We start from the raw sequence: 122,013 nt of genomic DNA, 5'->3' as shown, positions 1-122,013 counted from the left end.
GTAAAAATGGGCTGGCAGAGTGGACTCTCAGGGAGACAGGGAATGTGTCTTTCGCTAGTTGCTGTTCAGCTTTCTTCTTATTTAATTTACCACATTTTTGGTTTAATGTATTATTTGTGCTGAATTTCTGTTATTTGGCCAGAATAAACTTGTGTGCATTGCCATTTAATCATGCAAGTGGTGTTTCCTCCTTATGGTTCCGTATCTTGGCTTGGCATGTGTTTGGTGCCAAGATTCTATGACTGAAAATACAGGATAAGCATCCCACATGTGGCTAACATTACTTCTGTCATGCTAATGAAATATTCTTCATTGTGCTTCATACTGAGTCTATGAATGCAAATTTCCTAACTTTTCCCAGGTTTCTAAATCCTGTTTTTCCTTTCTTTTGAAGTTCCCCTTTCCTTAAAGTTATTGTGAGTCCTACATCCTTGTGAGGTATCAAAATAAATGCTATATAACATTGTGTCCTCTTTCCCCATGGGACACACATTCTTTAATCAGCCAGGCACATCTCTTGCATTTATTGTCTGGATTAGGTTTTCAACAGGAGGTATCATGGTTACACTTTCAAATTCAAGGCAAACAGAACACTACAGATAGCAAAGCCGCCAGTGCTGTCAAGCAGAAAAAAGTCACACTATTTTGGCTGTGGGGAATCTTAAAAGGAAACTTTGTCGGGTTTTTTTCCAAGTTAATAAAAAATGGAGACTCAGCTGAATTTGGCTTTAAGTTTAATATACATATCAAAGGGTGCATTAGCAGCTGGCAAGTCTTAGACATCACTCTTCACTGATAGTGTACATGATATTTAATATAAAATTAACCCCTAATGACAATTACCAGTATTTCTGCAAATGATAGTGATATGCCCTGGAAAGTACAATTTTTGCTGAACTAGCCTGATAGCTCAGTGGTTAGTACCCTGTATGGAGTTAATGAAATTTTGTCTTTTCTCTGTAGTGCATGAAGAATATTTCTGCCTCCAGCTACTAGCAAATGCTAGGTCCTGGTTAGTTGTAATATGGCAGACTCTTCAATTATTATAGCAAACTTCCACCCCAGACTCTTCAAATGCAGTAATAGTTTCTTTAAAAAAACAAGGTATAAAAAGATTTATAGTAAAAAATATTTAGCAGCATGTCCCATGGTCTATCTCAATCTTAGATGCCCTCCAGTAATAATATTCAGTTCCTTTATATAACTATAAGTGGCTCCCCTCCTCCCTCTGCAGTTCTCTTTTTGATGACTCAAGGGTAGGCTTGCCTTCTGCTGTCATTGGTTAGAAAGGTATGCTGGAAGACTTTTGCCCATGCTAGTCAAACAGCATTAAGGTCTCAAAGCATCCAACTTCCCTCTGACTGTTTCTGAAAAGTAATATTTTATTATCCCTTTCCTTCCCATTACATTCTTCAGCTTTAAGCTACCTCGTAGCCACCATTAAAATAAGCTTTTAGCCTTCTACAGGGAAGAAGAAACTGATGAGCAGAAAACATTTTTTCAAGCAATATTAACAGTCCAGACTTCCATCTAGGATATTTATAATGTACCCATGAGCTTGACACTATAAGTACTGAACTCCAGTAAACCGTAAAACTGTAGGCCTTGGAACAAAGTTACCCATGTCTGCTCACAACACCATCTTCCTCCCACCCAGTGTCTTGCAACTTAACAGGACATAGATCTTGACAAAAAAATATTCGGAATGTGGGAGAAAAGCACAATCTAACGTGCTAATTAAAATTAAACTGATTTAATTTTGTTCACTTTCTTGACACTTTGCAAATAATATGCAAACCGTATTTTCCTTTTTAGTTTCTGACTACTGCCATTAATCAGACTACTATTAATGGAAAAACCATTTCTCTAAAGTGAAAAGTTGAGGAGCTTCTGTTTTACACTGTAACAGAATTTGAAAGTGCTTTTACAGGTCACCTTTTGGTACCTTTTTTAAATTATCAAACAGTATTAAAAATTATAAAATATTGCAAGGATGCAGAGTAAAGAGCCCATTCAGGGGAAAAATACATTTAGAAATGTTAGTATTAAAAAGGTCTCCTTGGATAGGATTTTGCAGATTGCAGAGTTGATGCAGTGGCTTCATGTCATATCAGTACTGAAATCCCTTGTTTCACTGCAACATTTTCTTTAATTAAAAAAAACCCTACAATGTTCATTGATAAAAATATAATTTCTCTATTTTCAGAAGTCTTCATGCATTTCTGTTGATATCCTTAAGGTAACTCCCTATAGGAAAAATAAGATCACTTTAACATAAATTAATTACATAGTATTGTGCTGTGCAATACTAGGGACCACAGCGACTGCATTGGGATGTTTTGGCAAAAGGTAGAACATGATGAGAGCATTTGGAATTTTGGAAGAGAAAAGATTTTTGTTTCGAGTTTGGTGTTTGAATTGTAATATACAGGTTGGTTTTCTGTCTGTGCTGGTTAAGAAGTGTCAGAGATTGGAGTCTGAAACTGCAGTGTGTGAACTGTGTGCAGTGCTGAAAGACTTACCCTTTCTCTGAGTGCCTAAATCTGACAGTTTTCATATTTTGTTCATATTCTATTGTAGGATGTAAATTAGGATAAGATATTTGCATTTTCTGTTTATTTTAATAAAACCATGTGCATATATGTTTGGTTAATTCTTTAATGCCATAACATTTTGAGTTGTGTGTAATTTGAAGCTTGCACACAACTCAAAATGTATTACCCAGCCCTGTGTTTATTTGACTGTTCCATTGTCTGGCCATGATATGAGAGTCCTGCTGGTGGCAGAGAGAGCAAGTAGTGTGCTGTGTCTAGGAATGCATTATGCACATATGCTATTTTCAGAGAACAGATATACAGTTGGTGGTCTGGCAATAAGTATGCAAGAGGCTCAATACTAAACCATCAGCTCAGTTCTATCAATGTGCAATCTCTCCACACTAGATGGTTTTCACTTAATATTTGTAAAAGTATTTTATGTTAAAAAGGGGAAAAGAATGACAAGTACATCCTTCCACAAATTATTGGACAGTATAAATCAAAGTGAACAACTTTTAAAAAAAAGGGGGGAGTCTGATTGAAATGAAGTGAATTTTTACATAAAATCCCTCTTAAAAACAAAGAATGTTTTAAAAAATAAACAAAACCCAAGTCAAAGTGAGTTACTTCACTTATTTTGGTGCCATGTTATACACGTGCACCGTACTATTTACAGGGTCTGATCCTGCAAACACTTAAGCACATGAGTAAAGTTATCAATTTATCTAATCAATTTACCAGATAATTGATAAATTTATCAATTTACCAGATCCTGGGCTCAGGATCTGGCACCAGCACTGGATTTTGAATAATTATATAATTAAAGTAAAAATGTTCCTGGTGGAAACCAGAAATGAGCTCTGTGTGTTATAAAATCTGTATGTGTGAATACCTTTAACCTTTCTAGCTTAGGTTAAAAATTATTAATTTCTATAGTACCTATCACTATATCATTGATAGTCCTTTTAAACTACTGCTTAGGCTTATAAATACCAACCTGAAAATCTCTAATGAAGGTTAAGAAGAAGATGATAAAACTAAAGGCCACTGTCCATTCGCAGATTGCACTCACAAAATGGTAAGTATAATCCTGATGGAAATGAGAAACAAAACACACTTCCATATAAAACACTAAAACAAAATTAACACGGAATGGTAGACAGAAATGGCAAATCAAACAAAAATAGAAATTCTCATTAATGTACATGTAGAGAAATATCAAACCTGTAAATGGCTGGTCTTGCTTAAGTTTTTGGAATTGCCCTTTCCTTTATGTTTGGGTAGAGAAAAACATTTAGCGTGATATCCACCTTGGAAAGACGTGGAATGTATGAATAACAGCTGCTTGGGTAAAACGTCCCTTCTACTCTTATTTGTCTATTTGTGGCATGTAACTAGTTCTGTTTGAAAACTCTGAGGATGTCATCCGCAGCAAAAACAAACTCCTGTATTCAATGCTCAAATGTTTTTATTCTAGGATGTTTATTATTTGGACTAAGGTGCTGAATGCTTCCTGTAAGATGCTGAGAGCCCACGACACCAGTCAACTTCAGCAGGAGTTGAGGACTCTCAGAAATTTGCAGGACTAGCTCCTTTAAAAGTACTGTAAGAGTGAAGAAAGGAAAACGTATCCAATATTCTATATATCACATGTATACATCACTTGTACCATTATGAAATAGTGAAAAGCATAACAAAACTAGTGACTTCATATGTAACACACAGCCAGTAAAAATAAACACATTTAATTGACAGTATTAAGTTTATAAATTGTGCAATAAATTATACGTTTCCAGAACATTTTAAGTTATTGCACCTTCATGAAGAGAAGTGAACTTTATATATAATAAAGTCACTCCATTTCCAGTTAGATCAATATCTCTCTATTTATTTAAAAACCAAAATTTAAAAATTAGCAAAGAAAAAAAAATTCTCTTTTCCTTCCCCGTTCCCAAACACCTATATTTCAGCAAATATCTGATCCAGACTGATTCTCAGAAGATCTGCCCAGTGCTTTGTTTCCTGAAAGCTAATACAGGTTTAAGCTTTCGCAGAGTACTAAATATCCTATACGCCAGGAGTGGCCAAACCGTGGCTTGCGAGCTGCATGCGGCTCTTTTACAGTTAAAGTGCAGCTCTTAGAGCCCCCTTTTTGCTCCCACCCCAACCCCCTGCATTCTCTATCTACCAGAGTGGGGAAGAGGGAGCTCAGGTCTCCTGCCCTGCAGGGAGGTGGGTCTTCGGGCTTCAGCCTCACAGGAGACGCCTGCCAAATTCGGGGCTTCCACAGGACTGGGACTGAAGCCCCAAGTCCCAGCAGGCATGCCGTGCAGGGCTGAAGCCCCGAGCCCCAGCAGGTGTATTCTACAGGGCTGAAGCCACAAGCTGAATGAGGCATGCCTAGCTGTCAAACCTCTGAAGATTATCATATTTGGCTCAGAAAGTCAGTAAGTTTGGCCACCCCCGCTACAGGCTTTGCATACTCTACCATTAAATAATATGTATTGCATAATAAAGTTAATAAACTGTAGGGAAAAAATACCTCAGTTGAAGGATATAAAAATAAGTTCACTTTGGCCATAATCATTCCTATTAAATGTTAAATATGATGGAGACAATGGCCCAAATTCAAGTCATTTATTCAAAGCCACAGAAGTCAGTAGAGCGAGGCCTCAAGCAAAAGCATGACATTTTAGTGATGGCCATCCTTATCACATGTACTGTGCCTGCACCCAGAGTGTTTTGTAAAAGAGGTGTGCTAGAAGCTGTCTTGTAATGGGGCACAAATAGAATGAAAGGGTTTTTTTCTGAAATATGCCAAATGTTTCAATAAAAGGACCCCATTCCATAACACAATAAACACAGGAGCTTGACATTATTAAAAATATCTAACTTGTGAAGATTCATCTTCTCAGCTGCTTTTCCACTGTTTTTCTAAGCATGTTGCCCAGCTTACCCTTATAAACTTTAGTAACAAGATGCAGGCACTGCATTCTTTTACTTCATTTGTAGAGAAAGTACTCCCTCCTGTGGTATAGCTTGTCCACAAATCCAACTTTGAGATCCTTCCCAATCATCACCACAAGTGCTCTAAGATCCTGATCCACAGGCCATTTAAGTTAATGGAAAGACTGCTATTGACTGCAACAGGCTTTGGATCTGACCCTAAATGCTTAATCAGTGGCAAGGATTTAATTAGAGATGCTGAAAAAGTACAGTAAAATAAAGACCGGAGCTAAACAGTCATCCATAATTCAAACCAAGATATTCCTGAGGGTTGAAGATCAGATTGATTATTTTATTTATTTCATTTTTTGAGGATGTGGTTGCATAAGGAAGTAAAAGTGCTGAACAACTCACTTCTAGGGAGGTTTTATCACAAGATTTCTCACTCAATTTTGCATAATCAGATTGTCTGGAACTTTGGGCGCTTACTTAAAATGAAAATCCAACTCTTTTGAGGTTTCCCAATCACTAATTTTAGGAAGCCCAGCTGTTAACTGTTTTTTCCCTAAATAGGGAAATGCCAGAGGCTTGACAGCTTGTTTATCATCATACACTATTTAAATTCCTTGTGGTCTTGTCCTTACATGTGCCTAAAAGTACATAGCATCGCATACCCAAGCTAATAGACTGCAGGATTAAATTGGTTACCTACTAAGGGTTTACCTTTTCACCTGGAATCCAGTCAATTTTTGTTATGGAAATTAACGATGCACATGCAATCACTGGGAAAAATAATGTAAAGGAAATCATAAAAATTGCTTAATGAATAATAGTGAAAATATTTCTATTTATAATGCATCCCCTGTTCCCATTCTCTAAGACTGAAGACACCAAACAACAAGTTACACTGCAGTATAAAAACAGAATATTAAAAAGCCAAGCAAACATAGTATATTCCCACAAAGTGTCTTATAGTGATCAGCACAAAAGATACTCTGAATAAATAAGATTAGGGGTCTTTGCAAAGGAGGAGGGTGAGATGAGGCATTCTTATGGACAGGAGAAGAAACCAAGAGTAGACCCTGGCTGTATGGCTAAGATGTGTAATCATTTGTGTGAACGCTGCTTGTCATTTATGGTCCAATCCAAAGCCAATTGAAGTCAATAGAATGATTCTCATTGACTTCAGTGGGGTTTGGTGCAGGCCCCTAATCTGTGGAGTGACACTCTGGTTAGCCTCTAAGAAGGAAGCTCACCAAGTCTCGCAGCCAAAGAATGACCACCGAGGCCATCTAGTTCAGTATAAAAGGGAAATTGTGGGTGCCAAAATGAAGGGGTAGAGTAGGATCCTCATGACCAACCTTTGATCAACTTTTGGTTTCTAGGGCTATATGTGGCAAGAGGGAACCTAGTCCTGTGATAAGGGTGGTGTTAGCATTGTAATGAAAAAAAAATCCCCCCAAACATTTTCTAGCCTGAAGTTTAATGGTTTCACTCAGTGCTAATGAGGCCAATTCAATTAAGGTGGAAGTGGCCTATTCTCAACAGTTAACAAGAAGGCGTGAGCTTGTCACTATTGAGAATAGGCCACTGTTGAAAATAGGCCATTTCCACCTTAATTGAATTGGCCTCGTTAGCACTGACCCCCCCACTTGGTAAGGCAACTCCCATCTTTTCATGTGCTGTAATATATATACTGCTTTCTGTATTTTTCACTCCATGCCTCTGAAGAAGTGGGTTTTAGCCCACGAAAGCTTATGCCCAAATAAATGTTAGTCTATAAGGTGCCACAAGGACTCCTAATTGTTTTTGCTGATACAGAGTAACATGGCTACCACTCTGAAACCTGTCAATGAGTAGTAGTCCTGTTCATTAGTTTACTCATCTGAACCAGAAGGATTAAAACAATGATCAACAGAGGTGATTTCTCTTCCAGAGGCTTGGATGCTGCGACTCATATCTAGCAGCTAATAGTAACGAGTTTATACAAGAACACTGTCCTGTCAATTAGGTTGAATGCACCAATAGAGTAGTTGGCGCACAAGTGATCATAGAACTTTTCTTTAAGTAAAATGTAATTTGTTTTATATGTATAAAATATATATTTTATATACAAGAAAAACGTTTTTTCAACAGGAACTTCACAGCAGAGTTCCTTTTCTCACTAACACTGCAGCTGTCACAAGCCCAGCAGGATCACAAAACAGTCAGCAATTATACAGATTATGAAATAAGTGAATATTATTTGTCATCTTTGGTCTGTTTTTAGTTTCCATGTTACATGGCCAGGCAGCATAATAAAATAAACTTCCGTTTTCCCAGAGCAGGATTTCTTACCAGATTTACAAACTAGTATTTCTGACCTCTTCACATACACAAAGCTATTACAAATATTTAAAATATAAAACAGTTGAAAGAAACAGGTTGAAGCAAGAAGACAAGTACATACATATACTTGGTATTATCCAGCATAGTGATGTGGGTCAGTCATGAGTTGCATTATGAACGTTCACCACCATGAGTGAGAGAAGCTCCAAATTTAAGAAGTATACTTGACAACAACCATCATATTCCTGTGTTGAGCTAACAATATTCACCATTGTGAGCTGGAGAAGCTGTGAATGTGAGCACCTTAGGTCATAGTCTGCCTTCTGAAACATTTGTATAACTTCAATTACTGCATGCTGTTGCTACTCCTGGGGGAATTCTGTGCCTCTGGGCAATGCAGAATTTTGCAGAAATTAATGTTGTGCTCACAGAATTTCCTTTCCCCCATAGAAATTGTCTGCAATGCTGCTGGCTGCTACTGGGAGCCGCTGGACCCACCAGAGCCCAGCTAGCACATAGAAGACACTGCCAGGGGGTGGGGAAGGGAACTAGAGGGTTCCCAGCAGCTGCAGTTCCCCACATGCCTTGAGGGAAGGAGACAGTGGTGTGCAGGAAACTCCACACAAGCCTGTGACCCAGCATCAGGCTATTTCTCTCTCTGGGCTCCAAGGGTAGTGGGGGCGGGTGTCTGGGCTGGGGGAGGGGTAGAAGGATGGGTGTCTGGGCTGCGGGGGGGCCCATGGCTGGGCTTTGGTGTGGTGGTGTTTGAGTATCTGGGCAAGGGGGGGCATGGCTGGGCTCTGGGGGATATCTGGGCTGGGGGGCTCCCACAGGTGGGCTCTGGGGATAGAGGGGTTGTGGGTATCTAGCCCCCCCAGCTAGGCTCTGGGAGGAGGAAGAGAAACAGGAACTGGGTTGTCATAGGGAGTTCTTTAACTCTCTACTCCTGGGGGAATTTTTTGTGCGTCTCTGTACTGTTACAGACATATTTGCTAACAGGTATTTTGAAATAAATTACCAAACTAATTGAAACTGGTGTGATTAGGTAGTGTTATTTTGACAAATAAAATTTGCAGAATTTTAAAGTATTCTGCACAGAATTTTTAATTTTTTGGCACATAAATTCCTCCAGGAGTAAATTATTGCACATACTCTGATGGCAAGGTGGTCTGCCTATTTCAGGGCCAGGAGGCCTGAGGCTAGCCAACCCTGTTCAATCACACCTCTGTATGCTAATTAACTATATCCTAGCCACAGGGGGCAGGATTGATTGGGGGCAGATGAAACATGTGAGCCTCATAAAGGGCAGAGAACTGTTTGGCAAAAGGGAACCAGAGGGAGTAAGTTGGCTTACTGTAGCAGGCTCTGAAGAAAGGTCTAAACAGAAGCTGAGGGCTCCAGAGAAGCAGCCTGGGAGTAAGACCCTGAGAAAGCAAGGGAGGGCCAGGACAGTAGCAGAGGGAGGTTGCATGCTGATTTCTTGGAGTCACAGAGTTGGACAAGGAAGGCAGAGGTCTGTGGAAGGACTTTAGCTAAAGAGAGCTGGGAGCCCTTTATGTTGGAACTTCAAGTTGAGGATTGTTTTGTTAATAAAGGCAGATTCCAAGCAGGGAAGTTAGTGGACAGAAAGACTGTGTGGATTATTTTTGGGAACTCAATGAGGAAATTGAGACAGAAAGTGCCTACGTAATGGGAACTTATGCATTTCAGTATTTAGTTCCTCTAGCTAACACTCCAAAGATGGCTAGATAGTTTATCCAGGAGGAGACAGTACAGGCTAGAAGGATGGCTGCTTGCCTCTTCAGTCAGAGGGCCAAATATAGGTAGGCTCCCACCTGCCCTCTTTGTTTCTTACAGGGTAGTTTGGCCTGTATGTAGTGTGTTGGTGGCTGGTTATTATAGGGTTAACTCTTGTACATGAGTGGTGCACTGTGTGTTGTATTTACATTCACTAGCTGTCTCTTAGAATAGAATCCCCTTTGCTTTCTTCCCTACCGCCCAACCAAAAAAAAAGAAAAAGTAGGAAACAAGGGCATAAGACTTAAGTACGCTACTGACAACTGAGGTGTAGCTTCTAGAAATATCCAGTAATTGCCATTCATGCCTCTTACAATGCCAACTTGTGAAACATGGTGCTCCATCTGCAATATAAGCAGTAGCCTGGTATTTATCTTACTTTAGAAGTGGTTTAATGTCAGAGGAAGAACATTTGCATGTAAAGATACAACAATGTGATACGCAAAAAGGATACTGGGAATGACAGCTATGCATGACACGATAGAGATGGCTATCCTTATATAACATGTACAGTGACTGTTCCATTGTGGACATGACTTGAAAGAGATGACAGACTGAAGTGTAATGTAAACAACACCAGAGCCAAAAGCCACAAGAGCTCCTCCATCATGGACGCTGGGAACAGATAACTCCTGGAAAAAGAATCAGCAGAGGGATTATCTGTTATTATTCATATTACAGTAGTGCCTAGAAACTGGCTGTAAAAATTGGGCCTACAGATCTGTTCTAATTGCGAGCTCTGCTGTGGTAGGTGAGGGAAAGGTTAAGGAATGTGTCAATAACCTATAAACAACAGTTGTTGAAGGGAAAAGGAGCAAAAGCGAGACAGACTGAATTTGTATGAACAAAAGATTGACTGATATAACTCAAGGACCATGTTAAAATGTTAAATAGTAAACAAGAGGAATAGAGGACCAGAAATCAATTAACCAAAACTGGTGTGTTGGAAATTAGGCCTAATTGGTGGAGAAAAAATGAGGAGACTAGCTATTCCATCCATCACTCCCTTTTTGGGTCCTTAAAGAGACTTTGGGGAGGGAAATTTGGGTACTGAGATGAGCTTCACCATCTTAGCTGCTGCCCCACCACTTCCTGGGACATTAGGCCTTCATCATCCTGAGAGATATCTGACCTGAACCAGGCCAGAGAAAAGAACTCAGACAACACTGCCATCTCCACCAGTTCCAGCTAAATCCCAAATACCACCTGAACAATTTAGTGATTGTGAAAGATGCCAGCTTGAAGGCACTGGCAAACTGAGTGCTTTTCCCAGAAAAGAGGTACCACACAGATGATGCAAGATTGCCTATGCTATCTGCCAACATCTCTTCATTTTATATTTGAGGGACTGGTTTGAGGAGTGATAAGTTCATATTCTCTATACCTAGCCAGTCCTTAGTTTTTCTGCTGCAACTGTCAATGAAATGTTTTGGTGGTGTTTTTCCTCACTGCTGGTAAGAGACTAGAACTGGCAGGTCACTTCAAATACCCCACTCTCAGATGGTCAGACAGACAGTGTGCAATATAAAACCTGGGGGGAGGGTGGTGTGCAGCAGTCCAAACCAGTGACTTTGAAGTGTAAATCTCCATATCCCTCTATCAACCCCCTGAGCTCCTTCCCCTTTCCATGTCATCAGCCATCTTTATTTATGTTGTGATATCCAGGTTATTGAAGATTCTTTCACTCTGAAATATATCTGGAAGTGAAACCTACAGTAAAATAAAGTATATGGCCAGTCAAAAGAACTTCCTGGATTGTCTAAATGTATAAACCGCATATGTTAAACTATGCCAGGTCTATATCACCTCTGTGCCAGAGAAATCTTCTCATAGCTAGTTAAACCAGCTTTTAAGCTGGTTTCTGCCACCAGAGCAATGCAAAGCAGCATTAATAGAACACGTCTTCCTTGCTTTTGTTATATCTTCTTTCCCTTCCCGGCATGAAGCCACCTTTCTCTCCTTTTCCTTTCCTATGATGGTGTAATTTTACTTTGTTGTTGTCCTCAACATCTGCTTCCCCCCTTTTACTTCATCCCCTCTCCCCCCCCCCCCCCCCCATTGTGTTTTATTCTGTTTAGATTTTTATACTATGTTCAGTACTGTGGTATCTAAATTTTCCTTTTCCCCACCATGCTTTCTATATATGAAAACAGAGTCTCAAAATTGAAAGTTTTGAACTGAAAAGCAAGCTTAACTACGAGTGTTGTTACCAGCACCACTGTTCTCTTCTTTTCTAACTTATTTCTTGGACCGTCTCTGCCTTTCACCCTCGCCTCCATACATGCTAAAAAGGGCTCAGAAAATTTGCCTAACTCATCATGTTCTGAGGAGTTTCTCCTTTAATAGTCAGTCGCTTCTTAACACGATCCCACCAATTGTATTTCACTTCTGTATTTTAAAATAATGTATGATTAAAAATAGAGAACAAAACACCTGATTCACCTCTGTTCACCTTCACAGAAGTTCTTTTGCTTTTAGGAGACATTGCTAGTTATCTTCCGCCCACACTTTCTGGCTGTTTTGCTGAGCATTCAGGAGCAATACCATTAAAATTATAAAAAGAAAAGGAGTTCTTGTGGCACCTTAGGGACTAACAAATTTATTTATTTAAGCACACAAGAGATCCAGTTCCTGGACACTATAGTGCTAATAAGCGATGGTCACATAAACACCACCCTATACCGGAAACCTACTGACTGCTATACTTACCTACATGCCTCCAGCTTTCATCCAGACCACACCACACGATCCATTGTCTACAGCCAAGCTCTACAATACAACTGCATTTGCTCCAACCCCTCAGACAGAGACAAACATCTACAAGATCTCTATCAAGCATTCTTACAACTACAGTACCCACCTGCTGAAGAGAAGAAACAGATTGACAGAGCCAGAAGAGTACCGAGAAGTTACCTTACTACAGGACAGGCCCAACAAAGAAAATAACAGAACGCCACCAGCCATCACCTTCAGCCCCCAACTAAAACCTCTCCAACGCATCATCAAGGATCTACAACCTATCCTGAAGGACGACCCATCACTCTCACAGATCTTGGGAGACAGGCCAGTCCTTGCCTACAGACAACCCCCCAACCTGAAGCAAATACTCACCAGCAACCACACAACAAAAACACTAACCCAGGAACCTATCCTTGCAACAAAGCCTGTTGCCAACTGAGTCCACATATCTATTCAGGGGACACCATCATAGGGCCTAATCACATCAGCCACACTATCAGAGGCTCGTTCACCTGCACATCTACCAATGTGATATATGCCAACATGTGCCAGAATGCCCCTCTGCCATGTACATTGGCCAAACCAGACAGTCTCTACATAAAAGAATAAATGAACACAAATCAGACGTCAAGAATTATAACATTCAAAAACCAGTCAGAGAACATGTCAATCTCTCTGGTCACTCGATTACAGACCTAAAAGTGGCAATTCTTCAACAAAAAAACTTCAGAAACAGACTCCAACGAGAGACTGCTGAATTGGAATTAATTTGCAAACTGGACATCATTACATTAGGCTTGAATAAAGACTGGGAGTGGATGTGTCATTACACAAAGTAAAACTATTTCCCCATGTTTATTTCCCCCCCACCCCCGACACTGTTCCTCACACATTCTTGTCAACTGCTGGAAATGGCCCACCTTGATTATCACTACAAAAGGGTTTTTTTCTCTCCTGCTGGTAATAGCTCACCTTACCTGATCACTCTCATTACAGTGTGTATGGTAACACCCATTGTTTCATGTTCTCTGTGTATATAAAATCTCCCCACTGTATTTTCCACTGCATGAATCCAATGAAGTGAGCTGTAGCTCACGAAAGCTTATGCTCAAATAAATTTGTTAGTCTCTAAGGTGCCACAAATACTCCTTTTCTTTTTGCGGATACAGACTAACACGGCTGCTACTCTGAAACCATTAAAATTATACTTTCCACCCTGCCTTCCCCAATACCAAAATGACCAAAAAACTTTCCTTACAACTAATTTTACTGATTAAAAATTTACAACCGAGCTCACAAGATTTGTATAGATAAAAGCAAATTATAAAATTCACAGCATGTGTGAAATTGAAGTGTTTTCACAAAACATGTAGCAACTTGTTTTGGAGAGAGAAAGAATGAAGTCCCCGCCTCCCGCCAGTCTCATTCAGCCCTACTATAGCATTTTACATGTTGACTTATTTCTCTAACTAGGGAAAAATGAGGGTTTAGAGAAAAACAAACCACCACCATACGTGAACTTTCTAAGTGAGTTAATGGTACAGTATGATCTACTGGTTAGGGAACTGCACTGGGTAGTCAAGAGAGCTGGGTTCTAATTCCAGCTTTGCGGCTGATTTTCTGACTTTAAGGAAATCACATAACCGCTCTGTGCCTTGGTTTCCCCGTTAGTAAAATGGGGATGATACATATTTTCATAAAGCTTTATTAGATCTACAGATAAGTGCTATGTAAGAGCCAAGTACTATTGTTAATAATAAAAATAACTGTTCAGTTCACTTACTATACCATACAACTGTAGAACCCAAGGTACTGAGAACCCCCAGTTCCCATCACCATCTATGACAGTTCAGGGTACTCAGAAATTTGAAGGATTGGGTCCTTATTTTGTCATGTCTTTCATGCAGGCTGTACCCAAAATACAATATAAATAAACAAAAGAGATAAGATAAATTAAGAGTAGGACTGTCGATTAATTGCAGTTAATGCATGCTATTAACGCAAAACAATTTAACTAGATCTAAAAAATAGTCGTGATTAATTGAAGTTTTAATCACAGTGTTAAACAATAATAGAATACCAATTTAAGTTTATTATAAATATTTTTGGATGTTTTTCTACATTTTCAAATATATTGATTTCAGTTACAACTCAGAATACAAAGTTTACAGTGCTTACTTTGTATTATTTTTATTACAAAAATTTGCACTGTAAAAAAGATAAAATAAATAGTATTTTTCAATTTACCTCATGTAAGTCCACTCAGTCCTTCTTCTTGTTCAGCCAATCACTAAGACAAACAAGTTTGTTTAATTTACAGGAGATAATGCTGCCTGTTTCTGATTTACAAAGTCGCCTGATACTGTTACAGCCAACATTGCCAGATAGTTACATGCCAGATATGCTAAATGTTCATATGCTCCTTCATGCTTTGACTAATAGGCTCTAAAGTTTTACATTGTTTTGTTTTTGAGTGCAGTTATGTTAAAAAAAAAATCCTACGTTTGTAAGTTGCACTTTCACAATACAGAGATTGCACTACAGTACTTGTATCAGGTGAATTGAAAAAATACTATTTCTTTGTTTATCTTTTTCACAGTGCAAATATTTGCAATAAAAAATAATATAAAGTGAGCACTGTGCACTTTGTATTCTGTGTTGTAACTGAAATCAGTATATTTGAAAATGTAGGAAACATCCAAAAATATTTATAATACATTTAAATTGGTATTCCATTATTGTTTAACAGTGCAAGTGAAACTGCAATTAATCGTGACTAATTTTTTTAATCGTTTGACAGCCCTCATTAAGAGATGAGAGGGTAAAACAGGCAAGATCAAATGAGAATCAAAATTAATGATGTGACTGGGCTTCCTCTCTGAGTTTTATGCCAAAATTGTTTTTTGTTTGCTACCGATAGAACAAATCAATAACAGGGATTATTTTTAAGATCCAAAGCATGATTTATATGATTTAATTTCTATAGCGTGTAAATCTTTTGTTACAAAATATTGCCTGAAGGTAATACTAACAGAGCTGGACACTGCACTGGAGACTTTTTAGCCTGCAACATCCAACGTTTAATACTTGCAAAACTGTATTCCTCAGTTTTTGAAACCATCCATGGATTTGCTAACTCACAGGCCTTATCTCTCTTCTCTCCTCAGCTCTCTCTGGTTGCCTATTACTGTTCTTCTCTGTTCCTTCCCTATACACAATTGTACATTGTTAGGTTACTATACACGCACAATACTGTGTACAAAACAAAATGTGCCTATATTGTGGCCTAACAATATATGACTGAGTTTGTTATCAGAAAGTCACATAACAAACATGGCAGAACAAAAAGATGGGACTATAGCCTCTCCATTCCAACAAAAAACATGTTTCTCTCTTGGTGCCTCATTAAAATGGTTTCCTCCACTCCAAATGCGAAATCTTCTACTCTCAGTATATAAAAACCTACAGTATATGTAATCACATTAAGTCACAGGAGGAAACTGGCAAACAATGAATTATTAATGTATTCTATACACAGTAAATGGCTTGAAACAGATAAATTATACTAAGAATGAACTTTACTATACGAGGATAGTCATAATAATAAATGAAAGTTCAAATATCCAGATTTCAGAGGTGAAATCAAAGCTGGTAACAAACTTTGCAAAATGCTGTAAATTATTTAAACATACTGTTTGGCTCTGGCTTTTGGTAAATTATTGATAAAGTACAGCAGGCTACATGACATCCCAGGGAAGATTAAAGAAATACTTCATAACATCCCACAGTTTTTTCCCCTCAAGGGACATAATCAACTGATTTTCTACTAGGTTTGCAGAAGCAGTAACACAGGAACTTTGCAATAATTGCAAAACACTTGGTTTAGATGGCCTTTTGCAACTCTAGCAGGAGTTTATACTGTGGTGTAGAATGCTTCTCTCAAGCTAGAAAGGAATTGGGAAAAATGGTGGAATATAGATGTTTTTTACATCAGTTACTTTCAGAAGAGTTCCCATGCAATTCTGTGTATTCCTTTCTTCATCCAGCACAGAGAATGAGAGTGAGGCAATAATGAGACTTTGCTCATTTGTCTCATTTTCATCTAATTAAGAAGTAACTCTCAGAGAGGTAACACGGTCTTGTGATTAAGATAGTGGCATGGGTCCCAGAAGATCAGGGTTCAATTCCCAGCACTCCAACAGATTTCCTGTGAGACCTTTGATAAAACCACTTAATATCTCTTTTCTCTTGTCTGCAAAATGGGGATGATACTTCCTTTGCCTGTCTCTTCAGACTGTAAGCTGTTTGAGGCAGGGACCTGTACCTTATTATGTGTTTGTACAGCATGAAGCACAATGGGGCCCTGACTTTAGTTGGTTTGTATTGCAGTCCAAATAGTAAAATAAGGAATGTCAGAATCAGTGAGAACTCATCTTATGCTTTCTGACAAGATCCCAAAACCTTATTAAGAATCTTTTAAAGAAAGAACAAAAAAGAGTTGGAGAGAGAAAGTTAAAATAAAAAAGGAGATAATGGGCAGAGATTAAAATTTTTCTTTCTGATCTCTGGTCAAGGACCAGGGCTAGGAGAAGTTTATTATTGTATTTTTTTAAATAAAATATTTCTAGACCTTCTGTTTTGCAAGATTTCCAACTGCACATTCATGTCATTCTGCTTCCTATCTTACTTTTTTCTCTTCATTGCAGTATTGGGAGCTCTTGAAGTTACACTGATATTGCCTATTCTGCTCCCGTAACACTTCTTTTGTCTGGTCTGGTGGTTCTTGCTCTCTGCTCTGTCTCCACAGCATGTACTGAGAGAAAGAGAAGGAGGGGACCACCAGGAGCAGACCTGGCATCTTAGGAGCATGAAGAGTGCTACCAGCAAGTGGGCAGTAGCAAAGGGAGGGACTATTTCTGGTTCAAGATACCTCAAAAATATTTGTAGTTAAAATGTTTGAGGAGTAATGGTATTGAGAGAGGTGAAGCAGGACAATACAGAAAGCAAGCATGGGACGCATATAAGGAGGTAAGGGATATTAGAACCTCAAAGTGTCCATTGGGCCCAAAATATTGCTCAGGCATGCAGGAGCGAAAATCACACTTGGAGTTGCAGCTAGCAAGGGATGTTAAGAGTAACAAGAAGGGTTTCTTCAGGTATGTTAGTAACAAGAAGGTGGTCAAGGAAAGCGTGGGCCCCTTACTGAATGAGGGAGGCAACCTAGTGACAGAGGATGTGGAAAAAGCTAGTGTACTCAATGCTTTTTGTCGTCTCTGTCTTCATGAACAAGGTCAGCTCCCAGACTACTGCACTGGGTAGCACAGCATGGGGAGGAGGTGACCAGCCCTCTGTGGAGAAAGAAGTGGTTCAGGGCTATTTAGAAAAGCTGGACGAGCACAAGTCCATGGAACTGGATGCACTGCATCCGAGGGTGCTAAAGGAGTTGGCTGATGTGATAGCAGAGCCATTGGCCATTATCTTTGAAAACTCATGGCGATCGGGGGAGGTCACGGATGACTGGGAAAAGTGCCCATCTTTAAAAATGTAGTGCCCATCTTTAAAAAAGGGAAGGAGGAGGATCTTGGGAACTACAGGCCAGTGAGCTTCACCTCAGTCCCTGGAAAAATCATGGAGCAGGTCCTCAGGGAATCAGTTCTGAAGCACTTAGAGGAGAGGAAAGTGATCAGGAACAGTCAGCATGGATTCACCAAGGGCAAGTCATGCCTGACTAACCTAATTGCCTTCTATGATGAGATAACTGGCTCTGTGGATGAGGGGAAAGCAGTGGATGTGTTATTCCTTGACTTTAGCAAAGCTTTTGACACGGTCTCCCACAGTATTCTTGCCAGTAGTTAAAGAAGTATGGGCGGGATGAATGGACTATAAGGTAGATAGAAAGCTGGCTAGATCATCAGGCTCAACAGGTTGTGATCAATGGCTCCATGTCTAGTTGGCAGCCAGTATCAAGCAGAGTGCCCCAAGGGTCACTCCTGGGGCTGGTTTTATTCAATATCTTCATTACCGATCTGGAGGATGGCATGGATTGCACCCTCAGCAAGTTTGCAGATGACACTAAACTGGGAGGAGTGGTAGATATGGTGGAAGGTAGGGATAGGATACAGAGGGACCTAGACAAATTAGAGGATTGGGTCAAAAGAGTTCTGATGAGGTCCAACAAGGACAAGTGCAGAGTCCTGCACTTAGGATGGAAGAATCCCATGCACTGCTACAGACTAGGGACCAAGTGGCTAGGCAGCAGTTCTGCAGAAAAGGACCTAGAGGTTACAGTGGACGAGAAGCTGGATATGAGTCAACAGTGTGCCCTTGTTGCCAAGAAGGCTAATGGCATTTTGGGCTGTATAAGTAGGAGCATTGTCAGCAGATCGAGGGACATGATCATTCCCCTCTATTCGGCATTGGTGAGGCCTCATCTAGAGTACTGTGTCCAGTTTTGGGCCCCACACTACAAGAAGGATGTGGAAAAATTGGAAAGAGTCCAGTGAAGGGCAACAAAAATTATTAGGGGGCTGGAACACATGACTTATGAGGAGAGGCTGAGGGAAGTGGGATTGTTTAGTCTGCAGAAGAGAAGAATGAGGGGGGATTTGATAGCTGCTTTCAACTACCTGAAAGGGGGTTCCAAAGAGGATGGATCTAGACTGTTCTCAGTGGTACCAGATGACAGAATGAGGAGTAATGGTCTCAAGTTGCAGTGGGGGGCGGGGCAGTTTAGGTTGGATAGTAGGAAAAACTTTTTCACTAGGAGGGTGGTGAAGCCCTGGAATGGGTTACCTAGGGAGGTGGTGGAATCTCCTTCCTTAGAGGATTTTAAGGTCAGGCTTGACAAAGCCCTGGCTGGGATGATTTAGTTGGGGATTGGTCCTGCTTTGAGCAGGGGGTTGGACTAGATGACCTCCTGAGGTCCCTACCAACCCTGATATTCTATGATTCCAAGTTCTCTTAGTAGAACAGCCAGTCTTCCTCCCTGCTAGTCAGCACTCCAAAAATAGGTACAGACTTTGCCCTCACCTCTGCAACGTCCCCACTGTCTACCAGCCTGGAGAGCATAATAAAACCTGAGTTTGTAGCCCAAATTGGAGTCTGCTGCATCCTGCATGACATCAGTTGATGGGTAAAAAGCTGACTAGCTGAACAAAATATACTTTTACTTGGTCTCTAAATGGATGGTGTGTGTTCTGTTGCTCTATGAGAACACTAATTACCCAATGTGGTCAAGTATCTTTAAGCTCAGGAAGTGTGCTGTTTTCTTTTTAAAAGAAAGACAAGTGGACAAAGACATAGGATTAGTAAATTATCTTAGTCATTTGCTTACAATTTTTACAGTATAAACTATAATGGCTTGGGACATAAAAACAAAATATTTCCACTCAAGTGTTCTTAGAATAAGACTTACTTTCTCAGGCAGCAGGAAGATGCAAGTTGCACGTACACACAAACACACACAAATTTCAGCCTAGCTCACAACCCACTACTTCTTACAGTTGCAAAATTTCTGTGCTCTAGGTCACATCTACCTTCACATATCCTTCTAAACTGCATGGTCTTCTATGTTCCTATGCGTCCTGACTCAGCAAAGCATGTAAACACATGCTTAAGTCCATCCTCATTCAAAAAAGGAAGGTACTATCACCTGTGCTTAACTTTAAGCATATAAGCAGTCCCAGCTTTTGTTGGTATATGCTGAACCTACAATAGGAGGGTTTGCCAATAAAGCTAGGGTAGAGAAGACCTAATTTGTTTTGCCCTCCACTCTAAACCTGAAAGGCTTAACAGATCACTTGTTTCACTAGAGTGATAACTTGCCGACTGGTGCTATTTACACCCTGTCTTTACCTGTGAATAAGGCCTATCCTGTACTCAAGAAGGTTTTGCCAGTATATCTAGACCAGCAAACCTACCTGGTGTAACTTATATCAGCAAAGCAGTCCTGATATTAGAATAGTAGAATAAGCTAAACAGGTAAAAGCACTTTTATGCCAGTATAACTATGTCTACACTAGAGCTTTTGAAGGAATAGAAATGTCACCAAAAATTCACACCCTTAACCGATACTGCTACACAGGCAAAAGTTTCTAGTGTAGACGTGGCCTTAAGAGAGTTAGGAGCCAAATACTTCCTTTGGAAGACTAGTGGAACAAGATGGAAGTAAAACATTGTTTTTCATGTTGTTAATTTACTGATCCATAAATACAGCATTAACCATTTAAATCTATAATTTTTATGGTTAAAACTTTTAAAATTAGATTTGTGATTAAAATTGGACCATACCTGAAAATTTGCAACAATGCCCATTCCAATACAGCCCAGCAATCCAATACATAATGTAATTAAGTTACATGAAGGATTCATAAAATGTGATGATTCGTTTTGCTTCTCTATTATTAAATATCTGATGTACATTGTAGCTGCACCTAAAAACAGAAAGAAAAAAACACCCCATAACATTTATTTTCATTTACCATGCAATTATATTATCCTTTTTCATTTTCTTTGGTGAAATTACACATATATTTACAAAATTCACTTAAAACCACTATGCACTGAATTACATCTTCTCTAATTCTACTGTGATGGGAGTGGGAATGGGGACTAAAAAGTAGTAAGTTCTACATGTATTATTTTCAGATGCTATTCTGAAGGGGTCTCCTCAATACTATCTTCCCCAGTTGCACCCATAAATTACTTTGGGACAATTTAGGAAACAGGGTCATTTCAGTCCCATTACAATTTGGATTTTAGAGAGCAGAGAATGTTGACAACCATGCAGCCAGCATCAAGATTTTAGTCAGGAAGAGGGGATGGAAGAGGATAAAGTATGGGCCAGATCAGATGAGGAACATTCACATAAAGAATCTGACACATCAGAAAAGGGCAGACAAATAAACAGTGACACGTTTTTAAAGTGCTTGTACACAAATGTTAGAAGTCTAAATAATAAGATGGGTGAACTAGAGTGCCTCATGTTAAAGGAGGATATAATAGGCATCACAGAAACCTGGTGGAGTGAGGACAATCAACGGGACACAATCACTCCGGGGTACAAAATATATCGGAAGGACAGAACAGGTCGTGAAGTGGGGGAGTGGGGGTGGCACTATATGTGAAAGAAAATGTAGAATCAAATGAAATAAAAATCTTAAATGAATCCACATGTTCCATAGAATCTCTATGGATAGTAATTCCATGCTCTAATAAGAATATAACAATAGGGATCTATTATCGATCACCTGACCAGGACAGTGATAGTGACGATAAATGCTAAAGGGAGATTAGAGAGGCTATCAAAATGAAAAACTCAATAATAGTGGGGAATTTCAATTATCGCCATATTGACTGGGTACATGTCACCTCACGACGAAATGCAGAGACAAAATTTCTCAATGCTTTAAATGACTGCTTCTTGAAGGAGCTGGTACAGGAACCCACAAGGGGAGAGAGAACCCACAACTCTCGATCTAGTCCTGAGTGCAGCGCAGGATCTGGTCCAAGAGGTAACTATAACAGGACCGCTTCGAAATAGTGACCATAATATAATAACATTTAACATTCCTGTGGTGGGAAGAACACCTCAACAGCCCAACACTGTGCCATTTAATTTCAGAAAGGGGAACAATGCAAAAATGAGGAGGTTAGTTAAACAGAAATTAAAAGGTACAGTGACTAGAGTGAAATCCCTGCAAGCTGCATGGACACTTTTCAAAGACACCATAATAGAGGCTAAACTTAAATGTATACCCCAAATTAAAAAATACAGTAAAAGAACTAAAAAAGAGCCACCGTGGCTTAACAACCATGTAAAAGAAGCAATGAGAGATAAAAAGGCATCTTTTAAAAAGTGGAAGTCAAATCCTAGTGAGGTAAATAGAAAGGAGCATAAACACTGCCAAATTAAATGTAAAAATGTAATAAGAAAAGCCAAAAAGGAGTTTGAAGAACAGCTAGCCAAAAACTCAAAAGGTAATAATAAAATGTTTTCTAAGTACATCAGAAGCAGGAAGCCTGCTAAACAACCAGTGGGACCCCTGGACGATCGAGATACAAAAGAAGCACTTAAAGACGATAAAGTCATTGCAGAGAAACTAAATGAATTCTTTGCTTCAGTCTTCATGGCTGAGGATGTTAGGGAGATTCCCAAACCTGAGCCGTCTTTTGTAGATGACAAATCTGAGGAATTGTCACAGATTGAAGTGTCACTAGAGGAGGTTTTGGAGTTAATTGAAAAACTTAACAGTAACAAGTCACCGGAACCAGATGGCATTCACCCAAGAGTTCTGAAAGAACTCAAATGTGAAATTGCGGAACTATTAACTATGGTTTGTAACCTGTCCTTTAAATCAACTTCTGTACCCAATGACTGGAAGATAGCTAATGTAACGCCAATATTTAAGAAGGGCTCTAGAGGTGATCCTGGCAATTACAGACCGGTAAGTTTAACGTCAGTACCGGGCAAATTAGTTGAAACAATAGTAAAGAATAAAATGGTCAGACACATAGAAGAACATAAATTGTTGCGCAAAAGTCAACATGGTTTCTGTAAAGGGAGATCATGTCTTACTAATCTAATAGAGTTCTTTGAGGGGGTCAACAAACATGTGGACAAGGGGGATCCAGTGGACATAGTGTACTTAGATTTCCAGAAAGCCTCTGACAAGGTCCCTCACCAAAGGCTCTTATGTAAATTAAGTTGTCATGGGATAAGAGGGAAGAGCCTTTCATGGATTGAGAACTGGTTAAAAGACAGGGAACAAAGGGTAGAAATAACTGATAAATTTTCAGAATGGAGAGGGGTAACTAGTGGTGTTCCCAAGGGTCAGTCTTAGGACCAATCCTATTCAACCTATTCATAAATGATCTGGAGAAAGGGGTAAACAGTGAGGTAGCAAAGTTTGCAGACAATACTAAACTGCTCAAGATCGTTAAGAGCAAATTCTGTGAAGAATTTCAAAAAGATCTCACAAAAACTAGGTGATTGGGCAACAAAATGGCAAACGAAATGTAATGTGGATAAATGTAAAGTAATGCACATTGGAAAAAATAACCCCAACTATACATACAATATGATGGGGGCTAATTTAGCTACAACTAATCAGGAGAAAGATCTTGGAGTCATCATGGATAGTTCTCTGAAGATGTCCACGCAGTGTGCAGCAGCAGTCAAAAAAGCAAATGGGATGTTAGGAATCGTTAAAAAAGGGATAGAGAATAAGATGGAGAATATCTTATTGCCCTTATATAAAGCCATGGTATGCCCACATCTTGAATACTGCATACAGATGTGGTCCCCTCACCACAAAAAAGATATACTGGCATTAGAAAAGATTCAGAAAAGGGCAACTAAAATGATTAGGGGTTTGGAACGGGTACCATATGAGAAGAGATTAAAGAGGCTAGGACTTTTCAGCTTGGAAAAGAGGAGACTAAGAGGGGATATGATAGAGGTATATAAAATCATGAGTGGTGTGGAGAAAGTGAATAAGAAGAAGTTATTTACTCGTTCCCATAATATAAGAATTAGGGGCCATTGAATGAAATTAATGGGTAGCAGGTTTAAAACAAATAAAAGGAAGTTCTTCTTCACTCAGCGCACAGTCAACCTGTGGAACTCCTTGCTTGAGGAGGTTGTGAAGGCTAGGACTATAACAGGGTTTAAAAGAGAACTGGATAAATTCATAGAGGTTAAGTCCATTAATGGCTATTAGCCAGGATGGGTAAGGAATAGTGTCCCTACCTTCTGTTTGTCAGAGGGTGGAGATGGATGGCAGGAGAGAGATCACTAGATCATTACCTGTTAAGTTCACTCCCTCTGGGGCACCTGGCATTGGCCACTGTCAGTAGACAGGATACTGGGCTGGATGGACCTTAGGTCTGACCCAGTATGGCCATTCTTATGTTCTTAAGAAAGGTTATGACAGGGAGATGAGCACTAAGTTGGAAGATGGACAGTTTATTAGACTTTAGTCTGCCCTGATAGATATCTATATTCGGGAACCACATCTGTTAATGACCAGCATATAGTTTCTTTGTTGGATGTAACAGGAAAAAAAGTGCACCCAACTATGTCATCAGAAATTGTTCTTAACTCTTGGGGCCCAATTCTGACTAGCCCTTGCCATAAGAGCCCTCCAAACTAGTGTATACAGATATCTTTTGCCAAAATATCACTGTCTTTAGGCTCTTATACTCAATCTATAGGCCCTAATACTCAATTAATTCCTATCAGAGATCTATTTACATATGAAAATTGACTGCATCAGAGAATTGCATTATAACAGGAGTGGGTCAATATGTTGTAAATCGGGCTCTGAAAAGAACAGTATAACAACACAGTTCATAACTCAGGTCTTGTCTACATAGGGAAGAACAAATCATACAGTGTTATACACAATTTCCCCAACACAGTAAACTTGCCTATGCAGATAGGCACTTAGAGGTGATATAATTGGAGAAGGAGGTTGTGTATAGACACCATTTTGGGGTTGGGGAACATATATGCTTAAATATACAGGCCTAGATTCTCCACTCCATCAGATGAGAGGAGGGTGCGCAGTCAGTTGCAGTTCCTTGATTCAGGACCGCCTGGCCCCACTGCAAGATTCCTGACGGATCGGACAGGGTGGATTGATTTAAATCAAAGCAATTTAAATCACTGATTTTGATCATGATTTTAATTAGCAAGCAGGAAACCTGGATTCAAATAATCAAATGTGTTTTGCATTTGTACTTTTTAGTTAATTTCATAAGACAGATTGATTCAAATTGGTGGTAACCACTGAAACATGCCAATTTACAACTAAATATAGCCTTTATACTAAATTGGTTCTTCTTTTTGTGCACCAGGAGGATACATTATATCTATACACGTTTAAGTAATTACATAGCTTAAACTTACATTTATTCAGATTCTTATTTTTTACATTTTTATTATGTTAGAAAATAGTTAATGGTGCATTTCTTATTTACTAGATGATAACTAATTTTTACTTGTGATTTGTGTCAATCTATTTGAATGGATATTCAAATTCAATTAAAAGTACACAAAACCGGCATTTTTTAAATGTGTTGGATACATTTAAAAAGTTGATCAAAATGTTTATCAAAACATGTTTTACATTTAAAACTAACTTATTTATTAAAGGAAGTATTGCCTGCAGTTCGTGAATTGAATGTTTCTGTTCACCATGTCCTTCAAGATTTTAGAACTAGTAGAGCTCATTCTCTCACACCTGTTTTTATTCATAAATTGGAAGAGGATAAAAAGCTCTCCTGCTTTTTCAACTCCCTTTTGAATGAACTAGTCATTGAACTGAACTAGTTGAATACACTGAAATGATGAAAATATTTTCTCTGCACCTGCAGAAGAGGCCACTGCTATCAAAAGCTGGTATAGCGTGTCAACAAATTCTGGTTCCAGGTGCTTAGCCAGTGACTTCAACCATTTCAGTTATTTCACTTTCTTTCAAACAGCAAATATGCAGCTTAATTTCCTTTTTGTATTTAATTTAAATTATTTTAATAGATTATAGTAAGTTTAGGCCTCAACATAGGTTGTCAATTTCAAATGTTATTTTGAATAGATTTATTTTTTTTAACTAAACCTATATTTAATTTAAATTTTTAAAAATCAGATATTTAAAAAAAAATCAAAATCACTGAGTTTTATCCAACCTGTTAAGGAACCTTATGCCAGTGGAAGACCAGGCATAGCTGAGCCCACACCACTGTTCTACCACACCTCTCCTGGTTCCACACCCACCCTGGCCCCTCCTTTCCCTTATACTATGGGTTGTGGTGGGGAGCAACTGGTGCAACCAGATTTATATCAGCTGACAGTTTTCTTCCACTGGTCATTTCTAGCTGCTTTAAGGCCACTTTGCACTGATTAAGTGGTCTTAGTAGACCAGAGAATTGATCCATACCATACACTCACTGACCCCAAAGTGGCACTCTGCAGTTCCCTCTATAGTGTTCTGGAGTAGGCTCTCTGCAGTATTTTGTGGGGACTGGAATAGGGACAACCAGCACTCATCCTACTTCTAGATCCAGGTTCTCTGATATTCAGACAGAATTTGGCCCTTAATATGCTCAGACCAAATACCCATACATACCTAAAAATGCTGAAATATTAATCATAAACCCAAATATGCCACTTTCTGGAGGTTTTGTTCCTGTGTCACTAAAACAAGAAGAACAAAAAAGTTAGTTCATGAAGCTTGTAAGATTCAAGTCCTCTATTATACAATTCCCTAAAAGAAATGTCATTTGTATGTAGTTTTATTTTAAGAAGACAGACATTTAAACAAGGAAATATAATGTCCTCTGTTGCCTGTCTAAGGCTTTACTGGTCGAACTGAATGTTTATTTTTGGGTGAAAAAACTGTTATCTTACATAGAACACAGTCTCTGGGCTATATCCCTCCCGCAATTCATCACTCATACAGACCTGTGATGACCTGGAGTTACACAAAAGGTATCTATGAACAGCAGCTAATTAGAAGGACATTGGTGAACTTTACGGAGGATGGCACTGTCAATGCCATTTTATATGTCAATTGCCAGCTAAGCTAGTAATGTAGTTAAGACGTCAATCGACAGTATGCAGGCTTGTGGGAACATATGGTTCTGTGTTGGACTGTTGGATCCTCCAGATGGTTCTGCTATCAAAGGGCAGAGTTGTACTCTGATTCACACCCCAGTCCTCAGTATCCTGCTCTCCCTACATGTGTGGCTCTGCCTTTGATGATAAAAGGACGGAGCAGCTACATTAAAATGATAGAACTGAAGGGCCCCAATTCTCCTTTCATTTACATAGTAAAAATCAGGACTAACTCCATTGAAATCAGTGATATTATATGAATGTAAAACTGCTGTAAAGTGAAAGGAGAATCAAGACTACAGCACACTGTTAACATTCAAACCTGCAACTGGTTCAAAACATAAGCTCTGCAATTTTCCCTCCTTAGCTTGCTATTGTGTTTAGTAAAACAATTTTATTAGAGGCACTTTAGTAAGGTAGTTTCTGCTATATCCACACAAGTCTTCTCTTCAGGAATACATGGGTGCTGGAACTAGGGGTGCGTGCCACACTCCCTGGCTTGAAGTGGTTTCCATCATACACATGGTTCACAGTTTGGTTCAATGGCTCTCAGAACCCCGACTATAAAAATTGTTCCAGCACCCCTGCAGCAATATGGTTGTCATTTAATGGCAAAAATGTCAAGGTTCTTGCTAAAATTCCAGGAATAAATAAATGTAGGTTTTACAGTATACATATAATTACAGTACACTAAACAATATACACCGTAATGATCCTTGCTGGTATTGCACATTGAACAATTATCATGCACATTGTGAAGAGAGTTGTCACTTTGGATGGGCTATTACCAGCAGGAGAGTGAGTTTGTGTGTGGGGGGGTGGAGGGTGAGAAAACCTGGATTTGTGCTGGAAATGGCCCAACTTGATGATCACTTTAGAAAAGCTATTACCAGCAGGACAGTGAGGTGGGAGGAGGCATTGAACAAGCAGTTCACTTAAGTGATGTGTACTCCCTGCTCTCCTTCCACTTTTCTTACTGGTTATCTTCTTGAAAGGAGCCACCAATTCACCTACTCAGTAATTTTGAGAAGCCTTCATTCTTGTAACCACTGATGTGACAAACAATTCCTTATTTTATTGTGATAGAAAGAAAAGGTGTCAAACGCCCAGAAAACTAATATAGAATATTGAATTGTACTTAGATTCCCTCTATTCTGCCACTTCCATTTATTTACAACCAAATTTTCAAAAATGGCCACTGACTTGGCTGCTTCAAGTTTTTGACTGCCCAACTTGGTTTAATTTTCATAAGTACTGAGCATCTGAAGTTCCCATTGACTTCAACTGAAATTGTGGGTGCTCAACACCACTCCCTCAAATCAGGCATCCTAAAAAGCCAAGACCCCAAGTCAGTGGCCGTTTTTAAAAAAAGTTTGGCCATCTTGTTTACTTCAAGTAGGAAGACTGGAAATAGACCTTCAAAATTAAATCGGAGAATCACAATCTCCCTCTGCCCCCAAATGATTGATGTGCATAGTCTGTCTATCACTTCCTTGCAAATTAGGCTAGCTGGTCAAGAATGGCAAGAAACTAGATGGATACATTGAAGATAGTGATGTGAGTCCTTTTCTTTGTGAAGTTGTTGTAATGAATACTGAAAACATCCATACTGACTCCCAGCACATATGGATAAAAATTCTAATAGGGTTCAGAGAGCAATAGCTTGGGAGACTTCAGCATTTAATCAGTATCTTAGAGTTTGTACAGCCTCTCAGGACAATGTTAAGATTTTCTATTCATCTTATCTTCTAGTTATTATGCTCGTTCAAGTCAAAGACTTGCTACAGCACATACTTTTTAATAATCACACATGCCTTACCTGACAGTGAACCTGGTAAAAACAATAAAGTTGCCTTAATTTCACATTTAATAGTGTAGGTGTATTTGAAATCTTTGCTTTAATTATCAAGGCCTTTTTAACCTTGAATTTTTGATATTTTCCTCATGAGCCTGGAGTAGTTTTATAAAAACGGCAGAAAACTTACTTCCAAAGTGAGCCACTTCAGACAATTCTGAAGTACTTCTGCAAATTAGAAACTGCTCTATGCAACCCAAGTACTGAACCGTGGTTACTTCAAAGCCTTTGAAGAGCTTCAGGTGAGAAAGGAATGGAATCTGCACACGTGAAGTACGCAGTAATTTGAAATTCTGGGAACACTTCACATTTTAAGAGCAGTCCAAATAATTTTAAATTGTACTGAGCTCCACTCATTATTGAGTTAAAGCTATCTTAAATTAAATTTTATAGAGTTCTACAGTTTCAAGCAAACTCAGTGCTGTATATACTCAAATATGTACAGTATTTAAAAAGGATTGTTTTTTCATACCACAATATCATAGGCACATCTACAATGTAACCATAAGGTACAGTACTGGATTTTCAGGGACAAAATCATGTTAAATTCTATACTTTTCACCATACAGAATAAAACTAACATGAAATGAAACCTTAAAATGCATAACTGATGTTTTCAGGATCACTATTGTAGATATTTTACACAAATGATTTGCTTTAGCCTATAGTTGAGAAAGATTTAAAATGAAATTACATTCATCATATAGAAATTTTTAAATGGAAAAAAGTATATAGCGCATATGAAACAAAACCTGCTATTAATTTAATTTACAATAACGTACAGGTAAAGGTAACCCACTGTGGATAAAATGAGGGAATTAGCGAGAAATTATAATATTAATGTTTAAGATTTCCACTCAGAACTCTGCTGAATCAAATATTATTTTGAAGTGTATGGAGGTGAAAGGGAACGAATATTTAAGATCCAAAATATTTACACTCACTGTCAGAAAATACCTTATATGCCTACTATAAAGTCAAATTCTTCTGCTTCAAAATGAAATCCCAACATTTATCATCACAAGGAATTGGCATGATATACTTCCATACTATGACATTCATTGATCCAAAAAGTACCATCTTGCAGAAAATATCCTTAGGAGTCTGACTGAGTATTTAAGCCACCAAGTTAAAAATGAGCCAGAAAATTCAACCCAGTACATCCTACTGAATGACTTCAAGCTTTTTTGTAAAGATCAGTTTAGATTCTGAGCAGCATAAAGAAAAGGACTCACCACCCATCCTACATCCACTCCCCATTTTAGGTTCTGTATATGATAGACTGTGAAGTCCTGTTAGCAGTTTCCTACCGACTGTGTTTAAGCAGTTTGCTAGAAAGATATTAACATATGTGTCCTGGCCAGTGTAGACAAGGCCTATGTCTTAACATATCTGTTACATCATAAAGAAATACAACTGAAATAGCTATGAGTGGACATATATTGGGTATTTATGAAATAAAAATGATTATAACTGAAAACTTGAATCAAACCTGTTAATATCTTGCTTTGTCTAACTGGAACTCCCCTTTCAAGAGAACTAGTTCATTTTTTAATATCCAGTAAATAAGCCAAGACTGGCATATTGCACAATTGAAATATCTTGCAACATTCTTCCCCTTTCACTTTAATTATGCTAACTTATGGCTAAATCCCCTGATTAAGCTAGTTATTAAACTAAAGGAATGAAGCAAGTACTAAACAGTGTAACAATGTGTTACAGCTGTTTAGCAAGAATCACAATATCATCCTGAAGAGCACAGAACGCTGAATCAGTCATCTATCAAAATCAGTTGAGTTCATAACTATTAAAAGATTGTATGCCAAATTTTGCTGCATGTCCTGTTCCACCAATGCAATTCTATGATGCTCTGAACTGACAGGGCATATTTTCTGAAGGGGTTTCCTGAGTATGTATTTATTCAAAATCTTAGACATATCAAGATTATAAAGTCTGGTCTTTCCTAGTTTTATTGAAGGATCTCCTGGAAGATAGAAGGATATTTAATGTGAGACCTTAACACCTTCACTGAAGGGTAAAGGCGTTGAATCTATAACTTAGGCCTAATCTCCATACACTTCTTGTACTGATATAACTATGTCAGTTAGGAGTGTGATTTTTTTTTTAAAAACCAAAAGTTATACCAGCACAATGCCCATTGTGGATACAGTTATACCACTGTAAAAGTGGTTTAAGTTTAAATTGGTGTATCTTATTTCCCTTCCATTGAGGAGAGGGGGAAGAGCTATACTAGAATAAACACCTTTACACCAGTAATACTGTGTCCACACTAGGGGGATTGTACTGCTTTAGCTATACTGGTATAGTTTACTCCTGGAGGAATTCTGCACCACTCTGCAATGTAGAATTTTGCAGAAATTAATGTTGAGCATGCAGAATTTCCTTTCCCCCCACAGAAATGGGCTGCAGTGCTGCTAGCCGCCACTAGGGACAACTGGATGTGGCAGAGCTGGGTTATTTGCAGCTGGGCTCTGGGGGCAAAGAGGGTGTGGGATCTGGGTTGAGGTCACCCCATGGTTGAACTCTGGGGAGCAGGGTTTTGGGTGTATTGGCTGGGGGGCCCCACAGGTGGGCTCTGGGGAGGAGGGGTTGTGGGTGTCTGCCCCCCGGATGGGCTCAGAGGGCGGGGGGAAAGAGGGCAGAGAAACAGGAACTAGGTTGTCAAAGGGGTTTCTTTAAAACTCTACTCCGGGGGGGAATGTGTGTGTGTGTCTGTATTGATACAGACATACTTGCTGACAGGTATTTTGAAATAAATTACCAAAATAATTGAAACTGTCATGATTATGTAGTGTTATTTTAACAAATAAAATTTGCAGAATTTTTAACTTCTTGGCACAGAACTTTTATTTTTTTGGTGCAGAATGGCCCCAGGAGTATATAGTTAACAGCAGTACAATTTTTGCGTTTCCAAGGCCAAAGGCTTCCTGGACTCAGAATGCCACTGAAGTTAAATAGGTGTAAATAAATACACAATGTTGTTTTAAATGGAATAAATATCTCTTCCCCTCTTAATTAGTATTATGTATTATTTGAATTGCAGTTGCCTCTAGAGCAGGGGTCGGCAGGCGAGCCGGTTTTTAATGGCACGCTGCTGCCTGCCGGGTCCCAGTCGCTGGCCCCGCTCAGCCCGCTGCTGAACCCAGGCTGGTACCCCGGCAGGCAGCAGCATGCCATTAAAAATCCTGCCTGCCCCGCTCTTCTCCCGCCCCGCAGGATGAAGAAGCTTGGTCCTGCCGGCTGCCGCTGCAGGACAGGCAAGCTCCCCCCTCCCCCGCTTCTTCCCCCAGCGTGCTGCGTTCCTGCCCCTCCTCCTCTCCCTCCCTGCCACCGATCAGCTGATGGCCCTTGCGTGGGAGGGGGAGAAGAGGAGCTGTTCTAGGGAGGAGGCGGAGAAGAGGTGGGGACGGGGCCTTGGGGAAGGGGGGTGGAATCAGGGCATATCCCCTCCAGCCCCCTGCCATGAGCCACTCTGGGCAGGGGGCTAGGAGCACCCTCATGACCCCAGCCCACACTCCCAGCCCCCTGCCCTGAGCCCTGCACCCCCTCACACACACCCCAGCCCCCTGCCCTGATCCCTGCACCCCGCTCACACACACCCCAGCCCTCCGTCCTGATCCCTGCACCCCGCTCACACACACCCCAGCCCCCTGCCCTGATCCCTGCACCCCGCTCACACACACCCCAGCCCCCTGCCCTGATCCCTGCACCCTGCTCACACACACCCCAGCTCCCTGCCCTGAGCCCTGCACCCCGCTCACACACACACCAGCCCCCTGCCCTGATCCCTGCACCCTGCTCACACACACCCCAGCTCCCTGCCCTGAGCCCTGCACCCCGCTCACACACACCCCAGCCCCCTGCCCTGATCCCTGCACCCCCTCACACACACCCAGCCCCCTGCCCTGATCCCTGCACCCCGCTCACACACACCCCAGCCCTCCGTCCTGATCCCTGCACCCCGCTCACACACACCCCAGCCCCCTGCCCTGATCCCTGCACCCCGCTCACACACACCCCAGTCCCCTGCCCTGATCCCTGCACCCCGCTCACACACACCCCAGCCCCCTGCCCTGAGCCCTGCACCCCGCTCACACACCCCCCAGCCCTCATCCCTGCACCCCACACACACCCAGCCCTCTGCCCTGAGCCCTGCAACCCCCTCACACACACCCAGCCCTCTCCCCTGACCCCTGCACCCCCAACACACCCCAGCCCTGACTTCTGCACCCCCCACACATACCCAGCCCCCTCACACCCCATGTCCTAACTCTTGCACGCCCCACATTCCCACCCCCACCCCTCGCACGAAATGGGAGCTGCCCAGATAAGCACTCCACACCCAAACCTCTTGCCCCAACCCTGAGCCCACTCCCTCATTCTAGCTCCTGGCCAGACCCTGCACTCCAACCCTTAGCTTGCTCCTTCACCCCCAGCCCTGTGCTCAGTGCACTCCCACCCTCAGCTCAGTGCAGAGAGAGGACGAGAATGGGCTAGAACCAGGAAGAAGGTAAGTAACCACTCTATGTGGGCAGGGTCAGGATCCCAGACCGGCAGTGGGCTGAGCAGGGCTGGCAGCCAGGACCCTGGCTGGCAGGACCCAGCAGATGGAACCCCAGACGGGCAGCGGGCTGAGTGGCAGCGGGCTGAGCAGCTCAGCCCGCTGCCAGTCTGGGGTCCCGGCCGCCAGCTCCGCTCAGCCTGCTGCCGGTCTGGGGTTCTGGCTGCCGGCCCCTTGCCAGCCAGGGTCCCAGCCTCAGGCCCCGCTCAGCATGCTGCCAGCCTAGGTGAACGGAACCCCAGGCTGGCAATGGGCTGAGCGGGCCAGCGGCATAAGATCAGCATTTTAATTTAATTTTAAATGACGCTTCTTAAACATTTCGAAAACCTTGTTTACTTTATATTATATAACTATTGTCGTATGTATAGACTTATAGAGACCTTCTAAAAAACATTAAAATGTATTACTGGCATGCGAAACCGTAAATTAAAGTGAATAAATGAAGATTTGGCACACCACTTCTGAAAGGTTGCTGACCCCTGCTCTAGAGGCTCCGATCAGGGCCCCAGTTGTGCTATGCAGGGTACATACATACGTGTAATTTAAAATATCCAAGTCTCTGTCCCAAAAAGTTTACACTCTTAGAGCCTAATCTTACAAACATTTAAGCACAGAAACAATTAAAGATAAGCATGCAAATATTTACAGGAGCAGGGCCCATATATTAAGACAATAAATGGAGAAAAACTGATGAATCAGGGAGAAGAGTGGGAAGAACAAGGTAAACAGTTACATGATTGTGTTTGTTATAAGAAGCAACAGTCACTTAGCCCTGGTCTACACTTAAAAGTTTTACTGGTATAACTATTTTAGTTAGTGATGTGGGGTTTCTTTTACCCAAACAGTTATGCCTGTAAAAGCCCTAGTGTGAACACAGTTATATTTGTAAAAAGTTGATTTAGACCTGGATAATTATTCCTCTTCCCATATGGGAATAGCTATACCATTGTAAACACCTTTATACTAACATAAGTGTGTCCACACCTCGGTGTTGTACCACTTTAACAATACAGGTATAGGTAAAGCGATACAACTTTCTCATGAACATAAGCCAATGGGACCTGATCTAAAGACCACTGAAATCCAAGTCCATGAGAAGCTCTCTATTGACTTCAGTGGGCTTTGGATGGGGGGCAAGACTTTTAAAGGTATACTGTATAGGCATCTAAAGATGCAGATAGGTATGCAGTGGCATTTTCAAAAATACCTAGACACCTAACTCCCATGAGGTTAGGAGCCTTGGAAAATCCTGCTAGGTGCCGATCTGCATCTTTAGGCACCTAAATATCTTTTAAGTTCAAGCCCAAGGCCCTTAATGATTCATCTTTCTTGTATCAGAGGGGTAACAGTGTTAGTCTGTATCCACCAAAACAACGAGGAGTCCAGTGGCACCTTAAAGACTAATAGATTTATTTGGGCATACGCTTTCGTGGGTAGCTTATGCCCAAATAAATCACCTGTATCTGTAATTTTCACTCCATGCATCTGAAGAAGTGGGCTTTTTACCCACAAAAGCTTATGCCCAAATAAATCTGTTAGTCTTTAAGGTGCCACCGGATGCCTCCTTTTCCATCTTTCTTGTGTCTTTTGATGTCATCATTTATACCACTTCTCCAGTTTTCACCATGGCCCCAAACTAGCAAACTCTTACACATGTGAGTAACTTTATGTGTTTACAGTAGTCTCATGAAACTACTCATGTCCACAAAGGTACATAAGTATTTTCAGGATTGGGGCCATAGTCTTCCAGCCTAAACAGGATTTGAAATATATATAAAAAAAACACAAGCAGGGGAGGGGGAAAAACTATACAACCCCTACTGCCCCACACTGCCTTTTAGATTCTATTTACACACCATAAAGGAAAAAAGGGAACAAATGCATTTCTCCCCTTTGCCAGTCACTTTTAACCTTCTAGGAACTAAATCAAAATAATTATTCTCCAAAATATTCAGATATTAAATATGAATAAAGTCAAAACTATGAGTAATTGTATTTTACTTAACTGTACTTGAATATTGAAAGTAGAAAATAAAATATAATATTTTAAGGCATTTCACACACATGCCCTCCCATCCCTTTCTGATGTACAGTATTGACTTTTATCCCCCATCTAGTTTAATTATAAGAATGCTAAGTTATCAGGGAAAGAGAGAAACAAACATTGCCATAAAAATTGCTTCAGTCTTGGTTCAGTAACCCAACACATAAACAAAGATGACATTTAAAAGACATCCTCTAAAAGACCCGGCCATGAAAATATCAGATTCTGGGCTCTCTACACAGACTATAAATACTGCCGGACACCAGCTCTTAAATAAGGTCAGACTCTCTCTAGATCCTTGAACCACGTTGTTGCTCTTTGGGTCCAAATAGTGCTATCATGGCACAGGCAAAACTCCCAATACCCGAGAGAGTTTTACCAGGATAAGTAGGACACTGCAGGGGCTTGGGCCTAGGGGAGGCTTGCTTAACCCCTGTACTCTGCAGTCATGAAGGAAGCAGGACTCGCGAGAAGCATGACTGGTATAAGGAGAGCGGTCCTGCCTCCTTTGCGTCCAAAGGGCTCTGCTCTATGTTATGGAGAACTGCCAGGTGGGGCCCTGCTGCAATACGTGGTTCCTTCCTCCCGCTGGGGGCAAGCAGCCACTCCGGGGACCAGCCTCTGCTCTAGGACGAGACCAACTTCCCTGCCTCTCTCTCCTCGGCAGGAAGAGCAGGATTCTTCTCCTTTCCGTTGAGGTGTCAGCGCAGTGGCCTTCCCTGCCCCCACCCCGCCAGCTTCTAAAACCTCAGCCCCTTCCCCCCGCTGCATCCTCCCCCCTTCCCCAGCCACCTGGGCTGCGGGCTCAACTGCTTCCCTCCACTCCAGCCCTCCGCCCACCTGGCTGCAGCCTGCTCTCCCCAGACACCTGGGCTGCACCCTCCACCGGCTTCCCCCCACTCCAGCCCTCCGGTCTCCTGGCAGCCTCCAATATTACGCCCCAGCTCCCAGATCCAGATCCTGATCCCCCAGATCCCAGCCCCCATTTTCGCTGCCCCTTACCCGAGGGCTGCTACCTCGGAGCCCTGCGGCTCTGCAACCTGGGGGCAAGCCCCGGCCTCTGCCCCGCCCCTCCAGCGAGCAGGGCAGGGGGCTCCCACCTGATGTAGGGGACAAGCGGCTCCACGTGCCCCCCTAGCACGGCGATCATATAGGAGATGATGAAGGCGGCCGAGGACCAGCAGACGAGCAGCGCGGGGATGAAGGCCACTCCCGGCATGAAGCACAGCATCCTGCCCCGGGGGCCCGCGGCCGCAGCCCACCCCGGCCGGGCACGGGAGGCGCCGGGCAGCAGGAGCGGCCGGGCGGGGTGGCGGAGCGGGCTTTGTTACGGAGCCAGTGAAGTCACAAAGCGGATGGGACAAGGCTCAGCGGAGGAGCCACGACCGGCTGCCAGCTCCCCGCTCTCCAGAGACACCCCGAGAGAGGGTCTCCCTGCCCCGCCAGAACTGCACGGTCTGTCCCCGCCACACACACACACGGGGCTGTTCCCCTTCTCTCGCTCTCGGGGCTTCTTCGCTCTTCCTCCCCACCCAGGGCTGGCCCCGTCCCCTTACACGCACACGGGGCTAGTCCCTTCTCTCCCGCGCACAGGTCTTCCCCTCCACGGGGCTATTTCTCTTCACAGGCGCGACACACACAGGGCTGCCTCCCCCACGGACACCCCGCGTCTCTCCCCGCACCGTCCCCTCTCACACGCAGGCACACGGGTCTATTCAGTCTCACAGCCAGGCTTAGCTATCTAGTCCTTTGGCCCCTGGCACATTCGAAAAGTAAGCCCATTCAAGGAATTGTCTCTCTCCACCCCCTCCTGACGTGGGTCTTCCTCTCTCTCTCTCTCTCTTATGATTTATTGGGTAATAGTGTAAAGCAGCTAGTGCTTTCGTCCCCCGCCCCCAAGTTCACACAGAGACTTCTCCCATGGAGTTGTTCGCAGCGCTTCACCGTTACCGCGCGCGAGGGGAAGGTCCCCTTTCGCTTTCGTTTCTGCCCTTCACGTGGATATTGCTGCTCCTCGCTTCCCCTTTTTGTTTCCTGCACGGAGGAATTCAGGGTTGGCTGGCGTGAACGCCCCAGCAAGCCCTGACTCTCCGACTGACGGCCGCAAAGTTAGTTTTAGCATTTTTGAAGCAGACTTGCTAACTGCCCCTATCTCTAACCACCGTTATCGCCCCACTGAGAACAGAGCTGGTATAAGGAGATGAGGAGAGTAGCGAGATGATTCTTTGGGACACATCCAAATGGTAACATTTATTTTACATAAAAAGAGAGGGGAAGAGAGAGAAACACCTTAGATGTCTTCCCTCCCATCTGCCTTTCAGCTTTATGGTACAATCATAGAATCATAGAATATCAGGGTTGGAAGGGACCCCTGAAGGTCATCTAGTCCAACCCCCTGCTCGAAGCAGGACCAATTCCCAGTTAAATCATCCCAGCCAGGGCTTTGTCAAGCCTGACCTTAAAAACTTCCAAGGAAGGAGATTCCACCACCTCCCTAGGCAACGCATTCCAGTGTTTCACCACCCTCTTAGTGAAAAAGTTTTTCCTAATATCCAATCTAAACCTCCCCCACTGCAACTTGAGGCCATTACTCCTCGTTCTGTCATCTGCTACCATTGAGAACAGTCTAGAGCCATCCTCTTTGGAACCCCCTTTCAGGTAGTTGAAAGCAGCTATCAAATCCCCCCTCATTCTTCTCTTCTGCAGGCTAAACAATCCCAGCTCCCTCAGCCTCTCCTCATAAGTCATGTGTTCTAGACCCCTAATCATTTTTGTTGCCCTTCGCTGGACTCTCTCCAATTTATCCACATCCTTCTTGTAGTGTGGGGCCCAAAACTGGACACAGTACTCCAGATGAGGCCTCACCAATGTCGAATAGAGGGGGACGATCACGTCCCTCGATCTGCTCGCTATGCCCCTACGTATACATCCCAAAATGTAACAATCTTGTTATAGAATTAACTTGAGTGATCTAGTCTCCAGTTATTTCCCTTCTGTTAGCCTGTCATGATGGAGAGTAGCCACACCATCTAACAACAGGCCAGTTGCTGTAGCACCCTGGCTGGGTTAAGTAAGAGTTCCCTCAGCTGAGCCTAAGGCTAGCTAGCTCAGGCTGGGTAATGAGCCAGCTGGGCTGCAGCAGAATCACCTGTTTGGCCAGCTGCCCAACTGGCTGCAGGGAGCCAACAGGTCTCTATTTAAGAGTTGTTTCAGAGTAAGCTGTGTTCATCTGTATCTGCAAAAAGAAAAGGAGGACTTGTGGCACCTTAGAGACTAACAAATTTATTTGAGCCTAAGCTTTCGTGAGCTACAGCTCACTTCATCGGATGCATTCAGTGGAAAATACAGTGGGGAGATTTATATACATAGAGAACATGAAACAATGGGTGTTACCATACACACACTGTAACGAGAGTGATCACTTAAGGTGAGCTAGTAGCAGCGGGGGGATGGGACCTTTTGTAGTGATAATCAAGGTGGGCCATTTCCAGCAGTTGACAAGAACGTCTGAGGAACGGTGGGTGGGGGAATAAACATGGGGAAATAGTTTTACTTTGTGTAATGTAAACACTCCCAGTCTCTATTCAAGCCTAAATTAATTGTATCCAGTTTGCAAATTAATTCCAATTCAGCAGTCTCTCCTTGGAGTCTGTTTTTGAAGTTTTTTTTGTTGAAGAATTGCAACTTTTAGGCCTGTAATCGAGTGACCAAAAAGATTGAAGTGTTCTCCAGGTTTGTGGCACTGCAGTGAGCTGCACTGCCCTGAGAATGCTTTTACAAAGTATTTTGATCTGTGACCAGCTTATGTTGATTTATTTAAAAAAATATGTTTTCCAGGTTATCTTTGCAAAGAAAAGGGCTGGATATTTTGTCTAAAAATATTAAAGTTCAGATTTGTATTCTCCTTTCTAGTTCCCTACAAGAGGGAGGCCCAGGTCCACAGGCTTTGTGTATTCATCCTCACCAGGAACAAAAGCTAGCTCATGTTAGCTAACACACAGTAAATTCTTAGTGAAGACAAGGCAATGTGTCATTTTAAAACAAGTTTGCACGACATGAATTCAGAACACAAATTTTTGCTGAGTGAAAACAAGGCATAAGAGGTCCAAAAGCCAGTTCTAGACACAAGGGGTATTTACATTGCAATGTAATTTAATTTACATTGCAATGTAAACTCCACGTTAGTGGGACTTGAGTCATCTGACCCTGGGTTAGAGAACCCAGGGTTTAAGCATCTACACTGGTTGTTAACTCTAGGTTAAAAAATTTCTAATCCAGGCTTGAATGTAGGGCTCTGGCATCCACACTGCTGCATGCAGACCCAAGTCAAACCAACCATATCCCAGACTCCCTAGTGCCATCCTGAGATGTGGCTGGAGTAGCCCTTTGACCATGGAGCAGTGTGGGAAAACTTGACCTTCCATCCTGCATGCTACAGGAAGTTTGAATAGCTGCCAACACATCCTGCCAAGCTGTCATTTTGGTTTGTGTGTTCCCAGCTACCAGCACCAGCAACATGAAAGAGGCAGCTTTTAAATAACTTATTTTGCGTGTGCTTTCACTCCTGTGTCAAGAAAAAGGTAGAGCTTCCATGAGATGCTGGTTGACCTTTCCGCCGTGTATTCTGAACTATCAAAAGCACCTGACAGAGCTAATGATGGAGCAAGAGGAGGAAGACGCAGATGTGACAGACTCAAACTGGCTGATACTGCTTATGACGCTTGCTTGGTACAGCTGCTGATGCCCCCCAAGTAGACTTGTGCTTCTGGAGCAGGGCCACGAGTACAGACCTGGTGGGACCAGTTAACATTATCGTGCAAACCTGAGATGACCAGCAGTGGGTCCAGAACTTTTGCATGAAAAAAGCTACATCTCTGGAGCTCTGTGAGTAGCTTGCCGCAAGCCTCCAGCGTAAAGACAAAAGTGTGAGGGTGACCATTGTGATCCAGAAGCAGGTTGCTATACTGTCTGAAAGCTGGCTACCCCAGACTGCTGCAGGTACGTTGCCAACCAGTTTGGTGTTGGAAATTTGACTACGGGTAAAGTAGTGGTGGAAATTTCTGAGGCAATAAGGGGTGTTGTTTATCCCAAGGTGGCGGGCATAAAAGACCAACCATACAGTGGTTTTCAAACTTGTTTTCTGGCAACCCAGTTGAAGAAAATTGTTAATGCCCGCTACCCAATGGAGCTAGGAATGAGGGTTTGGGGTGTGGGAGGGACTCAGGGCTGGGGAAGAGGGTTTAGGCAGGGGTGAAAGCTGCGGGGTGGGGCTGGGAATGAGGGGTTCAGGGTGTGGGAGGGGGCTGTGGGGGGGTCAGGGCTCTGGGCTGGGGGTGCAGGCTCTGGGGTGGGGCCAGGGATGAGGGGTTTGGGGTGCAGGAAGGGGCTATGTGTTTGTGGGGGCTCAGGGCTGGGGCAGGGGATTGGGGCACGGGTTTGGGCCACTGGCTTACCTCAGGCAACTCCAGGTCAGCGGCACAGCATGAGTGCTAAGGCAGGCTTCCTGCCAGTCCTGGCACCGCAGACCTCACTGGGCCCCGGAAGCAGCCAGCAGCAAGTCCGCCTCCTAGATGGAGGCGCACAAATGGCTCAGTGCGACTCTCGCCTGCAGGCACTGCCCAGCTCCCATTGGCCAGTTCCCAGCCAATGGGAGTGTGGAGCCGGTGCTCGGGGCAGGGGCAGAGCCCCATGGCCCCCCCACCTAGGAGCTGGACCTGCTACTGGCCGCTTCTGGGGCACAGTGTGGTGTCGGAACAGGTAGGGACTAGCCTGCCCTAGCCGGAAAGTACCGCCAATAGGACTTTTATTGGCCCAGTCAGCGGTGCTGACCAGATCCGCCATGACCAAGTGTCTTACATTCCACAACCCAGTACTGGGTTGCGACTTGCAGTTTGAAAACCACTGCTGTAGTAATTGCTGGTTTTGAGAGAATGGAGTTTTCTACTGTGCCATTGATGGACTCATGTACCCATAGTTTTTCCTTCTTAAGGAGCACATGAGTACTTAAACTGCAAAGGGTACTACTCCATTGTTATGCAGGCCCTTGTGGACCACAGAGGGAAATTTATGAATGACAACATGGGTTGCACTGGGGAATTTCATGATGGCAGAGTTTTTTGCCCACCACAGTCTATATTCATGGACAGGCTCAGACACTATTCCCACCAAATGACACGGTCATAAATCTTGGTTTTTGAAACTGTACCCTGATTTAAGAGGCCCTGGCAAAAGAAAGTTTAATTACACTCTCAGCAGATGTAGAATAGTTGTTGAATGTGCTTTTGGCAGTTTGAAATCCTGTTGGAGATGTCTACAGACCCATTTGGATTCCAGTGTCATCAGTGCTGTCCGCCTTACTGTGGCTTGCTGTACTCTTCACAATCTTTGTGAAGCCAGAGGTGAGCCCCTTTCTGCTGAATGGACCCATGACCACGAGGGGCCACTGAATTGGTACACTCAGTCAGAAAGTCCACCTATCACAGCTGGAGCTAGATGCACCTGGGCAATAGAAGTCAGGGATGCTTTGTGCTCCCACATTATGGACTTGCATGGCCTAATAGAAGTGCGGGAAATAGTATCTTTATGAATGTGTTTGTGCGAGATGGAGATGGGCTTATTGATTGTAGTGGGTTTCAATACTTGGGGAGGTGGGTGTTGATTGTCATGCAATGTACTTATAAATGATATGACCACTTCTGAAAAAGGTGGATGGTGTGAATCATAGTATAGATTGATGTAGATCAGCAATTCTCAAACTATGGGGCGGGCCTGCCAAGGGAGATGTGGGAATTTGACAAATATCACTTTCCACATTGCCAACCTTCCTTCTGTGCTTCTGCTGGCACGGTGCTGCCTTCAGAGCTGGGCGCTCAGCTGGCAGCCACTACTCTCCACTTTGCCTTTGCAGCTGGGTGGCCGTATATGTACTTGGGGAGCGTGTAAATGATTACAGATACAAAGAAGGGGGGCCTGATCAAATAAGTTTGAGAACCACTGATGTAGATAAACATATTGAGAAAGTGTTTGCATACTAATTCCTAATTGTCCCTGACCATGTGTTCACTTTTATTATTTTAAACACAGATTGTATGACGTGATACAATGATAAACTTTCTTGATTAATTTAAAAAAAGTTTCTTTATAAATATGTATTAGAAAAATACAACATTCAACCACTGCCAGGCAAGCCAGCTGACATTACCCCACTAAAAACACCAGTAACAGTACCTTAAAAAAAACAAAACAGAAAAACAAAGTGCATGAATAAATGCAAACAGTGAAAACAGGTACAAGACAGAAACACCCTACCATTGCATGTCCCCTGCCCCCATTCTTTTTTCCTTTCTTTCCCCATTTGCTGTGCCCTTGGTGCCCAGGTTGGGATGGAGGCATCCCTAGGAGAGTGGGTCAATATGGAGGGTGGCATGGGGTAAAGTTGCTCTGCCCAGCCACTCCTGGGGTTTGATTGCATGGGCAACCCAGCCATGGAGTTTTCCAAGCTGTTTCTGGACTGCATCACATCCTACCACACGGGACTTGGATGATGCAGCAGGAGCCGACGCTCTTGCAGCCATTAGTGATATCACCCGCTCAAACAGCTCTTTCTGCTGAGCGCTGAGCTCCTCCCTTAACTGCCATTCCTGTTCCAGGAGCTGTGAATCGAGTACCTGCTCCCGCACTGAAACCCCATCCTCAAGGTGTGCAGCCAGCCTGAGTCTTTCCTCTTGTCTCTCCTCTAGCCGCAAGTATCTTTCTCTTTGGTACTGGACCAGCTTGTGGGCCCTGTCCAGAACTTCCACTATAAGTTCATCATGGAAATGCTTCCTCTTGGAATGGTCCATGAAGGTAAGTTGGGCCAGGCTTCTGCTGCAGTGTGGGTGAGCTGTGGAAGTACTGCAGCCAGTAGAGGTCGAGGGGCCTGGAACAGGACAAGACACAGAGGGCTATTATCTCAATTAGCTCAGTGCAGGAGCATAGAGAAAATCCGTGTGGAATGTCAAGGACAAAATGTTACTTTTCCAAATTGAACTTCAGTATATTGTGAGAAAATAACATTTGCTTTATAGTTTGTGGCTAGTAGGGAGAAGGCTCCAACCAGCAAGTAAAAGAAAGCCCTTAGAATAATAAGTCTTATTATAAGTATAAGTATTATAAGTAGTGGGGAAGGACATATGTAGGATGTAACTAATAAAATAAAGAGATGCAGTAACAAGACAAAGAAAAACTGTCTTAAAAGAAACAGGTCCAAACCTTTCCACTTGTTCTGCTGGTAAGCGGTGGGGGGTGGGGTGGGGGGGAGAAGAGAAGATCAGAGAGGAAGGAAAGTAGCAAGAATAAAGTGCTTCAAACTGGGTTTTTGCTAAAGTTAGATGAAGGATAGAAAGAGAGCCATAAATCTGAATATTCTTCATCAGACCCTTCCTGATCATGCTGGAGTACACCAGAATGAGACGGTCAGCCTAGGTCTAGCCCATTTGTACGTATATTGATCGCATGCTTATGAATACTTTGTTACTGTATTGTCTGTAGTGACTGCTTATTTTTAGGCTGTTAGACATGTTTAGAGTTATTGCCTAATGTACCATTTGGCCTTTGGATTGAATAAAGGAATTTATGGTTAAACTGGTGTTGTGTGATTTCCCATATTAATAATTTTCAGTATTAGTTCCAACATGTGTTATAGATACTAATGAGTTGAGGGACCTGTTACAACACAGGAATACTCTGGTATAGTTAAATCACAGTTGCTTTCCCCAGCATTTTAAAAACTGCCATTCAGTGTTGTAAAGCTGGCATTCTCAGTCCTACAATGATATGGCAATGGTGGTGTCATCACCATGGTAACTCTACATTGCATTTTGTACATCATTGTTTGGAGGAAGGCTGGTAATAGGGCTAAACTGTTAGAAGTTTATTCAGAGGTTGTTGGCTTGAGGCCACAAATGTTCAGTTTGGCTATGAACTCCGAGGCTGGATATTCAGAGGAGGAGTAATGGATATTGCCGTTACTCACAACTGCGGAAACTCAGTCAGGTGAAAGCACTTTGTACAAGGCCTGGTTTGAAAGCCCAAGGACTGACTAATGGCTAAAAAATCCAAAATACTGAAAACACAAACATCTCTAAGTGTTGATGGACTGAAGAGAGTTTCTATTAAATCTAGACAGACTGTTTAGATAGGGTTTGCATATTTTGCTTATCTGAAATTTGTATCTATCAAATCTAGACCTTTTCTATTATGCCTATGATAGTATTTAAGCACTGGCTGAGTGAGGGGAATTTGGACTGTATATTGCACTAGATTTTTCAGCTGCTCCCTGCTTTCTGAGTGCAGTTGAGACAAAGTACAAAGGAACCAGTTAGAGCTGCATGGATCCTGGGGCTGGCTTGATGCCAATCTTGGCCCTTTTTAAAATTAGAGCAACATAGGAACTGCTCTAAAGTACTCAAAATGGTAGCAACCCCAAGAGGCTGTCCACCATCTGGGGACTGCTAGACTACAGTGTGCTGAGGCCAAGGCCTCCTTTGCCTCTAGACTGGGGCTGGGAAAGTGGTGTATATGAACCATATATGGCTACCAGCATGATCCCCAGCTAAGGAGATCTGGTGGCTTCCATTCAGGCTCTGCCCAGGGGTTAGGTGGCAGTCAGAATCTGTCCTGTTATTTGTTTTTGGTATTGTTTATAAATACTGATGTAAAAAAATATATTATGATTGCTGTTATTCACAAAAAGAATTGCTCATAAATAAAGGTATACAAAGGTTTTTGTTTTGCTTGTATGATATGCAAAGAAGTTCTGTAAGGGTATTTACATTAGATATATAAACTTCTATGATTTTTGCTAGAGGCTCCCTGGAAGACTGAAGAACTAGTAGGATTATATCAGCACAGGAAATGAGAGATGGAGACCAAAACTGTTGATTGAGGATGGGAGGGATTTTAGTCAAACAGTTCATAACCTTGTGTTCTATTAATATCATTTTAAACCAAACACATGATGATGAACACCTTGAGGAAGAGCTCTTTGTTAATGATTCAGCATACCTGTCCTTTAAACGGAGGGAACGGTCTCACTCCAGTTCTCCAATCCTCTGAGTCTAAGGAGACCTCCAGCACAAACAGGGAAGTGAGGGTTTTTTTTCATTTAAAAGGCAAAAAGAAAACACCTGCTTTGGACACCTCACAGAAGGGGGGGGGGGAATCACTGTTTTTTCCTTTGCGTGTTACCTTTAAGACCCCTTCATTTTACCATGACTCTACCACCTTTAACATTCCTTTAATCAGCAATATTTTTCTAATTTAAAAAACAAGCCATGTCACCCTTAACGATTGAACGCATAAGCAGTGGAGCTTTTGCACTCAGATGTATCCTTAGTGGGTTTGTGCAGCATGTATCTTTTTGAAAACCTGTAGATCTGAGCAGTTCTATGGAAACAATGAAGTACTGAGAAGACTCTGCATCAAGTGACTTGGATCATTGTAGCCATCACCAGGTATACAATGTAGCTTTAACCATTAGCAGAAGAGGTTTTTTTAAGTTGTGTTAGGGCCAAACCTGTGAAACTGGTTATGGATCAAATGCCTCTGGCCAAAGATCCACACCCCAACCTGAGCAGAATTTCACATAGAAGCAGGATTTCATCCACATCCTCCTCTCTTCTTATCAGGTGGGAGCTGTGAGTGGAGTCTGGCAGCTGTGCCAACTAAGGGCAAGATGCCTTTCCCATTTGCTGATGTGATGAGGAGAGGGAGGTCAGTAAGGCCCCAATATAAAGACTTAAGCAATGCTTAACTTTATTAAAGCACATAACCAGTCACTATCACATTAACTTTAATGGGACTACTCCACGTGTGAAGTTGAATACATACATTAGTCTTATGTCGGATGTGGAATGAGGGCTGTCATCTATCCCTCTTCCACTCAGTTTTTAATCCTCCAGCTCTCCAACATTAGATAGGATCTAAACATCTGTAACGGAATGTCCTTTGCATTTTCTCTTAACACCATTTTAGTGTATATTATATTCTATAAGCTTCATGTACACTGAATTCCTTTTAAAATAGTTTTTGGGTCCGAATAAACTCTAATCATATACTGTTTTTCCCCTCTTTTGTTTTGAGGTATGTAGCCCATCTGAGATGTAAGGCTTTATTTCTTAAGCAGTACTTATGTTATTCTATGGATTGTAATTTCTTTTTCCTGTCAAACCATGACTGATTAATTCCAAGTTTCATGCGTAGTGATGTTTACAAAGAAACTATAGTTTTATCCTTGCAAGGATGTCAAATGCAATGATATTGTATAATCACTTACTAGCTCAAGCATGTGAATTTGTGCATTTAGGTCTAAGTCTTGTATGATGCACACCCAGCTGTTACAAAAAATTTTTATGATAGACAAGAAATTATTTCTCCAAACTACATCCTGACACTCACTTAGTTTATACGTGGTAGCTAGAAGTCATGTTGTGTTATTGATGTCAATAACTTCTCCCTGTCTAGGACGTCTCTTCCCCGCTCCCCACAACAAGAAAAACAAAAAAAAACCTGGCATTTGTCACTCCTCTGTTTTTGTTGTTACCTCCCTGATTCTGTTCAGGATCTTGACTTCACTATCATGGTTTTCATAAAAAACCTTGTTAGCACATTCCCATTAGTATATTTTTATGACCTGTGATTTATAGGTATGTTTATGGTCTTCTCCACCTAGATGTTTTATTTCAGTAGAATCAGTGTAATCTTTATGTATTTTTTCTCCACCATGTTTAACTTCTTTAGATAAATATAGTATATGATGATCATACTATCCCATCATGTATCAGAATTTTCAGTTTTGTCTAGTTCCTCTCCCAGTGCCAGGCACCCAGCTCAACTGATTTTGCTTACTCAGTGCTCTTCTTCTTCAGGTCTGGGAAATGTACTCAAAAGCATGGTCCGCGGGTGGACCCACCCCTTCGGGGAGGCTAGCCTCGCAGCCCGCCCCCTTCTGCACAAGGCCCTGCCCCTGGGACCACCCCCTCCGGCTGGAGAAGCCCTGGGCCAGCAGAACCGCGAGCCACACCCCCATCCCTCACCTCCAGAGGAGCCCTGGGCCTTCCCCAGCCAGCCGACCAACCTGAGCCCCAGCCAGAGCAGTCCTGGCCACCCCGGCTGGCCCAGGGTGGCAGCAGCTTCAGCCCAGTGTCCCATGGCAGTGGCTGCAGCCCAAGAAGGCAGAGCCTTTCCTGGCCTGTTATACCTGCCGCCCATGCTTAAAGGCTATGTTTATACTGCAAATAAACACCTGTGGCTGGCATATGTCAGATGACTCTGGCTCTCTGTAAAATATCAGTGTAGATGTTCTGGCTCAGGCTGGAGCCAGGTGTCTGGGACCATCGTGCCTCTGGGACTCCGTGAGCTTGGGCACCAGCCTGTGCCTAAACATCTACAGCACAATTTTACAGCCCCACTAGCCTGAGTGTGACAGGGTTGCTCTACTCACCGCTCAGCAACACCTCCTTGTGGCTCATCTGGGGAATTAGCTCTGCTACTTAATCTGATGCTCCTTCATGTGGTTACTCAGTCTGTCAGGATGGCATAGGTCAGATATACAGTGATCGTTTTGTGAAAAGTGTTCACCTGCAGGTGATAGGGTGTTTTTGTCTTATTTTTCTGTGTGAGTTCATTTGAGAGTGCAGTGATTCTGTCTCATCTCACCCACATAGCTGCTTTTTGGGGCATTTAATGCATGGATGAGGTATGCCACATTCTGTGATAGGCATATGTGTGACCTCCCAGTCCTCATCCTCAAATGAAACCTGCACAACACCTTCAAAAGGTGAGCCTGGGAACTTAAATTCATAACTTTGCTAGATACTAGAAATCCTGGAGTGAATAGAGACACTGGAATTATGGCTTAATACTGAAATCTATAACCCACTTAACTCCCCTTCAAGCTTTCTTCCTTTCCTTCTTATGACTGGAGAGGTGTTACGGGGCCACTTCCCCTTGAATGGTCCCTTGAAACAGAGCTCCATGTCAGCTCAAAAGTTTGTGTCTCAACAACAGAAGTTGGTATGATAAAAGATATTATCTCAGCCACACTGTTTTATGTAACAGTTCCTTGTCTCTCATCTGACTCCTGGGCCAACCATTATTAAGGCTACAAATCTTTCATGGAGGTCACAGAAGTCACAGATTACATGACTTTCCGGGACCTCCATGACTTCCGCAGCGGCTGGTGCGGCTGACCACAGGGCTACCCGAGCAGCTGGGGTGGCTCTGGGGCCAGCCGCACTGGATGCTGCTCTGGCGGGGCTAGGCAACTGGTTCCGGGTGCTGCCCTGGAACAGTGGTCCAGGAGCAGCAGTGGTGCCACAGACCTCCCTCGCCTGCAGGAGCAGCTTCAACAGTGATGGGGCCACAGGCTGTCCCCCACTCCCAAGAACAGCAGCCTCCACTGGAGCACCGCCTCCCCACCCTCAGCAGGTAAGATTTAGTTAGGGTATTTTTAGTAAAAGTCTGGCTGTGACTTTTTGGTTACTACCCATGACCGTCCATGATTTTTACTAAATACTCCACCCCAAAAATCTTCCTTAGATGCTCATTACCAGAAACATAGTTTCATTTTGAAAAAGTTGCAACCACTTCTCTGTATAATCCATTCCACAAATGCTTCATAGTAGCTAATATATCAAACTCCTCTTCTCTGTGCCATCTTCTTCATTGCATTAGGATTCTTTAATTCTATCCAATTAGCTGGCCATATGGAGCATGGTAACATTTAAAAGAAAGCAAATAAATATGGATTAGCTCTGGAAAGAGTAGTAACTCAGACAAAATTATGGTGTGGCATTGAAAAATTAGGCTAAAGCATTATGTATATCAACTTGTCTTTAAAAAAAACTTTAATTTTAGTAAGACTTGTTAACTTTATATTTAATATATTTGGCAGCTAGGCAAAATGCTTTCCTTTTTTGAGACTTTCAATAAACAAAGGACACTAAAAGCAATGGATCTACTGCTGCTTTTCATAGGGCAAAGCCTTTGCTTGTGAGTCTGGCTCAGAAGGCAGGGTTCATTCTAGATTGCTCTGAGCATGGAAGCTCATTTTGCAATAATATTCTAGAATGGCTATTGCCATTTTGGGGTTCTCTGGAACATCTGTTGTCTGCTCTCTAACAGAGACATTGTTATGGTCATTCACATGTGTGCGTTTTAACTATTGTAATTTGTTCCAAATGGGGCTTCTCTAGAAACTGATTAATATGATACAACAGTTGCATAATGTGGCTGCCATTTTCTCCTTGGTATAGGAACAATGGAATCTGTGAATATCTGCCATCTAAACTGGTTTCCAATAAGGAAACAGATCTAATTGAAGGTTTCGCTGACTGTATGTAAAGCCTTTGATAATCTAGGTTTCAGGTGCTTGAGTGCTTGCCCCTCCTTCTATGCTTCTCGAAAGCATTTGGGATAGGCTGGATTTTTGCCCTATAGACTTCTTGCTGAATGAACTCTCAGTGAAACTCCATCCCTGAAGGTGTCTGCTGGAGTCATAGAATCACAGAAGATTAGGGTTGCAACAGACCTCAGGAGGTCATCTAGTCCAACCCCCTGCTCAAAGCAGGATCAACCCCAACTAAATCATCCCAGCCAGGGCTTTGTCAAGCCAGGCCTTAAAAACCTCTAAGGATGGAGATACCACCACCTCCGTAGGTAACCTATTCCAGTGCTTCACCACCCTCGTAGGGAAATAGTTTTTCCTAATGTCCAACCTAGACCTCCCCCACTGCAACCTGAGACCATTGCTCCTTGTTCTGTCATCTGCCACCATTGAGAACAGCAGAGATCCATCCTCTTTGGAATGCCCCTTCAGGTAGTTGAAGGCTGCTATCAAACCCCCCCCCCCACTCTTCTCTTCTGCACACTAAATAAGCCTAGTTTCATCAACCTCTCCTCATAAGTCATGTGCCCAAACCCCCTAATCATTTTTCCACTGGATTCTCTCCAATTTGTCCATACCTTTCTATAGTAGGGGCCCCAAAACTGGATGCAATACTCCAGATGTGGCCTCACCAGTGCAGAATAGAGGGGAATAATCACTTCTGGGTAGGGATTTTCTTTGAAAATTTGCTTTCAGTATTGAATGCTCAAGCTGACTTGGTGTTCAGGCCTCCTCTGGATGCTCCACAAGTGAGATTTTCAAATCTTTATTGCTATGATCTTATGGTTTCCAGTCACAACTTTTGTTTGTTTCTAAATGCCACTGTCTTCTCCCTCTCATTTAGAGCCACAGAACACTTTTCAGCAATCCTCTGTGGCTTACTGTGTCCTCTCCAGCACCTGAATTGATACAAAAATCTCAAAAATAGGGAGAGGGAAGAATTGGTTGCTGTTTATGTTATATTAAAGTAGCTTTTCTCATTCTGTGCTTAGATATTGGAGCACTGGGATATTAATCAGATAAGGTTAGTTTCTATGCACTATTATCAAAATTTTCAAAACCATGAGAAGGCATAAATATTTATTAAATACCCATCTAGGGACTCAAGAGTTTTTAAAAGTTATTTAAATTTAAATTAGATTTAAAAGTTAGCGTTTGACAGCACCTAAGGGCCCAACAGGATTTTCAAAAGCACCCATGCAATTTTCCTCCATACTCAGTTTGATTTGAAATTCCCCACTAGCTTCACATTAGCATATGTACATTAACAATGTATATTCACAGGAGACTGTAAATACCACTTGTGGATTTATAGGTACTTCATTACACCGAATATCTCTGCAGTCCAGTACCATCTATCATAAAACTGCCATTATTTCTTTTTATTTAAGAGATAAGGTCAGTGGAATTGTTTTATCAAAAGCTAAGGTCTCAATAAATCATGAAGCAAAGATGAGTATGTATTTTCAAAGCAGGGAATGCTGGTCTTGTAACAGCGGCTTTAATTCTGCTCTATACCAAATAACTAACGTAGACTTAATTATTATATCTGATAGATTATGGTGCTATCAAATGACAAATCACTGTGTTACTACTGAATCTGACATGGTTTTGGGCCCAAGCGTACAAAGTGCTAGGTACTTCCTGTGAGAGGCTGAAGACTCCCACTGGTTTCTGAGAGCTATTAGCACCCTCCTCGCTCAGGAGACACCCAACATGTCATAGTATGAAACCCTTAGGAGCAAATCTTGAGGAGTTGACCCACTATTAATAGAACTGTTTTCATTTTTTCTTAAATGTTACTGAAAATAGGTTATTTGTATTTATTCATGACCCTGCACTGTCTACAGCTCAAATTTTGCCACATTGTGCTAATGCATGAGAACCAGAAAATAACACATTAAAAACAAAAATGAAAACTACTAATTTATTTTCAACTGAGTAAATTTAGGGTTCATCCTGCAAACCTTTATTCACATAAGTAGCCCTTACAGTAGACTCCTTATATAGCTGTATGAATAAGGATTTTCAGGATCTTAGTTTGTGAGGTATTAAACAGTCAAGGAAATGCATGATCTCATAGGATTGGAGCTATTATCAGTCCTGAAAAAAAATCAATGTAAAAAATAAATATCACTAATGATTAAGTTTAGCTTTTTGAATTTTCCATTTGAACAATCAAAGGTGCTGTTAGTAGCACAAATAATTTAAGTAGTTTAAAAGCTTAATTTCTATAATTAAAAAATGTAATATTTACCTAATTGCCTAAAACATTTGGGCCAGATCTGTAGGACTAGTCCTTCTGCCCTTTGCTCAGCTCAGGAGAGGGCATAGGTAGTTTTAAAGCCACTCTAAAACTTCCCCAGGCCTGTGGTACAAATTATAGCTGCCTTAGAACTGCTATAAATTGTGCCAGATGCTGATGGCTTCCAAGGGCCATTATGACAGCCAGCAATTAGCTGGATTTGATGGCTCCCTGGCCATGTGAGGAGAAAATGTTTTTAAAGAGTCTAATAATCAGTTTCTTCTAATCTGGGACCCTGACCATGCATTCATCCATTCATAATTGTATGGCTATTGCATGGTGTCAATACAGGGAAGAGTTAAGGCTATCTGGATGCCTTAATTGTGCACTTCTTACCTTAATATGTTTGGATTTCTTTTAAGTGCAACCTCCACTCTGGATTTATGGGATAATACTTGACCAGATACTTAGCACAATTAATATTAAACAATGGGGAAGAAACACAAGACAAAACAAGGAAAGAACAGGTTAAAGACTATTTAGATAAATTAGATGTGCAGTATTCAAGTCCATAGGGCCTGATGAAATTCCTCCTAGGGTATTTGGTTCAGCTACTTCCTTGATCTTGAAACTGTTAGCCATTTTCTTTGAGAATTTATAGAGGACAAATGAGGTCTTAGGGTGCTGGAGAAAGGTACTATGTTTTCCAATATTTTAAAAGGGGAATAAAGAGGAATTACAGGCTAGGAGAGGGCAACATGAGTTAAGGGGGGAGGAGGAGGGATAGTAAAGAGGGCACCACTTTCTCCCCATAACAATGAGTGATGAAATGTCACTACTGTGGTTCTTTTAATAGATGCACGGGTGAGATCTATGTTACATAATTTATCTCTCAGACACTGAAGTATATGAGGAAAGTGCTGTCATCACAATACTGCAGACACAGTGAGCTCAACGTGTCTTTCCTGGCATTGTATTTTACTGTGCCCATGACCAGGCTGCTTGCCTCAGGATCTACTTTTTGTTTGACTACAGTGACACCCCCCCCCCCCCGCCGCCCCTGTCACAGGGACTGGAACTAGGGGTGCTGTGGCCCCCCCCCCCCAGCTTGAAGTGGTTTCCATTATATCCAGGGTTTACAGTTAGGTTCAATGACTCTCAGCACCCCCACTATACAAATTGTTCCAGCGTCCCTGCTTCCTGTGGCAAAGGTGCTATCGGTATCACCGGGACTGACTCAATATTGACAACCCTCTGCCTTTGAAAATCACAAATCACCCCCCCCCCAAAAAAAAAAAACAAAACAAAAAACAACCACCATCCACCCAGGATAATTTTACAAATGACACGGGGGGTGGTGTCCTTTTTATTGGCCTTGGAGCGGGGGAGAGAAGAGGCGCGGGGGAGAAAGGCAGGACACTCACAAGGCCTAAGAACGTTGCTGGAAGGGAAGCGGAGTCTCGTGACTCCCGGAGCTGGGGCTCGAGGAGACAACGGGCTGGGGGGGGTGGGACTGCAGGACACGCGAGCGCTGTGTCTGTGGGGGCCCTGGCCCGTCGCCCGTGGGACCCCGCCTCAGTGGGAGAGGGAGGGGGTGGCCCCCGGGTAGCGGCACCGTAGCCGGGGGCTGCCAAGCCCGGAGCCAGGCCCGGCCAGGCCGCGTGGCTGAGCGCCGGCTCCCCTAGGTGGCGCCGCCGAGTCTCGCATCGCCGCCGCGCCCTGCCCCCGCGCCCGGAAGCGGCGGCGGGGATGAGCCGGGCTGGAGGCGGAGGCAGTGGGCGGCGGTGGCGGTGGCAGCAGCGGCCAGTTGCTGGGACCCGGCCCCCCTCCCCGCCCCGGCGCATGGCAGCGCGGTGAGCGGGCGGCGCAGGGTGATGGTGGTCGGCGGGTCATGCTGCTGAAGCTCCTGCAGAGACAGACCTACACCTGCCTGTCCCACAGGTATGGGCCCTGCCTCTGCCTCGGGGGCCTGGTCCTCGTCCTCGTCTCCGCCCTGCAGTTCGGAGAGGTCAGTAACGGCCGGGCCGCTCCCGCTCCCCCTCCCCCACTCCGCGCGCGCGCTTCCTGCTCGCCTCCCCGCGCAGCGCCCACCCGGCGCGCGCGCGCCCTGATCCCCTCCACCCCCCGCAGCACCCGGTCCGCGCCCCCGGGCCCTGCTCCCCCGTCTCCCCGCAGCACCCAGTCCGCGAATGTGCCATGCTCCCCTGGTCCCCCCCCCCCGCTCCACAGCACCCCCCCACGCATCTTATCACTTCCCGGCCCTCCCTCCTCCTGCAGCACCCACTCCACATGTGTGCCATGTTCCCCCTTCCCCCGCAGCACCCACTCCGTGTGCGGTCCATGTTCCCACTCCCCGCACAGCACCCACTCTGTGTGCCATGCTCCCCTGGCCCCTTCCCCTCCACAGCAACTCCCCCGCACATCTTACCTGTTCACCCCGCCCCCTTGCTTCCCCCCCCCGTCCGCATTTGCCCAGCCAGCCCCATCTGTGGTGCTCCTGCCTGATGCACCCACCTTGTGCATGTGCCTTGGAGCACAGCTCCCCTGAGTCCCTGCCTCCTTCCCCCTGCAGCACCATGTGCCCCTGTAGCAGCCCCCACCCTGTGCATATGCCCTGAAGCACAACTGTGCCCCTCGCCTCCCCAACCTTCCCTCCTTCTTCTGCCTTTAAACACTTGCCTTAAGTATGTGAATTACTTCCCCCCATAGTACCCTCTTTCCCCCTTACTATCAAGCTCTGATGCTCCTGCAGAGCTTCCCACCCCCAGCTTCTGACATTTACCATAACACAATGCCCTGTCTCCACTGTCATGCCCTGTGCTTCCACAGCACCTACCCCAGTATGCTGGCTTCCCCATGCAGGACCCTGTGCCTACGCAGAAGCACCCACACATCCCCTCCTATAACTTGTGTTTCCAAAATACCCATCTCCAGTGCTTCCCCTGCCCTCTGAGTACTACCACCCCTGTGCTCTTGCCTTTCCTCCCTATATTCCCCCATGCCCAGTGCACTGGCTACTCCACGGTATGCAACACTTGCTCCAATGTCTCTGCGGCACCATCACAGAACCCTGTTCAGTATCCCTATGCAGTACCCATCTACAGCACTTGACCCATGGTGCTACTGCCTCCATACAACCTTGCCTTCTGCAGAAGTTTACAGCACACCAGTTCAGTGCCCCAAGTGCCCTTGCTCCTAGGCCTTTCCCTAGCCCGTCATCAACCACTACTTCTCCTGTGCCACTCCTATCCAGTGTCCCTGCTTCACATCTTGTAGCACTTCCACCCATGGATGCTCTGTTTTGATGTCTTGAATTTATCACTCTCCCAGGTGCTGTTCTTCCCTTAAGCAACTCCCACTCTCTTCTCGTGCAACATTCTTGCCTTCCTATTGCTCTCCACTGAGACAGCTGTATTTGCTGTGGGGAACTGAATGTGGAATTTTGATGTATTTGGTATATTCAGAATACAGGGATTTGTGTATAATACAAATTGGATCCCCTTCAGCTAATCACAATCTGGGGCACTACTCAATATGGTCATATTTACCCTTATTTTTAATATCTTACTGAGCTCTTTATCTGGCCAAATTATGTTACATCTGTGCAACCTATTAAGATCACTTCACTGAAAGTGTAAGTTAAGGCCAAATTTGGTCATATATATAAAACCCCTCAAGTCAGTTAGCTGACTTCTGTTTTGGAAAGTGGATTTAGGCAACTTGATTTTAAATTCTTTATTCAGCTACTAGTTTGTATGTAAGGCTATATGTTTTTGATATGCTAAGCAGAAAACTTATATCCAAGCATAACCACAGTAATTTTTGTTGTGTGTATATCAGTACTGCGTACTGGCAGCTGAGATCCTTGCACTGTTGTTGTACCAAGCACTCTACAAACACATACACCTTGTGTTCACTAGAGAGTTTTTTTTTAATGTTAGTTAACACGTGTGTAGGAGCCTAGTGTAAATAAGTCTCAGGTAAGGTTCACCTTGATCAGGTAATGTGTTAAAACTACAATATTCTAGTCTATACACAGATCTTAACGCATCTCAAAACAGCTAATATGTAAAAATACACCTCTTTTCCAGTATAGCCAGGGACATCCTTGCTCTAAGAGTTTACAGTGTAAGTAGACAAGAAAGAGGAAGGGAGGGAAGGGTGACAGAGGTATAAAGGAATGAAGTATCTTGACCAAGGTGAAACAGCAGGTCAGTGAAAGGTTAGGGAATAGAACCCTGGTCTCAGAACCTTGTTAGACACTGCCTGTTTTGTAAGTAGTTTTACTTTGCTCTGAAATTACTGTTCTGATGCCAAGATAACACAAAGGAAAAGATGTATGATGATGCTTTGATATTGCTGACAGTATGAAATGAATGCTCTATCTGGGTGGGGTGTGATTCTTGTTCACTCTTGAGCTTGTGAAAGGATCACAGTTTAAAAAAACCCAACCCAACACATGCCAGGATTTAGATTTTCAATGTGATCAGCCTTTGTTGACTCTAGCCCCAATTTGATTAGCACTCCTGCATCATGAAAGCAGTTTGTATTGCAATTTAATATTTTAAGATAAAATACTCGAGATTTTTGAAAATTGAAGCAGTTTTACAATCAAGTAGCATGTACAATTTTGTTTTGCAGGAGAACACAGGGAACTAATATACTATATGTCTTTACTGAAAAATGCCATTCTTCTTTTGGTCCATTTCAGAAATATTGTATGAATTTTAAATGTCAAGAAAAGGGCCTTTCAATCTTGAATGGTCTCAGCAGGCCTGGGCAGTGAGAGACTGGGTACAATCTTCACTTTCTCAGAGATCTTGGTTTCTTTGTTTGTATAACCTCCATCCCTCCCTCTTCAGATGATTTGTCATTATCACTTTTTTTTATCAGGGCAGGCTGATTGGAGTTCTCTTTAGAGCTATGTTAATGCCACTTGTGAATGGCCGGTTGTTACCACAGTAGGGGAACTGAGTTCTTCTTCTCTCCTGCAGCCTGGAGAGCTGAACTTGGTATTTCCAACCTCCTGCTGCTCAGCAATATCATCAGTATTTTGACTGGCCTGCTTTTATCGTTTTTAATATTTTTGTTCCGTAAATAATATGCAACTTAATTTTTCCCTAATAAATGGGCTGAACTGCCTGGAATGATTTGCATATGCACAGATACAGTAAACACTCTTAACTATATATCAGGTCAACACAATCAAAAAAGAAATAAACACAAGCTTTTGAAAATGACAACTGCAAATTTGGGGGATTGTCAAAATCAAATAGAATCAGAGGGAACACTGGCCTGCAAATGCAACATAAAAATACCCTTCAGATCTTAAAGATCCCAGTCCTCTAGCAGTTTCTCTATTTCTACCTAGATATCTATTGGGAGGATTTCTTAGGGAATTTATCCAGATTTTATCAAACAGAGAATGTTTGTGGAGGGTAAGTATGCCTTTTTGTAAAATGGATGCTAAGAGGCTGGAAGCCCATGTTTGGGGCACTGTTATTTCATTGTGCATTTAGAGCAGTATCTTACCACTAATTTTCCTGTGTTTTGAAACTGACTGGTGATTGTGCAATGTATATGTTACATTGTCCTTTGCAACTCCTGGTGATAAAATCATATCTAAAAATAAACTAAAACATATACTTGTTTGCATTGATGTGCAGTTAGAAACCCCAAATCCAATGTGCACATCTGATAACGGATGAGAAATCTTCCACAAATGGTGGTCACGTACCAGAGTTTTATAAGCTTGCATATGTCAATAATTATCAGTTTATAAGATGAACAGAATTAATTCTTCTGTTTAATGGAGGAATTCATCTTAGATAAAATTCCATTAGAATAAACTACATTTAGGAATGTTAAAGTTGAACAGCAATGAAAAATCAGGAAATGCCAAAGACCTGGTTGGACAGGCAACTTTAACTCCTCCCCCTTTGATTATGCTAAACACCGTGGGAATGAATTCACTGTGCAATGCATTTAGCCACCTATTTATGCATGACTAAGAATTTGTCTACACTGCCCCTGTGTTTGGACTATAGAGGTGTGGATAGTGGTGGGCACTGAAGTGTTGAGCTGTAATTCCCTTGCGTGGATACTGCAGGCATGAACTAAAAGGTTCCTAGTTTGCATTAATGTAATCCTGTTTGAAGAGGATTATGTTAATGCGAACTAGATACCTTTTAAATGTAGTCCTCTTCAAACAGGAGTACATCAATGTGAACTAGGAATCGCTTAGTTTGCGGCTGCAATATTCACACAGGGGAACACTTTGGTGTCTCCGCTATTCAGATCCCCATAGTCCATAAGGCGGGGCTCTGTAGAGAGGTCCTGAGTTTTCTTTCATTTAGAACTAGAGCCAGGGCCGGTGCAAGGATGTTTTGCGCCCTAGGCGAAACTTTCACCTTGTGCTCCCCCTTCCCTCCCCCCCGGACTCTCACACAGTTGACACAAAGTATTAGCGAAATGATGCAGCAGCAATTGCCAGAGTCTTAGATCTGAAACAACTCAAGAAAAATAGTTAGCTTCAGTCGACAACCTCCGAAAACTAGTAAACTTAGCACGATAAACAGTCTGTCAGAATGGGTAATGGCTGCGTGCAATGTCATTGCCACTTTGTACCATAGTGAAGCAGTACGCTTGTCCCACCCACCCCCGACACTGTCCCTGGAACACAGCGCTCCCCAGAGCCCCCCGGCACACAACCCCTCTGCCTCCCCTCGGAGCCTGGCAAGGCATACAGTGTCGTCCCCCCGTCCCTCCCCAAACCCAGACCAGCGCACTCCGCCTCGCTCCACAGCCCCCTCCCTGGCCGGCTTGGCCCGCTGGTCCCCCACAAAGCCTAGCCCAGTACACAAAGAGTCCCCCCTTTACAGCGCCCAGCCAGACACACAGCCCCCTTCGACCTCCCTCCACCTTCTCCCCCAGCACATAGCACCTCCCCTCCGCCTTCTTCCCCCCCCAGGCCTGCTCGGCACACAGCACCCTCCCCCCGCCTGCTCTCCCTCCCCACCCCGGCACACAGCATGCCCCCTCCCCCCCCAGCCCTGCCCAGCACACGACTGAGTCCTACTCCTGTCTCCAGAGTGTGGCACGCAGCCCCCTCCGGCCCAGCTTGCCCGTACCTCAGCCTGGCCGGCCCACGGGACCCTGCCCCCCGCTCCAGAGCTTGGCATACAGCCTCCTCCCACCCCGTTCTCCCCAGCCAGCCACGCCACGCTGTCCCTCCCCCCAGAACCTGGCACACAGGGTCCCCGGCACCAACAAGCCCCTGCCTCCCCCCCACGGAGCAGAGCCCCTCGGGCAGCACATGGAGCCCCCTCCCCGGCAGCCCTAGCCTTCCCCCTCGCTCCGCCCCCACAGCCCGGGCGTCCAGTGCTCCCTCCCTGCCGCCCGCCTCACCTCCTGGGGTCCGGGGGAGCAGGGGTGGGGCACGGGGCTGGCACCTGCAGGGGGAAAGGTGGGGGGAGAGTGATCAGCGCGGGGGGGGGCAACCCCAAGCCCGCCCCCCCTTCTGCCCGGCCGCCTCCCATCTGCGAGCTCATCGCCGCTCATCCCGCCAGAGCCCTTTTTGGCGCCCCCAAATCTTGGTGCCTTAGGCGGCCACCTAGTTTGCCTAGTGGATACACCAGCCCTGACTAGAGCTGATTGAAAAACAGAGACAAAGCGGTGGAAGTTTGAGTAAACTTTTTGCGTTTTTCATTGATATTTTGATTTGATGGCTATTGTTGGATTCTATTTAGAATACTGGTAAAACTGGCTAAATATTAGTGCAAAATATACTTCACCTGCCTGAAATGTACTTTTCACTCACTATTTGTTCAAGTCACAACAGATCTTCACAAAATCACTCAAAGGTACTGCTTATCAGTGAGGGCTGTCTCCTTGCACATTTCAGCTCGCTACCCTTCAGCCATTTAAGCACAAGAGCTGTTCAGAAACAGTCACATATATTTTAATGGTAAGAGTGTATTTTTGTCACTCTTCTCGTGCTTAAAAATGACTGAATTGTGTTTGAATAAAGTTTCTAAAATAATTTGCCCATGGGCAGACACCAAGCATAAGAAGATGTTGAAAATTATGAGCTATCAGAACTGGGGTGATAGTGCTTTAGTTATAGCTATTGCTTGTGATCCAATTATAAAACAGAGAGAGACTGCTATCCTGTTGCAGAACTTAATACTGATGCCAGAGTGGCACTTGCAATTAAGCAAAATTGGGTTTGCCTGCTGTAAATCCACCGCAGTAGGCATTAGTGCTGCCAGTATAATGGGTAGATAAGGCAAATCATTCAAAACTGATAACATACTGGTAGCTCAATATGTGAAAGTTGGCTTGTTGGCATCAAGTTGAAGCTCAGTGCTATTTAAGTACAGTTCGAACTTTTTTGTATCCAGTAAGTGTTATAACCAGATTTAAATATTGCATCCCACAGTTAGGTTGGAACATGGTTATTGAACTTCATTATGGCAGAGTTTGGTTATAAACAATTTTTGACTGAGCTTCTCTTGGTGGTTCAGCTTTGTTCAAAGCCCTGTGTAGATGGAACATGAGTGAAACGCATATTTGGATTACTAATACAATAGTTTCAGGGTAGAGACTTTCTTCCTAGTTGTTCATATGGCACTTAGTACAGTGGGGCCCTAATCTTAGATTCCTTAGGCGTTACTGTAATACAAATAACAGAATGTGGCTGCCTTCTTCATAGAAAAAGGGGTACGTCAGGAGTGACAAACATGACATTTATCTTAAAATGTGGTATTGCTGCAGTCGTTTAGTACTGTGACTAGTTCTTTAATTATAGAATATAATCCAGAATGCACAGGATGTGATTTAATGCATCTTAAATTACTGCATATATAGGCTTGGAGTGGTGATGCTCCTATTTAGCTGGTTGAATAATACATTTTGTCATTCTCTTTTATTGAGGCACGTATTATACTTATTCGTACCACCATTATGCAAGGAAACAGAAAAGAAAAAGTCCCCAAAACTTGTTCCAGTGCCTAGTCTTGCATCTTCATTGCTTTTAGCAGGTCAAAGCAGCTAGTGAAGTGGGATTCATAAATCTTTGTTTTTGTAAGGTGACACTTACGTAGGTCCTTATGGTTTAACTGATATACGTGACAAGGTATTTGCACAGTTAACCCTCTTCTTTCTCAAAAATTGTATTCATAATATGAATTGAGATTTTATTATCTCAGAATTCTAAAGTGTAGATTATGCTTGGATTCATCATTTTTAGTAATAACATCTACATTAAAAAGTACTGTTTGCCAGCTTAGTTCTGTGTTAAACTAGTTTCTGAGACTGTGAGGAGACCAGCATATCTACTAGAGAGAGGGGGAAGAGACTTAGATGAAAAACAGATTTTTTGCATTGTATTATTTTGAGATAAGCATTTATTTACCTTCAAATTGAAATAGCAATGAGCAAGTTATGCTTATTTTGTAAATTCTGTCTCCGTGTGTGAGAAGGACGAGAATTGACAGGCATGGTTTTGGTTTCAAAGAGCCTTTTTTTGGAGACTTGGAAGGAGGTTTATATGTGCTTGTGGTAGCTCCAAATAAGTTGACACTAGACCTGATCCTGTACCCATGTAAGTCAATGTAGGAGGCTTGTCGTTGACTTCGGTGATGAATGATTCAGCTCATTGTGGAGGTGGCTTTAGAAATGTTGTATTCTGTGAATGCTAGCTTGGAGAAATGACTTATCTTGTCGTTTGATGTTCTTTTTTAATGCAAGGAAGAAGCAACCATATAAATGGCACCCAGCCTGGTGAATAATTGGTATGAAGTATTAAGAATTATTTTTAAAAAGTAGTATTATGTTGAGGGGGAGAGGAAATAATCTCCTTTTGTGGTAATTATTTAGTAAACTCTGAGAACTGGTAAATAAAGTCCCATAGGAAGAAAATCTAAGGGAAAAAAGAGCTCAGGAGAGCTTGCAGTTTCTCAGAGAAACTATATTAAAGGCTCAACAGCAAACTGGCCTGATACGAAGGAAAGATAGGAAGACTAGAAAGAGACCAATATGGTTCTATCAGGAACTCTTGAGTGTCCTGAAAATAAAAAAAGAATCCTACAAAAAGTGGAGACATGGACAGATTGCTAAGGAGAAATACAAAAGACTATCCCAAGCCATCAGGGACAATATCAGAAAAGTGAAGGCACAAAATGAATTATACCTAGCAAGGGACAGAAAAATCAGTTAGGAGCAAAAGAAAGACAAAGTCCTCTGCTTAGTGGGTAAGGAGAGTTAATAACTGGTGATATCAATAAGGCCGCTGTATTTAATGCCCATTTTGCTTCAGTCTTCCCTAAAAAGGTAAGTTGTCGCCAGATACTCAACACAGTTAATATTAACAACAAAGACGGAAGGAACACAAGCCAGACTAGGGGAAGGAATACGTTAAAGAATATTTAGATAAGTTAGGTGTATTCAGGTCGGCAGGGCCTGATGAAATTCACACTGGAGTATTTAAGGAACTAGCTGAAGCAATCTCAAAACCGTTAGTGATTGTTTTCAAGAATTCATGAAGGATGGGTTGTACCAATAAAATAAAAAACAGCAGGATCTTATTAAAAGGGAAAAAGGCAAAATACCACATTTATTGTGAATACAGGAAGAATCATAGTAAGCAGTTAGTTATAGCTATAACATTCTATTCAATCTCATATTTATTCACACATTCAGTCACACACACACATACACACACATGAGGAGGGAGCAGGGGCTTGTCAGAGGCTCATCGATATGGTCCTGGAAGTTGGTTTGCAGAATCACACCCCAAAGGTCTCACTTTCTAGAGTCCATTTTTATAGGAATTTCTTCCTATGCCAGTCTATGGGAATTGCTTCATCATGCTGTTGCTGAATCAATCAGCAGATAGCACATTCCTGACGGCTCTGTGCTGCCAGAAGTTATCTTGTTCTTTGGTTCTCCCATTCTTGAGGCTGTTGGGTGGATTCCAGTCTGCCCTCCAGGGGTCCTCTGGTTATTTCCACTTGATGCCTTCTTCAGCCGATGGACACTGGATTCTTAGGCTGGCACCTCCCTGATCATTCAGTTATTATCCACACCAAGCATCCATCCACATACTTCCTCTATCTCTATTTTAATCACGATTGTTAATACAACAAAGGGGCAGGGAGTCTCTGGGTGCTGTTTCTGTTGTTACAGAGTATTGCTTTGAGTCTCTCTCTGTGTGAATTGCTTTGAGAACAGACTCTGTCTCAGAATGTACTAACGCAATTAGCAGCTTGCAAGTTTCACACATAGAGGGAGAGAAACAGTACCAAAAACCAAGAGATCTCTTAATTAGTAATACCCTGGAATTTAAACTATGGGGAATCAAACTCATTTGTGATTTTAATACAGAACTTCTTTAATATGATCCAACAATGGGTGAAGTCCCAGAGAGCTGGAGAAGGCCAAACATAGTACCTGTCCCTCTAAAGGGGAACAAGGAGGACCTGGGGAATTATAAACTAGTCAGCCTAACTTGGATACTTCAGAATATTATTAAACAATAAATTTGTAAGCACCAAGAGCAGGGGTGGGCAAACTTTTTGGCCCGAGGGCCACATCTGGGTGTGGAAATTGTATGGCGGGCCATGAACACTCATGAAATTGGGGGTTGGGGTGTGGGAGGGGGTGAGGGTTCTGGCTGGGGGTGCGGACTCTGGGGTGGGGGTGGGGATGAGGGGATGCAGAAGGGTGCTCCAGGCTGGGACGGAGTGGTTCGGAGTGTGGGAGGGGGTTCAGGGATGGGGCAGGGGGTTGGGGCGCGGGAGGCAGTCCGGGGTGCAGGGTCCAGGCGGTGCTTACCTCAAGCAGCTCCCAGAAGCCGCGGCATGTCCCGCCTCTGTCTCCTACACGGAGGCGTGGCCAGGCAGCTCTACGCATTGTTCCATCTGCAGGCACCGCCCCTGTAGCTCCCGTTCAATGCGGTTCCTGGCCAATGGGAGTTGCAGGGACGGCACCCTGGGAGGGGGCAGTGTGCAGAGCCCCCTGGCTGCCCCTACGTGTAGGAGCCGGAAGGGGGACATGCCGCTGCTTCCAGGAGCCATGCAGAGCGGGGCAAGCTCTGGACCCCGCTTCCCGGTGGGAGCTCAAGGGCTGGATTAAAACATCTGGAGGGCTGGGTGCGGCCCCTGGGCAGTAGTTTGCCCACCCCTGACCGAGAGGATAATAAGGTTGTAAGTAATAGCCAGTGTGGATTTGTCAAGAACAAATCATGCCAAATCAACCTAATTTCCTTCTTTGACAGGGTAGTAGGTTAGTGGATGGGGGAAGCTGTAGATGTGATATATCTTGATTTTAGTAAGGCTTTTGGCACAGTCTCGCAAGACGTTCTCATAAGCAAACTAGGAAAATGTGGTGTATATGAAATTACTATAAGGTGTGTGCACAACTGGTCAAAAGACTGTGCTCAGAGGAATTGTTGATGATTCACTGTCAAACTGGAAGCACATGTCTAGTGGAGTACTATTCTATATTGTCATTAATGACTTGGATAATGGAGTGGAGAGTATGCTTATAAAATTTGCAGATGACAAACTGGGAAGGATTGAAAACACTTTGGAGGATAGGATTAGAATTCAAAACTACCTTGATAAACTGGAGAATTGGCCTGAAATCAGCAAGATGAAATTCAATAAAAGAGAAGTGCTGAGTACTATACTTAGTAAGCCAGAATCAAACGCACAATTACAAAATGGGGGATAACTGGTTAGGTGGTGGTAGTGCAGAAAAGGATCTGAGGGTTATACTGGATCACAAATTGAATACAAGTCAACAATGTGATGCAGTTGTGAAAAAGGCTCATACCATTCTGGAGTGTATCAACAGGAGTGTCATATGTAAGACATGGGAGGTAATCGTCCCACTCTAGTTGGCACTGGTGAGGCCTTGTCTGGAGTACTGTGTCCAGTTCTGGGTGCCACACTTCAGGAATGATGTGGGCAAACTGGAGAGTAACAAAAATAACACTCTTGGAGCTAGGATAATGGACTAGATGGACCATTGGTCTGATCTGGTATGGCAATCCTTATGTCTCCCAGCTGAACTACAGTCTATGGGCATTCTGGGGTTTGTGTCATTACTTAGTGTGTCCTGGGTTTCAGGTTTGATCTGTGCTTGGAGATTAAATGTGACATTTTTTTCTTTGGTTAATTTCCAGTTTGTGTGTACTAACATGCACATCAGACCTGAATTTTATTTTTATATTTATATAAAAATAAAATAGTAAAGGTTTTGAAGGGAGAGAAGTAAATTATCATTAATTCTAATTTAAAAAGAATGTGACTCCAAGTTTTCTTTCTTTATAGGTTGTCCTGGAGTGGAGTCGAGACCAGTATCATGTTTTGTTTGATTCTTATAGAGACAACATTGCTGGCAAATCATTTCAGAATCGGTAAGCTCTGGTGTAACTCTTGGGGTTATAGTGTTGCATATTTAGCTATTTGGTGTGTTTGCCAGATGTTTAAGATGCAGTAACATACTGTATAGGTGGATGTTTTTCCTCCTACAAATTTTAAGTCTGTACTAAAGTTGTATTTGATTTTACACTTTATGTATTAAATCAGAAAATGTAAATTGGAACCAATGGTGTTATGAGAACTCAGATTTTAAACTTGTTTAATGCAATTTTTACACTACATTAGCACTTCAGTCTGGACTGAACAAAATAGTTCTTTTTAGCACTGCAGAAGGGAAAAGTGACTAATTTCGCATATTAAAGTGTGTACATATAAATACACAAGTAAAGTTCCAACTTGGTTTATTTTTACGTATCAGGAAGTGTTGTTTTCCATATGTTGTAAGTTTTCCTTCATCTTGTATGGAGGTTGTTATTAAGTGGAAAATGTCACAAGGCATGGAGAAAGAGGCCCTTTTAAACGGAATAATTTTAAATCAGAGAAACTGGTCACATCAGAGTGAAGCCTGAGTCATATGAATAGTTATTCTTCAGTTGTGACAACTCTTGGGAGGCTTCTTAGAGTCTTTTAGTTCACGTTTTGAATAATCATGGGGTCTACTGTTCAGGAAGTCAGTATGCCTGTGGGCTGTAATGTGGGAGAAGCTACTTATGGTAAGTAGTTTGGTTTCTTTTAGCCTCAGTAAACTCAGCTGGAAACTTGTCTAAAAAAGAGGACCTCACTGAAAACCAGATGCTGAATCAGAGTTGAAATGTTTTGGGTCATAGGACCATATAAATTAGTTGGGTGGGGGTAAGTGGTTAGATCATGTAGTCCATCCCCCTGCTAGTACAGGATTGCTCTCTACTGTACATTTTGTTGTTGTGCGTTAGACCTCCCACTGCTTCCGCTCACCTCCCCACCCCCAAAAAGATCAGTAGATAAAGGAAAGTGGGCACTTTTGGAGCTCTTTTAGATGATAATCATTAGTTTAGAGCTGAAATGTTTCTGCAGAACTATGCAGTGGAGCTTTTTGGTCTGTCTGTCCCTATCCATATCCTTTTCTAAAATGCCTGTCACTATGGTAAACTGGGTACAGGGATTTAGATAAAACAGTGGGGTCTGTCCAAAAAGGGCATGAAAATCTCAGCACTGTTGTATGGATATAGTCAGTTTTCCGTTTTGCAATGTGCAGCCTAATTCTTTTCTGCTTTGGTTCTTCAGGGAATGCTTCCTTTTAGAGGAGACTTTTGCCACTCTTGAGCTGAAGGATCAGTGAATGAGTGTAACTGGTGACTGGGCAAGTCCTAAAGTTTTCACAGTAGGCACCAGAGCTGCTCAATATTTGGAGTTCATTAGCTTGTCTTTACACTTGCTCTGTCAGGTGTGATAGGAAGGGGTCCGCAGTATTGGGAGGTTTGTCAGGAGATTTGTATGCAATTAGCTATTCCATATTGCAGTTTTCCTGGAATTGGCATACCAAAAATGACTTTGGTTTAGGGGTGTATTTTTCTTTCATCTGTCAGTTACAGTAGTACAAGTCTTCCTTGTTACCTAATCCTGGGAATATGATTAACTGGATATCCTTAGCACATGAGCTGAACCAGTGTGGGGCCGGTGGAATCTTTTGGTGAGGTTTTACGGACATGATTTTACTTTTGCTTTTTGTATAACCTGTAGATAGAGGACTTCTGATTTTGATACTTTCTGTCCTGTCTATGTTTATGCTCTGAAATGAAACTGAATGAAAAGGAGGGACCCACAACAAATTGGGCTTCAGAGAATTGTTCCCATGAAAGTAAACAAATATTTAAATGGACGGAAAGTAAAACACACCTCTTTCAGATATCAAGTGATCAAGCAGTTTACAGCAGAGAGCAGTACAGTTTTTGGGAAAATGCTAGCACATTTTCTACTTTGTTTAGATCTCTGGTGTAGTGTCTTTTAAAAACAATAAAACAACATCTCTGAGGGAGAGGAATTATTTACTCTCAGGACCAATGTGGACAGAAGAACAAATGGATATAAACTGGTCATTGGGAAGTTTAGACTTGAAATTAGACGAAGGTTTCTAACCATCAGAGGAGTGAACTTTTGGAATAGCCTTCCAAGGGAAGCAGTGGGGGCAAAAGACCTATCTGGCTTTAAGATTAAACTCGATAAGTTTATGGAGGAGATAGTATGATGGAATAACATGATTTTGGTAATTAATTGATCTTTAACTATTCATGGTAAATAGGCCCAATGGCCTGTGATGGGCTGTTAGATGGGGTGGGATCTGAGTTACTACAGAGACTTCTTTCCTGGGTATCTGGCTGGTGAATCTTGCCCATATGCTCAGCGTTTAGCTGATCGCCATATTTGGAGTCAGGAAGGAATTTTCCTCCAGGGCAGATTGGAAGAGGCCCTGGAGGTTTTTCGCCTTCCTCTGTAGCATGGGGCACGGATCACTTGCTGGAGGATTCTCTGCTCCGTAAAGTCTTTAAACCACGATTTGAGGACTTCAATAGCTCAGACATAAGTGAGAGGTTTTTCGCAGGAGTGGGTGGGTGAGATTCAGTGGCCTGCGTTGTGCAGGAGGTCAGACTAGATGATCATAATGGTCCCTTCTGACCTTAGTATCTATGAATTCCTCAACAAACTATTATACATTATGATGTGACTTTCTTCAATGACATCATAAAGTTAAAATTTGACTTATGTACATAGGAACACATACTTATGCTTAAAAAAAGTACAAATTTTTATTTTGTGAGTGATTTAAAAAAACTGGTGATTTTATTATTAATAATTATAAGAAATTGTACTAAGTAGTTGTAAGGACAAGGAAAATTTCTTGTTCTTGCCTTTAAGGCTCAACATTGCAGCTTTTCTTTCATCTCCAGCCTGGTCTTTTTCAGCATTCCCATGAGACACATTAGCCTCAATACCTCCTCCTTGCCTTCTCTTTGTTTTCCTTTCATGCTGTCTGTGGTATGTATAATGCTTACCCCAAAACTGTTCACCAGATCACTTTCCTCCTCTTATTAATAATCTTAAAAACTTGCTGATTCAGTCTTGCATGTGAGAATCTACATGTTAACAGTATGATTGTATGATTTTCAGCTCTGTCCTTCCCCCCCCCCCCCCCCATTAACAACCCTTGCTTGTTGTGGCATGTTGAATTTATAATGTATGCCGTTCTGGGACATGACCAAATAATATTTGAGTGTTCCAAAAAGCGCTATATACCAAACAAAGCAAGTGACGAGATAGTCCCTTCCCAGTACCATAGAGCATACAATTAAAATTGAATGTGACACAACAAGTGAAGGCCACAAATAGGTGGGAAGGAGGGGAAGAAGATGAATGAGGCTGGGGAGGGAAAAAGATGCAGGAGATATGGAGCCAAGAAGGAACAGAGTGGTGCTCCAGGCATCGGGAATGGAGTAGCAGAGTTGTAATCTGGGCCAAGGGAGATAGGAAGAAATTGGAAAGCTGAGGTGGGGAGGGGAAAGAGCTAGAGCTTGTAGTAGGACTGTGCCAGCAGGTGAAGGTGGTTAAGAGAGTTCTTATCTACTCTGAGCCTCACCACACAAATATAGAACCAGCTGTAGGAGGTGAGCCTGGCAGTCTCTGGATCTCCAATGGTAGAAGCAACAAATTCCTATAGCTGCAACTAAATGCCCTCTTCAGAGCTATCCACTCCCAATTCCTGGTCAAACAAGATCTGACACCCCCAACTTCCTTGGCTGGCAACTGGGAAGTGGGGCCTTGTGAGGGAGTGGAGGAAGTATGGTAAACGTAACACTTTTTAAAAAAATAAGACAATTGTTTTATTGACTGGAAACCTCCCAAATTTCAAAGTTTCATTTAATATTAAATTCCACGTCAGATATGTAAAGGGATCCGCTTTATGCAGAATACCTCGTGGAGAGACTTTATACTGAGCAATTGAGGAGGAAGATGCTGAAGTAGCCTTTTTTATTCCCTTTTAAATTTAAAGCACAATAATACGATAACATACCTTTTGAGATTTAAAAGTCTGTAAGTTATTTTTTGAAGAGGCAATGCAAAATTTACTAAAAACTTGGAAAAAGATTCACTAAAGAACTACAATTTTCTCCCTTAAAGCTACTGAATAATCCTAGTGATAGTTAATCACTGTACTCTATTAGGTATAACCTTTTGTAAAATACTTATTTTTTATTAGTGTTTATTAGTAACCATTAATCCCACAACAATGTTAGGTTTATATGGAATCGTTTTAAGAAAAAAAATATGTATAGATGAGAGTTTGGAAACAGTTTTAAAAGCAGCCTTCAGATTATGCACATACAAACAGTTAAGTGAAATTATGATGATATTTTTTCTAATCTTGTAGACACTGGTTGTTTTATATTCCCTACTAATGGAGAACAGACTTGTCAAACCAGTATTATAACTGAGACAATATTTTTATAACCAAATACATATAACCATAAAACGTTTCTTTCCTTAATTTTATTTACAAATTATGTGGCTGAATAGGGCAGTACTGTAATAGGCACATTTTAAATATAGTAGCTTATATTGTACTTCTAATTGATATGATATATCCATATTTAGTGTTAGTGACAGTTTAAAAATAATACATTTTAACAGTCAAAACTAGCACTAAAAATCTCCCATTATTTAAGAAAGAATTGGAATTGAGATTATTTTTCAATTCAGCTCCTCAGAAGAAGAGTGAGTTAATAGGCCTTGCACTATACCCAGAAAGTCAACATACTTAGGCTTTGTTGGACTAAGGAGGGAAGCAAATTCCAGAGTCAATGCTCTTCCACTTAAAACTCGCAGGATCTAGACATACAAATCTAGAGATTGTCTGCCTGAATAATCCATCCAGTCACAACCCATAAAAAGAGCTCTCGTTACTCAGATTCTAAGACATGATGGGTCTGATGGGTCAAAAACACCTTAAATTACACCTATTAATATATCAGAAGCCAGTGCAATCCTGTGAAGCAGAGGTGAAATAAACTCCATGTGACACACTGCAGAGTGACAGGTTTCAGAGTGGTAGCCGTGTTAGTCTGTATCAGCAGAAAGAACGAGGAGTACTTGTGGCACTTTAGAGACTAACAAATGAATTTGAGCATAAGCTTTCGTGGGCTAAAGCCCACTTCATCAGTTGCATGTAGTGAAAAATATAGTAGGAAGATAGATATACAGAGAACATGAAAAAAATGGGGGTTGCCATACCAGCTCTAACGAGACCAATTGATTAAGGTGGGGTATTATCAGCAGGAGAAAAAAAACTTTTGAAGTGATAATCAGGATGGCCCATTTCAAACAAAAAGAAAAGGAGTACTTGTGGCACCTTAGAGACTAACCAATTTATTTGAGCATGAGCTTTCGTGAGCTACAGCTCACTTCATCGGATGCATACCGTGGAAACTGCAGCAGACTTTATATATACACAGAGAATATGAAACAATACCTCCTCCCACCCCACTGTCGTGGAAACTGCAGCAGACTTTATATATACACAGAGAATATGAAACAATACCTCCTCCCACCCCTCTGTCCTGCTGGTAATAGCTATTACCAGCAGGACAGTGGGGTGGGAGGAGGTATTGTTTCATATTCTCTGTGTATATATAAAGTCTGCTGCAGTTTCCACGGTATGCATCCGATGAAGTGAGCTGTAGCTCACGAAAGCTCATGCTCAAATAAATTGGTTAGTCTCTAAGGTGCCACAAGTACTCCTTTTCTTTTTGCGAATACAGACTAACACGGCTGTTACTCTGAAACCATTTCAAACAGTTGACAAAAAGGTGTGAGTAGCAGTAGAGGGAAAATTAGCATGGGGAAATAGTTTTTAGTTAGTGTAATGACTCATCCACTCCCAGTCTTTATTCAAGCCTAATTTAATGGTGTCCAGTTTGCAAATTAATTCCAGTTCTGCTGTTTCTTGTTGGAGTCTGTTTTTGAAGTTTTTTTTGTTGAATAATTGTAACTTTTAGGTATGTAATTGAGTGTCCAGGGAGGCTGAAGTGTTCTCCAACTGGTTTTTGAATGTTATAATTCTTGACATCTGATTTGTGTCCATTTTTTCTTTTGCGTAGAGACTGTCCGGTTTGGCCAGTGTACATGGCAGAGGGGCATTGCTGGCACATGATGGCATATCACACTGGTAGATGTGCAGGTGAATGAGCCTCTGATAGTGTGGCTGATGTGATTAGGTCCTATGATGGTGTCCCTTGAATACATATGTGGACAGAGTTGGCAATGAGCTTTGTTACAAGGATAGGTTCCTGGGTTAGTGTTTTTGTTGTGTGGTGTGGTTGCTGGTGAGTGTTTGCTTCAGGTTGCAATTATTCAACAAAAAAACTTCAAAAACAGACTCCAACAAGAAACAGCAGAACTGGAATTAATCTGCAAAGGGGACACCATTAAATTAGGCTTGAATAAAGACTGGGAGTGGATGAGTTATTACAATAACTCAAAACTATTTCCCCATGCTAATTTTCCCCCTACTGTTACTCACACCTTCTTGTCAACTGTTTGAAATGGGCCATCCTGATTATCACTTCAAAAGTTTTTTTTTCTCTTGCTGATAATAGCCTACCTTAATCGATTGGTCTCATTAGAGCTGGTATGATAACCCTCGTTATTTCATGTTCTCTGTGTATCTACCTGTGTATCTATCTATCTCTTCCTACTGTATTTTCCACTGCATGCATCTGATGAAGTGGGCTTTAGCCATGAAAGCTTATGCTCAAATAAATTTGTTAGTCTCTAAGGTGCCTCCTTAGAACAAGTACTCCTCGTTCTTTCTACTGCAGAGTGAATATCTGTAGTCCCCAGAAATAGAGCTTTCTGTGTGTTTCAGGAGTCGTCTCATGCAGAATGCATTATAGTAATCCATTCCAGAGGTGACAAAAGCACAGATAGCTGTGGTGGAATAGGAATAAAAAAGGAAACATTGCAACTTCCAAGCCAAGTGAAGATAGAAAACATTGTTGACCACCACTGCTATATTGAACACCCAGAAGTAGCTGATGATCCAAAAGGCACCTTTAGGTTGTGAACAATTGCAGAAACAGTTATTTTCTGTGATCGATTTTTTCCAGCATAACCTTTGTCTTATCTGAGTTTCAGCTAACTGACTTTCACACCTGACCAGACGCTAGGAAAAACAATTAACTAAACTTTTATCTCCAGGTCTGCTAAAGCTGAGCAGTAGACCTGAGTTTTTCTCGCATACTGCTGGGACTGCAATCCAGATAGTTTCTCAGTCTCTTCTAGCAACCTCACGGGCACGTTAAACAGGAATGACAGACTAAGGCTCTGCAGTACTGCTATGTGAGAGAGCTCTTGAGACAATGGAGCAATTATCCGCTAATATCTGTCCTGTTGAGCAGTTCTGTTCTTTCCCCTTCAAATACCATCTATCCTTGCCAACACCACCTTGTGGTCAACAATATTAAAAGCAGTTGATAGATCAAGAGGAAATTTGTAGAGTAACAGCCGTGTTAGTCTATCTTTGCAAAAAGAAAAGGAGTACTTGTGACACCTTAGAGACTAACCAATTTATTTGAGCATGAGCTTTCGTGAGCTACAGCTCACTTCATCGGATTGTTTTCTCAGGGCATGAGTGTCGTGTCATTCATGTGAGAACACAAATCTACCAATCTCACTAAGAAATTTATTCAAGCCTTACTGATTAAAAGTAATACAATGCTCTGAGATCATAAATAGCCTAACATTGAGTGTCAGCATTTCAAGACTTTGAATAGACATAATAAATTTGCTTAGCTAAAACTAAATTTTGTAGAGGCACTGAACCTAACACAAACTAGTCAAACCTGTTGAATCCAGATCAGTATTTGAAGTTCATTTTTATTTGGCTGGAACAAACCCTATATTTATTTAGCTAGTACTTTTTGGTGTTTGAATGTTTAACAAAAGTCTGTTATAAATTCAGACCTTGCTGACTTCTTTTTTGGCTGAAAGACTATTATGCAGGGGGGTGTTAATTTTTAAAAAAAGTTCAATCAAATTCTGAATTTTTGTACGTTCAAAAAACTCAAGTTTAGATGGAGACAGTGAAAAATAAGGACTAAATTCTGCTTCAGTGGAGTTGATTTCTGATTTCAGGGGGAATTCCATTGGGTTGTAAGTACAGGTTTTGGCTCAAGTGTATGCATATTATTAAATTATTTTATGCAGTTGACTTGGATAGAACAGGATGACTGAAAACCATTATTCTGAATCAGGTAGTTTTTTGATTAAGCCAAAGTTAAAAGCTATCATGGTGAAGACTATGGACAGTAGAAGTGTGGGGCATTTGTTTTCTCTCACAATGATGTGTGTTAGGAGAAAATTTGTGATGTTAATTGGTCATACAGTAACTCCTCACTTAATGTCCTCCTGCTTAACGTTGTTTCAAAGTTACACTGCTGCTCAGTTAGGGAACATGCTCGTTTAAAGTTGTGCAATGCTCCCTTAGAATGTCGTCTGGCTGCCTGCTCTGTACACTGCATGTAAGATTTTGCGGAAGAGCAGCGACTTTACAAGGGAGCGTTGCACAAGTTCCTCCTCCCGCTCCCTCCCAGCGCTTAGGACTTTCTGGGGGTGGGGAAGGAGCGGCAATGCGGGGTGCTCCGGAGAGGAGGTGGGAAAAGGTGGGCCTGGAGCGGAGCAGGGACGGGAAGAGGCGTGTCTGGAGCATCCCCCAGCAAAGTCGGCGCTTGTTCTTCTCCGGGTAAGCTGCCACTGCTGCTGCGAAGTTGCTTCCTAGCGTCCTTGCCTGCAGCAGGCTGTGCCTGTGTGGGGTAAGCCAGGGGCACTCCCAACCACAGTACAGTACAGTACTGTACAGTATATAATGCCTTTTGTCTGCCCTCCAAAATTTCCTTGGAACCTAACCCCCCGCATTTACGTTAAATCTTATGGGAAAATTGGATTCGTTTAACATCGTTTCACTTAAAGTTGCATTTTTCAGGAACATAACTACAACGTTAAGTGAGGAGTTACTGTACTATAACAGGGCTGTCCAATCTTAGGGTTACAGTCTGTCACCCTGAATGTGTTTAGTAGCCTATCCATAGGACAACTACCCCACATGAGTAATGGTAACAGAGTATAGTCCTTAAAATGCAAAACCCCAAAAGGATAGTTTAAAATACTTGTTCTTCATACTAAAGTACACAGATCAACTACAGTGGGTACATCAGCCTGTTTGTAGCTTGGGGGCAGAATCAGCCCTGCCAGTCACTGACAGCAGGGGAAAGTCTTGCCTCCTGAAATTCCGTCCAGTTTGCTCTTCCCCCATGGTGACAGGCAGCTCTGCCATACCCTCATGCTGCATAGATTTTTGGAGTGAAATTCCAAAATTTATTTCAAATTTGTTGCTAAAATTCATCTTAAATAATTTTTCTGGCTAATTTCCAGCCATGTCCCAGAGCTGCATTTTTGGGAGATTTGTCCCCTCAGCTCCAACTCCTCTTCTGAGGCGTTTGCAGTGGCTGGCACCCTTGCAGACTTCAAGGGGAGAAAGCTCAGAAAGCCAGGGGCTACAGTTAAGGAGTTGTGTCTCGCTCCCCCCTTTAACACTTGTCTCACTGGGGAGCTCTGCTGACTATGTGGGGATGCAGTTTCCCTCTCAGCAGGTTAGGCAGGGTTACCTCCCTGGGTGGGAAAGGAGTTCTGATGGACAAGATGCATCCCAGGCTGGATGTGGTCACCACAGCTCCCTTCCCTGGCAGGAAGGGAAGCATGCAAGACCAGAAAAGAACTGGTTCTGGGGCAGGCAGCCCCGCCTCTCCCATCTTAACTCAGAGGAGTGAAGCCAGAAGGGGGGCACGCCAGATGGAAGATCTTGCCTATGTCCCTATAATCTACACCAGCAACCTCATCTCTGATTGTGGACCTCAGCCACCTTCTTCACCTCCACTTCCCTGCAGGCCATGGGTGGAGGGCATCACACACAGCACAGACACTGCCAACACCAGAGTGTACAGTAAAGGGTCTCTGGGTTCAGCTTCATCCCCCTCCTGCCATCCCTATAGCAGCCTGGTCAAGTCTTTATCGTATAATGTTCTCAGCGTGTTCAAAAAAAGGAAGTTTTGGACAAATCCCAACATTAAATGCTTACGGCATCAACCTTATTCCCATCCTGCATAGCCATAGAGCACAACCTTGGAATTATTCTGCTCCTTACAGCACTACCCAAATCGAACCCCTGTAAGAGGTGTCATCATATTTCCTAGCCAATAGAATAGGCCTTCTGATGGCTGTTATCTTTAATCAGGTGAGCTTTTATTTGAAGTTGGGAGTTTCTTTAATAAGACCCACTGTTGTACTTTTATATCAGAATGGTAGTCCTCACAACTGTAATTTGTTCCCTAAGTAAATTCAAGAAACATTCCTTCTTTGGTTAAGTATCAGAGTCCAGTCATTAGAAGCACTGATAATCTCAGGGCATGTCTTTTGTACTGAGATCCGCTAGATGGGCATTAGCAGGAATGCTGGACAATTGGTTCAACGGCTCTCAGCACCCGCACTATACAAAACTGTAAACCCTGGATATAATGGAAACTACTTCAAGCAGCACCCCTAGTTCTAGCACCTATGATATTAGTTCACTAAATTCTACATATTGGGCATCTAGTTTTAGCTAATACCATTTCTTTTCTTTTGGCAGAGGTCTTCTCCATGCCTTAGTACCCAGGGGAAGATGGAGGTCTTATATATAGTCTACCTCATTTTGGATGTCCATATTTAAAGCATGACCCTGCTTCCCACCCTAAAGGCACACTGCTATAAAAATCCCAGTGTAAAAGATCTGTGGACTTTGGCATGAAGAAAAATAGGGAAGTTTATCTGTGCTCATCTGAAAAATTCCTTTCTTCAAGTAATAAGGTTCACAGACCCAGTCAACCCTGGAAACAAATGGATCATCCAGAATAGAAATGGAAATTGACATCCAAGAGTTTGGATTTATTAGGTTGAATTTATTATGCTCTGCAGCAGGAAAAATAATTGTAATTTTCCTGAAAGTATGTTTAGTGCAAGATGTAATTTAAGAAAGTAGATTTGAATTATCCTGGCTGTGGAAGTTATATCAATTGGAGGGCACTTCAATAGGTGGGGCATTTCCCTGTTGCCAGTATCTGTCAGTTCTGGTTCTTCCCCCAAGCTACAAGTAGGTTGAAGTACCCATTGTAACAGGTCTGAGGACCTTATTACTTGAAGAAAACAAAATTTTCAGGTAAATTTTCTTACTAATTTATTCTAAACTGCTATTGCTGCTTCTGAACCAAGTTTGCTAGAAGACCTGTAATCTCTCCAGATGCCTTATGGGAGTGCAACTCAAGATACTGGAGTTGGATCAGGGATGAATTTGTCCGCTGTTGTCTAGAGTCTATATTATAGACCCTGCTTTAGCTGTTGGTTAATTAAACTCAATGCTATTACCCAACAGAGACTCCTGGAGTGAAATCCTGGTCTCGTTTAAGTCAATGGGACCAGAATTTCATCCCTTGTCTTGTCTTTTTTCTCTTGTTCTATATAATTTACCAACAATAAAGCCGTGATTCAAAATAATCTCTGTACTTCAGACTGTTTTGTCTTCATCTGAGTAGTCCATGTACTAAGAGTGTGCCTGGATCTTTACGTGGAGGATTTGAAAGACGATTATTTTAATAGGAGGTTATTCAAAGTCATTGGATAAAAAATTGGAGTGAAATAGGAACGTGTTAAAGCATTCTCTCATTGAGTATAACTAACATTTTGACCACTAGTTAAGTTTGATGCAGATGATCACTTTGTCTATCACCTTCTCTTAGTTTTACTTCTGCAGTGTTGTGTTAAAAGCTTTTGTATAATTGGGAGGATAATACACAGACAGAGAGCAGCGTTTTACTTTGTTCAGTTTTTAACACAGAGTCCATGAGTTTCAACTGTCTTTTGTATTACAGTGTAATCCATGCTACTATCATACACTTGTAAATAGGTTATACTGCTCTTTCTTGTGGTTTATGTAGACTCTGTTTGCCCATGCCAATTGATGTGGTGTACACCTGGGTGAATGGCACAGATGTTGAGCTGATCAAAGAATTGCAACAGGTTAGAGAACAGATGGAGGAAGAACAGAAAACAATGAGGTAAGAATCTGTTCAATGGAGACATAATACAGTTGTTTCTAGCTGGCTGCAGTAATGCTTAATGGATACTCTCCATTTTCTTTTTTCTTTTTGCCATGTTACTCTGCATGTACAGCAAAACTAAGACTTGTCAGTTTTATTTCCTTGTTCTTATACACTTGGCCTTCATCAAAATGAACTTCTTTCAAAACTCCTTCCAGCAAGGAAGAGCTGACTATTCGGGCAACCTTTCAAATACAAAGAAAATATTAATTTATTGTGACCTTGTCATATCTCAGCATGGATTCACCAAGGGAAGGTCATGCCTGACTAATCTAATCGCCTTCTATGATGAGATTACTGGTTCTGTGGATGAAGGGAAAGCAGTGGATGTATTGTTTCTTGACTTTAGCAAAGCTTTTGACACGGTCTCCCACAGTATTCTTGTCAGCAAGTTAAAGAAGTATGGGCTGGATGAATGCACTATAAGGTGGGTAGAAAGTTGGCTAGATTGTCGGGCTCAATGGGTAGTGATCAATGGCTCCATGTCTAGTTGGCAGCCGGTGTCAAGTGGAGTGCCCCAGGGGTCGATCCTGGGGCCGGTTTTGTTCAGTATCTTCCTAAATGATCTGGAGGATGGTGTGGATTGCACTCTCAGCAAATTTGCGGATGATACTAAACTGGGAGGAGTGGTAGATACGCTGAAGGGCAGGGATAGGATACAGAGGGACCTAGACAAATTGGAGGATTGGGCCAAAAGAAATCTGATGAGGTTCAATAAGGATAAGTGCAGGGTCCTGCACTTAGGACGGAAGAACCCAATGCACAGCTACAGACTAGGGACCGAATGGCTAGGCAGCAGTTCTGCGGAAAAGGACCTAGGGGTGACAGTGGACGAGAAGCTGGATATGAGTCAGCAGTGTGTCCTTGTTGCCAAGAAGGCCAATGGCATTTTGGGATGTATAAGTAGGGGCATAGCGAGCAGATCGAGGGACGTGATCGTTCCCCTCTATTCGACATTGGTGAGGCCTCATCTGGAGTACTATGTCCAGTTTTGGGCCCCACACTACAAGAAGGATGTGGATAAATTGGAGCGAGTCCAGCAAAGGGCAACAAAAATGATTAGGGGTCTGGAACACATGACTTATGAGGAGAGGCTGAGGGAAGTGGGATTGTTTAGTCTGCAGAAGAGAAGAATGAGGGGGGATTTGATAGCTGCTTTCAACTACCTGAGAGGTGGTTCCAAAGAGGATGGTTCTAGACTATTCTCAGTAGTAGAAGAGGACAGGACAAGGAGTAATGGTCTCAAGTTGCAGTGGGGGAGGTTTAGGTTGGATATTAGGAAAAACTTCTTCACTACGAGGGTGGTGAAACACTGGAATGCATTACCTAGGGAGGTGGTAGAATCTCCTTCCTTAGAAGTTTTTAAGGTCAGGCTTGACAAAGCCCTGGCTGGGATGATTTAATTGGGGATTGGTCCTGCTTTGAGCAGGGGGTTGGACTAGATGACCTCCTGAGGTCCCTTCCAACCCTGATATTCTATGATTCTATGATTCTTGTTTTTTAAGTGCCATGCACAAAAGTGGCTCTCTGCAAATAATAACTAAATTTGGTTTGGTTTCAGAACTCTGCAAGAGAAAGTTTTTTTTTAAATAGGAGAAAAACCTTATTTATGCCAACTTTTTGAAAGCACAATGAAACATTTCTTTGTATTTGGGCTTTGTTAAAAACTTCTATTAAAACCTGTGCTCGAGTGCTCCTTTTAAAGTTCAATTTTGAGTATCATAAAAACTAAGACTGTGCAGAGAAGGATATACATCACTTGAAGATATAAAACAGATTAGTTAGCAGGGCAAGGGAACTGCGAAAATCATGCATTGCAACATTCAAGGCTTCGGTTTTTTAGGTATTAATTTGTTCTGGACACACCTATTTAAACTTGATTGTATTATAAAATTATCCACCAAAAACTTCAAACCCTAGGCAGCCCACTATTCAGAAAACAAATGCTGCTGCTGCAGGTTATGTTGTCCAGGAACACTTGATTCAGTTCTTGGTGAGCAACTCTTCAGGCTTTTTACCTAATCTATTCACCACCTAGAAAATCATCTCATTCTGTTACTCGAGCTGTTATAGTGTTCAGTTGTAATTAAAAACAACAACAACAAAAGTAAATAAAAGGTAATACAGTCATCCATTTTTCATATGTTACGGTCTGTAGCTAGGTTGTTAACATTAATTGTCCAACTGAAAAGTGAAATTCAGTGTTCATGTGGCATTTTATTAATATATTATTATTATTGTTTACATAGCAATACCTGTCAGAATGTGCTAGCTGCTTTCCAATATGGGCATAATCCTGGCTCTGATAACCTTACAATTTTTGCATATCTTATCTAATCTAATCTAGTTTTTCCTCATGTTTTACAAATATTAATAAATTTAGCCTCATAATACCAATGTGAGGTAAGGAAATATTATCATCTCCATTTTATAGATGGAGAAACTGAGACACATAAATTGAATGCCTTACCAAAGCTCACACGGGAAGGCTGGAGTAGAGTCAGATAGGTCACCTGAGTCCCTGTCATATGCCTTATTCACAAGATCATGTGTTTCCTTCCTCTGCAAATACATTTTCCTTCATGTTCTCTGGAGTAATTATAGCGGAGTGTTCTGTTATCGAAATCATTCAGTTTCACAAGACATTCTATGCCCAGGTGTCTGAATATTCAGCCCAAATTCTTTATAATTGACTCAGTGTAATTTAATGTAACTTTATTTTTTGTTTAGGGAAATGCTTGGGAAAAATACAACAGAACCACCTAAGAAAAGGTAAACTTTTTTAGCCCTAAATAATGAAGTCAAAGAAAGCAAGAGATGGCTTACGTTTTTGTTTGAAATTAATTTCAGTTTATGTGGTATGTTTGCTCTCTGGTGACCAGTGCATTCTTATCTTTTGTATCATTTCAAACAATTTAAAATCACAAATATTTGCACTGAACAAAGATAATGGGTAAATTGTGAAAATGGGTGTGCTTCTCCACAAGTGAAAGTTTGTAATGTTTAGAAATTGTGGACTTGTTGTCTCTGTTCTCACATAATTTACACTTTAAAGGTTGGCCCAATGTATATTAAAAATGTATATATTAAGTCCTGTATAACCCAAAAGCATTAAAGATTCTCTCCTTTATACTGTGTTCACCTTTCCTTCTACCTGCATAGTGTTACAAGTAACTGCATATAATATAGAGGTGCCATGTCAGTATGTATTGCATTCTAGATATTACATTACAGCTTTTCTGTTCTAGTTGATCATAGGTCTCAGGAGCTATGTAAAGATTTCCACAATATTTCCCTGAAATGGACAAAGGGAATAAAATCTGAAATTTAATTGTACGAGCTGTTTAGAGCTTTATTCCAAATGCTTCATAATATGCTTTTGTGAAGATTTTTAGTCACTGTCTGAGCTTTCCCCAACAAGAATGGCCTTTCTGATATGAACTTGACTCAATGTTTTAAAAATATATTTAAAAATATGGGGATGGAAAGTTGTGGTACACTCTGAACAAATGATGCTTACGAAGGTCACCCCTCTGACATTCCTTCTTTCAGGATGGCAAATCTGGTTATTATAGTCCATGCTGTGGGCCAGATTTCTCATAGGCTGTTTGGAAAACTGCCTTTTTACGGTTAACTGGGGGATGAAGGGCTATTAATGGCGCAGGAATAGTATAGATCCCCACCCCCCATTCTGCACGGCACTTTGCTTGGTTTGCTGTAGTTTGAAGATCATTTGGGTTAAACCACAGTTTTTACAAATGTTAACACAGTAAACAGGAACTTTTAAAAAATTGTTTCTGGTTTTCTTTGGGGTGGTGAGGAGATAAAGTCAGCGATAATGTGGATGAGTTAAAGTTATAGCAATAGGATTTTTTTTTAGCAAAACAACCCTCTTTCCTTCTTCCAGAATAGTAAGCCACTTACAAATATAACAGGGGTCAGATTTTACAGAAACGTGGTCAGAAGTATTCAAAGAAATGCTGCTAGCAGACTTCTGTATATTGTGTCTCCCAAATGTTAACGACCTGTTAATTTTCTATTGGCATTAAATATACTTTTGATATTTTGTTTTAGTGAGAAGCACCTGGAGTGTTTACTGACACACTGCATTAAAGTGCCAATGCTTGTCCTAGACCCTGCCGTGCCTGCCAACATCACTCTGAAGGACCTGCAATCTGTTCATCCTTCTTTACAAGCTGCTAACAATATATTCTTTATAGCAAAACCAAAAAATCCTTCTACCAATGTGACAGTAGTTGTTTTTGACAGTCCTAAGGAAGGTAAGAACTGGTTTGTTGTGTTTTCAATCATCAGAGGGAAAACCAATATTTTTCTTGGTACTAGCGTTGCAAGGTGAACTTGGCCTTTATCCAAACAACTTCCTACCCCAGACCAGTCTCTAGCTTTTTTCACAGGGCCTTTCCTACGCAGCCATGCCTGGGGTCCTTTTCCAGCTCTTTTGGTGAATACCCCCACGCCTGATTTTTGCTTCATTACCTGCTCTTTTTAGACTGACCAAGAAGCTTGCATGGTTTGGCCTTCCTATCCCAGCCGCCATTCTTAGCTGAAATCAACAGCAGGCTGTGCTTGGGTCTTTGGCCTTCTTTAAAGGGTCAGCCCTTTGTTTCGCAGCATCATCTGTCTGTCCTGGTGGACTGTTCCTTTTTGTCTCTCTGGAAACCACTTACCATGTAGCGGGTGCTACAGTAAACAAATAATAGACTGCATTTAATAAAGCTAAAGGAAAAAAGGCCATGCTGACAAAGCTGACGTAACTGTATGTTTGTTGTTAACGGAGTATTTTCCTGTTGAAGTGCACATGGAATTCTTAAAAACATGCACTTTAAGGCTACTGTGACAGAAGGAGTGTACTCTCATCAATCTGTACTTCAAGGTGCTGATTTTTCTGAGTCCTGAAGGTTTTAAGTGGAATTTTGAAGTTTTGCCCACCTGTATGTTGTGAACGTCCATGTTGCTTCCTTGTAGGTACTCCAGTTTTCCATACCTCTTCAGACATTTGTACAAATAGTTGGTTATTAAGTACACCAGTGGTTCTCAACCAGGGGTACGCATAACCCTGGGGATATGCAGAGGTCTTCCAAGGGGTACATCAATTCATATACATATTTGCCTAATTTTACAACAGGCTACATAAAAAGGACTAACAAAGTCACTACAAACTAAAATTTCATACGGACAATGACTTGTTTATACTGTTCTGTGTACTATACACTGAAATGTAAGTACAATATATATATTCCAGTTGATTTATTGTATATGGTAAAAATGAGAAAGTAAACAATTTTTCAGTAATAGTGTGCTATGACACTTTTTTTCTATTTTTAATGTCTGATTTTGTAAGCAAGTGGTTTTTAAGTGAAGTGAAACTTGGGGGTACGCAAGACCAATCAGACTCCTAAAAGGGGTACAGTATTCTGGAAAGGTAGAGAGCCACTGGTGTACACCACGCTGACCCTTACTCTGAGAAAATAAACTGTCTCCTGTAAAATATAGTCCTCTTCCTACTCCAGACACTTGTGGATGCTTAGGAGCAGGGAAAGTTGGACCATTGTCCACTACATTAGAAGCATCTCCTTTATTGGCCTGCCTACCGAATACAAGGCACTAACATGGTAGAACATTATGTTAAACCTTGAATTCAAATTTATTTTTTTTAAAATAATTGTCAGACTCCAACCATTTGTTCAGGTGATGTTGTCTTGTACAGTACTGTGAATGCAGTCTCCTGTGCTCTATTTCTGTCTCTGCCATTGAATTGCTGCTTGACCTTGGCAAATCATTTTAACTCCTTTTCCTCAGTCTATCTGTCTGTAAAATGGTATTACCTCCCAGAGTTAGTTATAAAGCTTTTTGGGATTCTTTGCTGAAAAGGATTATATCACTGCTAAGATTAGTTATTATATGAATTTGACATTATAGGTAAATTGCTGTATTCGATAACATTTTCAGTATTGTATTGATAATCTTAGAAAGTTGATCTTTTAGACAGAGGAGAATAAACCCTAGAAAACCTTTTTGAATGTATTGTACTAAATACCAGATCTAATACTGTACAACAGGAAATTATATACTTGCCAAAAATTAATATTCTTTACCTTAGAACAAACAGCAGTGTCTAGGTATTTAGCATTTGTATAAAAGATTCTCAGAGCAGGTACAACTTCTTTATTTATCTTAATGTATAGTGTCAAGCAAGTTGTCACCACCTAACCAATAATTCATAAGTAATGCAGACAACTTGTGGCTCTGTAACCCATTCACATTCTTTTTTGTAAAATTTTAAGCTTTACTTTGCAAGAGATGAATTTAATTAATAGAATGTACTAAAATGATGACCTCTGGAACCATTTATTTATTTCAGCTGAAGATGCCCATTCTGGAATGTTAAAAGAAAGCAGCAGACAGACAGTATGGAGAGGTTATTTGGTATGTTTATTTAAGAGTTAAGTTAATTACTTAAATTTTTTAACTAAACTGTCAGATGTTGTATAAATTTAATTTTCTTTTCCTACATTTTTAAAAAGTATTTCTTTCACTGTTTGCCTAAACCTGTGTGTAATAGTGTGAGAGTGTTTTTAAAATAAAATAAAATATATTCTAGTTTTGAGGTTTGGGTTAGGTGTCAAAATTAGCTCTCTTATCTGGAGAAAGGTTTGAGAGATGTGTGAGTGAATCACTGTGGGTTTTAAAAAAACAAAACAAGAACTAACTAGAAATTCTATTTTTCTTGTAGACCACAGACAAAGAAGTACCGGGTTTAGTGTTAATGCAAGATTTGGCTTTCCTTCATGGATTTTCAGCTACATTCAAAGAGACAAATCAGCTAAGAGCAAAACTACCAGAGAACTTGGCCTCTAAAATAAAACTGGTAAGAACTTGCAGGGGAGAGTAGTTTGATTACATTGTTTTGGAATTCTTTTTACAGAGAGATCCTGGCCAGTCAGATGCCAAAACTTCAGTGCATGACCTTCAAGCTTATACTATGGCTTTTGCTGATAGTCATCATCTTTCTCTCCCCTGCCCTTAAGTTTATTTTCGTCCATCTATGTTCTTGCGTCATGAAGTACATCAGGATAGTGCCTCAAGTAATTGCTTTCAAAATTGCTTCCACAATTGTGTATCTAATGGCTGTCCAAGCTGTGGAGGTTAGGTTGCTACCTTTCAGTTGTTCAAAAACTGAAGTACTGGCTGTGTCAATTTTTCCAAGACACATTCACAGCAGTCTCCTCTCTGGCAGAACAGTCCCTTGGTACCTGCCTATCTAAATTTGATTGGAAGACTTGTATTGTTCATGTAAGGTCCTGGCTAGACTTCTTTTCTCTTTGCATTTGGAAGAGTTTGTACTGGTTAGAACACTAAAGTAGGAGTCAGGACTATGGTTCTGTTACTGACTCTGCCACTTACTCTTTATATGACCATCGGCAAGTTGCACAGTCTGTGCCTCAGTTTATCCATCTGTAAAATAGGGCCGTGTTTTTTGGACATAGCAAAAATGAGAGGAATCATGCCAAGAGATGGCACAGACTGCCGGGGGACTACTGGTCATGAGGACCCTTTCTTCTTCCCTTCCCAGGAGTCCTGCCCCCACATTTTTAACTGTGACTAAAATGCAGTCTTCTGATTAGCTCTTACCCCCCTCCCCCCTTTTTTTTTGCCTTTCTCACACTCAATCCTAAAAATCCTAAATCTCTGGTGTGGGGTGGACAGCATGGAAGGAGGAATTACTGTATGGAGTAGGGAGTAGCAAGGGGTGGGAGTGGACAGGTTGGGCCTCCAGGGCTCCTGATAAGAGGAATAGGGACAAGGGGGATGGTTGACATATAATGGAGCTAACAGGATACATACCTAATGTCACACAGTTTTCTTATATATCTAACCACCTCCTATCACCGCTCCCCTGGAGAGCTGGGTGGCTGGATCCCAATCCCAGCTGGGAGCCAGGGTGAGGAGCCCCGGGCGGCTTGAGGCCCAATGCCAGCTGGGAGCTGGGGCAAAAAGCCTGGGGCAGCTTTGGATCCTGATCCCATTTGGGAGCTGGGGCAAGAAGTCTGGGCAGCTTTGGGCCTTGATCCCAGCTTGGGAGCCGGCACGAGAAGGCTGGGTGGCTTTGGACCCTGATCCCTGGTGGGAGCCGGGGCAAAAAGCCAAGGAGCCCCCTGCCTGCTCCCTGCCAGGAGTGGGGCAGTCTTGTCAATTTCACAGCTCAGTGAGCCATGAAATTGACAAGGCTGCCCAGCTTCCCCCTTCACCCTGCAAATGAGGGGCCAAGAAGCCCCAGGTGACTTCCCCCCACGCCTGGTGGCGAAATGGGGGAGGAGGAGAAGCCCTGCATGGCTTCCTCTTTCTCTTGGTAGTGAATGGGTTCAGGAGAAGCTCAGAGGGGCTTCTTCCACACCGTGCGGGGCAGGGAAGGGGGCGGGGGGGCAGCCTGCCAGGAACTCAGGAGCCTCCTGGCAGGAGCCCAGTCTTCCCCTCTTAGGTCGGTGGAAGCGCTCCTGGTGAGGACACACACCACTCACCCAAGGAGGGTAGTGTAGACATGCGGTGGCTGTAAGTCGACCTAATATAGGCCGGCTTAGTTTTGTAGTGTAGACATACCCTTCTTTGTATTGTGGAAGTGCCTAGTCAAGAGCTGGGCCTCATTGCACTAGGCACTGCGCGCGCACACGCACACACACACACACACACATGCGCACACACACACACACACACACAAATATATAAAAACAAAAAGATGGTCTCTGACTCAAAGACCTGATGAGAGATGACAGGTTCGTACTACAGACAGTGAAGGAGGACCTTTTACAGTTTGTATTTAAATTTGAAACAATTCTGCTATATTAACTTTTATTTTTTTATTTATATCATTTGTAAAATGCTTGGAGATATTCTGATGGAAGAAGTTAAAAGTATGTTAATTGTCACAGAATTATCGTTCCCTGGCCCTTCTGACTCTCATGCAGTTTCCCAGTCACACCCTTGCCGTGGTTATTTTACAGTGCAGTGCTGCAAGTAAGGGACTGTAAACAAATTTTGAAATCACTTCCATTAGCAAAGGTGGCTATATATGAGGGGGGAAGGAAAGAGGGGAAGGGCATTAGAAACCAAAAAGTGAAGCTGGTGATACATTTACATACAGTGCTAATGACTCTAGTCTAATAGAATCTGTTCTTTTCTTGAGTCAACACATTTCTGGATCCAGAGACCTATAAAAATAGTTCTACCATCTGGACTGTAAAAGTCTTTTCTTGAGAGCTGTCACAAGTTTTCTGTATGTTTTGTAATAGGTGAGCTCAAACTGGAGTTGAGAAAAAGTGATGTTTACAAAGCAGTGCTTGAGTAAGGGACATCTTGAAATTAAAAAGTAAATAAATAAAAAAACCCTGCAGAAATATGTTTGATCATTCTGTCTATAATCAGATCAGCTTGAGGGACAATGTAGGCTAGAGGACTGAGCATGATTAGGAGCCAGGAGCTTCATGAGTTCTGACCTGGCTCTGCTATTGACGCACTATGTGGCATCAGGCAGTTTGCTTAAATTCCTTGTCGGCTTCCCTCTCTGTAAAATGGGGATAATGGTCATTTACATATCTCACAGCAACACTGTGAAGATTAATGTTCATAAAATGCTGTGAAGTTTTAAAGAGTGTTAATACAAGATGTGAATTTGCAGGGTGAAAGCACATAGATAATTACCTATGAAATTTATGTATTAGTAATGTAATGAGCTTGAAGTTTATTGGTCCGCTGTTAGCTGTTAATGTGCTTACTAATCATATTTGTTTTGTGGGCTGAACATGTTCGGGTAGGTGTGCTTTAATATTTAGTCCACTGTTTGAACTCTTATTTCCACTTACAATTGAAACTGCCATATTTAACACGAGATGGCGCTCCTGCTCTTTATCATTCAGTCTGCAGCTTTTACTCAATAACAGGGTTTCTTAATGGTGACTTGCAAAGGAAATATATTGGGCTTGGTGTTGTCTAGTCTAGAACAGACTATGGTGACATAGGAGCTAATCAAATGGACAGGAGAGTAAAGAGACTGAATTGAGTGATGGAGAGTGGGAGGGATTTTTGGTCAGACTTTAAAACTCTGGGGGGTGTTTTGCTTTGTTAGAAAACCTATCTCTGCTACCTTGTTTTCAAGAGATTGTTTTGCCATATATACTATGTAGGTATATAAATACACACTACTGTTTTTCAGCAGTGTTTTGTCTTTTCTTCAAAAGCTTTTCAGAATCTCTACGTTTAAGAGAAAAATCTTAAGCTAACCTAGGTGGGCACATGCCCAAACTGAACTGCTGCCTTATCATATAGCTGTATTCCTCATCCCTTCCAACCCTGTTTGTCACCCTCATTTGGATTGTCACATGTGGAGCAGCCAGAGCGCATAAAATAATAGTGATGAAGAAAGGAAAACTATTGGTAGCAAATCCAGTCAGGAAGCCATTCCTAATACCTGACCCTGTTTTGTCGAGGTGGTAAGGTCAAGTCAAATAGAAATTAAATATTTTTAAAAACCGTTTTGGGGTGGGTGGAATGGGAATCTCAGCCGTTCATGTCATATGCCAGATATCTGATTCTCCGGGGCTGCATGACGTTGTTGTATTCCTAAAAAAAGCGCATGTCTACTAATGGCAGCTTTGCAATCTGTAGCATTTCCATATCAGTATTTTTGGAGATTGCTTGCTGAGCAGACCGTAACTATTCCTCAGCCATACAACTACAGAAGCCATCCTTTCATCAGTATGTTCAAATGATTCCCTGGAAGGTCTGCAATTTATTAGATTTTTCTAATGGCAAACCTCATAAGTCAGATTGAAAAGTGATCAAATAGCATATGAGTCAAACCATCGACAGCTTTAAAATGTCACAGGCATGACAGCTGTACTTGTTTGATTGCTAAGGGATGGGGTGCTAACACTGTGACAAGTGCTGTCTTAAAAGGGGCGGAAAAGGTCAGATTTAATCGAAAATAAAAATTAGTCCAAGGGAGTTAATAGTTACATAAAAATCTGGTGGGATGGTTCAATTGTTTTTTAACTTGATATAGTATTACTGTAAAGTACTAAATTAGTTTTACAAATCTCAGCAAACTAAAAATGTATGCATTAATCGACAACTGTTTTTATTAGCGCTAACATTTTTTTTGCACAGCACTGAGGAACTGACGACATATTTGCTGCTGTTAAATTTTCAGTCCAGCTTTTAAATATATACACTGTGCTTCTAGAGAACTGGAACACAATTGTGCATTTTAAACTTGTTTGAATCTTGCACACTACAATGTACAAATAAATCCTTATAACATTTAACTTGGGTGGTTTTACTTTTAGCAAAACATACCAGTCTCCTGCCCTTTGCAAGCCACATTTGCTGTCAGATATAGCATCCAGTGTAAGCCCCTTCTCATCCTGCACATTATGAAATCTGATAGCCAGAATAACTAGTGGCAAGAGATAAAAACAGCTAACAGATCAAACAGTTCCCCAGTAACGAATGACCTTAGCAGCAGATTGGCAATCATGTTTGAGGACTCCGAGAACCACCAATGGATTAATTCTGAAGCCTTTTGTGTATCAAATTTCGAGATCATAAGTTGATCCTTCAGCCGTTCTAAAAATTTCATGTTACAGGCATAACTGAATTGCCTTTCTGTCCCCAGAAAGGTGTTACTTTAGAAAAAGGTATAGTTCCTTTAATGAAAAACTAAACTGAGGTTTCAGAAAAATATGAATTTCATTGTGGGGAGACTAAAATGCATGATTTAATGTAATAATGAAGCATTTCTAACACAAGCAGATTTATGGCTGCTGGATTGCAGTGTAATAAGAGAAACTTAGTTGGAAACAGTAATATCAGGCACACAATGAAGTTTTATGAGTATTGTTCTATTAAAAAAAAAAAAAAAGAAAATTTCAGTTTCCCAGCATTAGATTCTTCTTCCTGAAACATGCCATGCATTTGAGGATGTCAGTTTTCATTTACCATGTTGGTGCCTTTCATTGTTAGGTTGCTTTACAATATAGTTGATATTTTATAAGTTTTCATCATTCAGTCTTTTCTTAGTACGATCACGAGAGAAATACAACAAAAAAATGAATGAGCTTGCAAGGGAAAGATCTCTCTTGTGTGGATACGTGCCAGAAATGAAAGATTGTTTCTCTGCTTGTATAGTTACAGCTTTATTCAGAAGCCAGCGTTGCCCTCTTGCAACTGAATAACCCCAAGGGTTTCCAAGAACTGAGCAAGCAAGCTAAGAAGAACATGACTATAGATGGAAAAGAATTGACACTTAATCCTGCTTATTTACTGTGGGATCTCAGTGCCATCAGTCAGGTAGGTAAATTTCACCAAGGAATGTATAGTGTCATAAGTTCAAGGAGTATGATTAAATAAATACAGTTAAGGAACAAGTATTTCTTCCAAAATTATAGGATTGTTAGGAATTTGCTATTCCTGCCATATAAAAAATAACTCTCTGATCTTGAAACCTGGAAAGAAGAGTTTGGAGGGAGAGGAGCTTAATCAAATGGTCTTTTAGGACCACTGAGTCAAAAATATTTGGCCTTCCATACACACTTTGGTAAAATTGTCTGCAAACTTGTCAGATTATTTTAATTTGACAAAAGTGTCATGTCTCAGTAGATACTTAATTTCACATAAGCATTTTATTTTTCATGATGGGAAAAAGACTTAGTTAAAATAGCACATTTTGTTTGCTCCTCATGGCATTTCTTTTCCCCCCACCCCCTTTTTTTATAATAATATACATACTGTTAGTAGTGCCAAAATATTAATGGTGTCTCATCTAAAAGCTTTCAAAACAACTTTTTTGGCCCTTTTTATTTAACTAGAAGACTTCAGTAAAAGAGAACTGTCTTCTTCTGTGGAACAAATGACAAAGCCCATTTTTATCAAAATTATATTAAATGAAGTGAGGAACTTCTATTTTCAAAGAAAGATTTTTTTTAAAAAAAGAATCTTGTCAATTGCTTTCTTCCAAGGCCTTTTTATATTATAGTAAATCACATATATATAGACAGACAAAGCAAATGCATATATTTTATTATAAAGTCTTGTCATATGCTGTAACCAATCAACAACTTAATCCTATAATTAAAATTGAATACTTCTGTGAACTTTTGCTTGGCTTATGGGAACTGTTCATATTTTCTCACTATAATGCAAAACCTTAACTCAGACTTCACTTCCTCACGGAAAAATAATGCATTATTCCATTTGCTGATGTGTGGATGTCTCAGAGGCACGTATATTGGTGTTCCTGAGGTGGGAGTTAAGATTTTGAGCTATAGTATGATTAAGGAGTATGAGGTATATATTGTGTTATTGGAGATGTATAGGACTTATTTATGTGGTTAGAGTCTGCCTTGAAAGTGGTAGTCATTCAAATTAAGATCCATTAAAGAGGGATACCTTAACTGGACATTCCTTATAAGGATGACGTAGATGCGGATTTCCCTTAGGGAGTGTTAACTGTCTTCTAACAAAGGTTTTTTTGTTTGCTTTTTAGGGGGATTAAATGTGTGGCGATAGTGACTTCACAATGTGACTTACCTAACAAATTTTAAAATGAGGTTTCAGTCTGAGTATAGTCTTTTTAACAAGAAAATACTGAAATATTTGAGTTTATTTGATAGTTGATGAGACCTGTGTGCCTCTTCTGTTCAATAAACTATTTTTGTTGGGAGTTTTTAACATAGAAGAACCCAGGATTTTTAAAAAGTAGGTTTTTATAAAATGTGTATTGCACAAGGCAATTCAAGCAAATGATTAGGATGACAAATATTTATAAATAGTATATAATACAACAGAACCAAGAGGCACAACTATTAAAAATGCCTTTTATACATTAATGTCGTGAAACATAAAATAATTGAAATACAATGTGGCTTTGAGTCAGTCCACCACATGAGGGAGTGTGAGATCAGGAAAATTATATCTAATCATAAGCCAGGAAGATAGGGTAGTATCTCTCTGGGACCTTGAAGAAAGAGGAGCCAGATTACTCAAATAACTGCCTGCCCCCATTATGATCCATGGACATACTGGTGATACGTAGTAGTCAACAGTATAAAGACAGCTGATGTCAATGTATTTTAGTGAAACCAGACAGTTTGTAAAGGAATAATGGTATTTTTTCATTATACTTACCCTTTAAGAGCCACAGCCCTCGTCTTGCATAACACTGACATATGCATGTGCTTACTGTAAGTTATCCCATTGACTTCACTGAGACTACGTGCACTGCCTCATTTAAGCATGTATATAAACCTTTGTAGGAATGGGACCGTAACTCTCTAATTAAGTGTAAATATAGGTCTAATTCTTTTCATAGTCTAAACAGGATGAAGATATTTCAGCCAGCCGTTTTGAAGATAATGAAGAGCTGAGATATTCCCTCCGATCAATAGAGAGGCACGCCCCTTGGGTTCGACACATTTTCATCATCACTAATGGGCAGATTCCATCCTGGCTTAATCTGGATAACCCTCGGATAACTATAGTAACACATCAGGTAAAACTCTCTAAAGGATTCTATAGTGATTTTAAGATGCACCTTTTTTTCTCAGTAAACCTTGAATTTTATTGCAAAGGTAGAAGGAACCATGTTAATTTCACCTCGTTTTATTAAAACATATGCATTTTATATTTCACTTTGTTGCTTCACAAGACAACTGAAGGTATATCAAACTTTCAACTTACTCTTTGTTTTCAAAGAGCCAGAGGCTTCAGCTAAATTGTCTGTCTCTAATACCCTTATGAAGTCTGTTTATAAAAAAAAAGTGAGGGAAAGTAAATGCTGTTTGAATCTCAATCCGTAAAGAATTTCTTAGGGCCAGTGGAAAGCCAATAAACTTGTATTAAAACAGGATAGACTAGCATTATTGTTACTGGAAATAAGAAATACCTGAAAAGCTATATTAGTTGTCTTTTAAAACTGGCTTTAAAAAATTCCTTCAAATCTACTAAACAAATAAACAGCAACAGAAAAAATCACTGGCTTTTGGTTAAATAATTCTGAGTTTTGGGTATCTTGGCATGCTCAAACTCTGAGCAGTATGGGAGTCTTTCCATGGGCATCAGTTGGCTTTGGATCAGGTACAAATAATGCTGGTCTGCCAGTTATGACAGAGCGAAAAGAAAACAGTTTAAGCTTGAAATTTGTATTTTTGTTAGCTATATGGAGAGACGATGGTAAAACTTACTTCTTCTCTACCATCTCCCTATTTATTTTCTCTATCCTTGTGTCTCTTTCTCCATCTCTTTGCTATTCTTGTCTAAATTCATTTTTACATTGAATAGATAAAAAGCATTGTCTGATGTACCTGATAGTTTACACGTGTGTTGAAAAAACACCTACGTGATTTGGGTTTTTTTTTTTTTTTTTGGATAGGACATATTTCAGAATTTGAGTCACTTGCCTACCTTTAGTTCCCCAGCCATTGAAAGTCACATTCATCGTATTGCTGGCCTTTCCCAGAAGTTCATTTACCTGAATGATGATGTTATGTTTGGAAAGGATGTATGGCCTGATGATTTTTACAGTCACTCTAAGGGTCAGAAGGTAAGTCGCCATGAAACAAGATTAATCAGAAATAGTGCAGAAACTTTTTCTGCACTAATGTGATATAAATTGAAGAAATTCTAATATGAAAGGAAAGGCGGACTAAAAATATTTATTCTTAAAAATTAAACATTTGGTAGCAGAGATATGAAAAAAAGTGTTTTCCATACCTTAGAATGCTTGTATAATGTAGGTGTCATGCTAACAGTGCTAGCGGCACCTCTGTCCCCTTTTGGGTCTCTGAGTGCACTCCCTCAGCTATCGGACGTCATATCTTTACCCTCTCCTGGGCTGGAATTCTGTAAACTCCCACTCTTAGACAGGGACCTCGGTAAAGTACCCTGTATATGAGTCATGCTTACCCAGCAGGTCTGTCTGGGAGTCTGATACAGGTGGCATTCAGTGACATAACAGCTTCCCTAAAACCAAAGTAGTGTTTTAACAGTAGGAACAAAACATTTACAGAAAAAGGATTAAAACATCCAATGACTGCCATCCTCTGCTGATAATCAAGGCAGGACTAACTTCTTCAGACACCTCCAGCAGGTGCTTCTGTCACAATCTTGTTTCCCCCAAACAACTCTCCTTCTTACTCCCCTCTAAGAGAATTCCTTTTAAAAAGCCCTGGTGTACCCTTAGAACGTCTGTGTTTAGGGGTTATCATCAAAGCTAATAATTCTGGTATTTTCCTTTAATAATTCTGCAGTGTTTGCTGAAGGTTGGCTTATCCAGAGCCATTTTTTCCCTTTCTGCTTGTCTGTCTTTTCAGCCCTCTATTAAACTAAACCAATATATTCATGCAGTAAGCATCCCAATAACCAGGTCAACATATAGTATTTAAATGCTGCAGAGCAGCTCCATTTCCATCACAGTAGTACTTCTAGTATGGATTGTGAGAAGGTATCATGAATGAATTGATTCACTTCGTTAGTCCTGCTTATCCAAATAGCTGCAACCTATTTTATTTCTCTGGAATAACATGTGAGGTTGTAAAGACACCCGTCTCCCTTGTGGAAATAATGGATCACAAACAAAAGCTTTGTAACAAAGATGATGTCAGCTACATAGGTTATTAAAGCTCAAAACTTGGAGAGGAATCTTCTGCAGTAATCATGTCACTGGGTGAAGGTGCACTGTGTGTACCTCAAGTATGGCAGTAAGGGATAATTTTTTTTCTGTTGCCACTGCCATTTAACTTGCTTCCATGTTGTTTTGCCCTCTTTCACAGAAGTAAACTTTGAAAGGGGTTTTGCGGCTAACATTTTTTGCTTATTAATTCCTTATGTTTCTTGGGGAACAGTCTATTTAAGAGACAGTAGATTTAGTGGTCCCCCGATAACACTGACGCAGATGACTCCTGAATCTCCATGTTTAGGTTTGCTGCTAACCAGTTCCTCTCCAAACACCCATAACACTCTCAGTGCCTCTATGTCCAGTTACTACCCACATCATATACTACTGCTCATGAATTTATCATATTTATAGCCTAACGACATCTTAGCAACATCCATGTTTAAACATAATAGTAGCTAGAATGATTTCATCCATGGGGTATGCCTACAGTAAACTTCTTGTGGGGGGAAAACTTAGTGACATTTGTTATTTATGTTTTATAGTGTTACAGTAGCATCTCGAGACCCCAACTGTAATTGGGGGTCCCATAGTGCTAGATGCTGTACAAAAACATTACAAGAGACAGCCCTGCATTGAGGACTTTGCAGTCCAAATAAGACAAAGGGTGAGCGGGAAACAGAGAAAGGTGAAATGTCTTGCCTTCACTGACACAGTAATTTAGTTGCAAAACATGATTAGAACTTGGGTCTTCTGACTTCCATCCCAGTGCTCTAGCCGTTAGACTATGATATTGCTTAGGGCTTGTCCACATGGAGGCATAGTGCATGGCAAGCCAGGGGGTGACTGTACAGCTCACTAGCTTGCTGCGCACTAACTGTCTGTCTGGATCCTGCTACCATGCACTAAAAGTTCCGTGGTGCACTTTGATCTACTGCTTGAAACAGCAATAGGTCAGAGTGCTCTATGGAACTTTTAGTGCGTGGTTACAGGCAGTGGTGAGCTGGAGCCGGTTCGCTAGAACCAGTTGTTAAATTTAGAAGCCCTTTTAGAACTGGTTCTAAAAGGGCTTCTGAATTTAACAGGCCAAAAGTGGCGCCTTAGGTGCCAAGTCCATGGGTGCTCCAGCCCTGGAGCACCCAAGGGGAAAATTCGGTGGGTGCAGAGCATCCACCGGCAGCTCCCCGCCCCACCCCCGGCCCCAGCTCACATCCACTCTGCCTCTGCCTCCTCCCCTGAATGCGCCGTCCGGCCCTGCTTCTCCGCCCCCCCAGGCTTCTCGCGAATCAGCTGTTTGCGCGGGAAGCTGGGGCAGGCTGAGAAGCAGGCTGTGGCTTCCCGCTCAGGCCCAGGGAGGCGGAGGTGAGCTGGGGCGGGGGGGGGGGGGGTGAGGAGGGCCATCCACGCCGCAGCAGGCAACCTGGGGAGGGGCCGCAGGGGAACTGCTCCCCGCCCCAGCTCACCTCCGCCACCCTCAGTCTGAGCAGGAAGCCCCCGTGTGCTTCTCAGTCCTCCCAGGCTTCCCGCCTAACAGCTAATTCACGGGAAGCTGGGACAGGGGGCGGAGAAGCAGAGCGGGGCAGCGCGTTCAGCAGAGGAGGCGGAGCGGAGGTGAGGTGATCTGGGGCCGGGCGCGGGGTGGGGAGCTGCCGGTGGGTGCTCTGCACCCATCAAATTTTCCTCGTGGGTGCTCCAGCCCCAGAGCACCCAGGGAGTCGATGCCTAAGGCGCCACCTTCGATGTGATCGGGGGGGAGCGGTCGCTCCCCCTGCTCCCCCCCAGCTATGCTCCCCCGCCCCTAGGAGCGAGCGGGACCTTCCGGATGCTTCCTGGGAGCTGCCCCAGGTAAGCACCTCCGGGACTCCCCACCTCACCCCCCAGCAGGTGCCTCTGGCTCTTAGGGGTGGGCACCCACTATGGTAGCCCATGAGACCCTCCTGCCCAGTTCTGGGGGCAGTCAGCGGACAGGGGAGGAGGGTAGATGGGGCAGGGGTCCTGGGGGGGGGGTCATCAAGGAACGCGGGGGGGTTGGATGGGGCAGGAGTCCCCGGGGGGCAGGGGTGGGCAGTGACCCCCTCGTGGGGTGAGGAGGGAACCCGTTAAGATTTTGGCAGCTCATCACTGGTTGCAGGGTATCTGTGGTAGTCTAGTGAGCTGTATATTCACACCATGGCTTGTCATGCACTAAGTGTCCGTGTGGTCAAGCCCTTACACTATCATTGATGCAGCTGATAGCAATAGTAGAAGTGTTACTGTAAAGAGGGCACATGAGATTTTTTTCCATTGTATATCTAATCCTGGTCAGAGCAGGTCTTTGTGAGATTGTGGTTAAAAAACACTGATGACTATTTAAATCCTGCCTTTGCTAGTGTTCCCACCATTGTACCACTGGTAGTGCTGCACCAGTAGGAGTGCTTTCTCAAAGTCTAGTGTGGACGGGCCTTACACCACCATAAAATCATAAACCTGGGCATATTTTGTGGTTAGTAAACTGGCATCAAGATATAGTGGGAATTACAGGAATTTGGGGTGATTAAAAACTGTTGCTGTTGACTAGCAGAAAATTTCAACTGCTTCAGTAGGCTTTAATAAAGGTAAATAGTCACATATTCAGCTAAGTCCTCTAATGAGAGCTGTCATCCAATTCTTATTTTATTACTGTTTTGTCAGGTCTCATGATAACCTGGAGTCAAGTGAAGTTTTCTATCATGAAATCTGATCAGTAGTTACAACTGGGTTTAAATAGGGGGTGGGAAGGTCTGAAGAAAAAGTGCTTCATTTTTAATGCTTGTAAACTAAGCATATTTTGTTCTACATTGTGTTATGTCAGAAATTCTTGGAAACACTTAACTCATAGATTATCAGATGCTTAATGATTAGTATGTTAGTTCTACATCTGTTTGTCACATGCATGACTAATAGGCAGCCCCAGGAAACTTTTGGGTCAGCTGACAAATGAACTGAAGTCAGTTATTTTAGACTTTTTTTAATCTTTTAAACACTGTTTAACCTTTATATAAATATTGTCTGTGGGAATGAATCCAGGGCCGAGAGTCAGGCGGTCCTGTGTTCTTCTCTTGGCTCTTTAATCGATTTACTGTGTGGACCTCTGAGCCTTAATTTTGCAGACCTGTAAAAGGGGATAATACTTACCAACCTCACAGGTGTTAAGAATTAATTATTGTTCATAAAGGTCTTTGAACATGTAAAGCACTATGCATAGATAACTGCTAAGTCTGCTTATTTGACTGAAAAACTGAGATTGTAATATTATTCCTTCTAGGTTTACTTGACTTGGCCTGTGCCAAACTGTGCTGAAGGATGTCCTGGCTCATGGATTAAAGATGGTTACTGTGATAAGGCCTGTAATAATTCAGCATGTGATTGGGATGGAGGGGATTGCATTGGTAAGAGAATTCAGAAACTAATTAATTAATCTACTTTCTTACAAAAATTCTGTAACTGGTAAATTATCCTGTATATATGAACAATTCCCCTTTTAATGGAAAAAAATAAATTGGTCTTTCTTACAGATATAAAGATACATTTCATTATGTGGGAAATAACATGCTTCAAATTACAGTATTTGAGCAGTACACAGGGAAATCTTGCTCTGTGTATCGGATCTAACTAGATGAGATGGAGGGCTCTTTGAGCCTTAATGTCTATTAGCTCTGCAGCTCTGATGGTAGTAAAATGTTGGTTTTACTCATGAACAAAGCACACATCACTCAGAAGATATATAGGGAGAAGAAGTATAGCAGTAATAAGATATCAATTTCAGAATCATTCTTCTGACCAGAATCCCTCTTTAAGGGGAGATTGAGGATTAATAATGGCATTTTACATACTTTTGACAGCTGTGTATTCTCTCTCATATCACGGATTCAGTATTATATAGTTGAGTTTTAAATTAAAATTGGACTTTAGGTATGAATGTTTTGCCAGAGTATTTAATACAAAGTTTACTTTGTGAGATTAGTAAATTTTTAAATTTTACATGCTCTGTCATTCATTCCTTTTGCTAAGGAGATTATCCACACTCATTTCTCTGTCAGATTTTTCCTGATGTTTTAAAAACCTGTTACAGAGCATGCTCTGGCTAGAGTCTAGACCAACTCCTCAAGCCTGGTCCTTATGAATATTTGTGTTCAACACACATCCATATTTTGGGTACTTACTGTCCAGTGTGAAGCTAGCAGATGGTCATGTCTTTGACATGGTGCACCTGAGGGTCTAACTAGAACATGCTCTGTCTTGACATCCATTTCTCCACCTTTAAACACCCTAACTTTCTCCAGATGTGAACACACTGAAGAACATTATTTCCCCTTCCATTTCTCTTCCTGTCAGATACTTAGTTTTATGAGGGTGACTTTTTGTTTTTCATAGATTTATATAAGGCTAGAAAGGACCACTGTGCTCATCTAGTCTGACTTCCTGAATAAAATATAGGGTACAGAATATCACTTGTAAGTCTTGCTATGGAGGGAATTGTTCTTCTCTGCTATATAAGTGAGTACTATTAAGCACAAGAGCTTTTGGTGCATTTTCTTAAAAGGGAAATCTTGTTTTTAAGCTTTGGGATGTAAATGTATGCACAGGATTAGAATGCAGATGAATGTTTTCCCCTCTGTATTTTGAAATAATTCTAGATGCTCTTGTTGCAGAGTTTCTCAAAAGTCCTGTCAGTGTTTTTGTCTTTTAAAGTTAAATATTATTCTAAAAAATTATTCTATAAAATGGCATCTTTTCATTCTACTGACTATTTCCTGTGAATGTTCAGAGTTCTTCTTTGAGTGCTGGTCCCTATGTATATTTCCCATGTGGGTATGTGTGAGCGCCATGCTCCTGAGTCTGAAGATTCTTAATAAGCATTGTCTGTTGACTCACACATGCACAATAGCCTTCCTTGTGCTCCAGAGTGAGAATGTAAAAGGCAGTGCAGGCCCATGCCTTTCTTGATCCTTCTTACCACTACATGGCCTGAGTCGGAACCCTCTGTGTGCAGATTTCTCCAGCTTCTTTCTTATAAGCCTGTAAATAGATATTGTAGATAGTTTTTATATTTAATAGAGTTAGAGTTTTATATAGTATAGTTAGAATAGCTTTAGGGGAATCCCTTCCCTCAGTCTGGAACTATGCCCAGAGTACCAGTGTTTAAAAATTGTGTCTCTTGCTCTCGCTCCTTCTCTGTGAGCAACAATCACCAACACTGCCTCTGCTTTTTGGGTGAGATGCATCTCTGCAAAGTGCAGCATTTGCCGCTTGTTTCCCCTGTGAACTTGTGAAGCTCATGAGCTTATGGAGAAGGTCATGAGACCTCATGCTGATCTGGGCTAGGGAGACTGACTCTCTCTCTCCTCCCCCCGAACATTGGCCCCGACTGACAAGCAGCCCAGTGAGTGTGAACTTGGGAGTGGAGCCTGGAGCTGCCAAGCACAAGGAATCATCAGTCAGGGCTTTGCATGAGAGTAAAGGGCACTCATGGATACAAGGACAGATCCCCATGCATGTCTCTGTCTGGGTCGTGTGAGCCTCTGCACACAGATTCTAAGGCTCAGGATCACTTAAGATTCCCAGGCAGGAGGGTATAGCACAGAAGAAAAAGGATTAGTCAGTCCCATTGTTGGCTCCAACTCCTAAACATAAAGACTGGCATTCTCCAGCTCCATCTCAGAATGTTGGACCTGACCCTTTGGCGGTACCTGCCCACCGTCGGGAGGACAATCCACCCTCAACATTTCGGGACATATCGGAACTGTTGTTCCCGACTGCAGGAGTGCCCTGAATATTGGGATGTGGGGACACTTAAGTCTTTCTAGAGGATATCTTCTTCTCTTATCCTTAGCCCCCTCTCCTCTCAGGCCTGATTCTGTGAGAGACATTGCCACAGCAGAGGATGAAACTACTTTAGTAACACAGGAACCCTCTCTGCTCCAACCCTCAGGCAAGCGTGTTCATCCTCCGGTACCGACAGCCCTACCAGTAGAACAAGAACAGGTCTCTGACTTGGATGAGTCAGATGCTCTGGCCTGTTCTTCATCTCCTTGCAAAGTGATGAGTGCTGAGAGGGAGTGGAGAACATCCAGATGCCCTACTCCCAGATATGACTTTCCCAGGGACTACTGGTACCTGATGCTGTGGGGTCCTCTCAAACTGTTGATCCCTCATATTGGAACTGTCCATGGGCCCTACAGCACCTCTCCCACATGGCATCTGCCGGATCTGTTAGAGTAGTAGTATAGGAAACTGAGCCAGATTTACGCTACCAACAGGGATCTCATTCTCATCTCTGGACTAAGTGATCACTCCACTTTCACTGGACAACCCTAAGGAATACCAGGAGCTACTGCAGAGGATAGCAGATGACTTTTAGATCCCACTGGAGGAGGTCCAAGTTTCCAACACTGTCTCCTTGACGTTCTGTAACCAACAGGTCCAAGCAAAGTGGCGCTCCTGGTGAATGAGGTTATCATTTACCGTGGTCTGGGATACCCTAGTCTCCTGCGCCTCCACACATAAAAGAGCTGAGAGGCACTATTTTTTCCCAGCCAAAGGAGCTGAATTTCTTTTCATGCAACCAGTGCCCAACTTGCTGGTGGTTCAGGCAGCCATGTAAAGAGCAAAGTTGCAACACCCTTTGGCTGACAAGGGCTCAAAGAGGTTGGACCTTTTGGGAAGTAAGGTATTCTCTTCTATGAGCCAGCAATTCCATATCGCTAACTATCAGTCTTTGTTAACAAAATACGATTTTAACAACTGACCTAGGCTGGTAGACTTTAAGGACAGAATTCCCCTCAAGGACAGAGCCCAGTTTCAATCCTTCATCAGAGAAGTCAAGCTAGTAGCAAAAACATCCTTACAAGTTGCAGTGGATGTGGTGGATGCAGCATTTACAGGGCTTGCTACTGGTGTAGTTATGAGGTGTGAGTCTTGGCTTCACTTTTCGGGGTTCTCCAGAGAGGATTTACTGTTTGCGTCAAACTTGTTCAGCAAGAAAACTGATGAGTCTCTGCACTCACTGAAAGACTCTAGATTGACCTTCCACTTCCTGAGAATTTATACCCTGGTGCCAAAAAGAAAAAACTACAGCCAGGTGTATAGGCAGAGACCATCCTCTCCATAAACATTCTACCACAGGTGCCCAGCTGAGCCTCTGCGCAAGCAACAGGGTTCAGAGACCTCAATTTTCAGGACCCTCTACTACCACGACCTCCACCCAGTCCCACTCACCTGCTAAAGGAGGTACTTTTGATGCCTCGGTCAATAATTGCCTACTTTTATTGACGCCAACCACTTCTATTTCCCCTCCTCCCCACAAATCTTTGGGGGAAGTCTTTCACTTTTTGCCCACAATTGGGGCTCTGTCTTGACAGATAGATGGGTTCTAGAAATTACTAACATGGTTACTCCATCGAATTTCTCTCTCTCTCATGCTGTCCCCACCACCACCACAAACACCTTCCCAATCCCTCATGAAGAGATTCTTCGCCAGGACGCAGACACTTTTCCATTGCAGGGCAATAGAATGAGAACCACCTCAGTGTCAAGCGAGAGAGTTCTATTCCCCATACTTCATAGTTTACAAAAGATGTTACTAGTGATGTGTGAGAAGGAAAGAGTCTAGCTTGACTCTCAGTTCCCAGGCTGTTTGTGCAGTACTGATACTTACAAGAATTAAAAAAGTGATTACTTGTGAATTGAAGAAACTGTATCTGGAAATCCGTAATACAAAAAACATGGAACACCATAATAGCAAGCCACTTTGCAGCACAGAACTGTACTTTACTTTAAGAATATTTAGTAAATAAATTTGCTCCTGTAGAATGTACAGTGAAAACTGATCTCAAGCAACCAGCAAGGGAGTAGCAAAAATCAGTTGCCTACCACAAATTTGTCTTTAATTAAAATTTGGACAAATATATATTGGTAACCTTAGCAATATTTAAATTGGTCTTCTTAAGACCAGGGGTTTCCTATTCAAGATAGGGTTAACATAAGGTAGATTTCACAGTAGTTTATAGGGGAAGAGTTAGCAATCTGCTAATGTTAAGATTTGATGTTAGTATGTAAGAGTCTTCTTTTTTTTTTTCAAACTAATTTTAACAAATGAGGTTTAAAATAGTAGCGGAGAGTAATCCGTGTCAGAAGTAAGGGTTTTAATGGATGTTTTTCCCCCCACATCTCTACCCTCCTTTAGGGAACAGTGGAGGTAGTCGTTACATTGCTGGTGGTGGTGGAGGTGGTGGAGCAGGGAATGGCCCACCCTGGCAGTTTGGTGCTGGAATCAGTGGAGTTTCTTATTGTAACCAGGGCTGTGCCAATTCCTGGCTGGCAGATAAATTCTGTGACCAGGCATGCAATGTCCTCTCTTGTGGATTTGATGCTGGTGACTGTGGGCAAGGTATGTAAAATACATAATTGACAGTCTTCATGTGAGAATTCTTCAGAACTGTATGTTACTGTTTTGTAGTTATTGCTTGTAGAGTCCTGTGTTAAGACACATTGCAGAGTTGAGGGAAAAGAGCTGTGAGTGTATTACCAGCTTGGGAAAATGCGTATGGGTGGTTGTTTCATGAACAAATTCACTCAAAAGAGTGTTTGGGGCTGATTTCATTTTTTCTTGAGCAGTTATTTATTAAGTATGGACAGTGAGTTTGGTGCTGTACAGAACACAGAGAGAGTATCAAGGTCCTTGCCTCAAGAAACTTACGTTTTAAATTAGAAAATTCAACACAGACACACAAGCACCTAATCTCAGTGACACATTTATAGATACTTACCTCTGAACTAGTTTTGAAAGGCTTCACATGATATTTCAAGGAATCATTTGAAGGAAGAGAAAATGTCAGGGATGCTAGGAGAGGGAGGGAGTTACAAATATAAGGGATGGCATGGAAAAGAATATGAAGATGAGAATGGGAGCAAGATACAAAAAGGCTTGGGAGGAGTGCAGGCAGTATAAAGAAATGAGAGCACAGAGATGTCGGTAGTGTGAAGTTATGCAGAGTCTTAAACGTTCATGTAAGAAATTAGAATTTGATATTGAAGACCAGAGGAAGTTAATGGACCAGTTCAAAGAGGCGAGTGACGTGGTCATAGTAGTTAAGTGGAAGATGTTAGCAGCTTTTTATGTAGGTGGGAGGGGCTGAGCTGAGATGCAAGAAGGCCAAAAAGGTTTTTGTTGTAGGAATAGAGCGGAAAGGACAAAAGCATGAGAGGTTGATGAGAGCTTGAATGTGGGGCGTGGAGAAAGTGAGAGGAGTACAGTAAGACGCCAACATAGCATCCTAGGAGGATGACGAACTTGTCAGCAGTGGTGGAGATGATTAGGGCGGAAGGAAAAAGTTCATTTTGGCCATGTTGATTTTTGAGGTCTCTAGCCAAGATATGCTGATGTAGTATAGTTCATCTAAAGAAACATAAAAGTATCTATTAGAATGTGGTGAAAGCAAAATTTGGGGGTTTCAGTTATGATCTGTAGTTTAAAATAAATGAGGGACAGTGGTAACATGCCGTAAAAATGCTGAAGCTGGAAATTGAAAGTCTGATGATCACAGCTTTAGAATCACCACTGGAATGAATGGCAAGTTTATAAATCTTAATATGTTATAAAATGGTGATCCATTATTTGGATAAATGAATGAGAAAAATTGGCAGTTACTGTAGTTACCATTTTTGAGCTCACACTCTGTTGATATTTTGATTACTGCTTAAAACGGGATTGAAGAAAAGTGACAGGGTGATAAATTATTAATTCTTTGTTTTTCCAGATCACTTTGACGAGTTGTACAAGGTGACTCTCCAGCAGAATCAAACCCAGTACATTATTCCAAAAGGTGAATATCTGCCCTATTTCAGCTTTGCTGAAATAGCCAAGAAAGGAATTGAGGGTGCCTATAGCGATAATCCAATTATACGTCATGCTTCTGTTGCCAACAAGTGGAAGACTATCCACCTGGTAATGCACAGTGGAATGAACGCAACTGTGATCTATTTTAATCTTACATTTCAAGATAAAAATGATGAAGAGTTTAAAATGCAGATAGCTGTTGAGGTTGATACCAGAGAGGAACCAAAATTGAACACAACTTCCACCCAGAAATCGGACACTTTCATTAAAATTACACCTTCAGTATCAGAAGCTGAAATGATTTTTGAGGATATTCCTGAAGAAGAACGTTTTCCAAGAGTCAGGAAACGTCCAAATAACACAAAGGAGAGTTTTCTTGAAGATGTGGTAATGCCAGCAGTAAATGTGTCTTTCCTCCCTGAAGATGTTCGGTTGGCTCTGTGGAACCTGGATTTAAAGCTAGAAAATGGTGATATCACTCATAAAGGTTATAATCTATCAAAGGCTGCTCTTCTGAGATCTTTCCAAATGTTACCTACAATGACAAAAACAAAGGAGATGCCAGGCATGGAAAGGAAAGGTATCTATGATGATGTAAAAGAACAAAAGAACCTTACCAGTTGGCACAAGCCTGATAAAGATTTAATCAGTGGCAAAAGAGAAGCTGTAACAAAAAAACATGAAGCAGTTCCTTCAAAGTCAGTAGCGACAATGAAGGTAAACAGGCAGTTTCCTCTAAAATCAATTTCTGAATCCATGCCTGTAATCCAGAACATGGGAAATAAAAATGGATCTCGAGAGAAAATACTGAATGCACTCATACCAAAAGAAACCCATAAGTCGAAAGATATTGGAAATGTGGAGACTGTGGAAGAGAAAAAAGAGGAAATGGAAATAAATAAGCCGCATACCAACGTAGATACAGCAGGCAGCAAAGTGTTGCCAGGAAGGAAACTTCAATATTACACTGGAAGTGATCAAGGCTTTTTGCCATGGGAAAAAAATAAGTATTTCCAAGATCTTCTTGATGTGAGTATCCTAATGCATAACACAAAATATATCACTTCAGAAAATTTGTCATCTTTGCTTTATGCATAATTTAATGGAATACAGTTAAGGTGAAAATCACAGTGAAACATTCTTTGCTTATGTGGCAAATTCTGAAATTCTGAAAACCCCAGAGATATTTTTAAAATCTGTTTTACTTTTAGTTATTTTCACTGTTCATTTACTTTCTGCGCTTCTCCATGGGTGATGAAAGAACTGTCCAAGTTCACTTTTTCTCTCTAGTTGGGTTTTAGTCAATTTTGCAGTCTAGTTTTCATGCAGTGGCACAATGCAGTTGTTCAGGTTTACAGCACTGCAAAGGAAGGTTTAAATTAGTTCTCATGTAGATTTGTATCTACATACAAAATTTTATTTTTTGTATAAATCCAATCTTTAGAAAATTCCATCTATATTTTTGGGTCTAAAAGGTAAGTTAAGTGTCTGTTTTATTATGCCAACAAAAACTTATAGGAACCGATAAAGTGAATACAGGAGGAAATCCTTCCCAGATGTCTAGCCCAAAAAATTTGTTCTGGGAATTTCTAGAATGGAAGAAGGTAGAACACACAGAGTCATTTGACAGAGGTTGCTCCTAATTGCTTTCAAGTACTAGAGGTGCTCCATTTAAAATGTAAGATATTTTAACTCTTTAAATTTAATCTTTGATTGAAGGTTCCTTCTACATACAATCCATACTCCAGAGACATGATTTTGTTAATTGTAGGTGCGTAGCCATCAAAGGGAATGCAATATTACATACATGTCCTGCAACAAATAGTGGCTTTTCTATTAAAATTTAACAAATTAAATGAGGTTCCATATGTCATTTCCTGTCGGTGCATGAGAGTTTTAAGGAAGGTCACATTTCAGGCCTAAACTGTCACTGTAGAAAAAAGAGAACTCAACTGTTTGAGCAAAAACATTTGACACGTCTTACAGTTTTACAAATATAGAAAAGCGCTTAGTACTTCACTGGAATTATCAACATACATGTGTGTTAGGATCTCTAATAATGTAACCCTGGGTTATGCCTATCATTTTGTTAGGAAGAAGAGGCATTAATTAAGGAAATGTCTTACTTTACTGATGGTAAACGAATTGGCAGGCAGTTGAAAGATACATTTGCTGATTCCCTCCGATATGTAAATAAACTTCTAAACAGCAAATTTGGATTTACATCTCGGAAAGTCCCTGCTCACATGCCTCATATGATTGACCGCATTGTTATGCAAGAACTACAAGATATGTGAGTATGCCTTTGTTTGAAATAAGGTGAAACTCCAGAGCTGTTGTAATTCTATCTTCTGTGTCTGCTCCCTTGAATTTATAGCTTTGTGTTGATGATTAACTGTCTATGGGTTAAAAGAAAAGGAGTACTTGTGGCACCGTAGAGACTAACAAATTTATTTGAGCATAAGCTTTCGTGAGCTGTAATAATGCTCAAATAAATTTGTTAGTCTCTAAGGTGCCACAAGTACTCCTTTTCTTTTTGCGAATACAGACTAACACGGCTGCTACTCTGAAACCTGTCTATGGGTTGAGCCTGACTGCTCCTTAAACTTGTATTTTGAAGGGGGGAGAGAGAATTATTCCCTCATTAGGACAACAGTGTTAAAATAAGTAGTCTTTGGAGAACTTTTTGAACTTCAGATGAGGTACTTTTCTTCAGTAAGGAATGTTTCACTTTAAGGTGGCAAAGTAGTGAATTGATTTGTATTGTATCTGGGCAGGTTTCCTGAGGAATTTGACAAGACCTCATTTCACAAAGTGAGACACTCGGAAGATATGCAGTTTGCTTTTTCATATTTCTATTACCTCATGAGTGCAGTTCAGCCACTGAATATTTCCCAGGTTTTTGATGAAGTTGATACAGATCAGTCAGGCATTTTGTCTGACAGAGAGATTCGCACATTGGCTACAAGAATTCATGAACTGCCCTTAAGTTTGCAGGTACATTTTCTTCAGAAACCATTTTTGTTGTTACTTCAGCTGTAAAATTCAATATGATCATTATCGCAAGAGAAAACAAACACTGCAACATAAGGCAATTCTTAAATCTTAAACATACAATGGAAGTTTTAATATGTGCTACCTTTTTTTTTTTTTTAAATAACATTCAGGCAAACTATCACTAATGTTTTAGCTGTAGTAGAAGAGCAATCTGTTTTCTTCTGAGTTCAGTAAGGCATTTGGTTTGAACATAATATAAAATAAAATGTTAAATGACTTAGTATTTGTTTATATTATGGTAGTGCCTAAAGGTCCTAACCAGGATTGTGGCCCCATTGTCCTAGGCTCAGTGCATATGCATAGTAAGAGCGAGTCCCTGCCCTGAAGAACTTACAACTAAATAGACAAGGCAGGTGGAGTGGTGAGAGAAAGGAAGTAGTGTAATAGTATATATTTATAAGAAGATAGCACCCTAAGACCCCATTGTGCTGGCCACTGTACAAACAAAAAAAGACAGTCTCTGCCCTGAAGGGCTTGCATTCTAAAGACACAAACAGACAATGTGTATTATCTCCACTGTACAGATAGGGAGCTGAGGCACAACGCAGATAAGTGACTTGCCCCAAAGATCATGCAGGAAGTCAGTGACAGAGCTAGAGCTAGAGCCAGATCTCCTGTGTTCCAGGCCAGTGCTTTAATGAGAAGACCTTTTTCCCCTCTCTCCAATTCTTTCCTCCTCTCCTCCCCATTGTTAAATAACTTAATAAGTTATTTCAAATTTTGAAATTTACATGAAATCATCAATAGTGCAATTTTATTGATGTTCAAATGGAAAGGGCAATTCCTTTGCTTTGGTTGTGCCTCTGTGGCCCTGATTCAGCCAAGTATTTAAGTATATGCCTGACCTTACATAGGTGAGCAGCTCCATTGACTTTAATGAGACTCGTACTTAATACCTTGCTGAATAATAGCCTATATGGGGTATAGCCTGTATTTGATTTTGTGCAAAAATAGTCCAATACATTTTGTAGCTAATATTTTAAAGGTACTTTTAGACATTCTGAATACAGAAGGAATATAGTATAATTATAGAACCATGTTAGTGAGAAAATATGTAATGGATTTATTTCTTTCCTCCTTCTGGCAGGATTTGACAAGTCTGGAGCAAATGCTGATAAATTGCTCTAAAGCACTTCCTTCCAACATCACTCAGATTAATGTCATTCCTCCAACTCAGGAATCTTATTATGATCCCAATCTGGTAAGAAAATATTTAGCCTAAAAGATGTACATTTTGTCTCATTTCCTGAGCTTGTATCTACTGAATTCATTGTTTTCCCTGCGCAATTTTAAGAATAATTCACAAAAAATATAGCATGTATGCAGATTTCTTATGTTAGGTATAAAACTGTTATAAACCACACTTCTAGTTGTTAAGGTCAAGAAATATTCTCCACAAAAGTAAAGAATGCAAATTTGCACATACGTGACATTTATAAGGTTGTCCTTTTTTCAAAACGTGAAATGTAGTTCAGCATGTTGAACCAGAGAGGCAATATGCACTGTCCTCATTTATCTGAGGGTTTTGATGGCACTAGGCAAGTGTTGATCTGGAATTTCTCCAATTTGGTGAAGAGGTTAGCTCTGTGTGTACCTAGTCTTGAGATGCTTTCCTCATAATTCTGATACTTTTGAGTAACTCCAATTGACTTTTAATGTGGTTTAGGCTTCCAGTGCCTAAATCACTTTTGAAAATGGGACTTGGGCCATGTCTACTTGCTTTGCTGGTTAGGTGTACTAGTGTACTATAATGACAAAGTGCTTCTAGTGTGAATTCATCTTTTGCTGGTGTTTATTCCATACCCCTTTGTTAAATGACGTATGCCAGTAAAATTGTAGTTTGCCCATATAAGCTGATCTATACTAGAGGCTTTTTTTGGCACAGCTATGTAGGACAGTGATCACACCTCTTCATACCCTTGACTGACATAATGATGCTGGCAGAAGTTTTGTAGTGTAGATATGCCATTAGGTTATGAAGTCATTAGGTTGCTTTTGAAAAATGTACTCTAGTGCTTTGCTAAATTGGGCTTTATAGGTTCAAACCAATACTTTGTGGTACATTGTACTCAGAAATGAACTTGTTAGGCAGAGAAAATCATGGAGCACAGAATAATTTCTTCCAATGACAGTCCTTTAAAATACATGAATTTATGTACCAAGGGGACCAGGCTGTCCTAAAGGAGCTGGTTCTTGGCAGTTGTTTCTTCAGCAAGAATCGGAATACTGATCAACCGCATCAACCTGGTCTGATGAAATGTAAATGTATATTTGGGAATGCTCCAGATATTCAACACGTTGCAGTCCAGATTACCTCATTGTCTTTTGTGGTATTCACACCTTTGTGATCATCTGAGTGAAGTTTGCAAAACTATGCAATGGTTCAGTCTAGGTTTGTCAGTATAGTGAAACTTTGAGGAGAGGCAATAAACTTTACTTGGGATAGAGTTAAAAGTAAGTCTGAATAGTTAGGAACAATTTTAAATTATTTTAATCTCTTTGGAGTGCTAATAAACTGTCACTAATCTAAGCACTAATCATGAGTACTAACATCATTTCTAAGTCCACTTCAAATAGTGACATAACAGTGTTTGTTTTTAGCACAGAGGCAGAATTTATTTTTACTTTTCTGGGTTGCAAGGGCTAAATTTGTAGGAATCAATGTAGCACTGTAGAAAACTTCCCTTGGGAATAGAGATTTGGTTCCCAGAATTGTTGTTTCCACATAGTTCAGACTAGGAATAATAAGCTTAATACCCATCAGCTGTTCTTTAGCGCTTGCCTGACCAATTTTACTAGTTGGCATTGACTGGCTTGCATCAGGAATGCCAAAATCAGCTGTCCAACCTGTTTCAACTAGTGAATATTGTATTAGAGATGGAATGCAGAAGCTAAATAGAAAGTTTTCAGAGTAGCAGCCGTGTTAGTCTGTATTCGCAAAAAGAAAAGGAGTACTTGTGGCACCTTAGAGACTAACCAATTTATCTGAGCATAAGCTTTCGTGAGCTACAGCTCACTTCATCGGATGCAACCGATGAAGTGAGCTGTAGCTCATGAAACCTTATGCTCAGATAAATTGGTTAGTCTCTAAGGTGCCACAAGTACTCCTTTTTCTTTTTGTAAAAAGAAAGTATAACAAATACTAATATTAGAATGCACCAACGTCCCTTCTTTTTCTAACCAAACTGATTGTTTCTCATTTTCATCCTAGGAGCAAAGTTTTGTATAGTTCTCTGGAGATTGTAGAACTCTGTTCTTTTTATAATGCATTTCTTTCCAGGAGACTTTTAATAATATAGTTTATAGAGCAGTTATGCAAGGATGTTGTTTACCCCAGTTGTATTTTCTTACAGCCTCCAGTGACTAAAAATCTGGTAACTAACTGTAAACCTGTGACTGACAGAATTCGTAAGGCATACAAGGACAAAAACAAATATAGGTATGTTATATTATTTTTATTTTTTATAATTGTTTGTATAATATTTGTAAACACATAGTAATAAGATGAGAGGTGAAAATGCATAATTGATCATAGACTGCACTGTACATGTTAACATAAATTTAATCCAAAGCTTCCTATTAGTGGTACTTGAACAGAAATAAAAACAGAATTAATAACTACTTATTTTTTTTCTGTTAGCTTTTTATTAAATTTTATTTCTTTATTTTTATACATACACAAATGAAACATAACAAATTATACATAAACTTCTAATAATGTGTTAACCATTTGCTACCTAACCTTTACCATACTGGAGACATTTAATTATATGTAAAAGGAATGTTTAAAATAACTAATTTATATTTGTATTACACAGTTTACAAACAGACAAAAATTGTTTATACAAATCCAAATAGTTTTAAATCTTATTTGGCCTTATCCTTATTTTATGTACAGAGAAATTGAAGAAGAAAATTTATTAGAATAAGATAAAGAACCGAAGCAAACTTCAGAGGAGGGGGAAAGAAAAGAAGAGGGAAGGAAGTGGGCAGAGGGGGAGATGGCTGGAGGGGCAGTCCGATGCATTTAACAGTATCATTTAGATACTTCCAGGAAAGCATCTGAGAATCTCTGAGAATTTTTCTTGGGTATTTCTGTTACAGCATTCAACTCTTTTCCTGGTGGCCAAGGCTCCAATCTTCAAATGTTGGTTGCTTTTTAGATTTCAGTTTTTGCGGCACTAGGCTTTTAGGAATTATTAATGCGATGCTGAGATAACTACTTATGTTTTATGTTTCACCACCAAAAAGGATATGTTATTTTTTAATTTAAGTGATAATATACTTTTGGTAGCCTAAACGTTTTTCATATTGCATGTATTTCAGAGAATGATCACTATTATTTCGCCTCAATTCCTTTCCTTGGGCCAAATCCTGACCCTAGTTTATGTAACTGTAAGGAGTACAATAGCTCCAGATGGCTATGTAAATTAACTGCATGCAGCACAGACTGATACTAAGGACTGCTGGCATAAAAAGGTGCAGAAGGAATCTTCCTCTGCTTTGCCTGTGGTATATGTTAATCTGCTTGAGGGGGGATCCCAGTCTCATATTTCCTCATTCTGCTGGGGAAAGGAAAGCTACTGTAGCCCTAGCTGCCTTGTGCATTTGTTGCAAGGAAATAGGTGTGTTGAGAATTGAGAATGGGATTCTTCTGTTGGTTTAGGGAGGGGTCATTGTTGTCCTGCCCTGTGTGTGCTGGGAATCTGTCTAAGCTCTTGAGCTCAGAGCTCTGTCAGATCTAATAGCCAGGGAAAATGACTAGCCGCACAGCCTGTTTAGTTTCTTTGGTGGCCCTTCAGCCGAGATGGAACTCATGATCTCATTTCCACAATGCCACATATGCCAGATGGGCTCGACAATCAGACTCCTCTTCCAAGGTGGGAGAGCTGTTTGGGAGGCCACTGAAACTTGTCTCCCATTGCCTAAGTGGCTACAGAATCTAGCAGTACTGTAGAATCTAAAAGTTATGAACTGACCAGTCAACCACACACCTCATTTGGAATTGGAAGTATGCAATCAGGCAGCAGCTGAGCCACACAAAAAACAAATACAATACAGTACTGTGTTAAATTTAAACTACTAAAAAATAAAGGGAAAGTTTAAAAAGAAAATTTGACAAGGTGAGGAAACTGTTTCTGTGCTTGTTTCATTTAAATTAAGATGCTTAAAAGCAGCATTTTTCTTAGCATAGTACAGCTGTATTAAGTCAATTTTCAGTTGTAAACTTTTGAAAGAACAACCATAACGTTTTGTTCAGAGGTGTGAACATTTCAGAGTTAAGAACAACCTCCGTTCCCGAGGTGTTCATAATGCTGAGGTTCTACTGTATTATAGAACTGCTGAAGGCTTTGGGTCACAGATGCTGCTTGATCCAGGACTTGGCCATTTATTTATTTAATGACATCTCAAAGTGCCCTAAATGCTTGGCAGAGATCATAAACAGGCCACTGCCCCAAAGAGCTTACAGTCTGATTTTAGACATGGCACAACAGATGAGGTGACAAACACAATAGGGAGGGAATGAGGCAAGGAAAGATGAGGCACAATATAATTAATTATAGGTTTCAGAGTAGCAGCCGTGTTAGTCTGTATTCGCAAAAAGAAAAGGAGTACTTTTGGCACCTTAGAGACTAACAAATTTATTTGAGCATAAGCTTTTGTGAGCTACAGCTCACTTCATCGGATGCATTCAGGGGATAATACAGTGGAGAGATTTCACTTAAATTATGTTACTCAGTTTAAGGCTCATCTTGGTGGTTTTATTAATTTTTAATATAAGATACAGTGATTGTAATTGGCTTACTTGGTGTTGTGGACATTGTTAAAAGGAGGGATTTAAATGAGGAGGTGGTAGTAGCCAGGCCTGACAAAATAAGAAAAATGTTCCATACATATGGGGCAGCTTGAAAAAAGGAATGGCAACTTCTGTGGGACAGTTAAACACGGCATCAAAGGTACTTTTAGCCTATAGATTTCTTTCTGAGACTTTACACTTCATTACATCTACTGCTTTGTCAATATTTGTAATTTATTGCATTTAATTGTAAGGCCCACATCTCGCAAAGACTTATGCACCTTTGTCAAGTTAAACAGATGTGTGAATCTTTTCAGGAATTGGTCGTAAGATTAGAGTTTTATCCTAATCCTAATTATAGTCCTCTCTAATTAAAATACTTCTTTTTTTTCCCTTCAGACTTTCAGAGTGGGGAGTGAAGGGGCAGGGTAGGGATTGAGAGAGATTGGTTTTAAGAATATGTGATACAAACATAATAAAGCATACTTTGTAAATAGTAGAGGCTTACATAGTTTACAGGAAGTCTCATTAACATTCTTCCTTTGAGATCACTAGTTAACCAATGTGAGTATGAGAATTCAGGTCTTAATTTTCCAACAGGTTAATAACAATTTTTTTTAAAATGTACAGAAAAGAGATTTTGTGTAAGAGCACCAGTTGTAGTGAGTTAGCTTCCTTGAGTAAATATATTGAGAGATGAACCAAATTTTAAACAACTCTGGGCGGGGGGAAAGGACAATCAGATGTAGAGCAGTGCAGCAATAAGACATTTAATTTGTAGAATGTCATGTTTATAATGCCTGACTCACGCTGTTATGCTAATCTAAAAATTGTTTTAATAATACTAAGGTTTGAAATCATGGGAGAAGAAGAAATTGCTTTCAAAATGATCCGCACCAACGTTTCTCATGTAGTTGGCCAGCTAGATGATATAAGAAAAAATCCCAGGTACACATTAATTGTTTTCTATGTTTTGAGATTGCTTTATTTTCCCTTGAGGCAGCTTCAAACATCTCATTTTATAGGGTGCTTTTACTAATATTTATTAGGTGTAAGGCAATTGTGAGTAAAAATTACTTTTTAAACATCAGGTTGCAGTCTTAATCATAAATAAAAACTATTCTGTCACTAGCACTGCAACTTATTTTCACTCCCTACTTTTTCTGCCACATAATTTTCATATTTGTAATGAACTAGAAGTGTTGAATATTCTAAAAAACATGATGAAAATTGTGAAGAACTTTCATGCGGTCATGCAGAATAACTTGTGTATCTGACTTTTTCATTAACCACTACTAAATTTTTATATTTATAAAACCATTGGAAATTTGCAGAAAACTTCAGCAGCTGCTGCTGAGAGTTTAATCTTGAATAGGATTCTACAGATCACAAACATCATATCACAGGCTTTAAAGAATTGGCCACTTTGTGATCTGTTTTGTACATATAATATTTAAATGATATATGAAACATTTGAAGACACTGAATATTACAGTATGTAGGCATTTGTCTAAACATTTTTGAAAGATCCTTTGTTACCAAATCAGCGTGCTGATTTACTTTGTATACAGTGTCAAATGTTCTGCCCCACCTACCTACCGTCTCAGGATATTTCTACACAGCCTGTGGCAGCGAGTCTCTGAGCCCTGGTTGACAGACTCAGGCTTGCACTATGGCGATACAAATAGCTATGTAGATGCTCCAGCTCTGGCTGGAGCTTGGACTCTGAAGCCTAGAGAGGAAGATGGGCTTCAAAGCCCAAACTCCAGCCGGAGCTGCAACGTCTACTCAGCTATTTGTAGCACCATAGCATGAGCCTTGTGAGCCAGCGCTCTGAGAGTCCCTGTTACGGGTTGTTGCTCGCTGTGTAGACGTACCTTCAATTATAGTTAACTCTGCAAGGAGTGGAAAGAAAATAGAAATGTTGAATCTTAACTTAGAGTTCCCCCTTTGCTCTTACAGTTCTGGAGTATCTTGCAGACAGCATTCTATATTAGAGTAGGATATGCAGAGTCAAAAGAATTGAGTTGTAGTCGCAGCTTGTCCACTGATTCAGTGTGGGAGCTTGGGCAACTCACTTAACTTCTCCTTGTCCTTCTTTCCTCAGGTGTAAAATGTGATAATGCTTTCCCAACTTTGTAAGGCCTTATCCAGTGCTTTTCATCTGATGACTTCAGAGTATTATTTTTTGCTTATTTACTGATCCATGTAAAAGGTTTTTACTAAGTGCTCCAAGCAAGGGAGAGCTTTGTGGTCTAGGCATCAGTTTTGGAATACCCAGAACTATTGGACCTGCCCTTTCAAATCCTGAAAGAATTGAACTAGTCCTTCCATCTTGTGAAGAAAATGAATAAAATTCCATTGTTTGCTGTCCGACAGTCTGTTGGACAACACCTTGAAAACTGAGGTGCTTTCTGTTCTTTTTGGATATTAAATATCCATTTGATTTACTTAATTCTACTAAGACAAAATATCTCTTCTGCACACTGTTGTGTAGAGCAATGTGTGCCAGTTGTCCTGGTTGCCACACAGATTCTAAGGTAATGGGCAGAATATAAAGATCTAGGTAGACTGTGTCCTTCACCCAAGAGAGAGTAGCATGGTGACAGTTAAGCTTTACTTAGGTAGCTGGTGAACCATTTTTAGATCTTTTGGAAGGCCAGGTGCTAAATACATGCAAAATATTATTTTCTCCGCTATTTGAAAGGACACATTATACTGTACAGCAGCTGACTGAGCCCATTTCTTCACAAAGGTTAGCAGTTACCAGGCATATGTTACCAGATATGATTTCTTTCTCTGGGGAAAAAGTAAGGCTCTCTTGTCTTGCAATATAAATAGGGCACAAAACCTTGCCCATATGTAGGAAAGGGCATTTTGCTGCCAAACACCACCTCAGAGTGGCCAAGGATACACAGCTGTCAGGCAGACTATATGCTGCTTCAGTTACAACAAATAGCACTACCTAGATCTCAATGTCTTTCTATTTGGACTCTATACAAGAGGCATTGTGGGGATCCTGGTTTATTGGTGATTTTCATATACATTCTAGAGACAAGGTGCATGAGGTAATATCTTTTACTGGACCAACTTCTGTTGGTGAAGAGATGAGATTTTGAGCTACACAGTTTACCAGTAAAAGTGTGGGAGTTTTTTCTGACTACCAAACCTTTAAGCTCAGCCTGGGGTCTGTAAGTCAAGTTATGTTCTGTCTGGCTTATGTGTCGTCATTACCAGTAAAGGTTATTCGGGCCAAATTTTGCCCTCAGTAAAACTATTACCTTCCATTGCTTCACTTGAGAGCCTCTGAAAAATGCAATATAAATGGTTTAACTATTAGTATTGTGCTGCAGCACCTAATACAATGCAAATCAATCTATCATTTATAATATTGAGAAAATAACATGAATTATAAGTGACCCATGAAACTCTCTTGCTAGTGTTGTAATTTGGGGCTTCTGTTCTCTGTGATCTTTATAATCAACAGAGGGCTGTGAGATGACTCACTCTTAAACATCTGCTATTAATTCCATTAGAGGGCAGTGGTGCACACAGACACATGGTACAGGACAGATGCAAATGTAATATGTGTTGGGTACAACAGATATTGGGACTTCTTGCCACCCTACGTGCTCAGTGGATGAGGAAGGCCTTGACTCCTAACACCTGGAAAATTAATCAGATAAATGCAAAGATAAGGAGTGCTGTTACCTGTATTCGAGTATACCTATATTCACCAAAAATACAGTTTGCAAATAGCTTTGTTATCATACTAAAAGAAATATCCTAATATTGACTCTTCGTTTTTCTAGAAAATTTGTTTGCCTAAATGACAACATTGATCACAATCATAAGGATGCTCAGACAGTGAAGGCAGTGCTTCGGGATTTTTATGAATCAATGTTTCCCATACCGTCTCAGTTTGAGCTGCCAAGAGAATATCGGAACCGCTTCCTTCATATGCATGAGCTTCAGGAATGGTAAATTTTACAGATTCTCTTCCACATTCTGTGTGAGCTATTGTGTTGTATCAGCATCTAACTCAATGTATAGAGCAGCTGCTGAGGGGTGAGTGCTGGACAGGCTCTGCAGCTGCCTCCCCAGGGCCTTCCACATTGCTTCTCTCTCCCGAATTTCCCCCTCCGCAGGCCTCACATGTGACCCTTTAGCACATTCTGACAACCCAGTGTTGAAAAACACTTGGTTTAGAGCATGATGAAATGCTGTTAGAAATCCAGTTTTAGCTACAATTGAGTTTAAACCATGTTTAAACACAGTGGCCGTACATTTGAAACTATATACTGTGGAGTGGGCCCAAGAGCTGTTCCAGCATGCTACTAAAACAGTTCACTGGAACTGAAAAGATTTGTTATGATAAATATGTGCAGACCTTATGATGTACCTTACAAATAACCATTTTGCTTTTTAAACCAAGTTATATAGGGGTAAATTGTTACACAATAGTGCATATTTTTTTCTCTTTATCTGGATATTTTTACTCAGTGGAATGTTAGGAACTTTATGATATGTCAGTGCAAAGGTACAAACATTAATATATAAAACTCTGTTTCCATTTTTGTACAGGAGAGCATACAGAGACAAGCTAAAATTTTGGACTCATTGTGTGTTAGTGACATTGATTGTGTTTACGGTCATCTCATTTTTTGCTGAACAGGTAAAAGTTACAATTTCATCCAAATACACAACTTTAGTAGTATACAGTGTCGTCTCTATAAAATGAATTAATTTTTTTAGGGGTTTTGAGCAATAGCTGAAGTACTGTTTCGTGGCATATAAAACACATGTAGTAAAGAAGTTTTGGAACAATAAAGGAAGGAAGACACCTTGACCAAAGTTTTCAGAAGTGATTCGTGATTATGGGGTGTCTCATTTTTCAGGTGACTTACTTGCGAGTCCTTAAAGGATCCTGACTTTCAAAGGGTGGGTGCTGAGCACCTTTTGAAAATCAGGTCCATTTAGGGTGTGTCAGTTTGGGTCCTCAAAATCACCAGTCACTTTTGAAAATCCTAGCCTGTAAATATTTCTATCAATCAAAAGCAAAGTAAGATAACACTAGGAAAAATTGATTAAATACTGATCAGCTGGTCCAGACAGTATCCAACTTAGGGCAGAAAGCATCTGATCCAAAGCCCACTGAAGAAGTCATTAGAAAGACTCCTGTTGACTTCAATGGACTTTGGACTAGGTCCCAAAAGAAAATGTCTCCAGTTCGCCAAACCCTTAGGCATGAGAATTATTTTATGCACATGGGTAGTCCCTTTGAACTCAAACATAGTCAGTGGAACTAATCACATATTTTTGTTTGCAGGATCAGGGCCTTAGATAACAAACTTATCACTGAAAATTATGTTTGCCTGTTATGTTTCCTGTTGATAAACCTTATTTCTATTGTAGTGTTTGTATTTGATGGAAAAAAAATAAATGAACCATGCTGTTGTCCAATTTCTTTTCCTGTGTATCTGTTCCATGCTGCTATGTTAATCTTGTTCACTCTTTCCATGATCTGATGAGGAAAGTGTGATTTTTTGAAAACTTGCCCATTATATTTTTATTTAGTCCTATTAAAAAAAAGTCACCTACAGCTCTTGTGTGTGCTGCCCCTCCCCAACTCTCCCAGTTTGCAGCTTTTTTAGCTACTGGAAACTCCTGCTGTATAAAAACTTGGCTTCGAAGGTATAATTAATTTAGTGAAAGGACTAAAGCTCTAAATTTTATATTTAAGTACAGACAGATTTGTGGTAATCCTCTTGTAATTAATTGTGCCCAGTTATTTTATTAAGCTAGTTAAAATATGCACTTTCAGATTTAGTATATTATAAGTCTTGGAAATAATCACTCACTATTGTTCGAGTGTTCTTGACCCAGACATTGACAAATCTAATAGAGACACCTAAGCCTAATAGAAGAGAGTTTGAGTAATTGCTCCCTTCCTCTTGTGAAGGGAAAAAATTGAGGATATAGTCTTTTATACTTGATTGCTATGAAATGGTCAAGGTTTTATGGGGTTTGTGGGAAGAAAATTTGATGACCTGTTCCCCTTTGATGTTTGGGAAAACTAAATATTAATTATTTTTTTAACCTTTCAGCTAATTGCACTTAAACGAAAGCTTTTTCCGAGGAGGAGGGTCCAAAAGGAAGTCGGTCATGAGCGAATCAAGGTGTAGAAGAGCTTTGCTTCGAAATCAGTCTACCTCAAGCTGTAATAAGCATTTAAAATTGTTACTGGAGAAGTGTCTTTATGATGTAACATTTAGCTAGTTTGACATGAAGAAAAAAAGTCAAATATCCATAATTTACAGCCTTCATGGCGCTGCATGTAACACCCAAGCTCCTGAAATTATGAGATGGGGGGAAGTTAGAAGGAGTGGGCATTGGCAGTTCTCAACTGGTTTTACTCTATAAGCATTAGCTCACGGATATGTTATCCTTTTTATAAAAAGGGTTACTGAAACAAACCTAACTGCATTTAAAGCAGTGGACTTTGCCAACTAAGTAAAATGTTGGAAAGTTTAACTGTTCAGGATTAACTAGAAAGATATCCCTGACCTTGCATTCCAAAGCATTTTGCAGATTGCTGAATTAATCAGTACATTGTGTTGATGCTGCTTTTCCAGTTTTAGAAGTAAAACAGAGGATAATTGCTTAATTTCCCAATTAGATATAGTCTACATTTGATGACATTTACATTGTTTAAATATAGCAACAATGCAACCTCAAATTGGTGGTCTCTAATGAGGAATTGGATGATACATATCCTAATGATATCATCAAGAATCAAACTACTATTATTTTAAAGATTTTATTTCTCACCTAATTCATCAAACTGCCAGGAATACTGTGGTATTGTTTGTAGGCCTAATTACAAAGAGAGAGCTACAGTCAAGTAAAAGTGACTAGGATGTTATCATTTTACAAGCGTTGTAAATATACGAGCAAAAGTGCCTCACCATATGAATGAGTAATATATTGTTTTAATGTTGCATTGTATTAGAGCGATGTTTCATTTCTGAATTTGGTAATTATATTCTCATATGAAGCATTAATGTTTTAAAATTTGGACAAGCACGGGCAATCCTGTCATACTTTCAGACCAGTGTCAGGATAGCAAGATTTTTAAGGGGGAGACAATACTGAGACACTTTTTTCAAGCAGATATTTTTGACAGAGTACTTGCAATCATAGTTATTAACAGTAGTCTTCTAAAATCACTTCACTAATTATTTTATAATTGGAGTATGAAGTATACAATACATTGTGTGCTGTAAGATATTCAGTTTGTTTTAAAAGTAACTAAAGTCTTGTGATAAACAATGAAGTTATTTTGGTTTATTCTGTTTTTGCTCTAGAGGAAAAGAAAATACATCCAATTTAGTAAATTACTCGCACCTATTATTCCGGTAGACTTTGCTTGTCATTAGAAATATTCAAAGGTAACTCTAATTTGTTTTCATATTATCCAGGGCATATGCCGATTGTTAAACCAAATAGAATCTAATTTTTAAACATTTTAAAATATGAGCATTTGTATTTTTCTTTTTAGAATTTCATACTAGAAGATCTCAGATGTATTTAATATGCTGTGACATACTAAAGTAAACACACAGCATATAAAATGAGCAGTTTGTATCTGCCCTACTTTCAGTTGTCAAAGTCTTCTATTTTGGCAGAAGTGTCAAGGATGGTAGAATACTTCAACAAATGAAATTACAGGAAAGCCAGGATGTTAAAGTTTTATATTTTTAAAACTTTTTATTTCAAAAAGACACTCACTAAAAAGTAGATTAAGTCCAAAATTTGATCTACCTTAAAATTGTTTTAGTATTCTGCACTGTATTTTTTTTTAAAGTACTTGAGTACAAGAAATGATTAAAGAAAAATAACTACAGGGCCAGTTTTTCAAAACTTTTGGCTAAGTTACATGTGCAAATCATGAATTTCCATATACAGATGGCATGTCAGTGCACGGATGTCCATTCATTTCTGCAGTTTAAGCAAACACTTTTGAAAACTAGGTTCATATTATTTTGTTTTATTGCACCAATAGCCAGCCAGCAGACAGAGCATAAATTAACTGACAAAATTTATTTCCAGATCTGTGTCAATGTCTGTGACAGTGATATCAAAAAGAAGGAAAGGAAGCAGAGCTGAAAAAAACTGGGTGTAGGAGGAAAATATTACCCCAATATTTCATAAATTGGAAAGGACAAAACTAGTGAAGTAAAATATTTCTAATCTTCTATGAGGTTAAAGAGCAGAGAATAGAAATCAAATGATAAATAAGTTCTTGACAATATATTTTATCTTTTTGCTCACTTTTCAGAATTTTTTACGTAACTGTAATGTACTTAGATAAAATAATTGGGAGAGGTGAAAACTTCATTGAGATCATATTCAGATGATGAAGCATATAGATTCATTACATGATTTGAGAGAAATAAAATCTTAAATTACTTTCTGGAATTTTCTGTTCAATATGGTTGTTACAAGCAATACGATTGTTCTGAGCCATATGATGATCGCCACTTCATAAATTAGGATATCAGAAATATGCTACCACTATAATATCTGCCAGCAGCTGATAGCTTACTCATATCATTTTTGCCCCAAAGGTCATATCTTGTCATCTTATTTAAAAAACATTTACTTTTGAAGTGACCTGTTTCAAATACAATAGATCTTAAAATCAAAGGAAAATTTTATGCTGAAATTAGCATGTGAAACAATATTAAAGTCCAGAGAGAAAGGACTTTCAAAACTTTGCTACATTTAAAGCTTTCGATCCTCTTAATTGCATCACTTTCTTCAGCAGTAAAATTAATGAATATCACCTGTTGAGGATTACTTTTACTGTAACAGAAAAGATGGTCTCTAGCATTTGGTCCA

At 41.1% G+C, this 122,013-nt stretch overlaps 2 protein-coding genes across 3 annotated transcripts; one reads left to right on the top strand and one right to left on the bottom strand.

Annotated features, from left to right (window-relative positions):
• Window positions 1–619: 619 nt before the first annotated feature.
• DRAM1 (DNA damage regulated autophagy modulator 1) lies at window positions 620–37,035 on the bottom strand. Its single transcript, XM_077807539.1, has 7 exons — window positions 36,543–37,035; window positions 26,474–26,541; window positions 20,637–20,779; window positions 10,063–10,240; window positions 6,207–6,265; window positions 3,535–3,627; window positions 620–2,247 (listed from the first exon to the last, which is right to left on the bottom strand). Exons 1-7 carry the CDS (start codon window positions 36,671–36,673, stop codon window positions 2,203–2,205), a joined length of 717 nt encoding a protein of 238 aa, XP_077663665.1. The 5' UTR covers window positions 36,674–37,035; the 3' UTR covers window positions 620–2,202.
• A 16,857-nt stretch (window positions 37,036–53,892) lies between these two features.
• GNPTAB (N-acetylglucosamine-1-phosphate transferase subunits alpha and beta) lies at window positions 53,893–121,590 on the top strand. 2 transcript variants are annotated; one of them, XM_077828349.1, is made up of 21 exons: window positions 53,893–54,120; window positions 65,450–65,535; window positions 77,554–77,673; window positions 80,446–80,487; window positions 81,790–81,995; window positions 84,098–84,162; window positions 84,470–84,604; window positions 89,917–90,078; window positions 92,099–92,278; window positions 93,158–93,328; window positions 97,683–97,806; window positions 102,603–102,806; window positions 104,176–105,284; window positions 106,349–106,548; window positions 107,033–107,252; window positions 108,400–108,513; window positions 110,666–110,751; window positions 113,959–114,057; window positions 116,922–117,089; window positions 117,694–117,784; window positions 119,217–121,590. In XM_077828349.1, exons 1-21 carry the CDS (start codon window positions 54,004–54,006, stop codon window positions 119,292–119,294), a joined length of 3,777 nt encoding a protein of 1,258 aa, XP_077684475.1. In that variant the 5' UTR covers window positions 53,893–54,003; the 3' UTR covers window positions 119,295–121,590. The 2 variants fall into 2 exon arrangements, with proteins under 2 accessions (XP_077684475.1, XP_077684484.1); XM_077828358.1 differs by lacking the exon at window positions 113,959–114,057.
• Window positions 121,591–122,013: the final 423 nt, after the last annotated feature.

Source organism: Eretmochelys imbricata, chromosome 1, assembly GCF_965152235.1.
Source record: "Eretmochelys imbricata isolate rEreImb1 chromosome 1, rEreImb1.hap1, whole genome shotgun sequence".
Lineage (NCBI taxonomy): Eukaryota > Metazoa > Chordata > Testudines > Cheloniidae > Eretmochelys > Eretmochelys imbricata.
This window is presented reverse-complemented; position numbering and strand designations above follow the sequence as displayed.

What these genes read in the sequence shown, in the direction of transcription:
- GNPTAB (XM_077828349.1), top strand. Translation starts at nt 54,004, where the DNA reads ATGCTGCTGAAGCTCCTGCAGAGACAGACCTACACCTGCCTGTCCCAC. An exon ending in GGCAAATCATTTCAGAATCG is followed by an intron (nt 65,536 to 77,553) that starts GTAAGCTCTGGT and finishes TGGTTTATGTAG; the next exon opens with ACTCTGTTTGCCCATGCCAA. An exon ending in TGCTGGTGACTGTGGGCAAG is followed by an intron (nt 102,807 to 104,175) that starts GTATGTAAAATA and finishes TTGTTTTTCCAG; the next exon opens with ATCACTTTGACGAGTTGTAC.
- DRAM1 (XM_077807539.1), bottom strand. Translation starts at nt 36,673, where the DNA reads ATGCTGTGCTTCATGCCGGGAGTGGCCTTCATCCCCGCGCTGCTCGTC. An exon ending in ATGCATAGCTGTCATTCCCA is followed by an intron (nt 6,266 to 10,062) that starts GTATCCTTTTTG and finishes TATTTTTCCCAG; the next exon opens with TGATTGCATGTGCATCGTTA. An exon ending in ACTGGATTCCAGGTGAAAAG is followed by an intron (nt 3,628 to 6,206) that starts GTAAACCCTTAG and finishes CATTTCCATCAG; the next exon opens with GATTATACTTACCATTTTGT.